The 121,896-nt window shown below is 40.8% G+C and overlaps 3 protein-coding genes across 5 annotated transcripts; 2 read left to right on the forward strand and 1 right to left on the reverse strand.

Moving 5' to 3' along the window:
- The first annotated feature begins 19,714 nt into the window (after window positions 1-19,714).
- Window positions 19,715-41,520, forward strand: igfbp7 (insulin-like growth factor binding protein 7). Of its 2 annotated transcripts, none has more exons than XM_072583998.1 (5): window positions 19,715-20,174; window positions 36,235-36,344; window positions 39,206-39,322; window positions 40,376-40,465; window positions 41,192-41,520. In XM_072583998.1, exons 1-4 carry the CDS (start codon window positions 19,739-19,741, stop codon window positions 40,460-40,462), a joined length of 750 nt encoding a protein of 249 aa, XP_072440099.1. In that variant the 5' UTR covers window positions 19,715-19,738; the 3' UTR covers window positions 40,463-40,465; window positions 41,192-41,520. The 2 variants fall into 2 exon arrangements, with proteins under 2 accessions (XP_072440099.1, XP_072440098.1); XM_072583997.1 differs by having other exon boundaries at window positions 19,717-20,174; window positions 40,357-40,465.
- A 3-nt stretch (window positions 41,521-41,523) lies between these two features.
- polr2b (RNA polymerase II subunit B) lies at window positions 41,524-91,513 on the reverse strand. Its single transcript, XM_072583996.1, has 25 exons — window positions 91,335-91,513; window positions 84,462-84,534; window positions 75,792-75,942; window positions 75,588-75,700; window positions 75,262-75,481; window positions 72,244-72,402; window positions 71,986-72,150; window positions 70,853-71,049; window positions 70,246-70,365; window positions 69,173-69,359; window positions 66,883-67,026; window positions 64,040-64,179; window positions 63,479-63,590; window positions 61,538-61,692; window positions 59,722-59,920; window positions 58,157-58,325; window positions 57,403-57,499; window positions 57,204-57,298; window positions 53,941-54,191; window positions 52,940-53,029; window positions 51,833-51,940; window positions 51,645-51,758; window positions 45,537-45,697; window positions 44,188-44,383; window positions 41,524-41,880 (listed from the first exon to the last, which is right to left on the reverse strand). Exons 1-25 carry the CDS (start codon window positions 91,357-91,359, stop codon window positions 41,791-41,793), a joined length of 3,531 nt encoding a protein of 1,176 aa, XP_072440097.1. The 5' UTR covers window positions 91,360-91,513; the 3' UTR covers window positions 41,524-41,790.
- Window positions 91,514-96,679: 5,166 nt separating this feature from the next.
- Window positions 96,680-110,536, forward strand: LOC140485643 (THAP domain-containing protein 1-like). 2 transcript variants are annotated; one of them, XM_072583999.1, is made up of 3 exons: window positions 96,680-96,783; window positions 100,380-100,581; window positions 108,408-110,536. In XM_072583999.1, exons 1-3 carry the CDS (start codon window positions 96,713-96,715, stop codon window positions 108,738-108,740), a joined length of 606 nt encoding a protein of 201 aa, XP_072440100.1. In that variant the 5' UTR covers window positions 96,680-96,712; the 3' UTR covers window positions 108,741-110,536. The 2 variants fall into 2 exon arrangements, with proteins under 2 accessions (XP_072440100.1, XP_072440101.1); XM_072584000.1 differs by having other exon boundaries at window positions 96,699-96,750.
- The last annotated feature ends 11,360 nt before the right edge of the window (window positions 110,537-121,896 follow it).

Raw genomic sequence — 121,896 nt, forward strand, 5'->3', positions numbered from 1 at the left:
AAGATGAGGCGCTCTTCCTCCAACCATCGTGTTGACACTTCAACTCCCCATCCCACTCCACCAAGGACATGCAGGTCCTTGGACTCCTCCATTGCCAGACCATGGCAAAACGACGGTTGGAGGAAGAGCGCCTCATCTTCTGCCTGGGAACCCTCCAACCACAAGGGATGAACTCAGATTTCTCCAGTTTCCTCATTTCCCCTCCCCCCACCTTGTCTCAGTCAAATCCTTCGAACTCAGCACCGCCTTCCTAACCTGCAATCTTCTTCCTGACCTCTCCGCCCCCACCCCACTCCGGCCTATCACCCTCACCTTGACCTCCCTCCACCAATCGCATTCCCAACGCCCCTCCCCAAGTCCCTCCCCCCTACCTTTTATCTTAGCCTGCTGGACACACTTTCCTCATTCCTGAAGAAGGGCTGATGCCTGAAACGTCGATTCTCCTGTTCCTTGGATGCTGCCTGACCTGCTGCGCTTTTCCAGCAACACATCCTGAAAGCAACCACAAGTACAACTAATTCCCTAATATGGCCAGTAATAAAGCCTGATGGGAGCTACAGGCTCACCATTGATTATACAGGACTAAATAAGGTCACCCCAAAATTGCACCCCATTGTTGCAGACCCCTCCACCATTTTAAACAGCTTGGCCCCCGAACACAAGACTTTTACTGTTTTAGACATAGCCAACGGGTTCTGGTCTGTCCTGTTACACCCTGAGTCCCAGAATAAATTTGCTTTCCCAGTTAGGGTCTGGCAGTACACATGGACTCGCCTGCCACAAGGGTTCCACACAACAGCCCCACGATTTTTCACAGCATGATGAGCGACATTCTGAAGGGAATAGATTTACCAGAAGGTAGCACTGCCCTCCAATATGTAGGCTGAGGGCCGTTTCCAATCTGAGAAGGGCAAAGTGTGAGGCAGTTCTTTGACCCCCAAGTCAGTTCGTGGTAATAGTTAGGGATACGGGAGGAAACCCAGCTGAGGGAATTCGAGACACGGGGAACCGCACAACTGCAGGGTTATGGATGGGGATGAAGATAAGTGGAGAAAAAAGGAAACCCCCCCTAGACACTGCCGAGGTGACCCTCTTTGTGGATGGGTCACAAAAATACATAGCAGGGTCACCCCGAACAGGATGGGCTGTGGTAAATGATAAGTTAGAAACAGTTATGCCCAGAAGGATTGGTGGAAGTCAGTCTGCACAGGTAGCAGAACATGTAGCACTCACCAAAGCACTGGAACTAGCAAAAGGAAAAATCGTGAATTATATATACAGACAGTCAATGTGCCTTTGGTGTAGACCATGACTTCATGGTGGCATGGGGTAGAAGAGGGTTCACCACCACGGGGAAAGCCCAATCAGACACCAGTTAAGAATTCAGGCACTATGGTGTGCCAATGAACAGCCAAAAGAGGCTGCAGTAATAAAAATAAAAGCCCTTCAAAAGGAGCCAGCAAAAGAAAGTCCAAGTTGGCTAAAATTCAAAGGAAACCAGGCGGCAGACCGAGCAGCTCAGAAAGCCCCAGAACAAGAAGCCATTGAAGAGGCTGCAATAGCCACTATTGAATAAGCAAAAGACGCTATCCAAATTCAGCAGCTTCAGGAGGACACCCCGCAGGAAGAGAGAGAGTAAGGGGAACTGCAGGGGGCGTTCAAAAGGGAGGATGATGTCTGGAGGCAAACAGACCAGGTGTTAGCACCAGCGTGTAAACAGAACACATTGCTTGAACTGCACCACAGGCTCTCCCATACAGGTAGAGAGGCCATGATAGCACGCCTAGGGAGACAGTGATGGTGGAAGGGAATGGGAAGAGACTTGGCCAAGTACTGCTGCAGATGCATGATTTGTGCACAACATAACCCAGGGAGACCCATAGAGATTAGGATGGGACACCAGCTGAAACCAAGGAGACCCTGGGTACACCTTCAGATAGATTTTATAGGGCCGCTACCACCTTCCCGTGGGAAAACGTACTGCCTGGTCATCATAGACCAATTCACCCAGTGGGCAGAAGTAATTCCAAACAAAAGCTGCCCTGCAACCACTGTGGCCAGATTATTAGCAGAGGAGGTAATCCCGAGGTGGGGGGTACCCCTCCAGATCGGCTCTGACCAAGGGACACATTTTACACGCAAGGTCATGAAGAGTGTCTGCCAATCACTCGGCATTAGACAAAAATTTCACATTCCCTATCACCCCCAGAGCTCAGGAATGGTAGAGAGAATGAATAGAATGCTCAAAACTACTTTAACTAAGGCTACGCAAACCTCAGGCAGAACATAATGCCAGCCATACGAATGAAATTAAGAGCCAGCACGAATCAGGCAACCGGGCTAACACCATATGAATTAATGACTGAGTGAGCAAAGCAATTGCCAGAGACAATAATCACAGGTGGGACTGATGGGGGTCCCTGAAAAGACAAAATTCGGTGGTATGTGATAGAATTAAGTGCCCATTTGAAAAGGATGCGGACAAAAAGGACATTGCAGGGGAACTTGAAATCTTTCCTGAGGTCCCAGCAGCAGGAAGCCACATCCTGGTGTAAGCATTGCCTGACAGACCCAGCTTTGTCCCAAAATGGAATGGGCCATACGGCATGATAATAAGTGGAGACACCTGGGTCTGCATAGGTATTAAAGGAAAAGGCACATGGAAGCCCTGGTCCCAAGTAAAACCGTTTAAAGACTCCTGTGACCAAACTAATGTCATTGGCCATTCCCCAGGTGCAGACAGAAATGGTGGATAAGATGGTCATCCCGGGAGTACCGAAAACACAACAGAAGAAACCACACAGAAGCACCTCCTGATGAAAGCAAAGACTTTGACTGATAACTTTATTTAACTGCAAAATGTATATACCCGTATGTATTTCACTGTGTTTAAGTGTCACAACTGTTAAGAGCATGTCAGGAGTTGAAGATAACTTCTTCTATAAAACCCACCTATGTTTCCATGGGAACTGAACTGTCTGCTACCCACTGGCGCGATCAGTAGAATTCCAATTTGTAGCCACCCCAGTGTGGACCCCTCGTGACCTGTATACAGTAGACACCTCGGGAGCACCTTGTCAGGGGCAGATAGGGAAATACAAGCAGGGACTCCAGGGAGCCACAATTATAGACAGCTGGCTCAATTGGTTGATAGGTAAATCTTGGCACATGGGATAGTTCTCCTCATTGCACTCATGCTAGTATTCTGTGTGGGTCTCAGATGTTTAAAGCTCTGCTGTAAGGCACTACTGACAAGAACTGTACCAGTGTGTTCTTGTTTTACTTGAAAGCCTTCTGTCTGAGGCAGTATCTGTTAGCTATCACAAAATAGCCCTAAAACCCTTCAATCCCAGTCTTTTCAGAGTCTGTGTCATTTACGACCTCTCTGAAAAAATAGCCAAGGACATCATAACCTTGTTAAAGGAGCAGTTTCACCACATGTGTACTTGCCACCCTTGCTGTGATGGAAAAGCTTGGTCCCAGAGTAATGCCTCAAATCCTGGCGGGGCCACTCACAATGGTAAGGTGAGGGGAACTAGATAAGGTGCAATCCAAAACAAGTCCTCAACAGCAATCCAGGTGTAAAATGTTGGTGTGATATCAACAGCTGTGATAGTAATTAAGGCTGCAGAAGTAGGCTGCAACATGCAGGTTGGTGGACCTTATAACCAAGATAATAAAAATCTGGTATTGAAAGCTAGTCTCAGTAATGGTGACCATGAAACCATCAACAATTTTCATAAAAATCTGTCTGGTTCCTTAACTCAGAAAGTTGCTACTCTTCCGAAACTGACTACCTGTTCTCAGAAAATAATGAAACCTCCAGATGACCTACATTTGTGAAGTCAGAGACTTGGGGGAAAGTTGGGTAGTTGTAAATGTAATTACATTCACAAATGTATAATGTTAAGAATAGGATAACAGCTTAAGTTGAATAAAGGTGTAAGCGTCTGAAGCTGCTAATGCTGAGGAGTCCATTGAACACTGCCCAATATGATAAAACAAATTTGAATCTCACAGGAGTAAGCACTAACATCAAGGTCTGTCTTGTAGTCTCAGTTACGATGTCTACCACACCAACATAACATACCTACTGTCACGCAATGAATTACATCTTGTTTAAGACAAGAGCTTCATCACAGTGGACCCCCAGATGATTTTCCTCTATCACACTAGACTAAGCAGGTCCTGTAAATCTCAACACAGAGAGAGGACAGTGGCAGCAAACCCACCAGAGAGTTCATGCAACACAATGATTTGTGGCGAGGATTCAGCTTATAACAATGTCCGGTGAATTTTGATCAGCCCCTTATTCTGACACTTCATCTGCTTAAGTCTAATGCATTTTTTGACAAACCATAAATTCATGCTGACTCATTCTCTTTACAATGTTGCACAGTATCAAATTGGCATTGGGGATTTAAGCAGCAAGATTAAGCCTGACCAAGCAACTTTTAATGAGACACAGACTGTCCAAAAATTGGGTAGATAGATATCAGTTGAGATTTAGATTTTAAAAAGTGAGAGAAAAGATATAGAGATGAAATCCACAATAAATAGTAATACTTTAGATGGATTTGAGGACCAGAAAGCATTTCAGACTCGAATGCACATATTTCTAAAAGTGGCAGAAGTGGGTATTGCAGATGCTGGAGATTAGAGTCAAGATTAGAGTGGTGCTGGAAAAAGCACAGCTGGTCAGGCAGCATCCGAGGAGCAGGAAAATCGACATTTTGGGCAAAAGTCCTTCATCAGGAAATAGGATTCATTCCTGATAAAGGGCTTTTGCCCAAAACATTGGTTTTCCTGCTCCTTGGATGCTACCTGATCTGCTGTGCTTTTTCAGCACTGCTGTAATCTTGACATATTTCTAAACGTACAAGAAAAATTAAGGTGTAAATCAAGGGATTCTAAATTTTACAGAGAAATACTGAGTGAAAAACAAAGATTCTGACATCAAGGATAATGAACAAAAATCAAACACTTGTATAAATACTTGTATAAATTAGGTTTGATATTGGTCCTTCATTCCAGTATATGACAGGATTCAATAAAGGTACGAATAATTGTAAGTAGCAACAGGTACCAAGGACTTTGTAGGCCTTGCTATTAATATGGCTCAATAATATCCACAGCACAATCCTCCAGTAGAGTCTTGCAACAAGAATTGCAATGGAACCAAGTGTCCACTTTAGCTGCCAGCCCTAGGAAAAAGAGCCAATGGATCTCCAAGCATCAAAGATCACCATGTCCTTCAGTGAAATGCTAGGACTTTATTTGCAGTCTCTCAATGCCTTGCAGCTTCAACTTGAGAAGTGAGAAGAGAAGGAAAGCAGCATGGGGGTGTGGGTGGTGAGTGGCATGAGAAACACGAGACACACTGCCAACGTCTTGGAATAGGATTATTTCCTGAAGTGAGGAAGCTTTATCTCGGCCTCATTAAATTTATCTATTCCAAGCCCTGTTTTTTCCATTATGGCGAAATCCCTAAATTCCCAGGAAGGTGATGAAAACCCTTGTGCTGAGTCTCCATCCTCTTTACTCCATAGAGAAACTGGGGAAAAGGTTTATCCCAGACACTAGGGATAATATCAGGACCATTTCGTGTCTGGTTTAGACTTTTTACGTAGGACAGCTTCCCAGTTTAAAAGCATAGAAGAGGAAAGACTTTCTAAAAACATTGCAGAAATGAAATGCTACGGTTATGTAAATAAGTGAGAGAATCTCCCTTTGTATATGATGTGGTGTCAGCATGTGCCACATGGATAATTAGCTTTGTCCCATTAACTCAAAGGAGCATGATAACAGAGACAGAATCCTGTATCTTAAATGTCAGTTCCTTTTAGGAAAAAAATCTTCCTTCCCATCTCTCCTATCTCTGAATTTCTGGGCAATTGAATCCTAGATTTAAAGAGGGGATTAAATGATGCCTTCTTTAATAATGTATTCTGTACACAGTCTTCACTGGAGTTGTATAAGATGCAATTTATCGACAAAGTTGCGTGCAGTACAAAACATTGGTTTTTTGCCAAGTCCTAGCTTTGTTGAAAAAAGGGAAGGTTACCAGATTGCTCTGTGGGAATAAATCACTCAGTTAGAATCTGTTTGTTCTTTCTTGCCTTTCAATTTAATAATCTTTCTCCCCCCCACTTTGTTCTGTGCCAAGAGGTTGGACATTCCATCTTTGCTCAGTCTGCTTGTCTGAACATCTAATGGGCCAGTACAAAAATGTAGTTATTATGTCAGTAGTTGTCTTTCAATTCAGCAATAGAGATTCCAGATCTATTAGCTCCAGTCAACTCGCTGTCAATTTGCTGACAACTTGTTGTCAGTTGTTCTATGTGAGTTTCTCAACAAGTCCATCAAAGGTGCATCAAAGCAACAAAGATACCAATTCCAAAGGGACTACATTCTGAAGGGGCTTGACAACATAGATGCTGAGAGTTATTTCCCCTGCAATTTAGAACACAGTTGCATCATTTGAGGAGAAGAGTTCATTGATTTAAAACTGAGATGAGGAGGCATTTTTTCAAGCAGTTGTGAGTTTTTGCAACTCTCCATTCCAGAGAGTTGTGGATATTCCTGTGATGTCTGTAGTTAAGGCTGCAGTAAATAGATTTCTTCATCAGGTCTTTCAGGGAATGAGGGATATGTGGATAGAACAGGGCTATAAGTGTTGTATCATTTATGTCTGCTCCTATTTCTTATTTTCTTACAGGAAGCACAAATTGGGTTAGACACTAAATGGATGCCACATCAGTGGTTATCCATGGTGCCCACACACTAACAGCTGTTTAGAGACTCAACCTGCTTTCAGGTTCAGGTCTCACAGATCATAGAATCCCCACAGTGTGGAAGCAGGCCAATCAGCCCACTGGGCTACACCAACCCTCTGAAGAACATTCCAACCAGATCCCACCCCACCCTCGCATGCCACATTTCCCTTGGCTAATCCACCTAATCTACGCATCCCCGGACACCATGGGCAATTTTTTAAATGGCAAATCCACCTAATCTGCACATCTTTGGACTATAGGAGGGAATCAGAGCACCTGGATGAAACCTATACAGACATGGGGAGAATATGCAAATTCCACACAGACAGTCACCTGAGGGGTAGAATTGAACTTGTGTCGCTCGCACTGTGAGGCAGCAGTGCTAACCACTGAACCACTGTGCCGCACTCAAGCAATACCTCATTGGGTTACAAACAAAAAAAGAAGGACACTCAGAGGCTCAGCAGCCTCTGGGGAAAAAATTGGCCAAATATTTCATGCAACTAATGAGTAAGGCACATTTTGTACATTTTTACATTCATGGAATGTAGGTATCACTATCTGAGTCAGCAATTGTTGCCCATTTATTCTCTATTCCATGTTGCCCTGTAGCAAGTGCAGGTGAATTTCCTTCTTGATTCGCTGCAGACCATTTGCTGTAGATAGACCTACAATACTGTTCGCAGGAGTCTACCAGGAATTCTATCCAGAGCCAGTGAAGGAAATTTCCAAGTCAGGATGGTGAGTGGCTTGGAGGGGATCTTCCAGATGTTAGAGTTCACATGGAGTCATTGAGTCATAGAGATATACAGTGCGGAAACAAAGCTTTCAGTCCAACTCATCCATGCTGACCAGATATCCTAACTTAATCTAGACCCATTTGCCAGCACTTGGTCCATATCCCTTCCAGCACCATTAGAAGAAGGTAAGATTACCAGGAAGTAGGCATGTTTCCTCCTTGAAGATTATAACCTGGGTGCCAGCCTTCATGTGTGTTTTGGCTGGGAATGCTGGGAAAGTCAACTTGAGTGTTTCAAGTCAGCAACTGGCTGCACAATATCCCCACATGACCTTTAACAGCTCGTCTCCCATATCCTAAGTGTGAAACAAAAGACTGCTTGTTGAAAATCTCCCGAATTGTGTTAAATTTGCCTTGCCAAGCTAAAAGCAATGTTTCACACAGCATGGAGAGGCTCACTTTAATTCTTGTAAAGGCAAAAATAGCTTGCACTTAGTTAGTGTCTTTCACATCCTTGGATCTGGCAACGAATAAATAATGATTGGGCTGGATTTTAACTTTTTATGGCAGGAAACAGGAACCAGGGCTCTTTTCTGGGCTGTCACTGCTTAACGGAGCAATTATCACCAAATGCCCCTTCCACCACACTGCTACACCCTCCTGCATTCATACTGTCCCTGGGGGAATCAGTCACTCATTGGAATTTCCACAGAGGTGTCCCCATTACTGGTTTGGGAATGGGCTCCCTGTCAATAAAGGATAGTGAATGGGCTTATAAACCTGAAGGGCTGATCAGAGGACATTAAGAGTGGCAGGGGGCTGTAACACAGGGTAAGTACCTCCATGTAATAGGGCCCTCTCACGAGTTCTTTTTGAAACTTTGCTTTTCAAAATAGCAAAAGAACTGAAGCCGGGTTAGTGAGGTTTGTCAAGGGAGGGCGGCAAGAATCAGTTGACAGGATGATCTTTACCTCCTCATATACTCAGGCAGGTAGGTGTGGGAGTGAGAGTTTAGGGGAGATGTTGGTTTGGGAGTTGGCGAGGGTATCAGCTGTGCTCCTGCAGACGGTCCCCCAGACAATTAAAATGCAACCCCGCCATGTGACATGGAAACTGGAAAATTTTCAATCAGTTGTTGTTAACTAGTCTCCTGCTCAGCCTTATTTGCTAGTGGCCACAAGGCTTAGCAACCTCCCCAAACAAGTCTTAGCAATAATAGTTAGCACTGGTAACAGGGTCAGAATACTGGCACTTTGGCCAATGTTTGTATTTTCAGGTCTTGGCTACCTCTGTTCCCAACCACACAGGGTCTCAAAACTTTTGACAGCTCTAATGTATTAAAGCAGAGCTTCCTAAATGTTTTCCTGACTGTGACCCCATTTCAAAGTTTGAAAACTGTCACTACCCCTCAGTGAGTGCAGGAGTCGGAGGGCAAGGTTTACTAGTGCAGGGGGAGAGGGATCAGTCTCAGAGCTCTCGCCACACTCACCCCCCCAAAATTTCAGCTTCCCACTGCTTTTGAGATCCTGGCGCCCCGCCCCACTTTGGAAAGCCGTGTCTTAGAAGGTGAGCAGTGTATACTTATCTGAATACTACCAAATCTGTGTTGCAAATCGTTCTCTGCACTTTCAGAGCTGCTTGTGCTGCATATTATTCTTTATGTTTCGTTAAGTTTAACTAAGTTTAAATGAACTTTAATCTCTTCTGGGTCACTGCCAAAGCTCTGATTTAGCTGTCTCGGGCAGATGTAAAAATAAAGCATAAATAATAAGAAAAGAAAATGGTGGAGAAACTTAACAAGTTTGGCAGCATCTGTGAAGGAAGAAACAGAGTTAATGTTTCAAATCAAAGTTATCTTTTCAGACCTGAAGAAAATCTCTAAAACTCAAACTATTTAAACATGTGTATATTTATACATGTATGTATATATATTTATGTATGTATGATGGTATTTATCATTCTGATTCCTAGGTTGCTCTTAAAGTCTTCAGAATTTGCCACTCAGATTACATTAAGTAATCCTACCTCAATCTATGCAACTTTTCAATTGACTATAACTCCTTTCTTTTATTCCCCATTCAGCCAAGAGAACAAAAATGCTTACATTCTTCTGCTAAACAGCGATTACAAATGAGCTCTGATTTAACTTCTCGTGGCTAGAGTTCCTTGAGCATATTCACAAAGGAATGCTTAATGCACTTGTCCTGCCATCTAACTTAAAAGCATACGTCTAATTATTTCAAAAAGGGTTAAGGCAGCCAGACAGATAATCACCAGCATCAATCTCTAGCCTATGGTAGCATTAGATTCTGAAAGCTTTAGATGGAAAATCCCTCAATACTGCAAATTGTTCCATCACGTTTAAAGTAACTTTAGTTGAGCAGAAACCTCTCCAAGATATTACCAAATCTTGGTAAAAACAAGCGTTTAAAAATTAGTGCAACCTTTCCTTCAATTGCTGGCTATATTGAGTTAATTCATTAATTTTAATTATGTGCCATTGTGTTGAAACTGCATTAGCATGGTGATAGTTCACAGTGATAACTCAGATTAGAACTCCAATTACCAACTCTAATAGGATAGTCTTTGAACCTACTACACTGCAGACATCATAATTTATCATGTCTCACATGGTCTGTGTTGCACAGCATTAGCACATTTCCAGATGAGCTTGTGAAAATATTCCGAGCTTTTAATTTGTCATTGGAGGAAATCTCATGGTATCTGTTTGTTTGTTAGACTTGCTTATATGTGTTTAGGTTTTCAAATTCTTTTTCATGGAAAGATGCTGGAAAAGTGATCAGATGATGTCACGGCAAAGGAATTTGTGACCTTATTAAACAATCAATCAATTATGTATCTCCTAAAGCAACCAAATTGAAGGATTAACAGTACAAGGACTGAGAAAGAAGGATGAATTGGACTGTGGGTGGATTCAAAATCAAATCAAGCACAGGGAAAGAAAAAGCGAAAGAAACAGAAAATCGATTCAGAAAAGACTTATAAGGATGTTGCCAGAGTTATAGAGTCATAGAGATGTACAGCATGGAAACAGAACCTTCGGTCCAACCTGTCCATGCCGACCAGATATCCCAACTCTATCTAGTCCCACCTGCCAGCACCCGGCCCATATCCCTCCAAACCCTTCCTTTTCATATACCCATCCAAATGTCTTGTAAATGTTACAATTGTACCAGCCTCCACCACATCCTCTGGCAGCTTATTCCATATACGTACCACTGTCTGCGTGAAAAAATTGCCCCTTAGGTCTCTTTTATATCTTGCCCCTCTCACCCTAAACCTATGCCCTCTAGTTCTGGACTCCCCAACTCCAGGGAAAAGACATTGTCTATTTATCCTATCCATGCCCCTCATAATTTTGTAAACCTCTATAAGGTCACCCCTCAGCCTCCGACACTCCAGGGAAAACAGCCCCAGCCTGTTCAGCCTCTCCCTGTAGCTCAGATCCTCCAACCCTAGCAACATCCTTGTAAATCTTTTCTGAACCCTTTCAAGTTTCACTACATCTTTCCAATAGGAAGGGGACCAGAATTGCACGCAATATTCCAACAGTGGCCTAACCAATGTCCTGTACAACATGACCTCCCAACTCCTGTACTCCAGTCCCTGACCAATAAAAGAAAGCATACCAAACGCCACCTTCACTATCCTATCTACCTGCGACTTCACTTTCAAGGAGCTATGAACCTGCACTCCAAGGTCTCTTTGTTCAGCAACACTCCCTAGGACCTTACCATTAAGTGTATAAATCCTGCTAAGATTTGCTTTCCCAAAATGTAGCATCTCGCATTTATCTGAATTAAACTCCATCTGCCACTTCTCAGCCCATTGGCCCATCTGGTCCAGATCCTGTTGTAATCTGAGGTAACCCTCTTCGCTGTCCACTACACCTCCAATTTTGGTGTCACCTGCAAACTTACTAACTATACTTCTTATGCTCACATCCAAATCATTTATGTAAATGACAAAAAGTAGAGGGCTCAGCACTGATCCTTGTGGCATTCCACTGACCACAGGCCTCCCGTCTGAAAACCAACCCTCCACCACCACCACCCTCTGTCTTCTACCTTTGAGCCAGTTCTGTATCCAAATGGCTAGTTCTCCCTGTATTCCATGAGATCTAACCTTGCCAATCAGTCTCCCATGGGAAACCTTGTCAAACGCCTTACTAAAGTCCATATAGATCACATCAACTGCTCTGTCCTCATCAATCTTCTTTGTTACTTCTTCAAAAAACTCATCAAGCTTGTGAGACATGATTTCCCATGCACAAAGCCATGTTGACTATTCAGAATCAGTCCTTGCCTTTCCAAATACATGAACATCCTGTCCCTCAGGATTCCCTCCAACAACTTGCCTACCACCGAGGTCAGGCTCACTAGTCTATAGTTCCCTGGCTTGTCTTTACCGCCTTTCTTAAACAGTGGCACCACGTTTGCCAACCTCCAGTCTTCCAGCACCTCACCTGTGACTATCGATGATACAGATATCTCAGCAAGAGGCCCAGCAATCACTTCTCTAGCTTCCCACAGAGTTCTCGGGTACACCTGATCAGGTCCTGGGGATTTATCCACCTTTAACCGTTTCAAGACATCCAGCACTTCCTCCTCTGTAATCTGGCCATTTTGCAGGATGTCACCATCTACTTCCCTACAGTCTATATCTTCCATATCCTTTTCCACAGTAAATACTGATGCAAAATATTCATTTAGTATCTCCCCCATTTTCAGTGGCTCCACAAAGGCCGCCTTGCCGATCTTTGAGGGGCCCTATTCTCTCCCTAGTTACCCTTTTGTCCTTAATATATTTGTAAAAACCCTTTGGATTCTCCTTAATTCTATTTGCCAAAGCCATCTCATGTCCCCTTTTTGCCCTCCTGATTTCCCTCTTAAGTATACTCCTACTTTCTTTATACTCTTCTAAGGATTCACTCGATCTATCCTGTCTATACCTTACATATGCATCCTTCTTTTTCTTAACCAAACCCTCAATTTCTTTGTCATCCAGCATTCTCTATACCTACCAGCCTTCCCTTTCACCCTGACAGGAATATACTTTCGCTGGATTCTTGTTAACTCATTTCTGAAGGCTTCCCATTTTCCAGCCTTCCCTTTACCTGCAAACATCTGCCTCCAATCAGCTTTCAAAAGTTCTTGCCTAATACCATCAAAATTGGCCTTTCCCCAATTTAGAATTTCAACTTTTAGATCTGGTCTATCCTTTTCCATCATTATTTTAAAACGATTAGAATTATGGTCGCTGGCCCCAAAGTGCTCTCCCACTGAGGATTTGTGTTGTAAGTAGAGGTTGAATAGGTTGGGGCTGTATTCCCTGGACCATCAGAGGCTGGGGGGGGGGGGGGGGGGGGAGGGGGGGTGCCATTATAGAAGTTTATAAAATCATGAGGGGCATGAATAGGATAAATAGACAAAGTCTCTTCCCTCGGGTGGGGGAGTCCAGAACTAGAGGGCTTAGGTTTAGGGTGAAAGGGGAAAGATATAAAAGAGACCCAAGGGATAACTTTTTCATGCAGAGGGTGGTTCGTGTATGGAATGAGCTGCCAGAGGAAGTGGTAGAGGCTAGTACATTTGCAACATTTAAAAGGCATCTGGATGAGTATATGAATAGGAAGAGTTTGGAGGGATATGGGCCTGGTGCTGATAGGTGGGACTAGATTGGGTTGGGATATCTGGTCGGCATGGACAGGTTGGACCGAAGGGTTGGTTTCCGTGCTGTACATCTGTATGACTCTATTGAAAAATAAAAAGAGAACCAGAAAGGAAAGATAAGGAACATTTTTAAAATCTCCAGAAACAAATCAAATTTAGACCATAAGAGAAAGGATAGCATAGGCCATTCTGCCCCTTGAGCCTGCTTTACCATTCAAAGGGATCATGGCTGATCCAAAATTCCTTGCATCCACTTTCCTGCCTTTTCCCCATAACCCTTGATTTCCCCTACTGATCAAGAATCTATCTATTCCAGCCTTAACTATATACAAGAACTCTGCCCCACAGCTCTCGAAGACAAGGAGTTCCAAAAATACATAACCCTCTGAGAGAAGAAATTCCTCCTCATCTCAGTTTTAAATTGGTGCCCATTTATTCTCAGATGATGCCCTCTGGTCCTAAACTTTCCCATGAGGGGAAACACCGTCTCAGCTTTTACCCTAATAAGCCCCATCAGAAACCTACATATTTCAATGAGATCACCTCTCATTCTTCTAACCTCCAGTGAATGGCATCCCAACCTGGTTAAGTTTTGCTCATAAGACAAGCCCTCCATACCAGGAGATCAACCTAATGCATCGTCTCTGAACTGCCTCCAATGAAATGATATATTTCCTTAAATTAGGGGACCAAAACAGCTCACATTACTCCAGATGTGGTCTCACTAGTACCTTGTACAATTGCAGTAAAACTTGTCTACTTTTATCTCCAGATCCCATTAAAAAGGGGCCAACATTCTGTCATCCACCTGATCACCGGCTGTACCTGTGTGCTGGCTTTCTGTATTTTGTGCACAAGTATCCCCAGGCCCCTTTGTGTTGCAGCTTTCTGCAGTTTTTCTCCATTTTAATAACATTAAGCTCTTATGTTCTCCCTTCCAAAATGAACAACTTTGCATTTTCCCATATTATACTTCATTTGCCAAGGTTTTGCCAATTTACTTAGTCTATCAATATCTCTCCGTAAATTTTTTATATCCCTCTCACAACCTGCCTTTCCACCTATTTTAGTGTCATCTGCAAATTTGGCTTCAATACATTCACTTCCTTCCTCCAAGTCTTTTATATTGTAAACACTTGTGGTCTCTGCACTGATCCCTATGGAACCCCACTTGATCATAGATCGTCATCCTGAAAAAGAACCTCTGGTTCCCCCTCGCTGTTTCCTGCCTGTGAGCTGATTCTCCATCTGTGCCAACATACCTCCAATACCATGAACACTTATCTCATGATTTAACCTTTTATGAAAAACTTTGTTAAATGCATTCTGGAAATCCAAATGTAACACATCTACTGGTTCCCCTCTGTTCACTTTGGTTGAAACTTCCTTTAAGAAGCCTAATAAATTAGTCAGACATGATTTCCCTTTCATGAAGCCATGCTGACTCTGCTTGAACTAGATGATGATTTTCCAAATGTTCTGCTATTAATTCCTTAATAATTGATTCCAATACTTTACCAACAGTAGATGTCAGGTTAGATGTCAGATGCTTTTTTCCTCACTCCCATTTTGAATAAGGATGACTCATTAGCTGTTTTCCAATTATCTGGTACTCTTCCAGAGTCCAACAATTTTTGGAAAATTACAACAAATACATCCACTATCTCTGTAGCTACCTGTCTTAGGGTGCAAGCTATCAAGGTCAGAGGATTTATCTACCTTTAGCCCCATCATTTTGTCTAATACTACTTCTTCAGTGATAGTAATGCTACGTAACTCCTCCCCCGTATTCTTTAGTATTAATGGAATGTTCAAAGTATCTTTCACCATAACGACTGATGCAAAATATCTATTTAACTCCTCTGCTATGTCCATGTTCCTCAAAACATCTCCCAGATTCATTTTCTAAGAGGCTTGTGTTCAGTTTGACCTCTTTCTTCTTGTTTACTTGTCCAAAAAAGCTCATTTTGTCAGATTTTATATTGCCCGTAGTTTGCCCTCCCAGTTTATTTTCTCTGTACTTATTAACTTTATGGTCCTCTTTTGTTGGATTCTAAATGTATCCCAGTCTTCAGGGCTATCACTGACTTTGACTTTGACCTCCTATATGCTTTTCCTTTTAATTTAATACTATTGTTGAAGGATTGAGAATCTATACTGTGATCATTAATTTTTAATACCAAATGTGTTGATAGGTGGTAGTTAACACTGAGCACACTATTTAAATGGTACTTAGACTGAAACAAGGAAATATTAACTTTCAATGGCAAATTCAGTTTTTACCTATCATGTAATTCAGGAATATCATTCCATGGAGAGTCAGAAAGTTAGTTGCTATTTTTTTCAAAGCTGATGTTAATTATTCATCACAATCAGCAAGTTTAGCTTTTGACACATCTGTCTTTGTCTGAAGTTGTTGTGACATTTATGCATAAATAACACGAAGGTTCCACTAAAAACAAAAAAACACTCAGCTAGAATGATCAAACTGCAACTTTCAAGGAAAGGGAAGGTATTGGAGTAAAAGAAGAGCTGAGAACATTGCAAAGATAAATGACCTGTCTGAGAATTGGAAATCCATGAAGAGTGACTGAAACATTGATTAAAAGGTACGATTTAGTATTTGTAAGTAAACCAACAGGGAGTATTAGAACAAATTTGACAAGTGTTTACAAGTATGAAAAAAGGAGAATAGCTAAAGTAAACATTGGTCCATTAGAGGCAGAAACGGAAAAATTCTCATGCGAATAAATAAATGGTAAGCACTGAACAAATATTTTGTTCAGTTTGCACAGTTGAAGACATAATTTATATATCAGAAATAGAGGGCAACAAAGCAGCTAATAAGAGTGAGCAACATAAAAATAATTACATGTAATAGCAGCAGAGAAAAAGTTATTATTGGGATTTAAAGACGTAAAAGCTAACTAATTTGGATCATGCTGGAGTTCTAAAAGAGGTAGCTTCAAAAACAATTGATGCACTGGATTTGATTTTTCAAAATTTCTCAGAGTCTAGAAAACTCCTAATGGATTGGAAGTTAGAAAGTGGAACATCTCCATTCAAGAAGTATATTCAAGGCTGAGACAGACACATTTTTAATCACAAAGGAAATAAAAGGTTGTGGAGAAAAGGCAGGAAAGTGGATTTGAGGATTATCAAATCATCCATGACCTTATTGAATGGGGAGCAGACTTAATGGGCTGAATAGCCCATTTCTGCTCTTAAATCTTAGGATGTTAAAGGAGGGAGGAAGAAAATACATATGTTCAGATCCCATTAGCCTAAATTCAATGACTGAGCAACACTTATGGCAGTCTTGACAATGCGTTAAGAGAATCATAGTATGTTCAAACAGAGCCAGCATGGTTACAAGAAATGGAAATACTTGACAAAAGAAATACAGCCAGACAAGTGGATACAAGGTAGAACATCAGCCAGGGTGGAGCATGCTTGAGGGATTGCTCCTGCTCCTATTTATTATATCCTCAGGTTACCCATCCCGTTGTTATTTTGACAGCAAATAATAAGCTGCTAATTCAATTTATACTTTTTCTCAGTATTCAGTCTTTTTATATTTAGAGCTGCCAGCTCCGGTTCTACACAATCCTGGCACTTTGATCAAGTAGCATTCAGACCAATTGATATCTGCCAGTATTATTGTAATTAGTTTATAGGGATTTGATCATCAGCAGTTGTGATGCTTTGTCTGTGGTTTCTCACCAGAGGCTGTTGTGCAAAACTTTATGTAAACCGGAGCTCACCGGAACAAGGGAAGCCAAGAGCCAGAAAGAAGGGAGCTGAAGGTATCAGAGTAATTCATAGGGAGAAAACCAGAGGTTTAAAGAACTTTAATATACAGACAGATCTGCACTGGGATCTGAACTTTTCATCATTTTTATTGAAGACTCTGATTAAGAAATAGTTGTAATTCTAAAGGCTTGCAGTTTACATTGTGAGAAAGGAGAATGAGTACTGTAGATTGAAGCAGAGCATTACTAAGTGTCAGAAATTAAGTGATGGAGTTCAATGAGTACAAGTATAAGGAGAAAGCTTTAAGCAGATGATTTTCAACAAAGCAACTGAATAGCAATATCATGAATACAACTACATAAAATCCATGTTATCTGGCACACAGAGAGAACAGGTAATGCTTGTAAATCAAAGGTGTCAATTAATGGAGAGTTTACGACAGGAAGTTAATAAATAAGAATGAGATGTGGTCAGGATCAATGTTATTGCTCTAATTATTTCTGATCAGGGTGATTATCAACGTGTGGAGTGGTTTGAAGGCTAAACTGCTGATTTTACAGCCATTGAGCTGACAGTTGCTGTCAAAATAACCACTCCACTTTGTAAAAAAATTGCACTGTCAGAAATGCTGGTTATACTCAAGTTGGTAAGGTGCCAGAAAGGACAGATTTTACTGCACTTTGGGTGGGAAATAGCTAAATTGAAGGAAGTGAGTCTGTATGATGATCAACAGGACATCAATAAAGCTGAATTAATGACCCTGGATAGTGTCAGGTTTGTAAATATTGTTGAAAGGAACTCATCCAGGCAAGTGGGAAATACTCCACCATATGCTTGAATTGTATGAGCCATGACTAACCTCTCAAAGCATAATTATGGAGCTCAGAGCCACCAGGCAGTAATTGTTGAGGTGGGTTGCATGTGTTTTCTTTGGTACCGGTGTAAAGATAACAATCTTTCCCTCAATGTCAGCAAAACTAATGAGTTGATTGTCAACTTCAGGAAGCAACGAGGAGGACACACCTCTAGCTAAGGTGGACATAGTCAAGTGAGTCAATTTCATAGGAGTGACACTAACTGACAACCTGTCCTGGACCACCCATATTGATGTGACAGTCAAATAAGTACAACAACACCGCTTCCTCAGAAGGCTAAGGAAATTCAGCATGTCTATAAGGACTCTCGCCAACCTTTCTAGAGGCAGCATAGAAAGTGTTCTATCTGGATGCATTATGGCTTGGTACAGCAACTGCTCTGCCCAGGACTGTAAGAAACTGCAGAGGGTTGTGAACATAGCCAAGAGCATTATGCAGGCCAACCCCTTCCATCCATTGACTCCATCTACACTTCTCAATGCCTCGGAAAGGCAACCAACATCATCAAAGACCCCTCGCACCCCCAGTTATAATCTCTTCCAACCTCTTCTGTCAGGAAGAAGATATAAAAGCTTAAACACACATTCCAACCGGTTCAAGAACAGCTTCTTCCCTGAAGTTATTGGACTTCTGGATGGACTTCTAAATTTCAAATCTAATGTTAATTTTGCTTTCTGTGGACCTTCTTTGCAGATGTAACATTGTATTCCTTGCTCTGTTGAATCACCCCCATGAACGTTGTATGTTATGATCTGCCTGTACTGCACGTTAAACAAAGTTTTCACTGTGATTAGGTAAATGTGACAATAATAAACCAAATCAAATTGAATAGTGACTTGTCAATGTTGGGAAATCAGGAGCTCAATGATGGGAAGTCAGGAGGTGAGTTAGTATCTACAGAATTCCCAGCCTGTGAATTGCCCTTTGGGCCACTGTGGCTGGTCCAGCTGTTGCTCAATGATGACCCTCAGATTGTTGACGGTGGGGGTTTCTGTGATGGATGTACATTGAATGTCAAGGAAAGGTCAGATAACATAGAGCAGAAGAATGCCATGAAAACAGAAAATGTTGAAAATACTAAGCAGGCCAGGCTGTGGAGAGAGAAACATAATTAAACTTTCAAGAGTTCAGATATGCAACAGTTTGATATCAGTCAGGTGTTAGACTGATAAACTAGATATATTAACATTCTGAATGTGAAACAGGTCTTACATTAGGTCAAAATTTGCTCTGAATTTAAATAATTTCACCAATAGCCAGATATAAATCAGTGTAAGCACATACAAATTTGGTAGCAGTGCTGTCTGGTATTTGCCATGTACAAGTCTCACATCAGAATGTACTCAATCTCACTTTATCCAGTCTGGAGGCTTCCTGCCTCTATTCCTGATGAAGGGCTTTTGCCCGAAACGTCGATTTTCCTGCTCCTCGGATGCTGCCTGACCTGCTATGCTTTTCCAGCACCACTCTAATCTAAACTCTGGTTTCCAGCATCTGCAGTCCTCAATTTTCCCTCACTTTATCACGTAATAGTCAGATACTAACGTGAGCTTTACTAAGATAAAGAAAGTTTGTCTGAGTTGGCGTGTTTGGGAGTTTAAATTTGTGTGTTGAATTTAGATTCTGCCAGACTGTGCGAATGGGAGTTTAGTGGAAGTTGCGCTTAATTTGTATAAATTGGACTTAGTTTAACGAGGACAGAGTTTAATGCAGCCTGGGTGAATGGGGTTCAGGTTGAAGGATGGCAATGGGAGTTTCATGTTGTGAACTGGAGATTGGACTGTGTTGGATGAGTTTGGTTCGTCTCAATGGGATTTCAGTTTCTGTCAATGGGAGAGTTTGGGTGGAGCCTGGTTTTCTGTATAAGGGGCCCCGGGTTCTTCCCGGTTTGAGTTCTTTGCGAAGATGTCTGTTAGGATGAGCTTGCAGTTACTGGCTGGGCTGCTCCTGGCGGTGGGGCTGGGGGCGGAGGGGAAGACGGTCAGGACTGAGTGCCCTCCCTGTGTCCTGTCCAAGTGCCCGGCTCTGCTCCCCGGAGGCTGTCCATTCGGGGAGCTGAGTGATTCGTGCGGCTGCTGCACCGTGTGCGCGGCCGGCCAAGGAGCGCCTTGTGGGGGCCGCGAGTCCAGGTACGGCCGCTGTGCCCCGGGCTTTGAGTGCGTCCGCTCGGGGAACAAGCGCAGGGGCCGGGGGCGCTGCCGCTGTAAGGCTCCCGAGCAGGTCTGCGGCAGCGACGGGGTCACCTACAGCGATGGCTGTGAACTCAGAGCGGCAACGAAACGGGCGGAGAGGGACGGAGGGCAACCCATCACCAGGATTGGGAAAGGAGCCTGTGAGAAAGGTGAGCAAACTCCTGCAGGGATCCCTCCGTCAGAGAGAGGGAGAGACTGAGTGTGGGGAGAGAGAATAACGTGGGCAACGGAGTGAGAGGTAACATGATGGAGAGAAACGCAAGGGAATAAAGTGGGAAAAGGAATGAGAAAGTGGGGAAAAGAGAGAGAGAAAGTGGGGAAAAGAGTGTGAGAAAGTGGTGAAAGAGAGAATAAAGTGGGGAAAAGAGAGAGAAAGTGGTGGAAAGAGAATAAAGTGGAAAAAAGTGAGAGAAAGTGGTGGAAAGAGAGAATAAAGTGGAAAAAAGAGTGAGAAAGTGGTGGAAAGAGAGAATAAAGTGGAAAAAAGAGTGAGAAAAAGTGGTGGAAAGAGAGAATAAAGTGGGGAAAAGAGTGAGAGAAAGTGGTGGAAAAAGAGAATAAAGTGGGGAAAAGAGTGGGAGAAAGTGGTGGAAAAAGAGAATAAAGTGGGGAAAAGAGTGGGAGAAAGTGGTGGAAAAAGAGAATAAAGTGGGGAAAAGAGTAAGAGAAAGTGGTGGAAAGAGAGAATAAAGCAGGGAAAAAGAGAGAAAGTGCTGGAAAGAGAGAATAAAGTGAAAAAAGAGAGAGAAAGTGGTGGAAAGAGAGAATAAAGTGGGGAAAAGAGTGAGAGAAAGTGGTGGAAAAAGAGAATAAAGTGGGAAAAAGAGAGAGAGAAAGTGGTGGAAAGAGAGAATAAAGTGAAAAAAAGAGACAGAAAGTGGTGGAAAGAGAGAATAAAGTGGGGAAAAGAGTGAGAGAAAGTGGTGGAAAGAGAGAATAAAGCGGGGAAAGAGAGAGAGAAAGTGGTGGAAAGAGAGAATAAAGCGGGGAAAAGAGTGAGAGAAAGTGGTGGAAAGAGAGAATAAAGCGGGAAAAAGAGTGAGAGAAAGTGGTGGAAAGAGAGATGAAGTGGGAAAAGGATTGAGAAAGTGGGGAAAGAGTGAGAAAAAGTGGTGGGAAGAAAGAATAAAGTGGGGAAAGGAATGAGAAAGTGGAGGAAAAGGATAATAATGTGGGAAAAGGAGTAAGAGAGAAAGTGATGGAGGGAGACTACAGTGAGAACGGGGTGACGGAAAGGAGAGAGTTACAGAAAATGGGAGGAGTGAGCGGAGAGAGAGAATTAAGTGGGGAAGCAAAAGAAAGTGGCGGAGACCAAAAGTAGCGAGAGGAAGAGGGAGGAGAGAGAGGAGTGAGGAGAGAATAAAGCAGGTGGGAAATTATGGAGAGCTGAGGAAGTGAACAATCGTGTGAAACAAATAAAACAGAGGTTACTGGAGAGACTCAGCAGATCTGAAGAGTCAAAGAAGGGTCACTGGACCTGAAAATTAACTCTGCTTTCTCTCCACAGATGCTGCCTGACCTGCTGAGTTTCTCCAGCAATTGCTGTTTGTCTTTCAGATCTCCAGCATCCGCCGTTCTTTGTTTTGTTACAGACTTGGTTGCACAGAAAGCCCACACTAAGGCCAAATATGTCAGCTCGTGAGTGATCTTTCTGGGAAGTTTTAAAGAGTAAACTGTATTTTGTTTTGTAGGGTTAGGAGTAGCGCTCCTACTGCTCCCGCCTCACGCGGCCTCCCCCAGCTCTGGGATCGGTTCCAGCCTCCCCCCTGGCACTCCCCTCCCTCCTGCCTGATACACTGCGATTTACTACCCTCCAATCCCCAACAGGGCGGTAACGTGGGGTTTTTGAGTGGAGTTGAAAGGAGGTCCAAGCTGGGAATTGATTCAGGGCAAGTGTTGGACGTGGGCACAGTCCCCCGCACTGCACTCGTACTGATTTCCCAGGTCTAGGTGAGAGGGTGTTACCCTCTGCAGTTCATGTTGCTCCCAACTCTCCAAATGCTCTCTTTCTCGCCCTCGACGCATTTTCTACCCGAGAATTCCGCCCTGGTCGTAGTCAGTGATCCATATGCAAGGTGCACTGGCTTTCGGAACAGCTTTTTGCTCGTTTTCACCCGAATTTATTTGCATATTACTGAAATAACCCACAAAACTGCATAATCAGGTAGCACTTTAAAACCCGTTTTGTTTTTGTTCAGATCCTTGATATATTTAAGAGCTGTTACGTGCTGGAGGTACTTTCAACCATTTTCAATAGTATCATCACCAAACTTTGTCCACAGGTAGTATGTTTCACTAGCTATCCCGATTGGAAGGAACTGAAATTATTAAAAACAGAACCATTTGCTAGCTACACTGGCGTCCGGCTGGCAGTTACTTCGTAACTGGATCGTAAAGATTTTAATAACTTTTTAAATGTGCCTTCTTGCCTCTTAAGCGGGCACATTTAGGAGGAACTCAGGAAGTGGGAAAAGGATAAAGTAATAGACGGGATGACAGAGAAAACATGTGCTGGTCGGGCATGACATAAAGTAGGAGAGGGTGAGAGGAAAGGGATAGAGAAGGTGGGAGGAGTGAGAGGAGAGGGCAGAGATAGAGAATTAAGTGGGGAAACGAGAGAGAGCGGAGAGAGAGAAGGCAGAGAAAAGGGAGAGAAAGTGGGAGTGAGAGAGGGGGGAAAGATGATCGTATCAATTTGGAGTGAATTTGTGAAGTGAACAATTGCTTAAGATTTGAATGGATACTGGGATCCGAGTTGGTTGCACAAAAGACGCACGCTTAGCCCAACTCTTTATTTTTTTTTCTTTTTCTTTTTTACCCCCACACTACCGCCTAAGTGCGGTAGTGCTTATTTTTTTCCCCAGCACCCATGGTGTGTGTGTGTGTGCAGATGTGAGACACAGTGAAAGACACAAAGTGCACAAATCTTTATTCAATTTCCACCACCAGGAAGATATGAAAAACACCTGAGTGGCCAGTGACAAGCACTGCCCTTCAAACCACAGGGCAATGCTGTGTGAGCAAAACAGTGAAGGGGAGGGTAGGGACTAAATCAAAATAGAGTTGGAGGGAGAAATGATGCACTCCACTCCCTGCGGCGCAGCCCAACTCTTTATTAGTTCGTGAGCTCTAACCAGCGGCCTTTACGGATCATTTTGTTTTATTGAAAAGAGAATTAAAGAGAGCGGTGGTGACTTGGGTTTGGGGGTGTGGCCAGTCTGTGAGCTGCCTGTCTCCAACGCGATACTGTACTTTTATCCACTAATGCAAAAGGTCGGGGGCGGGGCTGGGTGGAGATGATAGAGGTTGGTGGAGCTCGATTTGCTCCGGACAGGATTCTCTCTGAACGAGCTTGATGCTCCCCGATCTTTTGCCAGTTTCAGGTGAACTGAAATGAAACTACTTGCAATCTCATGCTCTCGGGATCATATAGCCTCTTTCTTTCACTCCACTTATAACATTTTTATAACATGATTAATAACCAGGGGGCAGGAGGAAGGTAAAGAAAGGGTCCATTCAGAGGTTGGAAATCTGGAACACACTGTCTGTAAGGGCTGAGAGCATAACATTTAAGGAGTATTTCAATGTGCATTTGCAATACCAAGGCATACGAGTCTATGGGCCAAGTTCTGGAAAATGGGATTAGAATTAGGTGGTTGTTTTTGACAGGCACTGATTCAATGGGTTTAAAGGCCTGTTTCTGACGTATAGACCTCTCGGACTGTAAATCCTTAATTCCTCATTGTATAATCCAGCCTGAGATGTCAACGCAGTACTGAATTGTTACTGACATCACATGGTTGATGTGTTGATTAGGACCAGCCCCTAATGTGGCTGCATGCAATGGATTAGTTCAAAAGTAGATTTTGCACGTACAACTCTGAGCTTGCACTAACTGAATCATGTCAAGTCGGTGCACAGTTCTTTGCCACATTAATATGATAGAGCTGTAATTCAATTGGACATAATAATCATCTTTTGGATGACAAGGTTTGGATTGAAAGATCCCATAGAACATTTTGAACATCTGTGAATTATCTCATCTGACATTACATCCTGAACAAAAGCCAGATCCTCCATTCATTGGGTGGCATGGTGGTTAGCACTGCTGCCTCACAGTGCCAGAGTCCTGGGTTCAATTCCTGAACTCAGGTGACTGACTGTGTGGAGTTTGCACCTTCTCCCCGTGTCTGCATGGGTTTGCTCCGGTTTCCTCCCACAGTCCAAAGATGTGCAGGTCAGGTGAATTGGCCATGCTAAATTGTCCATAGTGTTAGGTTAGGGGTATGGGTGGGTTGTGCTTTGGTGGGTCGGTGTGGACATGTTGGGCCGAAGGGCCTGTTTCTACACTGTAATGTAATCTAAAATCTAATTATTTTATTCCCTGTATGCAAATTAGTATCCATGTAGGCAGCAACACTTTAAAAGTAATCTGTTGGTTGTAAAGATTTTGGTAGATCTGATGATGTTATGTTTAAATTCAAATTTGTTCTTGACGGTGATTTGGAAATTAAAACATCCTTCAGATGGAAGGTAACTTGTGAAAGATTGTTTTCATGGATTGATAAATCATTAGGAAATTACTCAGTTTTATCACAAAAAGTCAATGGGAATGTTAGAAAAGATGTTTCGCTCACAGCCTTAATCAAACAGGGAATGCTTTTCCACAAATGGCTACTGAGATGGAGACCTGTTCAAAAGGAATCAGATGCATATTTCAAAAGGAAGAATGTAAGAAAACAGATGGAAACTGTAAGGGAGACAAATGAATAAAGCTATTTGAAAATCTGCACTTGCACAGAAAGATTGGCCAAAGAGCTTATTTCTGTGCTGTGCATTAAGTTATTCTATCCAGTGGAATTGTAACTATCATAAAGCTGTATGGTGGCTCAGTGGTTAGCACTGCTGCCACATAGTGCCAGGGACCTGGGTTTGATCCTATCTTCGGACAACTGTCTATGTAGTTTGCACATTCTCCCCACCTCTGTGTGGGTTTCCTCTGGGTGCTCTGGTTTCCTCTCACAGTCCAAAGATGTGCAGATTAGGTGGATTGGCCGTGCTGAATTACCCAGTGATGTGCAGGCAAGGTGAATTAGCCATGGTTAATGTAGGTGCAAGGGTCACTGTGGACGAGATGGGCCGAATGGTCTGCTTTCATGCTGTAGAGTTTCTATGATTCATATCAATTGTGGTAAAGAACAGTGCACACATGTGACATGATTGAGTTGGTGCAAGTTCAGAACTGTATGTGGAATGTCTACTTTTTAAATGCAATTCACTGCAAGCAACCAAACTAGGGGCTGGCACATTAACCACGTGATTCCTATCAACTGAAAATGTTTTTAGAAAGAAGTGACTTAAGAAATCCTAGAAGAGGAAGCATTTTCATATTCAATAGTTAAACAAGCCATAACATACTCTACTGGGACATTGCACCTAGTTTAGACTTTAATAAAGTTGAAGTTAAACTTTAATGAATTTTCTGAATAAATTAGTAAAGTTATTTCTGGCAGTCCCTTTTATTCACCATTTAATGAAATATCTCTACTGTTTCTTCAATTCTCTGCACAAAGACAGGTCTTAACGACAGTGCTACAACCTCTACCACAGGTAGGGCAAGGAGGCAAGTACTGAAACCACTCAAGTCAGAATAGGGATTAAACCACGTGGCACCATTTTGATCCACACCAGCTATCCAGCCAACTGATGCAATCAGCACTCAAGTAGTCAAATGCATGTGATAGACTGGAACTATGGACAGTGATAATGGAGGTTCCACTTTCTTCCTAACACATGGATAACCAAGAATCTCTCCTACCCTTATTGCCTGTTATTGGTAAGGATATGCACATTGATACTCACCCTGTTTGGTGAGAGGACTTCAACCCTGAGTCAGGGACTCTATTCACTATGCAGAAGGACTTTCTTCATCTCCAATTATTCATCTGTCTGTATTTCCCTCCTCCGTAATTAAAATGATATCAAAGTCATTTTATGTGATTCCCAAACATGATTTCTCTGGAGCAAGGGTTATCATGGTTGGAAGTGATGGTTCTCAGGCTAGAATTATCATAGAACATAGAACATAGAGGGTTACAGTGCCGTACAGGCCCTTATGCCCTCGATGTTATGCTGACCTCTGAAATTAATCTGATGCCCATCTAACCTACACCATTCTCTTGTTATCCATATGTATGTCCAATGACCATTTAAATGCCCTTAACGTTGATGATTCTACTAGTGTTGCAGACAGGCCATTCCACGCCCCTACTACTCTCTGTGTAAAGACACTATCCCTGATATTTGTCCTAAATCTATCACTCCTCAATTTAAGGCTATGTCACCTCATGTTAGCCTTCACCATCCGATGAAAAAAGCTCTCACTGTCCATCCTATCTAACCCTCTGAATATCTTATACGTCTCAATTAAGGCACCTCTCAATCTTCTTTTCTCCAACAAAAACAGCCTCAGTTCCCTCAACCTTTCCTCGTAAGACCTTCCTAACATCCTAGTAAATCTCCTCTGAACCCTTTCCAAAGCTTCCACATTCTTCCGATAATGTGGTACCAGAACGGTACGCAATACTCCAGGTGCAGCCTTACTAGTGTCTTGTACAGCTGAACCATGACATCGTGGCTCTGAAATTCAGTCTCCCTACCAATAAATGCCAACACACCATATGCCTTCTTAACAGCCCTATCAACCTGGGTGGCAACTTTCAGGGATTTATGTACCTGGACACCGAGATCTGTCTGTTCATCTACACTGCCAAGAATTTTAACATTAGCCCAGCACTCTGCATTCCTGTTACTTCTTCCGAAGTGAACTACCTCACTCTTTTCTGCATTAAACTCCATTTGCCACTTCTCAGCCCAGTTCTGCATTTTGTCTATGTCCCTCTGTAACCCAAAACATCCTTCAGCACTATCCACAACTCTGCCTAACTTAGTGTCATCCGTAAATTTACTAACCCATTCTTCCATGCCTACATCCAGATCATTTGGAAAAATGACAATCAACAGTGGCCCCAAACAGATCCTTGCAGCACACCACTGGTGACTGAGGTCCAGGATGAACATTTCCCATCAACCACCACCCTCTGTCTTCTTTCAGCTAGCCAATTTCTGATCCAAATTGCTAAATCACCTTCAATCCCAAAAGTCAGTATTTTGTGCAAATCCTAAATCTTGCCTAATCACATCATAGTTGCCTTTCCCCCAGTTATACCTCTTTCCCTGCAGCATATACCTATCCCTGCCCATTGCTATTGTAAACATAACTGAATTGTGGTCACTATCATCAAAGTGCTCGCCAACCCCAAATCTAACACCTGGCCAGGTACCAAATCCAATATGGCATCTCCCCTTAATGGTCTGTCCACATACTGTATTAAAAAGCCCTCTTGCACACAATTGAAGAAAAATTGACCCATCTAAACTACTTGAACTATAGTATTCCCAGTCAATATTGGGCAAGTTAATGTCCCCCATAACAACTACTCTGTTACTCTCATTCCTATTGAAAATAGTCTTTGCTATCGTTTCCTCTACATCCCTAGAACAATTCAGAGACCAATAGAAAACTCCCAATAAGGTGACCTCTCCTTTCCTGTTTCTATCCTCAGTGCAAACTACCTCAGTGGATGAGTCCTCAAACGTTATCTCAGCTGCTATAATACCACCCTTGATTAACAATGCTACCCCACCCCACCCCCCCACCCCCACCCCCACACTTTTACATCTTCTCTGTTCTTACTGAAACATCTAAATCCCAGAATCTGCAACAACCTTGCCGCCCCTCTTTTTGCTATGTCTCTGAAATGGCCACAACATCGAAATGACAAGTAACAATCCATGCTGCAAGTTCACCCACCTTATTCTGGATGCTCCTGGCATTGAAGTACACACATTTCAAATCAACATCCTGATTGCTGGTGTTCTCTCGGGACCTTGTAAACCTATCCCTGACCTCACTACCCTCAACCTCCTTTACACTGGAACTACAGGTACCCATCTCCCTGCTGCATTAGTATCCTCAGATCTAACCTACAATCTGCCAGTTTAATAGCAGGCAGTGGTTAGCAGAGTTTTGATTCCAGCCTCGGTCAACTGTCTGATTAGAGTTTGCACATTCTCCCTGTGGCTGGGTGAGTTTGCTTTGGGTTACTCCCACAATCCAAAGATGTGCAGATTAGGTAAATTGGTCATGCTAAATTGCCTGTAGTGGTCCAGGGATGTATAGGCTAGGTGGATTAGTCAGGGGTAAACATAGGGTAGGGGATTGTATCTGGGTGGGTTACTCTTCGGAGGGTCGGTGTGGACTTGTTGGGCTGAAGGGCCTGTTCCACACTGTAGGGATTCTATCTGTAGGGATACTCACTTTACATTTAAAGTAACTGTTTGTGCCTTTATCTGCTTCTCAAGCATGTAAACAGAGGAAATAATATAGTCCCATTTACAAGGGAAAATTCACAAATATGTTGCAGTCAGTGAGTCACCATGTCAAGTGTATTCTCTGTTCTAAACTAGAGACACTGCAGCCACTTTGCACTCAAGCAGCAATGAGGTAATGACCAAAAAAAGTCTGTTTGTGATGTTTACTGAAAGGTGAATGTGGGACAGGACCTGCCAAACTCGTGTACTATTTCTCAAAAGTGCTCTGGAATATTTTTTATCCACCTCAGGGGGCAGGCAGGGTCTCCACTTAATCCCTCATGTGAAAAACAGCCTCTCACACAGTGTAAAATCCCTTCAGCACTATGCTAAAGTATCAGCCCGAGTCTCTAGGGCAAGGTTTAAACTCACAATCTTCTCAGAAACAAGTGGGTTAGCATTGAGCCAAGGCTGACAGTTGAATCAGTTGCACTCTCGTCACCCAGGTAGCTGCATCAATCCATAACCTGAAGCATGTGATCACCCACAGTGATATTAGGTGGAATGTAATCCTTGCCTGGAACTAGTTAGAACAGAAGAAAGATTTTTTTTATTCTGAGAGTTGTGCCAGATTGCATGCAATCTGTTGCAAAGTGATTTGTGATTGTTGCTCATTATCTTGAGGGTGGCTCATGACAGCACAGTCATAATAGGTAGGAAATAATGATTATATTCTTCTTGGTTTTAACTTGTGGTGTTTAAGAATTGTAAGTCTCACTTAAACCTGATGCTGTTATCATAATCAGTATAAGCACATAGGAAAGGGAAATCTACAGTCTTTTCCCAGCTTTCCCACTGTGCTGATGAAGAGTGCAACCAATGATTCCAGGGAAATGTTCCTGGCTTTCTATGGCAGTAATGACTTGTACAAGGCTGACCAAACAAGTCTAGCAGTGTGGGAGTAGTTGCAAGAGCACTGGGGTCACTACATATCCTGGGACCAAGCATGACAGTCTAACTAGCAACAGATGGGGCCTGAATTGCAGCCAAGATTCCAGAAGATTTGGGGAATTTGTGAATTTTCAACTCCAAAGTGCATCACAAACAGTGCAAATACCCATCACTGATGTTTTAAAATGAGTAACCTGCCTGTGACCTCACCAATTTTAGTTGGGTCAGCATTGGAGGTCATTGTTGGGTGGATTCCCAATATTTACATTAGGGACTTTTGGGCTCAATGCTCTTTCATAAAATGTACTGCAGCAGTTAATGAAAGACATTTTTTGTTAGCTGCGAACTCATGTCTGCTCTTGTTTGTAATAAGCTTAAGATTCCAAACTCAGGCACATTTTATTATGTTCTTTGAGAAACTTAAGCTAGCCTCTGTTGTGGATCTGTATTTGTGTCCAGTTAGGCAGAATAAAAAAGACTTTCTTCTCTCAATTATCTTCCTGAAGTGTAGCAACCATGCTTTGCATCATTAGCAAGTCGGTCATAAAGATGGAAAATAATGTAGATACTGAAAATCTCAAACAAAAATAGAAAATGCTGGGAGCGCTCAGCAAGCATGGAGAGAAATGTTAGTGCTTTGGGGATGACTTCCCCCTCAGTTTTATTTGGAACAGAAGGAGACCATTCAGCCCTTCAAGTCTGTCCTACTATTTAATAAGATCATGACTGACATAATTCAAAATACTCAACTTTTCCCCTTATCCCTCAATAGCTTTGCCGAACAAATATCTAGAAATCGCAGAGTTAAAAGTAATAATTGATCTAGCCCTCTGTGGAAGAGAGTTCCAAGCTTATCTCAAATATTGAGAAATTGTTTCCTAATTTCACTCCTGAAATCTATGGCTCTTCAAGGTCATGTCTTTGAATTCTAGATTCTTCTCCCAATGAAAACATTTCTCTCTATTTACCTTATCTGCTTCCATTGGTACATTTAAAAACTTCAATTAAGTTACTTTCTATCCTTTTAAATTCCAGGGGATACAAAGTTTGTTTGTGAAACCTCTGTTCATGGTTTAACTCTTGGTGTCCTGTTATCATTCTGTTAAATTTGTGCTATTTTCTGTTCAAAACCAATATTTTATATCCATCCAAAGATTGGGTTTCCCAGTAATGACTCAGTGTGGTCTAACTCAACTCATTCTTTCTATATGATTTGGGCATAGAGAACAGAATGACTACACAAAGGTAATGGAACAATCGAGAAGACATTGGTTAATAGCATAGGTAAGGTAGGAGGTGCCAGTTATTGGGAAAGATGTAATTCATTATTATTGGAAACGAAGAAATAATATGTATATTGCATATGAACATATGGAAGGGTCCAAATGGCTGAAGTATCTATTTCCCTGAAAGTATAATTGCTGGCAGAAAAAAAGCCATTAAAAACATTTACTTTATGTTATAAATGGGACATTAAAATGAGAATAAACAAAATAGGTTATGCAAGGTAACATTTCGATCTCAATTAAGATACTGTACCACTACAGTAGAACATCCATTAATGCTATAGAGAACACTGATCAAAGATTCAACAAGATGACATTGGGGTTTGATGATGGCAAAATATGTGGAAAGAGTTCAAGTACAAGTAATATTACACTGGTGGCACTTAGGTTGGACAAGCTAGGCTTCTATCCAATGGGGCATCCAACGAGCAACGAAATCGACGTTTCGGGCAAAAGCCCTTCATCATGTCGATTTCGCTGCTCGTTGGATGCTGCCTGAACTGCTGTGCCCTTCCAGCACCACTAATCCAGTGTGTGGTTTTCAGCATCTGCAGTCATTGTTTTTACCTTCTATCCAATGGGGTTTAGAAGGGTAAAGGTGACTTAATTGAAACATATAAGATTGTGAATGTTCTGAACATTGTGGCTTTCGAAAGGATGTTACCTCTTGTGGGAGATTCTATAACTAGATGGTCATTATTTTAAAAATAAAGAGGCTATCACTCAATTCAGAGAGGAAGAGGATTTATTCCATCAAAGTGAAGAATGTTTGGAATTCTCTTTTTCGAAAGTCAGTGGAAGGAGAGTTTTAGAGTATTTCAAAGGTAGAAGTGGATAGATTTTTGAAAAGCATGGAGGTGAAAAGTTATCTGAGGGTATGTGGAAGTGTACAGTAATTGGATCAGCCATGACCTTATGAAAGAATGGAGCAGGTTCAAAGGATGAAATGGCCTACTCCTGCTCCTAACCTCTATGTTTGCAGGCTCTCCACTGCTTTGAGATATCTGCAATGTGTCACCCATGTCTCTGAGGCATTGAGTAGTGCAGGGTCACTGCTGCCCAATAAATTGTAAAGTTAGTCTTGGGTTTGAGATCCTAGTGGTCAAATCCATTTATCCACAATTGGCCAAATACTGAACTGGAACATTGGAGGATGAGTTTTGTCATCTATGTTTGCCTTTATTGCTAGGAGGCTCCCAGGATATAGAACATGATCTACAGTTTCCAGCATCTCACCACTGACCTTTATCAATGAGGAAGATTTTATGTTGTTGGAGCTGGTTGGAAAATAAATACAGTTTTTTGGGAATTTTCTGAAAGGCTCAATACCCCAAATGCTTCAAAGATGGGACTGACACTAAATGCTCCATCTCTAGACTCCCTTAAGCCTGCCCATCACCTACAAGGCACGCATTAGGAATGAGATGGAAAACTCTTCTTTTACCTTGATAAGTACAGCTGCAACAACTCTCCAGAAGCTCAGCACCATCCAGGATGAATGGTGTGAAGTCCATGCAGAGGCTTAAGTGTATGATCTCTCTCTCGCCACTGCTGTAATTACCAATTAACAAGGCAGCTTTGCTGGTGCCTCTAAAATCTGTGACTTCCAACCCTTCAAACAACAAGGGCAACTGGAGCATGGGAAAACTGTGATCTTCAAGTTTCCCTCAAAGTCACAGACTGTCATAACTTGGAAAAATCCCACCATTACACCTTCATCACTGGATCAAATCCTGGAAATCCTTCTCTAACAGCAGTGTAAAAGTACTTTTACCACAAAGACTGCAGTTTACCATCAACTCCTCATGGATATCTCGGGTTTAACAGCAAATGCTGACCTTCCCAATGATGTCTATGTTCCAAAATGTATTTTTAAAAACTGAAGACTTATACATTGTTGGTGAAACGTTATACAAACTATCAAATGTGATTAAAATGAACTAAAAGTTAAAAAAACTTTCGACTTCATATTACTTTTGTTTTTAAAGTACCAAGAATGCCTAAGAAATCATGACAGATCAACATGGTAGTGTGCTCATTAGCACTGGATCAGAGTTATTTTGTATTGCATCAATCAAACCTTGTTTAATTCACTTTAGAAATATGCAGAAGCATGTCTAATCTTATTAATAGCTTGCATGCAATGACAAGTCTGGCTAGTTTTGATAAATGATTGCAGTCTATTAATCTTTTGCTGACCTATCAGCAGAAGTGGCTTTTAACCATTGGTTCTCGCATGCCTTTGTTAAGAATAGGATTAATAATGAACACAGCCAAGTGCACAGAATCTTGTCTGAAAGGGTTTGCTGACAGTGCAATCTTTTCTATGGTGAATATTTCATTCCATTATAAATACGAGGTTGGGGGTGGGGGGGTGGGGGGTGGTTGGGGGTGGGGGGGGGGGGGGGGTGGTGGCTAGTTATCTTTTCCTCTTTGCATAATTTGTTGCATTCTTGACTCCATTCCCAGTTTGATATCTTTGAATGGTAACCTTGAGGTTTGTGAAGAACTGTTTATGTTCCTGTTGCAACTTACTGGATAAGTCTGGAATAATAAGGCCTGTTTATATGAAAACGTGTGTTAAGACTTAATATGTTGCTCCTAAAGCTTTTCACAGTTCGCATCTGTAATAAAACAAAAAGCAAAGTCGCCATAGTCTTTATCAGATCAGAGGTCTGCTGCTCTCATTTGAGATAGACGACTAGTGGTGATTTAACCTGAGAGTCACCATGCTTCCAATAGGGGCATGAAGTTGAGAAAGCAAGTCCTTCATGGTAACTTCAGCCATTGTGGGAATTGAACCCATGCTTTTGGTGTCACTCTGCATCAGAAACAAGCTGTCCAGCCAATATCTATATATAGCTCACAAAATTGCTTGGACACCCCTGGCTGGTTTAATGATATTGAGGGTTAGACTTTACTCCAGGGCCATTCTATAAGAATGTTTTAGAAATTTACATTATTTTAACTTGCCGTTTGTTGTGTTTTGTCATGGTAAGCTGGCCACTCTTACCTCAAAGCACTTCTGAAAAATCCAGAGCAGTGCAGTCCTCTAATGCCTGATCCACTCAGAGATTTTGAACAGGGTCTTCCCAAGCCCTGAACAATGTGGGCAATGGGAATAATTTGGGAAAATTGGGCGAAATATCCTGTAAGTTTTTTCTTGATATTGAGACCAAGAAGTGGCATTCTGTAACCCAGTCCTGGACATCAAAAGGAGATTATCCCTTGTGAGTGGCGAGATGCTTATTATCACCCTCATTATTATTTCATCTTGCCTGATTGATATTCTCCCTGAGATAGACTCTAAGTATTCTTGATGTGAATGTCAGATCGGGTAACTGGTGACTCGAGCTCCCCATCTTTTACACTAGACATCAGTTCTGCAGGGCACACTCCATATCCAGCGATCACATGAACCCCATGTCCAGAGGTAATGCAATTTGACACATATCAGCCTGCCAGCATCAGCCTGGCACATCTCCCATCAACTGACCTTTCGTGCTGCACTTTACAATGATGCAGCAAGGACATTTTAAACGTAGGGATAGGCACTCAACTCATGGATTGGACAAGGCCTGGAATTCCCTCTCTAAAGGCATTGTGGTCAACCCACAGCAGCTGGACTGCAGCGGTTCAAGAAGGCAGCTCACCACCACCTTCTCAAGGGGCAACTAGGGACAGGCAATAAATGCTGGCCAGCCAATGATGCTCACAGCCTTCTAAAAATGAATATTTTTTTTTAGAAAGGCTGCATCTCAAGACAGCCCCTTGCTCTCTTCGTGCTCTTGTGTCTACTTCAATGCTCACAGTATCCCTGCCTTTCTTTCCATGTCTTTTTACACATTGCCTCCTCAGCCAGAACTAACAGACTCATAGTATATTGGTAATGATTTGTCTTTTTGCGCAGACATAAAGCTTGTGACAGTTTTGACAGCTGTCATCAGTCCAGGAGGTGAACATGTTGCTATACAACATATATGTTGCACACCTACACCATGTGATAGTAGCATGTGCCAAACACACTGCATCTGCTTCAATCATGGCTATGTCTCACAATCTAAGGTGAGTAGGCCTCAGTTAAGTCAAAGGAGACATACTCTCCAGCCAGGGGGTTTGTGTACAGTAAATCAAGAGCAGCTCCAATATTGGTTCAGGAGCTTGGGCACAATCAGCAGGCCCCTGGTGGAGTCTGAGTCAGGATTCTTTCCTCATAGTGAGTGAGAAGCCAGAAAACGGGCAGTGTCCCATTCATAAAACCCCATGAACCTTCTAGCAAGCCACAAAAACATAATGACCTCATAGAAAATAAAACAGAAATTGCTGGAAAAATTCAGCAGATCTTGCAGCATTTCTGTAGAAAGAGAAATGGAGTTAACATTTTGGGTCCAGAGACTCTTCTTCGGAACTCTCCAAACTTGAAATGTTAACTCCGTTTCTCTCCACAGATGCTGCCAGACCTGCTGAGTTTTTCAAGCAATTTCTCTAGCCTGTTCTCTAACCATGTCAGTACACTTACCCCCAATCCAATGCACTTAAATTTTGGATGCAAATTCTTCTTGGGAACTTATTGAATGCCTTCTTAAAGTCCAAGTAGATCACATCCACAAAATCCCCCTTATCAACTCCTATAATTTCATGCTTGAAAATTTCTCATAGATTTATCAAGCATCATTTCCTTTTCATAAATCCATACTAACTCTGTCCAAGCCTATCACTATTTTCCAAGTGCTTTCCTATTAAATGTTTTATGTTGGACTCATGCATTCCCCTATTATTATGACTGATCTGAAGGTTGCTTATTCCTCTGCCCACGGATCCTGTGAAATCCATGGCTCCTCTTGTTGTCGCCTCTGTTACACCAAGTGTGTTCCATCTTCCAGTGTTATCATGGTGCTTCAAGTAACAGAAAATGTTATATATTTGCAGTCCTACACACTGCTCATCTCATTCTCTACTTTCCTTGCACATTTGCTACTCCCTCAACCCAAATACAGTGAATGGTTTCCATTCTAGTGGCTTCTTGCACTGTCCTCCCTCTGATGTAGTTGGAATGCTGCATTTCCACCCCTCCCCCCTCACTGCTAATGCCCCACGTCGCCATGTTAACTTTGGCATGACAGGTTAAATCTGTACTCTAAATATTAAATGTCTTAACCTCGATGGTCAACATTGTCAAGGTGGCTAGAATTTCCCCTGGATATAGTAATAGCAGTGAAATATGTGTTAGGTGAATTTCAAGCCTTTGACAGTTTTCAAATCTCATGAAATACATCTCAAAGTGAGTCATTATCATGTGTTTCTCCCTCTGTTCCTGGTCACATGGGAACTAACCTCTGCTGTTAGTCCTCACTTTGTACAGATAATATCATCATCAGCTGTCTATCAATTTGAGGCTAATGTCTATTCAGGGTCAAGAGTTTCTGCCATGGGTCTTCATGTGAGTGAGTAGGCCAATTCTTGACCCTCTAAAGTTTGGGCACATTGGGCAGGACATCTCACAGAGTTGTGGAATCCAAAATACAAGGTTTGCTTCTTTTCTTTCCCACATCTGTTGTTAACAGCAAGAAACTAAGTTCATGTCGTTTGCCTTCTGCAGCTCCAGTCATTGTGACACAGCCCAAGGAGATCTGGAATGTCAGTGGGTCGCAAGTTTATCTTTCGTGTGAAGTTATTGGAGTACCTACACCTGTACTCACCTGGAACAAGGTTAGCAGATTTCAGTTACTTCTTCATATCAATTTGGTTTGAAGAGCTAAGACTTTTTTTTTTCTGTAACAGATTTCATGCAAGATTCTAAATGACCTTATGCACTTGTGGGTAATTTAAAACTTGGGCCACCAAATGTAACCACAGTGTTGAGTCAGAGTGTGAGTTAATTAAAAAGTTTGCACTAATCTTATAATCCAAATCTGTATATATTAAGACTTAACATGTTGAAATAAAATAATATTTCCAATAAGATCTTTGCTTGATAATCTTAGTTGCTTTAGACCACAGATATATCAGCAACTCCATCAATCCCCTGGTTTGGACTCTCATTTTACCTGTTAACTATGCCATATATCTGACCGTTGTATCTCTGCCAACTCTTTGCTTGAATGATCCAACCCAACCTCATGGACATATTTTCTCCCTATAGTCCAAAAGCTTCCTCTGTTTCAAATATTTATCCAGATTATACTCAAAAGATACAATGGTGTCTTCCTTAAGCACTCTCTATGGCCATACATGCCATGACCTAACAGTAAATATATCTTTCGTAATTCCTCACTCTCTTAATAATAAATTTATTTCGACAAGTCTATCACTGACGTTCCTAACAACAGGAAATAGTTTGTTTACCTTTCAAAGTTTTTTTAACAATAATTTTTTTACTGAATATTCTCAATCTTTCTCTAGAAAGGTTAAAAACAAGGGGAGATGATTTAGTTTCTTGAGCTTGTTGCACTGTTCATATAGATCATAGTTGATTTGCATGTCAAGTCAATGTATTCACCTCTGCTTCACATTCTTTAATAACCTGACCTAAGAAAGTTCTTACCAGTACCAGCTTGAATTTATACTTAATCCAGCACCATTATCCTCTGTGAAAATGTGCTTCTTGATTTAATTGCTGAATGACCTTGTTTTAGTTTAAGATTCTGCCCTTTTGTCCCGAACATCTGAGGAAGTAGCTTCTATTTATATACTGAAGAAAATTATTTTTATCAGAACGATTTCTCGTAGTTTCTTTATTAGCCCTGTCAAATCCATTAATTATTTTAAAGATATCTATTTGATAGCCCTTAACCTTCTCATTTAAAGGAATACAAAATTAAATTTATGCAATCTGATGTTATAAGTAACTCGTCAAATTCTGTATCATGGTGAAACCTTGCTGTAGTCTCTCCAAGTATCTGATGTTTGGTTCCCAGAACGGAACACAATTCTCTGGATTAGTTATGACCAAGGCTCTGTTTTACAGAAGGATTGCTTTTGTATTCCAGGCCTTTTGAGAAAAAAAACCATAATGTTTTTAGGCTTTTCAATTAATTTCTGTTGTAGTAATCTGGATTTAGTAACCTGTACACAAAAACACCAAATTTCTTTGGACTTGCACAGCCCATAGCTAGCTAAAACAGATTAAACATATATTCCTGTTTTTCCCATATCCCTGAATCAAAGTGGATGGTCTCACAGGGTTCCATGTTGAACTCTACCTTCTATTGCTTTACACACTCAGCTTCATCTATGACTTAACCTGACAAAGGAACGGTATTCCTCCTCAACCCAATTGTTACCTTTGATCGAGTTGACCATGAAAATCTGCTCCTACGGCTCTCCAACTTGGAGAAACAGCACTCACCTTGTTTCTTCCTTATCAGTCCAGTTGTAGCAAGAGAATAAGCTTCTTTTTCTATTCCTAGACTTTTACCGTCCATATCCCTGAAAGTTTTATTGTTAGCTACTTTCTATTTTTCACTTACACATTGTCCCTCAGCAACATCATCCAAAAACAGTCACTTTCCACAAATATATTGACAGTATCCACCTATACCTCACTGCAACTGTGAAATATTGGACCCTAAGATGTACTTTTTCCACCTATCTGCACCATCACAGTCAGCACCTATTTCCACCTCAGTGACATTGCTCAACACCTTGGTTGTCTCAGCTTATTTCTACTGAAGCCCTCACTCATGCCTTTGCTACCTATAAACTTGAATATTCCAATGGTCTCTTTACCAACCGCTCATTGTTCTACCCTTTGCACGCTTGTGGTCATTTTAAAGTTCTGCTGCTCATGTCCTAATACACACTGTCCAACTCACCCATCTCCCCAGGCTCTGCTGACAAACTTACACTCCATGCTAAGCCACCCTTTAATTTAAAAAAAAATTCTCATGCTGGTTTTCAAATCCTTTTATGACCTTGTCCCTATTTCTGTGATTTTCTCCAACTCCATAATCTTTCTATAACTGACCACAGCTAGTTTGCCAACTTGAACTTCTCCAATTTTAAAATCTCTACTGCTGGTGGTGGTCTTACATTGGCTTAGGCCTAAACTCTGGAATTCAACCTCCAAACACCAGTCTTTCTCTCCTTCAAGAGAACGCACTAAAATCTACTTCTTTTACCAAGCTTTTGCTCATCTTATTTGTGACTCTCAGTGACTAATCTGACATGGGTAGAATATGGAATTCAATTTATTCTGTTGATTGACTGCATCTAAACTGCACGATAGCATTATCATGCTCCCTTATAAAGTCTGCTCAGCTTATAAAGAATTTTTAAAAAGTCAATACTTTGAAGGGTCTATTGATGTTATCTTGCATTGAAGTGAAAACTGATTTGCTAAATATTTGCTCATTTAAGTTTTCAAACCATTTACAGTGAAGGCTCTTAGCTCTATTTGTGCTGTTTGAGAACTGTAGACAATGACATTCAATGAACAGACATTGACATGGTGTAACTTGTCTGGGGCTCATACAAGAAACACTTTGTTAAACATATGATGTGATCCTTCAGCAATTTGAAGTTGTGTGGGAAACTAAATAAGGACATATTAATGTAGTTTTAAATAATAGGTAATGAAAACAGCAACTGGTGTGGAAAAGATGGAGCTGCTGCCTGGTGACCGTGACAACCTTGCTATCCAGACTCGTGGTGGGCCAGAGAAGCATGAGGTGACAGGATGGGTGTTGGTAAGTTTTTAAATCAATGTGTATGAATATTGAGAAATTCATGTCATCGCTACAAAAAGTAAAACTTTAAATTAACATCAATTACCCACAACTGAGCACTAAGTTCACAATCTTGCTGTTTAGGGGATTTGACTTGTAGTGTAGTGATTGTGCATTAGACTCAAGTTCAACATATTTCTCAGTTTATAAAAGGGTCACAAAGCAGCAACTTGTAGTTAGATGTTTTATGGTGCCTTTCACTGATGTCAGAAAAAATAAACACTCATTCAAGGGAGAGATAAGAAAAAGTGAAAAGATGCTTGATTTAAAGACTCGGGCTTAGAAATTTGTCAATACCATCTCACCATCAGTCAAAATGTGGCAAAAAAAACAAACATCATACCATACTGGGTCAGACTCCAGTTCAAACATTCTGGGTACCCACCTAATATATGAAATAGGGCCTTTGCATAAGAAAGTAGTGGGCTCATCATATTTTAAGAGCACCTTCCTAAAATTAAGCAAACATAAACACAGCTAGTGCCAGAGCGCTCTAAAAACAGGAACTTATTTTAGTCACTTCTCTCAGCTCCACTAGACTTTGAGACCATTGCCACTCTTTGCTTTATCCCTAGTCAATTACAAATTCTCTTCTTCCAAACTTTTCATAAGGAAAAGGAGCTGATATGAAATTGATTCATAAAACTGTCACTGTCTGGGCAGTCTGTTTGGGACAGAGAGCATTCTAATTTCTCTGAGTGTTCACAAGAAGCTGTCTATTTTGGACCTTAAGACAAGGTCAAAACAAATTTCCTTTGAGATGGAGGATAGAAAGGTGGGCAGAAATGTAACGAAACTAGTTTAGGGAAATTTTGTAATGTCACATCTAGTGTGCTGAAGACTGTCAATACAATAGTACAATCTGCACAAGATTCAACAGGTGAAGGTATGGAGTGTTGTTGAATTTTGAAGCACAAGGACCAGAAACACAGTACATGTAAATACTGCACATAATTTGGTGTCTTCCAAGCATACTTATTTCCATTTATATTCAGATCTCTCCTCTCACTGAAGATGATGCTGGAGAATATGAGTGCCATGCAGCAAATACCAGAGGAGAAGCTGCAGCTGCTGGAAGCATACATGTGGTTGAGGAACTAAAGAGTGAGTGCGGTGTTCCATATAAATAATGCAAATGTGCTACAATGTACCTCTTGAACTTCTTTATTGCTGAAAGGACTGTAATGATTTTTTCTGTGTGCATATCTTTGTAGAAATTAATTTCAGCATGGGATAATTGAATCAAATTAGAAATCAACAGATGGGAGACATAAATTGACTTCTTTTTACCTGAACACTTTCTGTATAAATGTAACTTCAAAAAAAAGCTAGCAAATGGCATAGGATCAGTATCAAGTTAAATGGGGCAGATTCAGTTTGTTGAGTAAGAGGAGGCAACAGATAGTGTCTGAACACCAAAAGCACCAGAATGTTCTGTGGAGTTTAGTGGGTGGAAATAATATAGGTGGTGAAGGGCATTGCATAATAAACAGAAAAAATGACAATGGAGAAAATAAGCCATAAAATTATCTTTGTTCTCCAGAATCATGTAATAGTGGTTAGTTTGGACAGGGAAAAAATAAGAAAATGGTGGTTTTGTGGTAACATCACCAGTGTGTAATCCAGAAGCTCATGTCAAGGTGAATCCTACCTTTCCTAAAAATGTAACTTTCTTGAAAACAAAATCAGAAAGTGAGATTCCTGAAAACTCAGGTATTTAGCAAAGTGTGGATTATTAAGAGTCTTAAGACTTGTATTTAAGATTACCATATATCTACAGTATAAAATTTGGGCATTCCTGTCTACTAACTTTGGTCTTTTATTTTATAGTGAAAAAGAAAGCATGAAAAAAAAATCAGTAAAAGGAACCAAAAGCCAACCACTGGCTCTACATGGAGTTCATCTACTAACAGGGAATTCTAGGGATAAGTGCCAACTCTGTATATTGCTTTTTGTCCCCAATGCATAGTAAATTGACTTTCCAAGGGATCATTTCTTAAGCATTTGGTTACTTATGGTTAATTATGCTTGTTGATGTACCTTTCATTTCACTGTACTTGTAATGGGATTTTTGTTTATATATCGGGGAAAGGAATACAAAACATTCTGTATTATCAGGCGATAAATTGTATATAAAGTTAAAACAAAACTTTCTACAATGCTTAAAATACAAAATTTTATTTTTGTTTACACAACAAAGTCTACTTACAGTTCTGGCAAAAATAAAACCACTGATGAAATCATCAGTGAGAACAGTGAACACAAACAAATGTACAAAACATCTGGTATTTTTAAGCAGTACCATCACATCATCTTTAACACATGATGTGAATCATTCTGCAAATAATTTTGCCAGTGGCATGTTGAACTACTTCAGTATTTTGTCATATGCTTAGCCTGTGCAAGAACAGCTCAGCATTTACAGTCTATTAAGAAATCAACATTCGTGGTGCGATACTCATTGACATCAACTCCTGGAAAAGAAGTTTGCAGGCGTAGGGCATCCGTACCAATGAAATCTGAAAGTCAAAGAACATGATGATTAAAAGGCAAGCATCAATTTTCAAAAGCTATACTACAAACTGTCAACTGCTGTCACAGCGTTTTGCTCCATTCACATTTCTAACTATTTACTGTCATTTACTCTGTACACTCACTGCTCAAAATAGTTCATGGCTTTAAGCACTTCTCCACAAGCCTTCCCCAGTACGCTGGAGTAATCAGTATGTTGAATTCAACCAAACTCGCAAAACTCACATGAGGCCTTTACTTTTTAAAAAAGTAAAATAGCTCTTAGGCAATTTGCATTGCTATGTTATCATCCTACTTTTTATCTACTTGCTCATGTCAATTTTAGCTACATTCTCAATCAGTAAGATTTAAAAATATTAACATGCTATGGTTTTCCTTTCATTTCTTGGGGATTGTACACTTGAAAACCATCATTCTCTATTGTTAGCATTCAGCATATTTTTCAGCCTGATCAACAGAAAGTCCCTAGCTACACAGCATGGATATCCAAGAATATTGGTTCCCCAATGTACTGTCCAATCACAGAAGCTAATTCCCATTTCACCCACTCCCTCCTATTTGCACCTTATTTGAGAGGAGGCGAAATTACTTCTCTCAACGGTTTGAATGTCATGGGTTTCATTACCCCACAGTGCGGCAGAGGAGATAGATTTTTAATTTAAAATTGGTTGAAAGATTACAGACCATAGACAGGAAAGTGAAGTTAAGACCAAGGTAAGATCACCTGTGATTGTATTAAATGGTGGAGCAGGCTTGATGGCCTGGATTGCCTATTCTTGCACCTGGTTCTCACATTTTTATTTGCTTTCACCTCCATTCTGAGCATTCAATCCAAAAGACAAAAATCACTACTTTCTACATAAACTACTTATTCCCTTTTTCCAAGCTTGAGATATATCCCCAAAATAAAGAATGTACAGAAATCTGAAACATTAAAGTAGGGTTTATCAGGTTCTCACATTTCAAAAAAGTTAACCATTAAACCATGGACAGTCAATTCAAGCCAGTTTTGGTTTTTTAGTCCATGCCCAACAGAAACCATCTAAACTCTTTTGAAACACAACTTACAAGAGAAAGGAGACTTTCTTTCCATCAGTCTAATTTGATTTCAGGTGCGGTTGCAGAGATGGTGCCTAAGTCACTGTTCCATCCAAAATCTAGACACTTTGGTTTTGCATATTTTAGACAGGTACTGATGAGATTCAGAGTGTCATGGAACCATACTGCACAGAAGCAGACCCTTAGGTCATGCAAACCAACCAGACAACCCAATCTCATCTAATCACACTTGTCAGCACTTGGCCCATATCCCTCTGAACCCTTCCTATTAAGTTAGCCACCCAGATGCCTTTTAAATTCTGTAATTGTACCCACCTCTAAAACTTCCTCTCAGCACATTTCATACATGCACCATCCTCTGCGTGAAAAGTTACCCCTCAGGTCCTTTTTAAAACTTGCCCCACTCACCTTAAACCAATGACATCTAGTTTTGGACTCCTTCACCCTAGGAAAAGGAATTGGCTATTCACCCTATCCTTCATGATCACCCCTCAGTCTTTGACACTCTAGGTTAAAAAAAAAATGGCCTTAGCCTATTTAGTCTGTCTGTATAATTCAAACCCTCCGGTCTTGGCAACGTCCTTGTAAAAATTTTCTACACCCTCTCAAGTTTAACAACATCCTTCCAGGTGGACTGAGAATAAGAACCAAACATATGCAGTTGGACAAGATGATCAATTAGAATAGAGGAGGTGGTAATGTAACTGGTTTCTGGTGCATGCTAACAGCAAATATGGATCAGAAAATGTTTCAAGATTTCCTTGCCCAACAATTCCACTGGGCTTTTTAAGCAGTGGAATACAACAAATATTGAGGGATTTTATCATGGAGAATCCCATAAAAAAAAATTTGGTCAACAAAACAAACTATTAAATTTGGGGTTCGCATTGACTTATTCGTTAGACACAAATGAAACAATGCAAAAATCTCAATAGAAAACAAGAAAAGAGTTGACTGAAGAAAGTAATGGTCAAGCACTATGTGGCATTTCAGCAACACACTGAGATAAACACAGAAATATATGACATGCGAACAAAAGGGGAGAACTATATATCCCTAAAACAAGCCAAATGAAGTAGTTTGACAGACAGCATGCACAACATGGGTCTGTATGCCTAACTACCATATGTATTTCTACAAAGGAGATTACATGTATTGTTGAAAATTGCAGTATTAAGAGTGTTGAAACATTTGTGTGCTCTTTGGAAATCAGCTTCTGGATATTCAATACTTGCCTGAGTTTTGTTACGACATCCTCGGCATTCGTAAGTGTGTGTCCTGGTATTGGCAATTGCCATTAGTCCACAAAGATTGCACACGTGCACCTGATAAGGATCAGAAACCTCAAAAAGCCTCTCTCTCAAAAACTGGGCTGCACCATGAGCAATCTGACAGTCTCGCTCCATCTCCCCAAAACGTAGACCACCATCACTGAAATTAAAAAAAAGTCACATTGAGACTATAAGGATATAAAGAGGACGCAAAAGAGAAAAAAAAAAAATCTGTAAATCAAATCAGATCATCTCTCAAAGTCGTAATTACTCAACAATGCCTCTGACTACCCTCAAAGTAACGACATGGATGTACATGGAATAGTGCAGGTCAGATGGGCTTCAGATTGGTATGACAGGGCCTGTACTGCGCTGTAATGTTCTATGTTCTATGGGTCTCTGGTGAAAATACTGGAGCCGACTTCAGGTATGTGAGCTTGAACAACACCCCATTCACCTGCTTAAACAATCATTCCCTCCAAAGTAACATGATTGTGGAGTGTATCATCTATACAACACTTTATAATAACACATCAAGGCTTCACGTGATCACCACCAAGCAAAAAAGGGTAATAGTTACATGCATGGAAATACCACCAACAGGGTGGATTTTGAGAGGATGTTATCCTTCATTGGAGAGAGTAAAACAAGGACAGTCCAAAATGAGAAAGTGACCTCATTTTCAAGATGGAGATGAAGAAGGTCTTTCCTCTATGGAATTCTCTTCCCAAAAAAAAGAAGCTCGGACACTGAATTCATTCTGGGCTGAGAGTTTGGTAGGTTTTGACAAACTGGGAAGTCAAGGACGATGGGCGGCAATTAGAAAAATGCAGTTGCGACCAAAACCAGATAAACTATGATCGTGGTGAATGGCTGAGCAGATCTGAAGAACCAAAAAAACCTGCTCCAGTTCCCAAGTCCTGTATTTTTTATGGAACTGCAAGCTCCCCTCGAAGCTATACACCATCTTGCCTTGTAAACATAAAGCAGTTCCTTCATCATCTCTGGGTCAAAAATCTAGATAGTAGAAGCACTTTAGCACCCAGACATAGCAGCCGAAGGCTCTCCAGCATCTTCTCAACAGCAATAAAAGGATAGGCAATTAAAAGCCAAAAACTTATTTTCAAGTGATTTTTTTGAAAACGAAATCATTTTTGAATAAAACAAGCCAGCTACACTCCTATATAAACTGCAAATAAAACAAGTCACAAGATCATGAACAGTAGACAGCCTCTCACTATAATTAAAATCTTACTCAAGCCAATAGTTCCAAAGTACTAATCAAAAACAAAGACGTGTGAATTTCATCTTACCGAGATCTACCCTCCATAGGCTGTCTGTTCAGGATCTGAACAGGTCCTCGAGCACGAGAATGAATTTTGTCATCTACCATATGTTTCAGGCGCTGGTAATAAGTAGGCCCAATAAAGATCTGTGATGTAAGTTTACGCCCAGTAAACCCATTATATAGAACCTAGTGGAGAGAGGAGCATGTTAATTATGTAAATATAGAGTAACTGAACACAATAACAATTGTATTTACGTTGATTGACAAACAGAAGATCCTAGTATGGTGCTCCTAGCACACATTTTATAAGTGGGGAATAATGCTAATGCCACTTAGTAGCAGGGTGATTGGACTGTGCAAACAATGTGAACCTCAGTAATGGACACATCATTAGCACCTCCAATTCTTATACAGTTTTCCTATTCCCCAGAATGTTGATCCAACCCTTCATCCAGTATCCCTGAAAGACACATCCCTCAAATCCACTGGCCATTGTTCTTGTTTGCATCTGGCTCCTCAGCCTCCTAAACCAAACAGGAATTAGAGCATAGACAGAAGTCATCTGGTTATTTGCACTTGAGCCAGAACCAGCTCTGTTATTATCTATTGAATCATTCTATTGCAGCCGCCTTTATGCTAAAAACAAATCCATAAAGGTAGATAGAGTTAAGAAACTCTAAAGGAAATAGTACAATGCCTAGTAGGCATTACAGGCTGAGTAGTTGGGATGGTGGTGGTGAAGATTTGAAAAAATCTCAATGAGATATGCAAGAACAACAGTACAAGTAATTAAGATAACAGCACTAATCATCAGCAAACAGATGTTAACCAGTCCACAGACTGGCTACCTAATGGTGTTGATGTGTTATCTATTGAAACGTTCTAATCCCAAATTAACCTCAAGATTTCTATAAGAAGTGAGTCAAACAGTCAGGGCAGGTAGGGACAAGGTAGGACTAATAAATTAAACTGCATTATTTTAATGCAAGGGGCCTAACAGGCCCCTTGATTAACTCAGGGCATGGTTAGGAACATGGGACTGGGATATCATAGCAATTATGGAAACATGGCTCAGGGATGGGCTGGACTGGAAGCTGAATGTTCCAGGATACAAATGCTACAGGAAGGATAGAAAGGAAGGCAAGAGGGGAGGAGGAGTGGCATTTTTGAAAAGGATTGCATTACAGTTGTGCTGAGGGAAGATATTCCCGGAAATACATCCAGGGAAGTTATTTGGTTGGAAGTGAGAAATAAGAAAGGGATGACCACCTTATTAGGATTGTATTATAGACCCCCCCCCACAATAGTCAGAGGGAAATTGAGAAACAAACTTGCAAAGAGATCTCAGCTATCTGTAAGAATAATAGGGTAGGTATGGTAGGGGATTTTAACTTTCCAAACATAAACTGGGACTGCCATAGTGTTAAAGCTTTAGATGGAGAGGAATTTCTTCAGTGTGTACAAGACAATTTACTGATTCAGTATGTGGATGTACCTACTAGAGAAGGTGCAAAACTAGACCTACTCTTGGGAAATAAGGCAGGGCAGGTGACTGAGGCGTCAGTGGGGGGGAGCACTTTGGGGCCAGTGACCATAATTCTATTCATTTTAAAACAGTGATGGAAAAGGATAGACCAGATCTAAAAGTTGATGTCCTAAATTGCAGAAAGGCCAATTTTGATGGTATTAGGCAAGAACTTTCGAAAGCTGATTGGAGACAGATGTTTGCAGGTAAAGGGACGGCTGGAAAATGGGAAGCCTTCAGAAATGAGAGAACAAGAATCCAGAGAAAGTATATTCCTGTCAGGGTGAAAGGGAAGGCTAGTAGATACAGGGAATGCTGGACGACTAAAGAAATTGAGGGTTTGGTTGAGAAAAAGAAGGAAGCATATGTCAGGTATAGACAGGATAGATCGAGTGAATCCTTAGAAGAGTATAAAGAAAGTAGGAGTATACTTAAGAGGAAAATCAGGACAGCAAAACAGGGACATGAGATAGCTTTGGCAAATAAAATTAAGGAGAATCCAAAAGGGTTTTTACAAATATATTAAGGACAAAAGGGTAACTAGGGAGACAATAGGGCCCCTCAAAGATCAGCAAGGCATCCTGTGTGGAGCCACAGAAAATGGGGGAGATACTAAATGAATGTTTTGCATCAGTATTTACTGTAGAAAAGGATATAGAAGATATAGACTGTAGGGAAATAGATGGTGACATCTTGCAAAATGCCCAGATTACAGAGGAGGAAGTGCTGGACGTCTTGAAATGGTTACAAGTGGATAAATCGCCAGGACCTGATCAGGTGTACCCGAGAACTCTGAGAAGCAAGGGAAGTGATTGCTGGGCCTCTTGCTAAGATATTTGTATCATCAATAGTCACAGGTGAGGTGCCGGAAGACTGGAGGTTGGCAAACGTGGTGCCACAGTTTAAGAAGGGTGGTAAAGACAAGCCAGGGAACTATAGACCGGTGAGCCTGACCTCGGTGGTGGGCAAGTAGTTGGAGGGATTCCTGAGGGACAGGATGTACATGTATTTGGAAAGGCAAGGACAGATTAGGGATAGTCAACATGGCTTTGTGCATGGGAAATCATGTCTCACAAACTTGATTGAGTTTTTTCAAGTAGTAACAAAGAAGATTGATGAGGGCAGAGCAGTTGATGTGATCTATATGGACTTCAGTAAGGCATTCGACAAGGTTCCCCATGGGAGACTGATTAGCAAGGTTAGATCTCAGGGAATACAGGGAGAACTAGCCATTTGGATACAGAACTGGCTCAAAGGTTGAAGACTGAGGGTGGTGGTGGAGGGTTGTTTTTCAGACTGGAGGCCTGTGACCAGTGGAGTGCCACAAGGATCGGTGCTGGGCCCTCTACGTTTTGTCATTTACATAAATGATTTGGATGCGAGCATAAGAGGCACAGTTAGGAAGATTGCAGATGACACCAAAATTGGAGGTGTAGTGGACAGCGAAGAGGGTTACCTCATATTACAACAGGATCTGGACCAGATGGGCCAATGGGCTGAGAAATGGCAGATGGAGTTTAATTCAGATAAATGCGAGGTGCTGCATTTTGGGAAAGCAAATCTTAGCAGGAATTATACACTTAATGGTAAGGTCCTAGGGAGCGTTGCTGAACAAAGAGACCTTGGAGTGCAGGTTCATAGCTCCTTGAAAGTGGAGTCGCAGGTATATAGGATAGTGAAGGTGGCGTTTGGTATGCTTTCTTTTATTGGTCAGTGTAATGAGCATAGGAGTTGGGAGGTCATGTTGCGGCTGTACAGGCCACTGGTTAGGCCACTGTTGGAATATTGCGTGCAATTCTGGTCTCCTTTCTATCGGAAAGATGTTGTGAAACTTGAAAGGGTTCAGAAAATATTTACAAGGATGCTGCCAAGGTTGGAGGATCTGAGCTACAGGGAGAGGCTGAACAGGCTGGTGCTGTTTTTCTGGAGTGTCGGAGGCTGAGGGGTGATCTTATAGAGGTTTACAAAATTATGAGGGGCATGGATAGGATAAATAGACAAAGTCTTTTCCCTGGGGTCTGGGAATCCGGAACTAGAGGGCATAGGTTTAGGGTGAGAGGGGAAAGATATACAAGAGACCTAAGGGGCAACTTTTTCATGCAGAGAGTAGTGCGTGTATGGAATGAGCTGCCAGAACATGTGGTGGAGGCTGGTACATTTGCAACATTTAAGAGGCATTTGGATGGGTATACGAATAGGAAGGGTTTGGAGGGATATGGGCCAGGTGCTGGTAGGTGGGACTAGATTGGGTTGGGGTATCTGTTCGGCATGGACAGGTTGGACTGAAGGTTCTGTTTCCATGCTGTACCATGACTCTAAACTGTACTATGATTCTAGACTTCCATGCTATGGCTATGACTCTAAATGTTATACATCGATCTCCACTGCTTGTTGGATGCTGCCTGAACTGCTGTGCTCTTCCAGCACCACTAATCCAGTATTTGATTATCAATAATCCAGCCGAACTACAGAGATGCAATTACCTGCCTTTAAGGTTGTACCATTTCTACATGCTCATTGTAAGATAGTATGATAAATGTGTACTCAATCCAAAATGGATAATGAAAGAGAATATTTCATATTAAATGGGGCAAAACTCACACCTAACTATAAATCCCACAAACCTTAAGTGAGGAGTTGCATGAAAAGCTGAATTTTCTCTCTTTGACAAATATTTGTTGCAATATCAATTCCAGTGTCCTTTTATAAGGAATTTGAAAAAGTATTGTTGCTTGGTTATAAAAGTGAAAGTTTTTCTTAAGCAACAAGTAAAACAAGTACATTTATGGCTGAGTATGCTTTGGTTGGATTTTCCTAAAAACTATAGAAAGCACGAAAGGCTCAGAGATCTGTGTGAAAATGCAAGAATCTGATATGTTGCAGGATCTTTGCTCTAAAGCAGATCCGGTGAACTTTATTCATTAAGTATTTATATATAATTTACACTATTTATAAAATACTATATAATACTGTAAGACAATAAGTGTAGTCATATATATCACGCATTAGGACTGCACAGACATGTTCCAAAATATCTTCATTTAAAGTCTGGCAAAGCTGGGTAAGATTCCTCAGGTCTGCCTTTGCGTGGAAACTTTGTATTCTAGACTCCAAGCAGCACAAAGTCCTCTGCAGGGGATCAATATTTGAAAATGTCAAAGAAAGAAGTATCTTCTACCATTATTATTATTTACAGTCTATATGAGAGATGGCACAAAGATTAGCTTCCAACTCCCTGCAATGCCCAAAAGATTTATTTAGCTTTCATATGTTACGCACCAATAGTGGGCTGCACGGTGGCACAGTGGTTAGCACTGCTGCCTCATAGCGCCAGAGACCCGGGTTCAATTCCCGCCTCTGGCGACTCTCTGTGTGGAGTTTGCACATTCTCCCAGTGTCTGTGTGGGTTTCCTCCGGGTGCTCCGGTTTCCTCCCACAGTCCAAAAAATGTGCAGGTTAGATGAATTGGCCATGCTAAAAATTGTCCGTAGTGTTAGGTGAAGAGGTAAATGTAGGGGAATGGGTCTGGGTGGGTTGCGCTTCGGCGGGTCGGTGTGGACTTGTTGGGCCAAAGGGCCTGTTTCCACACTAAGTAATCAAAAAATACCAGCAAGAAATTTTTAGTCCAAAGATCCTACAAGTCTAACCAGGGATAAACTGAAGGCTAGAAGGAAAAAGTGAGGACTGCAGATGCTGGAGATCAGAGCTGAAAATGTGTTGCTGGAAAAGCGCAGCAGGTCAGGCAGCATCCAAGGAACAGGAGAATTGACGTTTCGGGCATAAGCCCTTCTTCAGGGCCTGAAGGAGGGCTTATGCCCGAAATGTCGATTCTCCTGTTCCTTGGATACATAAACTGAAGGCTACTCAGGATGTTAAAACTTAACATGTACAATAAATCTGATAAAAATAACTTGATGTTTCTCTACTATACCATGAAAATAAAACCTTCTTACAGTAAAATCTATGTACTTCATTTCGGTTAACAGCTTGCAGAATGAAGGTGGGAACTGTACTGACCTTTTTCATTCCACTTAATGGTTGAGAGATCCAAACCAGATCATGAGATGTGAAATTTGCTTCCTGAGACAAGGTTTTTTTTATAAGCAGCCTATCCAGCATATTTCAAGATCTTGGTGTTCTATGTGGCATGCTCTTATACTGTGTAAGTATACTGTGCATCTCAACCTCAACATTATAGACATGAAAACACTGCATAACCCACCTCAGACACACATCTGATTCAAGAATCAAGCACATTCCAATTGGAATCAGGGTATTAAACGTAAACTTACTGACTAGAAGAATTTTATCCTGTACAAAACAATTAAGATCTACTGCTAACAACGGAAGAGAAAGGAGCTGCAACTCAATACAGAAACAAAAAAAAAAGAACAGGATCAGATTTAGGTGACCCACACACAAAGCAGGAGCACGTCCTGCAATTCTTATTTGCATCTAGAAGCTGAAAGAACAAGCAAAAGTAAATATATGACACAATATGCACCCTTGTGTGAACAATGGCATAAGTCCTACTTTAGTTTTCAGCAGTGACAATAAGGTTGCACCAGGTTATTCAAATTGTCTTCTGCATTAGGAAAAGGAAATTACCTCATTTCCTCGAAGGTGATATCCATAGTCTGATAACAGGTTTGAAATCTTCTGTACGTTAACTGCATCATTAAATGGTGTAGCATCACCAATTTCACCCTTATTTGCCGACACCTGAAAAAAAACTTGAATGAGAATGTAGACACTAATTCTGCATAACAATTATACCTTAACACTTTGAAACATACCTTCCCTTGCAGGCACTCAATCAAGTGACCAACAGTCATTCGAGAAGGAATGGCATGTGGATTGATTATAATGTCTGGGGTGATACCTTCGCACGTGAATGGCATATCCTACAAAACAGCAAACACAAAACTGTTAATGAGAAAAATCAAAAAATTAATTAGAAACCATACAGGCCAGTACCTTATGTTTTGTCTAATTCAAGATGCATTAGCCTGGTCTTAATTTTTAGCCCAGCTTGAACCCCTCATCTCTGAAACATTTCAATCACACAGAACTGTGAATACCTCAAATTTCCTCTCAGCCTTCTCTCTTCCAACCTACTTAAATAACTGAAGGTCTTCATTCCTAAAACCATTCTTGTGAATCTTTACAGCACTCTCTCCAATGCCTTCTCATCTTTCCAGTGTGGCATCCTGAAGTGGACACAAACCTTATTTATGTTTTATGTAAATTCAACATAATCTCCTTGCTCTTGCATCGGATTCCCTTCATAATAAAACCTTGGACTCTGTGCCTTATGAACCATTCTGCCAAGCTGTCCTGTCATCATTCTTCTCCAATGAGACAGACCTTATGTACATGGCACTATTTTTGCCCCACCACCTAATTTTACTGTTGTCAGCTGTGCTTTTACATTTCATTTCAACTCAAATATAATTGTTAAATTCATCAACCCCTCACTCTCTCCTTTAGTAGGCTTCTCAAAATTCACTTTCGAGCTGAGCATTTGCTTTCCACACACCTTGAAGAATTTCAGGATGTTAAAAGGCAAAAAGGTGCAACTTCTGTTCTAGTTTCAATCAAATCAAATAATACTGTATGTAAATTCTCCTATATTAAAAATTTAATCTATGTTATAGAAAGGACAAACATGGATGGCAAAAATATTTAAATTGGAAAAAGAAAAACACTGATTCTTAAGCCCAAAACAGGCAACAACTCTCAACAAATGTTGGCTGACTTAAGAGGTTTTAGCACTTTCTGCTCTATTCCACCATTTCAGGCATCTACAGTATTTCATGTTAATCCTGAAATGCCGTTCCTACATCTCAAATAATTTATTTACATTTAAAAACTTGAATCCATGTAAGAGACACATTCCATACCTCTTGTCTGTACTGGATACCACACGTTCCCTTCTGACCATGACGACTAGCAAATTTGTCTCCAATTTGTGGAATTCGGACAGATCGCACCTATTAAAAAGGGCATGTGGTTTATAAAATCCCCAATAAAGGAATTAAGCGAATGAAAAATCAATCTCTGGTGGCAGTCACAATCACTTGGATATCCTTTACGATGATTCTTGCTTACTGTCCTAATGGTGTCTGTGCAGGGGATCACATTCAAAGGGAAGCGCTCTCTCTCTCACACACACGCGCGCGCGTGTTCTTTCAATAGCCCTTAACAGTGGTCGAGATGCAGTTTGTAGAGGTACGCTACAGCATTACTAACTTTTGGTTTGGATTACATCTTCCCAAGAGTTTAAGAGAACTTGGTACATTTGAAGATAGTGTGCGTGCGTGCGCATCACTCTTAGGTCTAATACTCCTTCCAAAAAGATTAACAAGCTGCTTCAATTTCTGGTTCCTCTGCTGAATTTCTTCAGATAAGGAGTCTTTTTGCTCTAGATTACATACTCCTGTTTCATCAGTGGGCTAAGGTTTTCTGTTTTGTAGGTAAATAAATTACCAAACCAAAGCAAGCTAAGGTTTTGTATTTTTTTCTATCTGCAACAAATACTTTGCATGGTTTAGAAGTTAAAGGAAGTATCAATGAGAAATAAACACAGTCTGAGTTTCTTCATTCTCAAATACCCGAATGGCCTCTTGACCAGGGCCAACAGTGAAGACAGTCGCACAGTCCTTACTATCCTAGCCTTGGATGTAACATTGACAAACAATATCGTTAAACCATCAAAGGAGAACAGACTACTGGAAGTAGAAGTTCTATCAGCTAAGGCTGTAAATACATATAAAGTCATAGCATAGAAGTAGTGTGGAAATCAGTAATTTTGTTTTTGAAAACACCACTAAGTACCCATCCAATGCTTTAACAAACAAAAATACTCAAAAAGAAATAAATGTTAATTATTTTCATGGCTTACCCTAATTTTGCAAAATTTGTATCCTTCTTGGTTTAGTGTAACCATGACCTGATCCACAATACCAGTCTCACTAGTCCGCAGGAAGGTGCTGCAGTCTCTCTTTGTGTATCGCCGATTTGTGCTCTCAAGCTCATCTTCATTTTCTGGCAATGTCACTGTTTTACCAATGATTACGTCATCTCCTGACACACGGACACCAGGTGCTATTAGTCCATCTTCATCTAGCTTCTCATAAATTGCATGTCTCATACCTATAAAACATAAGGTTAAAGAATGTATCACAACAAGATAAATAATTACCATACTAAGTCTTTAGGAGTCAAATTTTTAGCTTGACCAACTGATCAAACTACAAAAGTTCAAAGTTTGTGCGAAGATTTGTAGCTCAGGTGCTCATTGTTGTGGTTCTGTTCACCGAGCTGGAAATTTGTGTTGCAGACGTTTCGTCCCCTGTCTAGGTGACATTCTCAGTGCTTGGGGGCCTCCTGTGAAGCGCTTCTGTGATCTTTCCTCCGACATTTATAGTGGTTTGAATCTGCTGCTTCCGGTTGTCAGTTCCAGCTGTCCGCTGCAGTGGCCAGTATATTGGGTCCAGGTCGATGTGCTTGTTGATTGAATCAGTGGATGAGTGCCATGCCTCTAGGAATTCCCTGGCTATTCTGTTTGGCTTGCCCTATAATAGTAGTGTTGTCCCAGTCAAACTCACGTTGCAAGGACTGCACAAAACGCTACATAGGACAAACAGGAAGACAGCTAACGATCCGCATCCATGAACACCAACTAGCCACGAAACGACACGACCAGCTATCCTTAGTAGCCACACACGCAGATGACAAGAAACATGAGTTTGACTGGGACAACATTACTATTATAGGACGAGCCAAACAGAGAATAGCCAGGGAATTCCTAGAGGCATGGCACTCATCCACTGATTCAATCAATAAGCACATCGACCTGGACCCAATATACCGGCCACTGCAGCGGCGGACAGCTGGAACTGACAACCGGAAGTGGCAGATTCAAGCCACTACAAATGCCGGAGGAAAGATCACAGAAGCGCTTCACAGGAGGCTCCCAAGCACAGAGGATGTCACCTAGACAGGGGACGAAACGTCTGCAACACAAATTCCCAGCTCGGCTAACAGAACCACAACAAACTACAAAAGTGAGGTATAGTTTTAAATATATGAAGACTTCTGTTTCTGCAGTGTAATCTGCATTGAGTAAAATGCATGCTGACGTTTTGATGAAATGAGATTATTTTATGCTATAATTCAGTCAGAAGTTCTAAGAAAGATGCAAATTGTGTTTTATGGGATTGATTTTTAATAAACTGAACTTTTAAAAATGAATGCAAAAGCCTTAATATTTGAACTTTTCAGTCTATTAATTTAAGTATTTTATTTTTAAAAACTCCATATGAAAACTGCCTTTGGGAGAATTTTTGGTGAGCTCACTTATTTTATACGGTTAATGCATTCGCTAGAAAAATAAATTGACTATAGGTGGGCACGCCAGATTTAGTTAACCTTCAAAATTCTCAGCTCTAATCAGTAAAGAAAGAAGCTAAACATCAATTGTTACAAACTAATATAAATAACAGGCTCAGTAAATTTAATCATTAACTACCTGTATTGTATAATGTTAGTGAAGCTTTCCACACAGTTCAACTAGAATCACACAACCTGACTGGATGAAGATACGATTGCAGTTAACAGCAATATTCCTAAAAGCCTTTTGATATTCATTTTAAGGCTCACCTATGATAATGAGCATTTAGATATTACCAGCAGCTATAGAACAGTACTCTGACAAGGAATTAATATTTTCAGCAATGGGTAGAGGAGGACTATCAGGAAAACTAAAGAATGTTTAAACTAACAACACGCGACGTTTTATATGTTAGGCAAAATGTTCAAATACAGAGAAGAAATAGAGGGGGCTGATTATTTTAATTTGGTGCCTCATTGAAAAGAAAGACAAGGCACTGTATGGTTGCCAAAATTATCCAATCTGTACACTAATTATTTATAGAAGCAGATGTATCTCTTGTGGCAAAAACTTGAGGTAAGAACAGTGGTACACTGACAACACAGCACTACTTGCAGAACAAGAAAAGACCCTACAAAGTGTCACACATCAAATAAAGTTTAGAAGTTTAGAATATGTATTGCGTAAAATACCAAAAATACAAAAACAAAGAGTTTGAAGGAATACGTTTGAAGGAACTGGACTACAATTTCAAATGGATGGTGTCATATTGGAGCAAGCAGATAAAATCTGTATATTTAGCACAAATGTCAAAGGAAAGAGACAGACAGAAGTAATTTTATAAATATAAAGTACCCCAGTTCCATTCTAGGGTCTGTTCGCAAGTTAGAATATAATGCAGGACAATACAAAGCAGCTGTTCATATATTTAGGAAATGCTTGTAAGTTTGTAAATTGGGGACCCCTCGTATTTGTGAATAAGAAAACCAAGCTTTCAACATGTAAAAACTCAAAAATTCTACATTCAACTTCACTCCAATTTGTCTCAGAAATGTTAACCAAAAGTTCAGATAAGGGTAAATAATTCAGACATCCAGATGAATGATCTAACAGTGAGCTGAAATCCCACTACAGCAGCTGAAGGAATTTAAATTCAACCAAAAAAATCTGGAATTGAAAGCTAGTTTTTGTAATGGTGACCAAAATCATGGTTCTTTTTCTGACAATCACTAATGTCCTTTATGGAAGCATATCGGATATCTGTACCTGGTTCGGCCTCTGACTCACTCTCAAGCCATAGCAACGTGGTGGACTCTTGACTGCCCTCTGAAGTGTCCCAATAAACTACTCAATGGCCATTAGAAACAGGTTAGCAAATGCTGGCCTTGCCAGTAACACCAACATCCCATAAAAGAATAAAGCAAAAGCTACAGATCTATGGAAGAATGCATAGTACTCATACTTAAAATGCCTTAGACATATGCTCGTGCAAATAACCTGGATTATCGACCCAGAAGACAAAACAAAATACAACTTAAACAAGATAATATCTGAACCAGTAACGTAACTGAATGCAATCAATTACTAAGAACACAATAATGTAAGACATACAATAATAACACTAATCCTATTATAAAAGTAGCAGGTCACCAATCTTCTGAAAAATGTTTTCCCAATTAAACCGTTACCTCACTCTCCAAGCCAAATCATTAAAAAGTGAACATGTAGCATTCAAATTTAAACTGGCAAAGCAAAATAGAATGCAGGTTTACCCTGGCAAGTTTCTCGAGAAGGCCTTTCAAATACTTCCTCTTGGTCAAAACCTTTCTTTGATTCTTGTTCTTTGTATGAGCGGTAGAATACAGACCTAACATACAAAAATAAATACTTTCAGCATAACAAACATAGATAAAGAATCAGTATAAGTAGCTTAAAAACTTCTGAACAATTTCTAGGGCAAGATACACATACCTGAAATAGCCCCTGTCTACTGCAGAACGATTCATGATGACAGAATCTTCTTGATTGTAACCAGTATATGAAGCAATTGCTACAATAGAGTTAATACCTTAAAAAGAGTAAACATCCATTTTTAGTACATCACCTTTAAAATCCACAATAATCTTTCTTCAAAATCCAAACAACTACTTTGGTTTAAGCACTAGAATAGATCTGTTTTTGAATCTAAGTGAAGCATGGATAGTTAAGGTGGATTTATAATATAAGGTTAAAATCAATTGCTACTTTACTTTTATTTTAAAACAAATGTCAATTTCAAAAAAGGATCTTCACAAAGAACTGAATTAGTTCTATCTAACAGTTCATCACCAATCATAAAGACCAAAGCCACTTTCCCATTTTAATAGTTTGATATTAGATTCCCATACTCTGCGGTGACACTCGAATGCATTATTTGGCTTAAGACAAGAAGAAACTCCACGAGCTTCAATAAAAGATGTGTTTATCTCTAATACGCATCTTTGGAATTCCATAAATAACCTTAACCTGTATTGAACACGGAAGCAAGCATGTAAACTGAAGGCACTGCATATTAGGCAAGCGAGTCTTCATGAGTGGTATCTGATGCATCTACCTTTCATCCAAAATGTAACAGACCACTCCTCTTTTACAGTAATGTCAGTACAATAATGCTACCAAATATAGAGATGCAACGTGATTCTCCAACAGCCTTACATTTAACTTGCTTAATTGACCAGTGACTCACCAGCTGGTAGCTCTCTGAATCGCAGGTACTCCATGGAACGGGTTGTAACAAGTGGCTTTTGAGGATAATACAGCACATGTGCTAGGGTGTCCATACGCACATGAAAATTTGTAATATAAACTCCCATAGCTTGTTTACCCATAGCAGATTGATACGTATTTCTGGGAGACTGCAATAGGAATAGGTAATGAGATTGAAGATCTTTATAAATCCATCTGCACATACATCATACCCTTCTGCAGAAAGTGGAGATCATACATATGAAGATTCTGTACAACTTCACTACAAGACTGAAAATAGAGTTAGTACCTAAATACCCCGAATCTCTTTAGTGCATACACAATACTTCTTAACCTGTTTCCAACAGCTGCTAGTTCAAGCAAATGTCAAAACTCTTTGGAAATGTGGGAAGGATGGAGATAGGAAACAGAAAATCACTTTACCTGGGATTTAATGATGCAAGCAATCACTGAATACGTGGGACATATCAGCACAGAGAAAACTGTGGGGGAATGGGTGTGATGATAAACAATTTCAAACTGGATTGTTAAATGAATGTTTTCATAAAGATCAGTACATCATTTCAGCAAGGGAGAGAGAAAGAAACAAATAATCTTAAAAATAATCTTAAGAAGGGTTTATATTTAGCTTGGGCGATTATACATGGAAAGTGATCCAGGGAGGACGTAGGGGTTTAGGTCAGATAGCCAGTCTTACAACCAAAAGAAATTATGACTGTCTGAGCCAAGACCAGACAATTCATACTACACTGGGTAAAGGTTGCAACATATTGTGTTGAGAGAGGAATTGTTTCAAGAGTAAAGAAACAATATTATAAATTCAGAGATTGTACATGCTTTTTCAAGAAGAGACACACATTTTCTAGACAAGCATGATCTGCCAGCATTTGAGATTTGTATTTGTACATTGCTTCAGTGCCATCCAGTGGTCTCAGTGTGAAAATGTCATACATGCAAATGCATCAGCAACTAAAATGAAATACACTGCCAGAAATATACCACAACACTATCTATAGTCATTTTGGACACCATGCATAAATGGGTCAGCACAGAACTGAAAAATCTCAATATTTATAGACCTCATTGTCAGCTTCACTCCCATCTTGAAATGGAAAGTATTGACTCACTTAACAATTTTAATATGCAAGGTTGATTGCTTGGGATGGATAAGAAAAATCCCAGTTCCAGAAGGCAACTCAAATACTGGATAATAACTCCACCATCAAAATTGTGGAGCAAGTTTCAAGTGCCAGAAGAAATCACTTCAAAATCAGGAGGTTAGGATAAGAATGGAAGAATTAGACTGGTTACCTAATGATCAATGGAGTTAAGGAATGAATTGCCAAAAGAGAGAGTTAACCAACCATAAAAAAACAGTCCCACAAAAAATTGCTTATTTTGTTCTAAATGTAAACATTTTTTGTGCAAATTCAAAAATTCAAATATTGTACAATATCCCAAAACAAGACAGATATATTTGATACATCTTTCAGCAGTTTACTACCACAAACTCATTTTCAACAATTCGCTTCCGGTCTTACCCACCTGATTATGATCGGGAAATGGAATAATTGATGCACAAACACCCAGAATCATTGATGGATGAATCTCACAATGTGTATATGTTGAACAGTATGCAACACCCTTTTCCTGCAAGTCATCAGGAGTCATAGCTAACATTACCGTCTCTTCTTCCAACGTGTCAATGTACTCCACCACACCACTAGCCACAAGATCCTGCCAACTGTGTACAGAGGAAACAAAGGCAAACTTAATCAGGTGTATTCTGATCCAAGTAGTTGGTTCAAATTCTTCCAAGTACTGATAGTTAGGAACAATTCTTTTTGCAAGTTTTCCATGGTTTAAAAAGCAAAATTTTCAGGTCAAACCACGAGTATAACTCTGATCATTAACCACAGGTAGCTTCCACACCTTGGAAGGTTAGTGAAAATCAGAGCTCAGCATTTTTTTGAGTTTACTCACTTTGCTGTGCTCCCTTGGTGGCAGCCATAGGCCTCCAGTTGCACAGACATGACACATTTTATTGTTTATTGTAAGCAGCATATACCTCAATTCCAGGTGAGCAATGTTATTTTGGTGAGGGGAGGAGTCAAGCTGTCTCAAGTCCAACATCTGCAAAGTTACTGTCAAACGAGTAGATAAACTAACAGACTGTGGCAGACTGTTCGGATTTCATCACTTCATACACACAGAGTTATGTGCATTCCCAAAAAGATGACAGAACAGATCTTCAAAATGGGATCCCCCTTTAAACAATTATCGTTTTTGGAAAGGATAAAAAACGTATTCAATATGTTATATCTATCAAAGGCAAAAGTACATGGTCAGCATTCCTACTCTAGATTGTTGTTCTTTAACTCTTGCAGGGAAATGTGAAAACTGACATCATAAACCTATAGTGAGACTTAGCAGTGATGATACATTTTTGTTAATTAGTTAATAAACTTACAAGTTATAAATTGTCATTTGGACAAGTTACCAGAGAGCAATTATGACTCAAGGAACTATACTGCAAACTGGATGGGTTGGATGGAAAATAAATATTTTTTAAAGTCATTTTTTTTCCCCTTACTAGAGGTAACAAATATAAAAGCTAAGATTTTTTATTCTACTTCTTCTGCCCAATTTTTGAAGATGTTTCAACTTTTGGACAAAGATTATAAATTATAAGATTGTCACTTTTGTGTATTGTGGTTCAGGAGAAACTTTTGTGCCCAGAAAATAATTAGAATTTGAAACTTGCTAGCACACAGTACAGTTGAGGCAAACAACTTTAGAAGAATTTGGAATTTAGAATGGAATTTAGAAGAACAAGAGACAACCTTATTAAAGTACAAGATTCTTACTGAGCTTGACAGGGTAGTTATGAAGAGGTTCCTCCAGCTAGTGTAAAAGGGTATAATCTGAGAGGAAGAGGTTACCCAGTTAGGAGGAAGATGAGGAGGAATTTCTTTTCTCAACAGGTAGTGAACTTGTGGAATACTTCACCACAAAGGGACGTAATGCCTTCGCCCTTAAATTTATTCAAGGCTGAGATGGACAGATTTTTTCATCAGTAAAGGAAATCAAGTTATAAGGAAATAGTAAGGAAGTGGAGTTGGGGATGATCAGATCAGCAATGATCTTATTGAATGGCGAAGCAGATTTGATGGGACCATTGGCTTATTTTCCGCTCTTACATCTTACAGGTTTATGTTGATAGGGTTAGGGTGGGAAGAGGCTCATGTGCAGCATATATACTGGTTTTTGGCCTCAGTATGAGATTCAATATGGTAATTAATATTTGAGTTGGGGTTGACAAGCAGTTACATAAATTAAAGCAGGTTAGTTGTAAACATACCTGTAATTGTTGTACTCTCGTTCTTTCAATTGATCAATATGCCTCTTCTTCAGAAGCAACTTCTGTTTCTCTACAATCAAAAGAGGCCGACAAATTCTACCTGCATCTGTATAAATCCGAATTTCACGCTCGCGTATGTCCCTCACCATGGATACCTTGTGTAAAGAAAATTTGTTTTTGAAAAATGTTCAAAATTAATGAAATGAGAATTCTCAAAACAATTAAATCCTTTTACTGAACCAGAATGAAATATATATTTGCCTTCACATGTTGAACTTATGATTTATAATTGTCAAAGAATTGCCCATAATTTATCACTCTTTCCCTTTTCATTTTACCCTTCCACTTCATCTCTTCTCATTAACTCATTACAGTACAAGTTTCAAGGATCCTCATGCAAGTGGACTTCTTACTACACAAGGCCGAACACCAAGAGTGAATAAATATTCAAGACATTGTAGCCAGACGAACCTATATCAAAGGTGAGACTCAGTGAGGACAGAATGACAGAACGACAGAACTCAGGTGAGGGGAACAGAGTTAAAAGTCACTGTTTGTCACTTGATACAAAGGCTAAAAAGTCAAACACATCAACAACCCAAACCATCATTAGGAAGTACGCTTGTTTTGCACTTCATCTCCAAATTTTTATAATACTGACTGGCCCACCTTGGTGAACAAAACAGCTGCCCGTCAGTTAGGGGAAGTATATTTCAATTAGCAAAAGTTTATAGAAACAGGCATCTCAAACTTGACTTTGTAACCTTCTTTGTAAAATGAGCCCAAACAAATGATGCAAGAGCATGAAGTACAAATAATTACAAGTGCAGTAAAGGACTTCTGCTTCAAAAGAGACTTTCCCAATAGTAAACAAAGACGTGTCAGAAATCTAGTTTAAAATTGAGTGACAAACTCAGGTGATAAGAACGCAGAGCCACACCTTTTTACAATTGCAATGGAAAAGACAAAGGAGGAAATCAGCAAGAGAAAAGAAAAGAAAATGTTGGTTTGCTCATTAGGCCAATATTAAAAACCCAAGAACAATAAGAATAAATGACACTATTGAAATCTAAAATTTATAATCTGAGTTTCTGATATCAGTGGTGCAGATAAGCTTTCAGATCCAAATATTTATTCAAAACCCTTAACTGAAGTTTGGAATTATAAAAGTCAAACAAGATTCAAGAACTCTACTACCATATGAGAGCATTTTATATAAATTGAATATTTTCCAAATTTAAAAAAAACAATCACAACAAAATTTTCAGTGATTTTAACTACTTTCTTTTGAAGAATTATTTGTTTAACAAGGACAAATATACAAATAGGTCTTTTTTTAAAAAAAACTATTTCCAGTATCCAACTCCAGTCACCTTGCACAAAAGTTGCCTTTATGTTAATCAAAAAACAGAATGCTGCAGATCTAGCTGCATCTGTGGAGAGGGAATAAAATTAATACTTCACATTGATGATCTTCCATCATAATTGAGAAACGTTAGGAGGGTACGACAAGAACAAAATGAAAGTCTGTGATGGGATGGCAGACAGGACTGATTGAATGACAAAATATTTAGTTTTACAGGACCAAAGGGAATGGTGATGGGGGAAGAAAAAAGGAACAAAAAGAATGCCCCAGATCAGGTTTGTGTCTGAAGTAACAAAGAGGAAAAACAGTGAAACACGCAAGGAAGGAAAAGTAACTCTACCTATCCCAGTTCCAGTGAACAGATCTAAAACATGAACTATTTCTTTTTCCCATGGATGCTGCCTGATCTGTTGAGTATTTCCTCTTTTTCTTTTGACTTCATGTTAACTGGATAGTATCCTAACACCAATGAAGTAGCCAAACAAGTTTTACGTCTTGCTTTGCATAGCGTAAATAGTTCACCATAAAACTGACAAGGCAGAATCATACACAGCATATTCAGATATTTACTGTACCTCAGATACAATGATATCCATCTGACGCCTCAGCTTTCTTAGTGTGGTCATCAGCTGGTCAGGATCTTTATGTATTCCAACCCAACAACCGTTGACAAAAATTTTTGTAGCACTAAAAAGTTAGAAGGTTAAAACAGTTAGGACTATCTGTGGAGTCTTGCATAGCAGCATGAATAATTAAGGTCTCAACGCAAGCTTGGTCATTTGGGCAATTATCTAGTCAGTAAATCCACATAAAAGAATAAATTTCAGTGTAAATTATTGCTGGATATTAGGTCTTGCCACAGTTATACATCCTTACTAAAATTAGATACTTGGAGAAAGTGAGGACTGCAGATGCTGGAGATCAGAGTCGAGCGTGTGGTGCTGGAAAAGCACAGCCGGTCAGGCAGCAGCCAAGGGGCAGGAAAATCGACATTTCGGGCATAAGCCCTTCATCGGGAACCTGCACTACACTCTTGACTAAAATTAGATACTAGACAATTATTCTACATCACTCTGCATGAAAAATCTGCTCTAGTTCTTTTTCCAAATTATACGCAACCTATTAATTTCACTTACTCTGCAATAGCAGCAGGAGAAATTTCTTCAAGATTTTCCATGCTCCACTCTTCCAAGAATTCCAAAATGGGCGAGGGCTGAGATCCTACAGAAATGTACGCCATCAAAGCTAGATTTTTCACTAGCCCCACAGCATGGCCCTGAAACAGGTATGAAAAAGAGATTTAATATATTTCATTGTATAGCAGATTCAGGCTTCACTGTTTGCCATTATAACTGGTTTTTATAGGAGATCGCCAAAATAAACCTCTGCATGGCATACAAAATAAAGTCACAATACCTCAATAGATGCGTCAGTTCAAATGTTAATTTGAATATAATTGCAAGAGCAAAGTACATAGATATTGGAAATCTGAAATAAAGCATAAAATGCTGTTTATGCAGTGGGTCTGGCAACATCTGTAGACAGCAAAACTGGATTAACATTTCAGGTCAAGATGCTACCAACTTGGGAAGTCATGTTGCAGGACACCAAGTTAGGCCATTTTTGGAATACTGTGCGCAATTCTGGTCTCCTTCTTATGGGAAAGATGTTGTGAAACTTGATTGGGTTCTGAAAAGATTTACAAGGATGTTGCCAGGGTTAGAGGATTTGAGTTATAAGGAGAGGCTGAATAGGCTGGGGCTGCTTTCCCTGGAGCATCAGAGGCTGAGGGGTGACCTTATAGCGGTTTATAAAATCATGAGGGGCATGGATAGGATAAATAAACAAAGTCTCTTCCCTATGGCAGGTGGAGTCCAGAACAAAGGGCATAGGTTTAGGGTGAGAGGGAGGCGCATGTATGGAATGAGCTGTCAGAGGAAGTGGTGGAGGCTAGTACAATTGCAACATTTAAAATGTATCTGGATGGGTAAATGAACAGAAAGGGTTTGGAGAGATATGGGCCAGGTGCTGGCAGGTGGGACTAGATTAGGTTGGGATATCTGGTTGGTATGAACGAGTTGGGCCAAAGGGTCTGTTTCCATGCTGCACATCTCTAAGACTCTATGACTTGAGTATATCCAGCTTTATTTCAGATTTCCAAGAGTCAGAGATATACAGCATTGAAACAGAGCCTTCGGTCCAACTCGTCCATGCTGACCAGACCATTAATCTAGTCCCATTTGCCAGTAATTGGCCCATAGCCCTCTTAAAAACCCCATCTATTCATATACCCATCCAGATGCCTTTTAAATATTGTAACTGCACCTGGCTCCACTACTTCCTCTGGGAGCTTGCCCTGTACAGCCACAATGTATCTGTAGTACTTTGCTGAATATATCTAGCATTTAATGCTTTGTTTTAAATTTTCAACATCTGTAGTACTTTTCAGGTCTGGTAGCATTCACAGGGAATAAAACAGGCTTAAATGTTTCAGATCGAGAAATCTTCACCAGGATGATAAGAAACCTGCTTAGCATTTTCAATTTAGAATTCTAGAATATTATCTATGTCCAACACTGCTTAAGATAAATCATTTGCAATTCATAACACCTTGAAATTCAATTTTTTAAAAATCTCACCTTTCAGTTGTAATTTTCCTTTAAAACAATCAAATACTTGTCGAAAATAAATTGACTGACTAATACTGAAAATAATATGCTAAGTGACATCACATGCATGTTAGCTGCTGTTAGGTTTGTGACTTTGAACTAAATAGTTATGTATTTTTTTATTTTCCCAGCTCATGTTCTTAGAAGATTATAGAGAGGTCCAAAGCAAAACTGGAAATAGAAAATAAAAGCTCATCATTAACCTCAATATAAGATCACAGAGGCACAGGATATAAAAGGACTATTTAGTATCTCCAAGGTAAATATTAGCACAGCATACAAAGCCCTGATAAAGTCAGTAATGTTCAGTGGCATTCAAGCAAGCTCAAACTAACCCAACAGCCTTCTATCATTATCTACTTCAACAAGTTAACTTACTCAATTTTATGCCTCAAGCACTTAGTCTTCAAATAAAGAGATCTCTTCTAATCTTTCATTGCACAAAGTAACAACTTCAAATTGAGGATTCCTCATCACAAATATTCCAGAAGGTCTTTCCCTAACCATTTACATTAAGCTTTGACAGTTGAGATATATTTTGATACAGTAGATTGGAACAAATATTTTACACAGGCAAGAGAATGTATTGCCAGAAGAGACAGATGTATCATATTTGGTAAAAGAACCATACTGCAATGAAGATTTTTCAAAAATTAAAATGCCAGTTATAGTCAAGAATATATGTGGCCTGAAATGGTGATTTCAGCAAATCAATGACAAGTTTCCAAAGAGAATTGGTTATGTACTTTGAAGTGAAATGCTGTAAAGTATGGAGAAGGTATTGTCCTGCTCTATCATGTTATTTGTTCAGAGCGTTTGAGAGCATTTATCTTGTAGGATTATGTTGTGGTATTGAATACCTGAATACTACTTCCAATGGATCATATCAATTGCCAGTATCAAAATTACTTTAGTTCAGTTTCCAGGAGTCAATTTATTTTCTATTTTTCAGACTTTGAAGATGACGTTCAATAAATTTAAAACCTTGGTTTCTGACCTCACAAACAAAAAAAAATGTAAACACATTATTTATAAAGATGTTACCTTCCCTTCATACCATTAACTAATCCATCTGAATAGCTGCTCTTTACTACATTTCTTACGACCTCTTCACCAATACTATTCTAAAACAATGGGGAGAAATTTATGTAAAACTGCTTCTAACAGCTCTGCATAGATTACGTGGACTCCCAGGAGAAGAGAATTGATGAATGTCTGTGATGCTATTACATTGAAAAATTTCTGCCCCCATTGTTCCAGAAATTGGATATAGAAAACTTAAAGATATCCTATAGGCAACACAATCTTACCTCTGGAGTCTCAGCAGGGCATATCATACCCCATAAGGTATTGTGCAGCTGCCTGGGTTTTGCCAGCTTTCCATCTCTTCCAATTGGAGAGTTTAGACGACGAAGGTGAGAGAGAGTTGAAGCAAAGGTCAACCGATTCAATACCTAGTTACGAGTGAAATATTCAATTATTAGTTTAAGATCATATCCTATATATTCACACACTTTTTCAAGTCAGGATGCCAAGCTGGAAGGCTGTTGTATTATTTGGGTGGACATTCATGTATCTTTTAAACAAGTGTATATTAACACACATACATTTATGAAATTCTATGTTTTTGATTATGCAGTGCTTACAGAAGGAGTGCATCAATATATTTAGGTTTTTGGGAATGACAATGGCTGCACTGATAGCCCAGAGCTTCAGACTGTTTAATAAACTGTTTAGTTGTGGTTCGGTTCACCGAGCTGGGAATTTGTGTTGCAGACATTTCGTCCCCTGTCTTGGTGACATCCTCTGTGCTTGGGAGCCTCCTGTGAAGTGCTTCTGTGATCTTTCCTCCGGCATTTATAGTGGCTTGAGTCTGCTGCTTCCAGTTGTCAGTTCTAGCTGTCCGTTGCAGTGGTCGGTATATTGGGTCCAGGTCGATGTGCTTATTGATTGAATCTGTGGATGAATGCCATGCCTCTAGGAATTCCCTGGCTGTTCTCTGTTTGGCTTGTCCTATAATAGTAGTGTTGTCCCAGTCGAACTCATATTGCTTGTCATCTGCGTGTGTGGCTACTAAGGATAGCTGGTCGTGTCATTTTGTGGCTAGCTGGAACTGACAACTGAAAGCAGCAGATTCAAACCACTATAAATGCCGGAGGAAAGATCACAGAAGCGCTTCACAGGAGGCTCCCAAGCACTGAGGATGTCACCTAGACAGGGGACGAAACGTCTGCAACACAAATTCCCAGCTCGGCGAACAGAACCACATCAACGAGCACCCGAGCTACAAATCTTCTCACAAACTTTGAAGCTGTTTATTTTTCATTTCTGATTATAATTAGTCATGTGATGGGGGAAAATAGGGCTTATTATGATCACACTAGTTTGGATTGGTACTCATTCATGTCCAATGAATGAATTGTTATATTGAGGTGTAGCCATAAGGCACTTTAGTTTGATTAGTCTTCAAGATAAAGTTCAAAATTACCTGCAATTTCAATGATTACAAGAAGAACTTAAATTGCTTGGGCTGATTGGGAAAGGGATATCTATTTCAGACAAATTTATTTGTGCAGGGTCTGTAATTTGCTAGAAGCAAATGCACTTTCTTGTGGATTATAGCAAGTGTAATTCCAGCCTATTCAATGTGGAAGGAACACTCATTCTCCAACAGTCAAAATTAGCACCTCCTGAATTAGGCCATCTGGGATCGAAAGATCCAGCCACCATACAAATTTTTTCAAACTGGAGGAATAACTTTTTAGGATCTCGTGCAAGCTGATGCATGATTTGGAGTTGGCCATGGATTAATAATTTTCCCATTCTCCTGTTAGTGATTTCATATATTATTCACCAGATAATTCTGCAATTTAGATAATCATGTCTCTAAGTTCTATTAGCAGACAAGAGACTACATATACCAAATTTCAGACTCTACTACAATAATTGTAGTCTAAATGTCAAGATCTTAGAATTTTAAAATCTTGGTTACAAGTGGAAGTTAGGACTTCCCTACCAACCCCTACCCAGTTCACAAATATAACATAATTGATAGACAGAGACCCAATGTGTTCTGTAACTTTCTTAGACAGGAGAGGCTTGCACCTTCTGAAAGATCTCACTATTATTCTCTCCCCTAAAAGAGGATGCCATAATCAAGACTCCACAGCGGAATAGACTTTGACATAAGGAAAAAGCAATGTTTCACAAAGACAAGGTTAAAGCCTTTCACATAACTAACAAAAGACAAAGTACAATTTTGAGAACAACTGTAACAATTTGCACATATGAATGTCGGTATTTTTTTCCTCCACCAACTGTGCACACCTCTCTAATTTAGGCAAATGTTTACCTGAATGACAAAGGGAGATACGGAAAAGTCATGGTATCAAATAAGTCAGATCAATACGGGAGGAAGCATGTTGATGAGGATGGTGTCAGATTTTGAACATCACCACTCAATTAACATGATATGAAAATAATTTGAATCACAGAAGATTAGAAATGCAAGCATTTGCTGTCTCTCTATCCATAACGTTTGTGCAAAGAATCATTATGTCCAATATGGACGAAGTATTTACTGCAGTAAAAGAATTTTACCTGGGATACACCAGCTCTGGCTTGATGAGCCTTCTTTTGATCACCCCAATTTCCTGTTGCTAATGAGTATTTTAGACCATCCGAAATAATCCGTGTTTTAATTGCCAACTCCAAGTTGAAATCTTTCCCTCTGTCTATGAACTTTTGGGAATATATCCGTACTTCTTTCAACAAGTTCTTAAACATACTGTGAAAATAAGTTTAAGTTGCTAACTTTTAATTTCATTTACAATTACATTATAAAAGTATGAATAAAACATTATTTAATTCAGATGTACATATTGTTTTCTAATAGATTTGAAAATTTTGCAATATTGTTGTGGTTCTGTTCGCCGAGCTGGGAATTTGTGTTGCAAACAGAAGCGGCAGAGACAAACCACTATAAATGCCGGAGGAAGCATCACAGAAGCGCTTCACAGGAGGCTCCCAAGCCCTGAGGATATCACCTAGACAGGGGACGAAACGTTTGCAACTCAAATTCCCAGCTCGGCGAACAGAACCACAACAACGAGCACCCGAGGTACAAATCTTCTCCCAAATTTTGCAATATTGCTGCACGTGCAGAGTCAACTACAACTATATAATGTGTTGTATAATGTGGCCTTGTGCATCCACTTCTCCCCACAATTTGAGACAGAAAATAAACAATCAAAAAGAGGAAAAAGTGACAAAAGTATTTAATTGTATGTGAAAGGGTGGTACAGTGGTTAGCACTGCTGCCTCACAGCACTAGGGACCCAGGTTCGATTACAGCCTGGGGCGCCTGTCTGTATGGAGTTTGCACATTCTCCCCATGTCTGTGTGGGTTTTCTCCAGGTGCTCCGGTTTCCTCCCACAACCCAAGATGTGCAGGTTAGAGCGGATTGGCCATGCTAAAATTGCCCCCAGTTTTCAGTAATGTGTAGGTTAGGTGCATTAAACATAGGATAATAGGAGAGGGGAATGGGTCTGGGTGTGTTAAACTTTGGAGAGGTCAGTGTGGACTTGTTGCTGAAGGCCCTGCTTCCACACTGTAGGGATTCTATTTAAAAAAGAATTAATAAGTTTATATTTCATTACACTGCTCTCATTACCCTCTAAACAGGAAAGCAAGCAATGGTCCAGCCAGGTCTAGCCTTTTGTTCCCATAATGATCTCTGTCATCCAATTCTCTTCGGCCTAAAGCAGCCAATAGTAATCGATGAACCATGTAACTAAACAAAGAAAACTTGAATTAGTTTTAAGTTACTAGTACTCTAAAATACTTATTCATAAAATACAGTTTGACAAATTAGAACTAGATACAACATGCAAAAAATGAAACATCTTTATGACATCTCTCGCAATTGGAAAATCAATTGTTTTCAAGTTTAATTGTTGGAAAGAGCAATCAATTGATTATTTTTCCAAATTAAAAGTCACAGGACTAAGCACATTTGAACAACTTGGCATCTTTTGCAAGTTCAAACTACTGACCACGCCAAAACTTGTAACTACCAATCACTGCATACAGCCTTGGTTTCAAAAGTATTAAACATTGTTTGCAACTCTCTTGCTAACCGATACAAATCAGTTCTATATCACATTGTACATTGCATCTGAAGCATGCTTTTAGCTGAGTCAGTTATTTTTGGTAAGTTTAAGAAAATAATCTTCTTTTCTCTGAAACTACAATTCTCACTTAAGTACTCAATAACGTACCCCAAGAAATAAGCTTTCTTAGTCTCACAGAAGTCACTGACTCCAACATGCGGCAGCACCTCCTTCTGCAGGATTTCCTTTGCATATTTAATTCTCTTCTCTTTTGTTACACCAGGTTTTGCACCTCTTGAACCAATAAAATTCAATGCGACATTTTGTTCCTGGATAACGAAAGCTTCATCCAGTGAAGGCTTCACCTATAATAAAAATGTAATGATTGTAACCTATATAACATACACAAGTAAGCTTGATGTTTATGGGCATAGTAATTTAACCTAGACCTTCTTGAAACTATTTTCTGTCAAATAGTTTCCTGCCTTGGCTTTCACTCAGCATTTCTGTAGAGAATATAATCAGCAATAAAGAACAGGCATGCACTTGTAATGTGAAAATATTTAGGCACCCTACATAGTCATCTGACACCTCAAAGCAATTAGAAATCAAGAAAATGTGGTAATCAATTTGCTTCCAGAAGCAATAAATGTGATAACTATTAGATAATTTGTTTAGAGATAGTGAGTGAGTGATAAATACTGGGCAAGACAATGGGGATAATCCTCTAATCTTCTTTAAGGCATGTGATTTTTAACATCTACCTGAGTGTGCAGATGGGGCTTCAAATTAACAACTGAGCAGAAACGGATGAAGAGTCATGTATACATTAGCTTGCTTTCCCTCCGGTGGGTGCTGTCTGACCAGCTGTTATCTCCGCATTTTATGTTTTCAGTACAGATTCCTGCATCTGCAGTAATTCGCTCCTCTAATAGTCCAGTTCTCCTTCAGTACTGTTATGGATGTCAGCTTTGACTTCTGTGCTCTGATTTTGGAGAGGAACTTGTAGCCACCAACCTGGTGACTCAAATTTTGAATGCCACCAACTCAAACAGGGCTAAAGCACATTATATAGCACCCTATAGACTAACTTCAAACTGATTTGAAATGTGTTTCTGACTCTCAAATTATGAAATTTCTAGTGAGTCAGGATGTGCTGTGGCCTTAACAAAAAATTTCCTTAAAATTTTATTAGCACCAGCTATTGTCCACAAGAAAAGGACTTCCACCAGAGAAAGACATTAAAATGACTGCACAAGTAAGTAGTTTTATAAAAAACTTTAAGTGAGATTAAAACTCACCATTTCCATCATTTCAGGATCATCAAAATCATAGATAATGTGCTCCAAAATGTCTCGATCAGACACAAATCCCAAAGCACGAAACACAATAATTATAGGAACTTCCTGTCTGATGTATGGTAGTGTAGCAACAATTCTCTGGCCTATTGCACTTTTTCTTACACCCTACGGAGAAAACAGAAAGCAGTTTAAGAGTGAACGGTGCTCAAAGAAACTTTAAAAAGTGACTCAAAGAAATAAAATTGTCCAAAGTCCTACCTGTCCTCCTCTTGCTAGCATGCTGACCCAGATGGTACTTGTGGGACGAGAAGAATTCTCTAAACAGGACCGACACTCCCCTGTGTACGCATATTTGGAGTCCTTCTTTGCAAACACATATACTGTGTTTGTTGCCATTTTCTCCTGTGCAATTAGGACCTTAGAAATGTCCAAAATGATTAATTTATTATAAACACAAATTATTTATTTTACTGTTATTCATGTACAGTGATTTTAACTATCATATCAAACTATAATTAAAAAATTGCCAAGTTGTGCAAAATATGCAACAAACTGAGAAGGTGTTTCCACTGGCTAGGGAATCTGAATCAAAGAGATATTTCAGGATGACAGTCAATCAATCAAGCAGGACTGAAACAAGGAGAATATTCCTCACTGTATCTTGAAATCCTCTAACCAGAGGACTGTGGAAGGGTATAATTGAACATACTTAAAGGTTGACACAGACAGAGGATTGGTTTTCAGTGGATCAAGACATTTGGGAAACTAGTAAATAAGCAGAATTCAAGCCAGAGATCAACCAGGACCACAATGAATGGAAAAGCAGGTTTCATTAGGTGATATAGTCTTCTGCTGCTTTTATTTATCTTAAGGTCAATAAGAATGAAAGCTACAGCAATGCAGAATGTAAAATATGGCATCAGAATTGTAGTACATATTTTGTTTGTGGATCTTGTTACATTGAGTCATTTGGCTTATTCATGGCAATTGTTGCTAATCCACAAATGCCCTTGAAATTGCCAAACCATTTCTGAGGGCAATGAAGAGTAAAGCGCATTATTGTGTTTCTGGAGTCATGTAGGTTAGACCAGGTAAGGATGGCAGATTTCCTTCCAAAAAAAGGACATCAGTGAAATGCATTTCAGTTGGGTTTTGGCAATGATCAGTCATAGTTTCATAGTCACCACTGTTTACTGGTTTTTAAATTCCATATGTGTTCATGGAATTGAAACCTCACCAGCCGCTGTGGCAAGATTTGAATCAATGCCCCCACAGTATTTACTTGGACTTCTAGATTACTAGCCCAGTGACACTGCCACTATACAACCTTTCACAGGAGTCAATATGTTCAGCCTTTGGACAGAGTAAGGAAAATTTTTTTTGACAATATTTTTTCAGTGAAACAGTTAATTCCTGATAAGAACTTAAAACTTTTTTTCAACAAATACAAAGGAGTTTCTGACAGGAAGCAAGCTAAAACTGTTGTCTGAAGTTACAATTCCTTCAGATCACACATTTCAAAGATATAAGGGATATAAACTATTTTTCCTCCGAAGATTTCCACTAGCTACAAGAAAGTAGGGAAGTGCAAACCTAGTGTCAATCTACAGACTGTTAGCTTGTCTGTTTGACAGTAATGGAACAATCCTAATGGGGGCATACCATATTTTAACCACACCACCCTGTGGCCCAACATTTCAACTCCCCCTCCCACTCTGCTGAGGACATGGAGGTCCTGGGCCTCCCTCACCACCCGATGCCTGGAGGAAGAACGCCTCATCTTCTGTCTCGGAACACTTCAACGCCAGAGCATCAATGTGGACTTCAACAGTTTCCTCATTTCCTCTTCCCCCACCTCACCTCAGTTCCAAACTTCCAACTCAGCACTGTGCACATGACTTGTCCTACCTGCCTATCTTCTTTTCCACCTATCCACTCCACCCTCTTACCTGACCTATCACCTTCATCCCACCCCCATCCACCCATTGCACTCTTTGCTACTTTCTCCCCACCCCCACCCTCCTCTCATTTATCTCTCCACCCTTCAGGCACTCTGCCTGTATTCCTGATGAAGGACTTTTGCGCGAAACACCGATTTTCCAGCTCCTCTGATGCTGCCTGAACTGCTGTGCTTTTCTAGCACCACAAATCCAGAACATGTTTTAAAATTCACTTGTCAAATTAAGAAATGAAAACAATGCACAAATATTGATCCACTTAACAGTAGACACATCATGCAGAACTGCCATGCAAACAAAGCTCTTTTTTTTAGAATACGTGGATGATTATTCTTATTTGCTTTTTTTGTACAGCTACACTGGAGCAATAATTTAAAGAAACCACGTGGGAGTTGCTGAGCAAATTAGAGGAAACATTGCATTAGTACATGTATACTAATAAGACATTACTTTTAATAAAAGCATCCATATATTCCAAAAAACTGAAGAAATTTTGTTAGTATGGCAATTCTGCATGATGTGCCTACTGTTAAATGGATCAATAGTTGCACTGCTTTCATTTCTTGGTTAATCATGATGAGATCAGTGTATGAATGCTGGCACATGCATAACAATCTGTATAACAAAATGTGAAAAAAGCCCTAAACAGACATTTTGGCAGATGGCCTAGAAAATTAGAAGGGAGTTTTAAGAATAAATAATGCTAGCTGTGAAACATATCAAGAGGCTTGAGAATAAAGGTCATACCTCTCCAGCAGTTACTCATGTAAAGTACAAGTTACAAGTGGAGAGAGTTATGTTAAGTGAAGCCCATATGAACGCCCTTGACATACTCTTTGGGTTTAACAGCCCCATGTCACGGAGAAATAATTATTCTCACTATGGTACTATGTACCAAAGGCCCTTTGGGACTTTTATATAAGTCTTGCCAGAGACACCTTAAGTAGTCAAGATGGTACAATAATGATAACAGATGAGTCACATTAGTATTCTGGGACTTTGGTACACGAGACCATTATGCATCGACATTTTAATTAAAGGATGGTAATAGAATCAGACATCTCAAAACTCCCACATCAAACCTATTTTACTAGTAAGCACTTGATATGGCGAACATTTACAATGTATCTATACAGATATACTTTCTTTGCAATTGTTGTGATATGAAAACCAAAGTAACTCATTGATACATTAGTATTCATCTAGATCACTAATTGGCATTGAATGTCTTGAAACAATTTAGATTTCGTTAGAATGAATTATTCTGAAATGTCCTTAATTTGCCAAATATTTTATAAGACAACTACAAATTCTGTACCTTTTCTGATCCATTGATGATGAAATATCCACCAGGATCCAGTGGGCATTCATTGAGCTCACAGAGATCACGATCTGTCAGACCACTAAGAAGACAATATGTGGATCGAAGCATGATAGGAATCTTTCCTATAAACGTTTTCTGATGTTGGGTTTGCATCTGCTCCTCTCCCTCCTTAATCACTGTCTTTGTGATGTCCACATAGAGAGGGGCTGAATATCTGTAAAAAGTCAAATGCAAAAATCGCAAATCCCAACTCACAACTCATTTTTTTGAGAAGCTTATAAAAATTATTTGTGCTCTGTAATGCATCCAAAGAAACTTACGTAAGATTTCGTAATCTAGCTTCATTTGGCATCATTGGAGATGGTGCCCCATCCCTTTCCCAATGTGTTGGTTTGGATAAATAGATTTGTTCAAATTTTAGTAAGAACCTGGGCTGGAACACAAAAATAAACCATATATATTAGACATCTGTCCATTTCAACTGATAAAAATATAACAGTGTTTTCTTTTGGAGTTTTTCTTACCGGCTCTTCTACTTCCCCAGAAGTATGCTGTGCTTCAGCTTGGAGATCTATTGGAGGAGCATCTTCCACAATTCTCTGCACTGACATTTGTATGAATTCATCAAATGAATCCAACTGCTGTCGAACCAAACCTTTCTCATCAAAGTATGAACTGTAAAACAAATATGCCAATTTTGTTTTTGAAAGACGAAGGGCTAATCAGGTTTCCGGAAATTGTTACTGAGAAATAAACCATCATCATGTGGCAAATTATTTACTGGTCCAGATTTTTAAGTCGTAGAAGACAAACTGAAATACTGTTAACATTTTGGCATCATGTCACTGTCAGGCAGGGAAGGTCGGTTCAGAAAGACTGTGGGGAAAATCAGAGGTGCGGGGAAGGAAACTGAAATGGAAGGCCAGAAAGGGAAAAGAACAGCTGGAGAGGAGGTGCTCAGATTTCAAAGACAAGAAGGTGGATTGAAAAGGCCAAAGAAATGGATCAGGCTAAGAGACTAAAGTAATCAAAAGACCTGGTGGAAGTCCAGGGAGCAGGAGCATGAGCTATCAAAGGCTGGAAGGGGAATTGGAAACGTGGTGGTATGGGTAGAAAATCTATTAAATTTAACACCAATAGCCTGAATAAACATGAGAAACCAGGACAAACACACATCCTAGAAGCAAGTTGGTCGCACAGCTCCCAGCCATGGCTATTTTGAAGTGGACTGGGTTCAGGTTTGAGTTTTTAACCTGTTAACATCCTTCCCATATTTGCACTGGTTAAAATCCCTTCCACATAAAGACAAAAGTGTGCTGTAGTGACAGAACTAAAAGAGCTTCATGTAATGTAAAAGCACCACAAGAGGTAGCTCATACCAACATTTGCTTATACAAAACTTTGCAAGATCTACAGTTTTGTTATAATGCGAAGAACTGTAGATTCACAAAGGACCTCTATGGAGCTTCAATATCACTATGTGAACACTTGTAACAATACTGAAGGCCAGGCAGCCAGGTGCAAAAGAAATAGAAATACAACAGTTTCAGCATCTTGAACAATTTGTGATCAAAGAATCTCTGAATAATACTGTTGGCAATAATGTTATTGAGGGTACTGATGCAAGGGGAGAAGGTGATTTGAGCTCAGACATTGAAGTCAGCTTGAATTTACCCAAGACAATGATAAACTACTACATTATCCTTCAAATCCTGGACATCAAAGACCCAGTTGTAGGAAAATCTGACATATACAACAGCCAGCAAGAATTACAAGCTCATCCAGGGAAGGAAAGGTTCATGAAATAAGCTTTTGGACCCAATTCAATTCCTGCCTCTGGCAACTGACTGTGTGGAGTTTGCACATTCTCCCCTTGTCAGCATGGATTTCCTCCGGGTGCTCCGGTTTCTTCCCACAGTCCAAAAATGTGCAGGTTAGGTGAATTGGCCATACTAAATTGCCTGTAGCGTTAGGTGAAGGGGTGAAATGTAGGGGAATGGGTCTGGGTGGGTTGCGCTTCGGCGGGTCGGTGTGGACTTGCTGGGCTGAAGAGCCTGTTTCCACTCTGTAAGTAATCTAATCTAAACTAAACTATAACTGATACGAAGTACTACATAAACCTAGATGGCTGTTAAGTCTTCAAATCACTTTTTGATGGCATGAGAGCTTACAAACCTCTTCTTAACTTCCCCTAGCAGTACATAAAATCAATCAAACATTTCACTACTTGATAGACATCTAGCTGATTTATGAACAGAATAACCAGGAAAACAGTAGGGCCCATTCAGGACTAAAGTGACAATCTCTGTGTGGAATCAGAGGACACAGCTGCAGTTTTAAATGAGTTTTACATCTGTATTCATTATAGAGATGTATGATGTAGGGTAGGGGCAATAATAATTGTGAACAAATTAGCATCGAGGGGCAGATGGTTTCAGCAGGTTTGAAAGTGGATAAATCCCAGGCCCAAATGAGATGTGTCCCAAATAACTGTGGAAAGCAAGGGAGGAGATTACAGGGGCTCAGAGATTGATTTTCAAATCCTGGTTAGCCACAGGAAGGGTGCTAGAGGACAGTGAATGTGGTACCATTATTCAAGATAGGTGGTAGGATCAAACGCGGAAACTACAGGTCAGTGAGTCTAACATATATAGTCAGGAAGCTATTGGAAAAGATTCTGATGAACAGAATTAATCTCCACTTGGAGAGGCAAGTATTAATCAAGAATAGTCTACATGGCTTTGCAAAGGGGAGATCATGTCAAAAAATGTGATTGAATTTTTCAAGGAGGGGACTAGGTTTGTCAATGAGGATAGTACAGTTGAAGTAGTCCCTACAGATATCAGTGTAGTTCTGACAAGGTCCCGCACGGCAAAATAGTTAAGAAGCGAACAGCCCATGGGATCCAATTGTTACAGGTGACTTTATTCTGCACAATGACTGAACAAATTAGATGGTCAAGGCTAACATGGAAGATAAATTGCAGAATGCATCAAGGATTGTTTCTTAGATCAGCAGGTTAATGACTTACCTGACAACAGGCGATTTGTGTATTTATCTCGTATTAATCCTACCTCAATAATGAAGGATCTTCAAGGGGTTAGAATCATAGATTCCCTACAGTGTGGAAGGCAGTCATTAGGCCCATCAAGTCAACATCGACCCTCCGAACAGCACCCCACCCAGACCAAGCATCCCTACCTTATCCCTGTAACCCTGCATTTCCCATAGCTAATCCATTTAGCCTACACATCCCTGGAAATTATGGGCAATTTAGCATGGCTAATCGACCTAACTTGCACATCTTTGGACTGTGAAGGAAACTGGAACACCTGGAGGAAACCCGTTCAGAAACAAGGAAAATGTGCAAACTCTGCACAGACAGTTGCCTGAGGTTGCAATCACATCATGGTAGAATTTCAAATTCAGTTTAAGGGAGCAAAAATTAAGTTTCTAACCAGTGCGCTCAACTAGCCAGAGATGCCCTCATCCCACGAATGAATTTTAAAAAACTTAAGTAAAGACCGATTACAAGGTATGAAGAAAGAGTTGCCTGAAGTGGGCCTGGAAAATAGAAAAACGGGGACATAGGTAGATGAGCAATGGCAGACTTTTATGCAGATATTTTGTCATGATCAGCTCAAATGTATTCTTATCAGAAAGGTAGACCAAGCATGGCAAACAGAGACTGTCAAAGAACGTATCCAGACAGAAACTAAGGCACACAAAATTGCAAATTCTAGTTGTATATCAGAGGATTGGGTTCCTTTGGAGCCAGCAGTTCTATGACTAAAAAGCATTGAGAGAGAGAGAAAATTAACTATGAAAGAAAACTGACAATAAATATAAAAACAAAAAGCGAGAGCTTCTTCAGGCTTATATAAAAAGTGTAGCTAAATTGAGTGAGGGACTCAGGATGAAACTGAAGAACTGAAAATGGGAACAGGGAAATGGTACATATTTTAAAGCAATAGAGAGGAACCTCGATTATCCTAATATCAATTATCTGAATATTGGATTAACCAAAGGGGATTTCAAGGTCCCTATAGAAGCATTACGTCAAAGAGCTGTGTCAATCCTGATCATTTCTTTTGTTTGCAGGTATAATGATTAAAAACAAACTCGGCTCACTGAAACGCTGCTGAGAACAGTCCTGGACAGTCCAGGCACCATCTCTGGATGACTGACCTCCCGCCCTCTCCCTCTCTCCCCACACTTTCCCTAGAGTTCTACACATGGGTGAATCGTAAACCCCCCCTTCCCCAGATAATCTCTCCAACACTGTCCTGTACAGAGCAGTGGTGGAACCTGTCAAAAAGATGTGTGCGCTATTTGGAGACTTACCCCACAAAGGCAGCAGCTGTTGGTGTACAGTCTGGCTGCCCCAAGTGTGTGAGAGTGTGAGAGAGTGAGAATGGGTCAGATGGGGGGGGGGCAGGGGCATGAACGGTGTGTGGGGATGGACGGGGGAGTGGGCAGGGGTGATGGTACTGGGGCGGGGTGGGAGCGGACAGGGCGGTGGAGGCTCGAGCGCGGTATGCTGCTGCCTAGTCTCCTGAACAGGGAGCAGACTTCACAGAAAACTCCGAGCCCCAAAGGAAATCAATTAACCAAATAATCAATTATTTGAGCGAAATAGTGCCTGCCCATCTCGTTCGGATAATCGAGGTTCTTCTGTATTTTGAAATCAGTCTTCAAAGTAAAGGACACCATAACTTTCCATAGATATCAGATAAACAAGGTGCTAATAGAAGGAAAGGTCTTGTAACAGTCTCTATCATGAATATTTGACAAATTAATGAGGCTGAGAGGCAGACAGGATGCCAGGACCTGATGACCTGCATTCAAGCATTTTGAAGCATATGGCTGCAGAGATAGCAGACTCATTGGTCGAAATATTCCAAAACTCACTGGATTCTTGGAGGGTTTAAGCAATGTAAGGTCTCTGTTCAAGAAGGGAGGGAAACAGGAAACTATAGGTCAGTGAGCCTAACATCTGACATTGGGAAACTTCTGAAGTCCAGTATTAAGGAAGAAATAGCAGAACATTCAGAAAGTTTAATGTAATCAAACACAGTAAACATAGTTTTGAGAAAGGGAGATCATGTTTGACCAATGTATTAGAGATTTTTTTGAGAATAAGCAGAGTTGATAAAAGAGAACTAGCAGATGTAGTGTTTTTTGGATTTCCAGAAGGTGTATGATAAGGTGCCACATTAAAAAAAGTTTTGGACATAAAAGGAACTCTGGGTATTGGGGGTAATATGTCAGCATGGATTGAGTCTGAGCTAACACACAGAAAACAGAGTCACAATCAAATAAGTCCTTTTTTTAGTTTGGAAAGATGTACCTAGTGAAGTGGGGTAAGGATCACTCCTTGTGCCTCAATTATTTACTGTCTTTTTCATGACTTGGCCAAGTGTAATTTATCCAATTTTGCTCATGACGCAAAAGTTGGTTGGAGAGCATGTTTTGATGAGGATATAAGGAATCTGCAAGGGGATACAGATAGGTTGAGTGAAGCAAGTAGGCAAAACTTGGCAGATGGTAGTTAATGTAGGAAAGTGAGATATCATGCATTTTGGTAGGAAGAATCAAAAGACAGACTATTATTTAAATGAAGCAATACTTTAAAAATGTGCAGCACAGAGGGAACTGGGCATTCTTATACTCGAAACACAAAAAGATAGCATGCAGATGCAGCAAGTAATTAAGGCAGCAAATGAAATTTTGCCCTTCATTGCTAGGAAGTTGGAGTTTAAAAGTAGAATATTTTTGTGCAACTGTACAGGGTATTGGTGAAGCTTCACCTGGAGTAGTGAGAAATCACTGCAGTTAAGAAAGGATGCATTGTCATTTAAGGCAGTTCATTAGTGATTTACTAGGTTGATTCCTGGGATGAAGCTGTTGAGATATCAAGAACAGCTAAATAGATTATGCATTTATTCGTTAGCATTTAGAAGAATGAGGAGAGATCGTATTGAAATATACAAGATGCTGAGGGGCTTGACCGGGTAGATGTTGAGAAGATGCTTCCATTAGTGGGTGAATCTCAAGACTACAGGGCACAGTTACAAATTAAGGGTCACTCGCTTAAACAAAGAAATTCATTCCATTAGAGAGAGTTGCAAATATCTGGAATTCTCTATGCTAGAGTATTGTAGTGGCTAGTCACTGAAAGTATTTAAATAGGAGATAGATAGATTTTGAAATAAAAGAGTTGAGGGCTCTGCAGAGCTGGCACAAATGAGGAGTCGAGGCTTGGTGCAGATCAGCAATAATCTTTCAGAATGGTGGTGCAGGGTTGAATAGCCTGTTTTTAATGGATAAACTATACGGATTTATAAATAAACACTCTTGATCTGGATGTTTCCACAAATTAAAACTCTTACAGTGAGGTAACTTAGTCTCTTGATTTCCCTGAACAAACCTTTTCTGGAGAAACTATTCTTATACCCAACTTCAGCCAGGTCACCTTCAAAGTGAAATCAAATGCTTTTAACATTTTTGTTTAAAACTGCTCTACCAAGCTTCTGTTAAGTTAATGGCTTTGTTCCCTTTTCTTGCTCATCATCAATCCCACAATATAGGCAAACCTCTATCAACTCTCCAGGAGGCCTCCAGTCATCCGTTCTGCAACACATACTGGCTTGCAATCATGGTTCCAGAAAGATTGACATCATTAAATTGTGGACTTACAGTTAATTGTACAGCCCGGGGGAGTTTGCTGAACAAAGAGACCGGGTGGTGAAGGTGGCATTTGGCACACTTGCCTTTATTGGTAAGTGCATTTAGTAGAGGAGCTGGGATTACATTGTGGCTGTACAGTATATCGGTAAGCTGTACAGGGCTTTCAGAACATTGCGTTCAATTCTGGTTTTCCTGCTTTAGGAATGACGTTGTTAAACTTGGAATGGTTCAAAAAAGATTTACAAGGATGTTGCCTGGACTGGAAGATTTGAGCTAGAGGGAGAGGCTGAATAGGCTGGGGCTTTTTTCCCTGGAACGTTGGAAGTTGTGGGGTGACCTTATAGGGGTTTATAAGTCATGAGGGGCATGGATAGGGTGAATAGCCAAGGTCTTTTTTCCTAGGATAGAAAAATCAAAAATAGAGGGCATAGGTTTAAGGTGAGGGGGAAAATATTTAAAAGGGATCTGCGGGGCAACTTTTTCTCACAGAGGGTATTGTGTGTACGAAACGAGTTGCCAGAGGAAATGGAGGCGGCGGATACAATTACACCATGTAAAAGGTATCTGGATGGGTATACGAATAGGAAGGGTTTAGAGGGATAGGGGCTGAATGCTGGTAAATGGGACTAGATCAGTTTAGGATATCTGGTCAGTGCGTACCAGATGGACCAAAGGGTCTGTTTCCATGCTGTATACCTCTGTGATTCTATAATTCTTAAATCATTTCACAAAAAAAAAGACCAATAACCGTTTGCCAATAGCTTAAAAACCAAACTCAATACTTATATATATGAATCACACCTTTCACTGCAAAGTGATGCAAAGCACCCAATTACACCTCTAATTTGGAAGTTTTCTGCTCTGAAGCGCCTCACTTGTATCCAAAGCAGCCTCCATTGCAAAGTTGAGAAAAAAAGTCTGCACTAGTCATCTCTCTACAGATGTCAAAATCAACTAAAACCAAGAATGCCAAACTCCACTTCATTCAAACCACCAATCTCATCAATCACCTTCTCAACTTGTACTAAACCAATATTAAACCAATTTCTAGAAAAGCTTATTGCATTTCAGATTTCAGTTGATATTAAACCATTCATAACTTCTGAATCCACAACAAAGACCAGCTTACAATGAATCTGCTTCTTACAGTATTGCATCACGGTATGAATGCTTCTCTGAGTTGAATGATAGAGGTGGTGTTAGATAACAGAAGTTGGACGCTCAACTGTGAAGGATTCCCACAATTCAGCAAATGGCACACTCCATCAAAGGTACCAGTTTCTTGTTCTACTTTATCCTTCTACAATTAGAAGACCATAAGTGCTTTCTGAAATGTGATTGTTATCCAAGCATTAATACATTTGGAAAGTTTTCACATTTCTAAAGCAATAAGGACCTTGCTTTTTCTAATCACAAGAAATTTCACCATGGTCAAAGTTCACTTATTCTGAACAACGATGTGTCCACAAACAGAACATTGAGCTTTTTGTGATTCGGTTACAGAAGTAATGTCTTGTCAATATCTACCACATTACTTTCACAATTCTTACTCAGTTCTCTTCTGTGATTCAGAATTTTTTCTATATCACTACTCTTTGAATTCTCAATTTCTTCAAATTGTCCAAAACTTGCTCACAGAATGAGATATCTTGTTTGGCTCTCGAAAATCTATTTGCTCAACCATATATGAAATGAATAAGCAGGTGAAAACCAATTCAAACTAGTTCTTAATTTGTAAAAATCAGTGAGTGTATGCCTTAGTGAAAGTCAAAGTTGTAAGGTAAAATATCTTATGAAAGCAGAGATTCTAGACTCTCCTGACTCTTGCATACTAATTTGGGATTTTGAAGTAGATTCAAATTGAGGCAATAACCAATAGTTAATGATCATGAATTTAGGATGGCGCCAATACTGTGCAACTTTTTGCGAGCTCCCAGCAGATGTAATTAACATTTCTTATAACTGTTCTATGCTTGTAAATTTAAATTCTAAACCTGTAAAAATTATTAATAATGCTCTTTTAAATCTACTTGCCTTGCCTAGCACACACACTGTATGACATAATCTATATGCCTCTGTCTAAACTTTTCTTTTCGCCCTGTGATCTGTGTGACCTTGCTTACTATGATCTGCCTGTACTGCTCATAAACAAAGATCTTCACTGTACTTAGGTACACAGGACAATAAATAAATCAAATCAAACAAAGTACTATAGCAGTGAAAGAAAGATTAATTCTAAATAGCCTACTGATGTCAGGCAAAGGTTAGTATATATCCATTACTGAGCTAAACTATTCTATGCTGACTGAGTAGCAGCAGGTTATAATCAGGAGTTCATTCGAGCAGCTAAAATTAAGTCTAAAGCCACTCTGACAAAAGAATAGTTTAGAATGCCGGTTCTTCCAGTAATTTCAGGTTCTGATATAAACAAATGCATTACAGTACATCATTGTAGAAGATACATTTATTTACTTTTGTCAAGATCCAGCAGACTATTTATTTACCTGATAACAATCCAACAAGCCTCCTGCCACAAATCTGGAGTGATTTCATCATCATCTTCATCATATTGCGTATCTAGAAATCAATTAGCAGCAATTAATAAGATTCTCTGAGCCAACCTGTACTATTCAGAGAGACACCATTCTTCATAATAATATAATCAGATATACTCAACAAATTGATTTCAACCTACATTTAGCTACATTTACATAATTGCTTGAGAGTATCTAAATAAAAGCTAAAATTAAAGGTAAGTGTGCAATATTTCTTATGCTGGAGGTTTTCCAGCTCGTGGATATTTACAGTACAAAGACAATGATTAGGCTTGCAATTCCATCAATACCACTTGATAACAGATTACACAGGCCTTTTTCAGTATGGAATTTAAGTCGTATAGCACACAACTATTATATTAACTATTTACCAGAAAGAAACTTTCACCATTCAAAAGCTTACTACAACTTCATAGCTAGCACTGCAGTCACAAGTGATCACCAAATGCCCTATTGTGGCAGTTGGGGTATCTTGAGAGAAAAATGTAGAACAAGATACTAGGTAGTGTACAGAGGGGGAAAGATTATAGAAACAACAGAGGAGCATGGGTTTGGGTAGCAAATTGCAAAAAGCAACACACAAAACCAAAGAATTCAATTGAATTGTGGAGAACCAGCCCATTGGAGTGGTCTGAGTAAAAGAAGCATCGCTTCAGTAATATTATTTATGTATGCTCCAGAAATACCTGTGAAGTATGTACTACCACTCTGCAACAGAACTCCACTGCTTTACAAGAATTTCACTGAAATCAAAGAAGTTCAGTGACATAGACTATGGATCAGTACTGAGTCAATTTTTGCTTCACTACATAAATATATTCCATATGCTCAAATCCAAATCACAATCATGAAATCTGACGATAGCCTAAAATAAAGCTGAGTATGCAGTAAATAGGACTTAAAGGTTCCAGGAGTATATGGATAGTTTAATGAGATGACCAAAAAAGTGAAGGAAGAACAAGGAATGTGAGTTTTTACTGTTAGGAAAGTATTGGAGTACAAGTGACTCAGAGACAAAGGAGTTTAAAAGCATAATTATTTGAAAGCGCAAGTTTTATGGACGCACCTAGAATAACAATTTTTTTTTAAAAAAGTTATCCAAATTCACTCAACTGGAGACTTTTTTTAAAAAAAAGCATTCATAAAAATGACATGACTAGTGTGATAATTGTTTGCTTTGCTGTACACAGAAATGGCTACAGAACTCTGACTGAATTACAATAGCTGTGCTCTCCAAGAGGCCCATGCTTTCTTGGCCCCCACTCTCAGACAGTTTGTGAATTTTTAAGTATCAAAATTGGGTCACAGTAGGAAATTGTTTCAGAAGAACTGCGGTTGACCCTGCTGGCTCTGTTTTGAATAATAACTAAGTTGAAATATTTCAGTTGAATAAAGGGAAATATGGAGCTATGAGGGAGCAACTGGCCAAAGTTCAATGGTGCAATACCTTAATAGGGAAGACCGTGGAGGAACAATGGCGGATATTTCTGTGTATAATGCAGAAGTTGCAGGATCAGTTCATTCCTAAAAGGAAGAAAGATCCCAGGAGGAGACATGGGCGGCCGTGGCTGACGAGGGAAGTAAAGAAACATATAAAGTTAAAAGAGAAAAAGTATAACTTAGCGAAGATAAGTGGGAAAACTGAGGACTGGGAAGCTTTTAAAGAACAACAGAGGATTAGTAAGAAGGAAATACGCAGAGAAAAAATGAGGTACGAAGGTAAACTGGCCAAGAATATAAAGGAGGATAGTAAAAGCTTTTTTAGGTATGTCCAAGGCAAAAAAATGGTTAGGACAAAAATTGGGCCCTTGAAGACAGAAGCAGGGGAATATATTACTGGGAACGAAGAAATGGCAGAGGAATTAAATGGGTACTTCAGATCTGTGTTCACTGGGGAAGACACAAGCAATCTCCCTGAGGTAACAGTGGCTGAAGGACCTGAACTGAAGGGAATTTATATTTGCCAGGATTTGGTGTTGGAGAGACTGTTAGGTCTGAAGGTTGATAAGTCTCCGGGACCTGATGGCCTGCATCCCAGGGTACTGAAGGAGGTGGCTCGGGAAATCGTGGATGCGCTGGTGATTATTTTCCAGAGTTCAATAGAATCGGGGTCGGTTCCTGAGGATTGGAGGGCGGCTAATGTTGTACCACTTTTTAAGAAGGGTGGGCGGGAGAAAGCAGGAAATTATAGACCAGTTAGTCTGACCTCAGTGGTGGGAAAGATGCTGGAGTCTATTATAAAGGATGAAATTACGGCACATCTGGATAATAGTAACAGGATAGGACAGAGTCAGCATGGATTTATGAAGGGGAAATCATGCTTGACTAATCTTCTGGAATTTTTTGAGGATGTAACTCGGAAGATGGACGAGGGAGATCCAGTGGATGTAGTGTACCTGGACTTTCAGAAAGCTTTTGATAAAGTCCCACACAAGAGGTTAGTGAGTAAAATTAGGGCGCACGGTATTGGGGGCAAAGTACTAGATTGGATAGAGAATTGGTTGGCTAATAGGAAACAAAGGGTAGTGATTAACGGCTCCATTTCGGAATGGCAGGCAGTGACCAGTGGGGTACCGCAGGGATACGTGCTGGGACCGCAGCTTTTTACAATATATGTAAATGATATAGAAGATGGTATCAGCAATAACATTAGCAAATTTGCTGATGATACAAAGCTGGGTGGTAGGGTGAAATGTGAGGAGGATGTTAGGAGATTACAGGGTGACCTGGACAAGTTAGGTGAGTGGGCAGATGCATGGCAGATGCAGTTTAATGTGGATAAATGTCTGGTTATCCACTTTGGTGGCAAGAACAGGAAGGCAGATTACTACCTCAAATGGTATCAAATTAGGTAAAGGGCCTGTTCAGAGAGATCTGGATGTTCTTGTCCACCAGTCAATGAAGGCAAGCATGCAGGTACAGCAGGTCGTGAAGAAGGCTAATAGCATGCTGGCCTTCATAACAAGAGGAATTGAGTATAGAAGCAAAGAGGTGCTTCTGCAGCTGTACAGGGCCCTGGTGAGACCACATCTGGAGTACTGTGTACAGTTCTGGTCTCCAAATTTGAGGAAAGACATTCTGGCTATTGAGGGAGTGCAGCGTAGGTTCACGAGGTCAATTCCTGGAATGGCAGGATTGTCTTACACGGAAAGACTGAAGCGACTGGGCTTGTATACCCTTGAGTTTAGAAGACTGAGAGGGGATCTGATTGAAACGTATAGGATTATGGGGGAGTGCCAAACCAGAGGACACAACTTAAAAATACGGGATAGACCATTTAGGACAAAGATGAGGAGAAACTACTTCACCCAGAGAGTGGTGGCTGTGTGGAATGTTCTGCCCCAGAGGGCAGTGGAGGCCCAGTCTCTGGATTCATTTAAAGAAAGAATTAGATAGAGCTCTTAAAGATAGTGGAGTCAAGGGTTATGGAGATAACGCTGGAACAGGATACTGATTGGGAATGATCAGCCATGATCATATTGAATGGCGGTGCAGGCTCGAAGGGCTGAATGGCCTACTCCTGCATCTGTTGTCTATTGAAGAGGTTCTTAGTTAAAAATCAACGACACCAGGTTATTGTCCAACAGGTTTAATTGGAAGCATACAATTTTTTTGGAGCGCCGCTCCTTCATCAGGTGGTTGTGGAGGACACAATTGCAAGACACAGAATTTAGGCAACCCTTGATTCCACTATCCTAAGGAGCTCTATCCAACTCTTTCTTGAAAGTATCCAGAGACTTGGCCTCCACAGCCTTCTGGGGCAGAGCATTCCACACACCCACCACTCTCTGGGTGAAGAAGCTTCTCCTCAACTCTGTTCTAAATGCCCTACCCCTTATTTTTAAACTGTGTCCTCTGGGTCGGGACTCACCCATCAGCGGAAAAAATGCTTCCTGCCTCCAGAGTGTCCAATCCTTTAATAAACTTATACGTCTCAAACAGATCCCCTCTCAGCCTTCTAAACTCAGGGGTATACAAGCCCAGTCGCTCCAATCTTTCAACGTAAGATAGTCCTGCCATTCCAGGAATTGACCTCGTGAACCTACTGAACTCGCTCAATAGCCAGAATGTCTTTCCTCAAATAGGGAGACCAAAACCGCGCACAATATTCCAGGTGCGGTCTCACCAGGGCTCTGTACAGCTGCAGAAGAACATCTTTGCTTCTATATTCAATTCCTCTTGTTATGAAGGCCAGCATGCTATTAGCTTTCTTCACTGCCTGCTGTACCTGCATGCTTGCTTTCATTGACTAATGTAGAACAACACCTAGATCTCGTTGCACTGCCCCTTTACCTAACTTGACTCCATTTAGGTAGCATCTTCTGAGGACTGCAGATGCTGGAGATCAGAGCTGAAAATGTGTTGCTGGAAAAGCGCAGCAGGTCAGGCAGCATCCAAGGAGCAGGAGAACTTTCTTCCTGTTTGTCCTACGTAGTGTTTGTGGCAGTCCTTGCATGGAATTTTGTAGATGACGCTGGTTTTGTCCATGAGTTATACTGGGTCTTTTAATTTTGTTAGTTTTTGTTTGAGAGTGTTGGTGGGTTTGTGTGCTACTAGGATTCCAAGGGGTCTTAGTAGCCTGGCTGGCATTTCTGAAACTTCTTTGATGTATGGCAAGGTGGTTAGGATTTCTGGCTGTGTTTGGTCTGCTTGTCGTGGTTTGTTCGTGAGGAATCTGCGCACTGTTTTTTTTGAGTTTCCGTTCTTCTTGAATACATTGTATAGGTGGTTTTCCTCTGTTTTCCGAAGTTCGTCTGTGCTGCAGTGTGGTGGAAGAAAGTTAGCCACCAGGATACACGAACACCAGCTAGCCGCAAAGACACGACCCTCTCTCCGTCGTATCCCTACACATGGATGAAAAAACCACCATTTCGACTGGGACAACCCATCTATCCTGGGACAGGCTAAGCAAGGACATTCCAGAGAATTCTTAGAAACCTGGCACTCCAACCACAACACCATAAACAAACACACAGATCTAGATACCATCTATCAATCCCTCAGAAAATGAACAGGAAATGACATCACCACAAACCCCAGGAACCCCATTCAGGAAAAAGATATAAATAGAAAGCAGGAGACAACAGCTTCGCTTCACTTGGAGGTCGCCACTGATGATGTTACCTAGCCAGGTAATGAAACGTCTGGATATCAAACCGACAACTCAGCGAGCAAACCTACACCCTAAACCCATTGTCAAGTTGTTGTTTTTTTTTCAGAAAACCAATATCTGCAGTGGAATCTTTTATTTTCTTTTGCTGAGGAAAATGTGGAACTGTGTTTATGTTTATATTTATATTTCTAGTTCACTGTGCACATTAATAAATGATTACATCTTTGTTGAATTTTCTTTTGATAATAAATGCATAAATTATGTCAATTAACAAATCTGGTTAGTAGACTTTTTTGTTTAAAATCTCCAATATAGAGGACATGCTTAATTGATCATTTGTTAACTGGAAAGCACACTTTTAAGTTGTGACCTGTGAAGTTGTGAGACTAGATGACATTGCTACAACTGAGACTGGACGAATGCAATGTGAAGGAAGGAGGAATTTCTTTTTAAAAAAAAGCATGTTATCTAAATGGTGAGAAATAGAGTTCAAAAATGCAGACAAATCTGTTTTTTCTTGTCCATTAATCACAAAAAAATAGTGTGCAGTTACATCAAGTAATTAGAAAACCTAAAATCTTTCTTGTTCATTGCAAGGGAAAATTAATATGAAAGCAGGTAGGTAATGTTTCAGTTATCGAGGGCATGAATGAGATTACATCTACAGCAAAATGCACTCTTGTTCTCATTTTTTTTAAAAAGGAAGGCTGTAAACCTATCAGAGATCCTTTGCTTAGAGACTCATTCTTAGCATAAATGAACAGGCATCTGAATTATCATCGTCACAAACTGGTCACAGAAATATCAGTAATAGACAGAAGTAGGCCGATGCAGACAGAAACAAGATTCACAAGTGGACAGCATAGAAGCAACTGGAAATGTGCAACCCACCCTGTGGGCATCTCACAAACACAAAATGATCGGTGACAGCAATCGTGACTTCAAGCAAGGTGGCTCTGAGCAACCATACCACAAAACAAGAGAGGGGAGGGTCAGATAAATCACTAAGAGAACAATAGTAATCCACAGATTTCAGAAATGATAACATGTTCAAACGCTTTGTAGTGAAAAAGGAGACTGGAGTGGCAGTGAGATTGGATCAAACATGGACAATTTGAGTGCAAGTTCCACAATGTTAATAAAACTAATGATAGCCACACTAATGTTGGTTGATGGACAGAGCTCTCTTGTCCTTCTTTCTATAATACGGTGGGGTATTTTAGATCCACTTGAGGGGTAAACACACCATGAAAGACAGTGCCTCCTGACAATGCAGCATTCCCTCCGTGAAATGGAGTGTCAACCTAAATGATGGGCTTAAAAATGTCTCTGGAGGTGGACTGGACTCCAGGAGCAAGCCGACGGTTGACCATGTTGATTATAGGAGACGTTTATTGACCTTCGTGTATAAAGTGGTGTATCCCTCAGCAGCTTCCCTCCACCTCCTGGAGCTCAGAGGAAACGTCTCTGGGTCAGGGCACATAACAGCTCAGGGACTGGAAGACGGCAGCCGGTTTGTGTTTCCCTCAAAGGCCCCCAACTACAAAACTAAGCCTGGACTCAGCACCTGGGGCGGAGGGACAGGGACAGGCACAGGCCCAGGCCCAAGGCCGGGCTCCCGGAGCCGGCGCCAGTCCATCTCGGCATCCGCCATTTTAAACTTCACAAACGGTACGCATTCAGAAATAGAACGGAAGCCTAGAACTCACCCTCGCCGTCGTCCGGATCGTACATCTCGACGGTCGATTATGGGCTGACGGGAATGAAGGGAGAAAGCGGCCTTAACCGATCAGTTAAAGCGACGGATTGAACCGGATTGCATCCGCCGCCCCGGCACCGACCAGAGCGACAGGGAGCACTGCGCATGCTCCACCTTCTCATCCACTCACCCAGCGGGAGGGAGAGACAGCGCCATCTCTGGCTCAGTCAGACAATGCAGAGGGGCAGTGTCCCTGGGTCAGTCAGCCAGTGTAGAGGGGCAGTGTCCCTGGGTCAGTCAGCCAGTGCAGAGGGGCAGTGTCTCTGGGTCAGACAGCCAGTGCAGAGAGCAGTGTCCCTGGGTCAGTCAGCCAGTGCAGAGGGGCAGTGTCTCTGGGCCAGTCAGCCAGTGAAGAAGGCAGTGTCTCTGGGCCAGTCAGCCAGTGCAGAGGGCAGTGTCTCTGGGTCAGTCAGCCAGTGCAGAGGGTCAGTCAGCTAGTGCAGAGGGGCAGTGTCACTGGGTCAGTCAGCCAGTGCAGAGGGGCAGTGTCACTGGGTCAGTCAGCCAGTGCAGAGGGGCAGTGTCTCTGGGTCAGTCAGCCAGTGCAGAAGGCAGTGTCTCTGTGTCAGTCAGCCAGTGCAAAGGTCAGTGTCTCTGGGTCAGTCAGCATGTGCAGAGGGGCAGTGTCTCTGGGTCAGTCAGCCAGTGGAGAGGGGCAGTGTCTCTGTCTCTGGGTCAGTCAGCATGCGCAGAGGGCTGTGGCTCTGGGCCAGTCAGCCAGTGCAGAGGGTAGTGTGGGATATAGGTAAATTAATGTTACTTCTGCAATTCTGCAATTATAATTTCTGATACAAGGTGAATGAACAAGGTAATTGTTTCAGCCAAGAGCTGAGTCAACAAGAATGGAAACTATGTGGAGGAAATATATAATTGTTTTTGTATTAGCTAAAATTGTATGCCAGAATGAAACGTGACTACAAATCAATGGTAGACATTATGGGCAAATAGATAATTGTGAGGGGATGAAGTTAAGCTAGATACGCCTGTACAAACAGTAGGTATAAACATCTGTCTCCCACTTTTACAGAGACAGAGGAACAAACCCCAATTAAAAGGGTCATAGGGATCAGAACGGCCTCGAGAAAGGCACAGATGGAGGGGGTAGATAATGATGAAGAAAGAATATGCCCAACAATGACCTACAGTGGGATGAGGTCAAACGGCCTTGTGAGGCCAGAAATAAGCATTTTGTCACAGACAAGGCAGGATAAGGCAAGAGATAAATGGGAGTAATGGGACCAGTCTTAGGGAAGTGGTAGATGTAAAAAGGAGAGGAGCAATGTAAAACAAAAGAAACCAAATTATATAAATATTGTGTATGAATTGAATTTGGGGTGTGTATGTCCTCTGCCTTGCCTGGCACTGGACATCACACCCACTTGCAAGTGTAAAAATAAAGGACACTACTGATTCAGATTTTGTCTCAGACTGCGATTATTGGAGTGTGTGAGCTTTGTTTCTCACAGTAGTGTCTCTGGGTCAGTCAGCCAGCGCAGATAGCAGTGTCTCTGGGTCAGTCAGCCAGCGCAGATGGCAGTGTCTCTGGGTCAGTCAGCCAGTGCAGAGGGTAGAGTCTCTGGGTCAGTCATCCAGTATTCAGGGCAGTGTCTCTGGGTCAGTCAGCCAGTGCAGAGGGCAGTGCCCCTGGGTCAGTCAGCCAACGTGGGGAGCAGTGTCTCTGGGTCAGTCAGCCAGTGCTGAGGGCAGTGTCTCTGGGTCAGTCAGCCAGTGTGGAGGGCAGTGTCACTGGGTCAGTCAGCCAGTGTGGAGGGCAGTGTCACTGGGTCAGTCAGCCAGTGCGGAGAGCAGTGTCTCTGGGTCAGTTAGCCAGTGCGGAGAGCAGTGTCTCTGGGTCAGTTAGCCAGTGCGGAGGGCAGTGTCACTGGGTCAGTCAGCCAGTGTGGACAGCGGTGTCACTGGGTCAGTCAGCCAATGCGGAGGGTAGTATCTCTGGGCCAGTCAGCCAGTGTGGAGGGCAATGTGTCTGGGTCAGTCAGCCAGTGCGGAGGGTAGTGTCTCTGGGTCAGCCATCCAGTGCGGAGGGCAGTGTCTCTCCGTCAGTTTGCCAGCACGGAAGGCAGTGTCTCTGGGCCAGTCAGCCAGTGTGGAGGGTGCCGTCTCTTGGGCAGTCACCCAGTGCGCAGGACAATGTTTCTGATCAGTCACCCAGTGCGGTGGGCACAGTCTCTGGGTCAAACACCCAGTGCAGAGGGTAGTGTTTCTGGGTCAGTCACCCAGTGTGGGGGAACTGTCTCTGGGTCAATCTCAATTATCCAGTTTCAGAGGGAACTGTCTGTGGGTCAATTACACAGAGGACACTGTCTTTGGGTCAGTCACATAGTGCAGAGGGAACTGTCTCTGGGTCAATCACCCAGTGCAGAGCAGTATCTCTGGGTCAGTCACGCAGTACAGAGAGAACTGACTGTGGGTCACTCACCCTATGCAGAGGGCATTCTCTCTGTATCAGTCACCTCAAAGGGAGAGAGACTGCACTATGTCATGATCAAACACCCAGAGGGAGCGAGACAAACTGTTCACTATTATTGTTGTAAAGACAGTATCCTTTACATTTTCTATATTTTTGTTTGTGGACTGAAATGAGTAAAGGACTGTTTTAAAAACCAATGATTGTAGAAGACATGGCTGCACTTTTTAAAGCAAGATACCAGCAGTTATTGTAAGTTGCGTTGTTGCTTTGTTCAATCAGTGTGGGAAGTTGATTACTGGTAACACATGATTTGGAGATGCCGATCTTGGACTGGGGTGTACAAAGTTATGAATCACACAATACCAGGTTATAGTCCAACAGGTTTATTTGGAAACACTAGCTTTTGAAGCGCCACTCCTTCGTCAGATGGTTGTGGAGTTGCCAATCGTCAGACACAGAATTTATAGCAAATTTTGATGTCACGACAGGAAATGAAATCACCAACCCAAGGAAACCGGGCTACAAAGAAAGTGGGCTACATCACCAGTGCTTCATCCGGAGGCTCACTGAAGGTGTTACCTAGTATAGTGACAAAACATCTGAAAACGAACCTTCAAGCTCAGCAAGCAAACCTACATCCAAAACAATTATTAGTTTTGAAATTTCAATTCCACCCTGGACTCTATTGTTTGCTTCCTTATTCTTGGTTCTTCTGCACATTTTTTTTTGGTAAGATTATGGTCTGTTAAGACAACATTTTAAAAAATCTGGGTTATTCAGTACTTTCATAACAGAGCTAATACAAGAGTAGGGTTTCATAAGAATTATAACACAGAAGGGAAACAAAGGAAAATCATTTGTGAGGTTCCAGAGGTAACGGTGTATCAATGGAAAGTCAGGTGGATACTTCCATGGTTTCTACTAGACAGGTAAAAATTGAATTAGGCAATGTTCATCCCTCCCAGTGAATGTTGGACTAAAGGCATTTAAAGGAATTCTTGTGTGCAATTTTCTCAATGTTTGCAGCCAGGTTAAGGATGAGAAAGAATAGAAATAGATATGAACAGTGACTTTGATTGGGGCCATTTCAGCGTTGTTGTAAAAAAGATTAGAAACTATAAAAATAGAGGATATTTATGTGGACCAATTGATGAAAGCAGATTTACAGTGGGGAAGGGAGAATGGTCCCTGAGGAGAGTGAACAATTTAGAATATCAGTTAATATGAGACAAACAAAGTTGGGGATTGTTTAATTGGCAGCTTGACATGAACAGAGTCAAGGGTATGATTAGGAAGAGCTTGGAAAAGGCTTTATGTGAGGTGAGAGGAAACTAAATAGGGGTTTATTCTGTTCTGAAGCAGTCATATTGGACTTGAAATAGTAATTCTGTCTTTCTTTCTCCTTTGATCCTGTCAGACCTGCTGGGTTTCTCTTGCCTTTCCTGTTTTTATTTCAGATTTTCAGGCTCAGAATATTTTGATTTTATTAAACTAAATAGTTTAATGGTTTAGGACTTACTAACATGCATGAGTTCTGTGTATTTAAATTATATAACTAATTGTATCAGCATCAGATTGTGTAGATTTATTGTATAAATGTAAAGATCTTATCGAACAATTATCTTAAGGCCAATGACCACTTCTACCTCCTGGAAAAACCTCCCAAATGTGTGGTTAGAAATACTGTTCTAGGATTGGGCTTATCAGCCATAAATGGATCTACGAAACCCTAACCAGTGTCACAGAATTTCTAGGTTGGCAATCATACTTCTTAGCAAATGATTGCTAATGGTTTATATGTAGATTGTTATTAGAGAGGGAAGAAGAACAAACGGAATTTCAATCCCATTGAAGTGGATGATTAGCCTTGATTGTGTTGAATGTTGGAACAGACTCGATGTCTAAATGACCCACTGCTGCTCCTATGTTCCTTTCTGGAGGCTTTGCTACAGGAATGTCAGGTGATGCTTGGAGTTGTTTGGAGGTTTGGGCACTTTCTCCAACACCTTAACTTCACCTCTCTAATCCTAAAAACGTCTCTTGACAAAGTCTCTGCAAATGTACCTTCATTAATATGGTTGGTTTAACATAGTGAACCCCAGAATTAAAGTGGACCATGTACCGAGTGCAGTGGTTGTGTCTTACAGTTCACTCACTGTGGTGTGTAGCTTTGGATAGTGATGGTGGAGTCTCCAACAATCTTTGCATCCCAACCAGTAATCTCTCTTGCCCTTGTTACATACCACTGCCATGTGTTGAATGGTTAATACTCAAACTGACTGTGTTATGCAAGTATCTTCCTTGGCCATCAAGTGAGTGTCCAAGCATGGACCTTTGGCTCATAGCCACTGCCTCGCAAGAGCTTCTTTATAGTCATTACTGGAGAACACAGAGCTGAGTGGCTTGTCCTGAATGCTGTGAAAAATCTGTGATTTCTCTTTCTGTTCGATATGTCTAATAAATCAGTGCAGAAATGTTATGACACACCTCTGGAGCAAGTGGAACTTTTACTCGCCACCACTCTTCCATAAATCATCTTCTCTCCCCTTTACTCTGATCCTCACCTACAATGTGTCTCAGGATCGATCCAATCACTAAAGGGCCTATTTTGCTGCTGTGGCAGTGTCCCGATCTCTGAGCCAGGAGGCCAAGTTTCAAGTTTGACCAGCTCCAGAAGTTAGCAATGACCTCTCTGAACAAGACACCTTTTCAAATGCAGTCATTCAGAATAGAGATGGTCCCCACCAATCAGAGCCATGGTCTATCCAGCCAATCAGAGCCAGGGTCTATCCAGCCAATCAGAGCCAGGATCTATCCAGCCAATCAAACCCATGGGAGTCTATCCATCCAATCAGAGCCGTGTTTGCTCTCAGGTGGGTAGCGGGAACGGGTGTGAGGAAATGGTGCTTTCCTGTTCGGCTTACGGCTGTAAGAATCGGTATGATAAGGATCGGGGAGTTTCTTTCCATAGGTAGGGAGAACCGACTAGCTATTTTCGTGTCCTTTTTAAATTTGAGAGGTTTCAGCACCACTTCAAAGCGAGAAAAAGTTCGGCGCCCCCTGACCTGGTTTTAAACAGCGTCTGTTAGTGCAGGAGGAAAGCGGATGGAGGGAAGGAGGTGAGGAGGAAAGGAAGGAAGGAGGGAAGTGAGGGGAATGGCAGTGGAAGGAAAGGAGGGAGAAGAAAGTGTGTGGTGTTCGCTGGGTGGGGTATAAAAAGGGAGTTGAGGCAGATGGATAATGGGTAGAGAAGGCCTGGGATTGGGGACAGGCAGTTGAGGAAGGGATTAGGTGTTTCAGAAAGGTTTATTTGAAGAGCAGGAGGAGGAGGGGGGTGTGTTCAGGAGGTTGAGATGTTTGGGGAGAAGTGTGGAAAGGGCTTCAGATGAATGTTTTAAGGGTCTTTACGAGGAAAGAGATTGCGTAAATGCCAACTGTCATTTGTTTGAGAGCTCTCTCTTGTTCTAATTTTACGTACACAGATGGAATTGAACTATTGTTAGACTCGTGTGCACCCCTCAGTGCTAGCACTAGCCTTTGGTCAGACTCCAGACATCAAAATACATGATGCAGACTAATATTTCACTGCACTACTGAGGGTGTGTGCATTATTTGATGTGTTTGGATGCGATGTTAGACACAAGCTGTGTCTTACCTTTTCAGGTAGTTAAGATTCCAAGGTTCCTCTGGCTTAATCAATACTTTAATCGCTAAGACCCGATTGTTACCTGTTGTAGTGTGGCAATTGTAATAGTGATTAGATTTGAAAAGTACTTAATTGGCTCTGAGTTGCTTTTTGATTGTGAAGAAGCAATTTAAATGCAAGCTCTATTTCATGCTCTTGTTTCCTCACATTTTTGAACAGTTGAACATGACTATGGACTTCATGTCACACAAAGGGATAAAGATATATTGTGTTAGATTAATACTGCAGTTTTTTTCTTAAAATTCACAGTAATTAAGCAGTTCTAATTTTAAACAGAAAATTCCAGAGATTCTCAATTCTGATGAAAATTATCAATCTAAAACATTTACTTTATCCACGGGTGGTGCCTGACCTGCTGAAGGTCTCCAGCATTTTGTTTCAGATTTAAAGCATCTGTTTAAGTTATTTCAGAAGCTCAGTTTAGAACAAATGAAAATACAGGGGAAGTGTGAGACAATGTATGGTACAGGGAGGAACTGGGAAAAAGTGAGGTGTGCAGATGCTGGAGATCAGAGTCAAGAGTATGGTGCTGGAAAATGATGGAGGATGAGCAAAACTTGCTTTTCACGAAGCTCATCAAAAGCATAATTGAGTAACTCCACCATAAGCAAACATAATAAATTTGAAAGCAGAGTACAATAATGCATTGTAGATGCAGTATAACATCAATATTTCTAAAGTTGTCCACTTTGGTCGGAAAAACCATGACTAACTGACAGATGAGAATTTCTTTCATTGAAGATGGTGAATCTGTGGAATTGTTTACCACAGAAGACACAACGGCCAGATCAATAATATATTTCAGAAAGAAATAAATTTCAAAATGCTAAAGATGATGGGTATGTACAGAGTGGGAGTATGGCATTGAGAAAGAGGATCAGTAGGTTTCAGTAGTGTTAAATGAAGAGAAATTATCCACACTATTTGTTCCAGAGATTTCCACATCACAAATATTAGTCTTCAGTCAATTTGAATCATTTAATTTGATATGAAGAAACACTGGAGGTACTGGATACTGCAAAGAATGTGGGCCCTGACAACCACAGCACTGAACACATGTGCTCCTAACCAAGATGTTCAAGAACAGTTACAGAACCGGCATTTGCCCAATTAAAGCAGACGATTGCCAAAGTATGTCTGTACCTGGAGTCATCAGTACCCTCTCGATCCTCAAAGTGATGGAAGGTGTCATCAACTGTGCCAAGCAGAATTTTCTTAGCAAAAACTTGCTCATTAAGGTTTTACGAGGTCCACTCAGCTCCAGTCCTTATTACAGCTTCAGTTCAAACTTGGATGAAACCACTGAATTCCAGAGGTGAGAGTGACTGCCCTTGACATCAAGGCTGCACTTAAGTGAGTGTGATGTCAAGGAGTCTCAGCAAAGCTGGACTCAGTGGGAATTGGGGGAATACTCTCCACTGGTTGTAGTTAAACCTAGCATAAAGGAAGATAAAAATCACACAACAACAGATTATACTTCCAACAGGTTTATTTGGAAGCACTAGCTTTTGGAGCACTGCTCCTTCATCAGGTGGTTATGGAGGATAAGATCATAACACAGAATTTATAGCAAAAGTTTACAGTGTGGTGTAACTGAAATTATATAATGGAAAAGACCTGGATTGTTTAAGTCTCTCATCTTTTAGAATGGGCATGTTGGTTTCAGTTCTTTCATATGTAAATCGCAGAACTTTTAAAAGTTACATTCTCAAGTGAACTTTAACAATTTGTGTCATGTTGGCCCAGATAATGCACTGAAGGTGTGAGGTGCCCTGTGTGAGACTCTGTGCCACAGTCTGTAGCCTGTATCACAGTATTCTCCTCAACAACATTGTCTTTTTCCAGTGTGAATACGGACCAAAAATAGGGTTGCCACATCTCCTTGGACACCACGCACAACTTTCCACTACTATCCTTGATTGGCCCTAATCTTTCTCTAGTTGTTCTGATAAATTGTATAAGATATGAGCAGGTAGAGAAAGAGTTAAGTTTTGGATTGTGTGAGACAAAAGCTCAGCTAGCATGACTTGGATCAGATAAGAACTTGCAGTAAACAATGAGGTACTGGAGGCAAGGGCAGTGGGTTGATGGGGTGAAAAAGCATTCCTTGTGTAAAGCCATTTAATAAGATGAAAAGCATTCATTATGTGAGGCCAATTAACAAGGTTAAAAAAATTTGTATATCACCAGATGACTTAATCTTTGTTGATGCTCGCTGATTGTAACGGTCACCCAATCAATATAGATGTTGCCTTATTTGGAGGCTGTTCCCTATAAATGACTATATAATTCATTAAGAATCTGCTGTTCGAGAGAAGACTGAGAACTCCTGTTTCTGTGCACACGGGCAATCATTCTTTCTCCTTCCAGGGCCCGGAATAAAAATGAAGGAGGTAAAGCCATACTGTGTCTGAGTGTTTGCTTTGACTGATACGCGGATAGTGAAACAGGATGACAATTCTTTTATTCCTGATAGAAATATAGAAAGCTTTAGGGTTTTCCTTGATCGTAAATGCTAACAACTTCTCATGTCCCCTCCTGGCTCTTCTTAGCTCTCTCTTATGTTGTGTATTATAGACTAACATTTTCCCAATGACAGATGTTAAGCTGTCACTTATTTTGTCTCCCTCCCTTTGTGAATAAAAAGGCACTCTAATAATTGAAAGGAGCCTCCATCTTTATCCAGACGTGGACAATGATGTCATGATGTGGCCAGGTTGCATGTCATTGTGTGGCCAGGTGGATGTACAAAAGAATCACATTAAATCAGCTAGAAGTACTCTTGCTGTCTCTAATTGTCTTGTTTAAAATATTTCTGTAATATCTTTCCTCTAACAATTTCCTCTAAATTTTGATTAAAGGTTTCCCCTGAAACGTCCGGAGCTCTGCAAGAAGTGGTTGGCTGCAGTAAGGAGACGTAATTTTACACCCACGAAAAACAGTAATCTTTGCTCAGAACATTTTACATTGGACTGCTTTAGGAAGAACTGTAACAACAAAATATTGGAAGAAAATGCTGTGCCATCCATATTCTGCTTTACCCGACCAAATCAACAGTCAAAGGTAGCTTTTTTTTTCCAATATAATGCAGAACTAGTTGATTTTTTTTCTAACTTGGAATGTAGCACTGTTTCAGTTGCACACAATACAATTTATAAGATGTCTTGTGTAGATTTATCCACAGTAGTTCCAAGAGTGACTCAAATCCATACTGTTTTGCCTTGAATTCTGACTGCAATTAGTTATGTGAAGTATAATGATCCTTTCATGTTAAATAGATAATGTCGGACATTTGATACAAATAGCCATGAAATGAGTTATAAGTTAACCTGTTCTTGAAGGTGTTAGTTGAAAAAATGTTAGCCAGAGTACTGGGAAAGTGTTCTATTCTTTGGCTGTTATCGTTTGGTCTTTAACACTTACGTGAATGATCAGAATGGAGAAATGAAGTCTTGTTTTAATAGTCGGGAATAGATTTGGGCATCTTGCAACCTGCCAGTTCTACCTGAATCCTTGAACTTAAACATTTTTTGCCATCCAAATGTTGAAAACAGAATATCTATGACCTTGAAGAGCAACTGGACCATCTTAGCGAATTAAACTTAAGATTAAGAAATAAACAGAGGAAGGAAGATGAATAGAAGTAGTTGAATTCAAGAGGTACGGAAAGATAAACAATGAAAAATTAAGTGAAGGTCAGAGGAAGAGGACAGAAAGTAAAAGTGATTTTAAATGTATTGACATTTATTATGTGACTATATGTGCTGTTAAGAGAGATTTGCTCAGTGCTGTTTCTCTTGCAGAGAGGTGTTGCTAGTGGTGCCGAATGTCTGCTTCAGAAGTAGTGCGCAAACAGTTTTGAGCTCTGATTGATTTTTTTTTAATTAGACAAAAGAAGCATGAGTGAGTGGAGTCATGCTCTCAGACCCAGAGTTTTAGTTTTGCTTTCCGTTTCAACTGGAGTTTGAAGCTGATTGATACAGCTGACTATCTGCTAGCAGCAAAAAGCTTGAATCCTCTTTGCTCCTGGATTCTTTCCTTTTTCTCTCTTCCTCCTTCTTGCTCCACATGGCCGCCACCCCAGGCGATAGCAATTGAGGAAAATCTGTTTTGGTGAATTTCCCATTGTCAGGGGTGTGTTTATGGGATGTTGCTATATTGGAACAGTTGATGATTAGTAGTTAAATGATACACTAATTATTTCAATAGAATTATAAAGTTATGCCAATTCTCTTTTTTTCCGTATTTTAACGATGCTGTAAGAAGAAAATATTTTGCTTAAAACCTAGTAGAGGATCAATGGACTCGCATCTGGAACACAGTGCCTTATACTTGCCTTTTTAATAGGATAAAAGTTAGGGTCTAAGCTATCTCCTCGATATATTTTGAGGGCGGGTTTGGTCTCGTCCATAACAATACATTTAATTGTTCAATTTCTGGTCCAGAGGAATTGGTTGATGATAATGTAGTTATTTCATTATGAACAGAGTAGACTATTTTATGGATTTTTTTTTGTTTCCTTCATGCGAGGTGGGTGTCTCTGGCAAGGCCAATATTGATTGCCATATAATAGTCAATATAATCCTAACCAATTCAACCTCTCTTCATGCTTCAGATCTGCCATCCCAGGAATCAGTCTATTAAACCTTCACTGCATGACCTGTATAGCAAGAAAATCCTTTCTCAGATAAGGAAGTCAAAAAAGCATACAATATTCCAAATGTGATCTCACCAGGCCCTGCTGCTGAATTTGAATCCCTTTGCAATGAAGGCTAACATACCATTTGCCTTTGTTACTGCCTGGTATACCTGTATGCCGAACTTCAGTGACTGGCGTGCAAGGCTGCCTGGGTCTCATTGCACGCCCACCCACCCACTCCACCCCCCCCCGCCTTGATTTATAACCACCAGATAACCTGCTGTCCTATTTTTGCTACCAAAGTGGATAATCTCGCACTTATCCACATAGTAGTGCATTTACCAACTCACTCAGTTTATGCAAATCACACAAACATCTTTGCATCATTCTCACAGCTTACCTTCTCACTCAGCTTTGACATCTGCAAATTTGGAGATATTAAATTTTGTTCCATCGCCCAAACCATTAATATATATTGTGCATAGCTGGGATCCCAGCACCGATCCCTGTTGTATTCCAATAATTGCTGCTTGCTGAGCAGGAAAAAAATCTTATTCAACTATGTCACTCCTCATTTTAATGAGGAATCCTATCATATGTTCACTCATCCACAATGGGTCTCGCACAGTTATATTGCCAATTATTCCTTGTTGCACAATACTCCGTCTACAAGGGTTTTGAAGCAGGGCCACTGGACTCAATGTTACCTCTGTTTCTCTTTCTAACAGAATTGCTGAGTTGTTCCGGCAATTTTTGTTTGGCCTGTTCTATAGTTGGCTCCTCAATGTGTTGGTCTAGAAAGCCATCCCATGTACACTCCAGGAATTCCTATTCTATATAGATATTTCTTTATTGTATGCATCTCAAATTTCTTGCTCAGTGCTATTCCCAAATCATTCCTACAGTTTGTATACAACACCCCCCCCCCAAATGTTTTTTGCCCCTTTGGTGTTTCTCAGGTCTACCCACATAAATTCCACATCTTAAGAGCTAATATAGATTTACAAGGATGTTGCCAGGGTTGGAGGATTTGAGCTATCGGGAGAGGCTGGTATATGAATAGGAAAGGTTTGGAGGGATATGGGCCAGGTGCTGGCAGGTGGGACTAGATTGGGTTGGGATATCTGGTCAGCATGGACGGGTTGGACCGAAAGGTCTGTTTCCGTGCTGTACGTCTCTATGACAGTTTCCTCAATATTGCACTAATTTCCTCTTTAACCAGTAATGCATTTCACTGCCCCTTTTTGTCTGTCCTTCCCAAATACTGAATACCCCTGGATATTCAGTTTTCATTCGTGGTCACCCTGCAGCCGTGTCTCTGTAATCCTGACTATATCATACTTATGATTAATTCAGCCATTTTATTGCGAATGTGCCACATTAAGGCACAAAGCCTTAAGACTTTTTAACATTATTATTTGTCCTGTACCTGTTATTTTTCACTATATCCTTCCTTGATCCTGGCTCTTGATTTCTCTGCATATCACTTTTCTTGTTCCCCTTTTTATCTTTTGTTTTATTCTTTATTCCTCCTCCTTTGATTTCTTCTATAGGTTCCCATACCCCCAGCATTTTAATTAAAAGGCTTCAACCATTCTAGCAAATAATGCCTGAGGACATCAGTCTCAGTCCTGCCCAAGTGTAACCCATCCAGTTTGTACTCCTATGCACGTGAGTGGGGAGCCTGGGTAGCTCTGTTGGTAAAACATGGAACTTTTAGTTTGACGGTCCAGGGTCAAGTCCCTGTCTGGGTGCTCTTTGTAGGGCTTTTTTGACATTGTTCTTATTTAGGAGCCAGGAGGCCAGGATTTCAGTCTCGCCTAATTGAATGGTGTGACGTAACAAATCTGAACAATTTGATTTTAAAATTTTTTTTTCAAAAGAATTTAAAAAAAGCTGAAGACCCCTCAATTTTCTAGTATTAAGGTTTTTAACCTTTTTGTAAACAATTTCTTTCAACTAAAATGAAATATTTAAGTTTTAACAGCTCAACACATAGCTCACATCTGTTGGTATTCTAGTTGAGAAGATTGTGTTTATTTTGATATATTTTTCACCTGACAACATGCTAAATTCCCACTCCAGCATCAAAGAAAATCCCGAGTGTTAGATGAAGGAAGCCATGACTTTACCTAACTGGATCTGTTTAAAGTAGGAAAGTATAGACGCAGGGGTGAGTGACTCATGTCTGTGGCTGCCTGTGTCTGTTTGATCACTCTTCGAATATTGACATTATGTTAATGCTTCCAGTATCCACACACTTCCCCATATTTAGTAAAGCCTTCATTATACATACACCCATTCTGGTGTTTGTGACACAAGTGTGGAGTTTGCACATTTTCCTCTTGTCTGCGTGGATTTCCTCCGGGTGCTCCGGTTTCCTCCCACAGTCCAAAAATGTGCAGGTCAGGTGAATTGGCCATGCTAAAGTGCCCGTAGTGTTAGGTGAAGGGGTAAATGTAGGGGAATGGGTGGGTTGCTCTTTGGAGAGTCGGTGTGGACTTGTTGGGCCTAAGGGCCTGTTTCCACACTAAGTAATCTAAATCTAAATCAGCATTTGATGTAACAATGCAGAAATTAGAGTCATAGAGATGTACAGCATGGAAACAGATCCTTCGTTCCAAACTATTCACACCGACCAGATATCCCAACCCAATCTAGTCCCACCTGCCAGCACCCGCCCATATCCCTCCAAACCCTCCCTATTCATATACCCATCCAAATGCCTCTTAAATGTTGCAATTGTACTCACCTCCACCACTCCTCCTGACAGCTCATTCCATACCTGTACCACCCTCTGTGTGGAAAAAGTTGCCTCTTAAGTCTCTTTTAGATCGTTCCCCTCTCACCCTAAACCTATGCCCTCTAGTTCTGGACTCCCCAACCCCAGGGGAAAAAACTTTGTCTATTTATCCTATCCATGCCTCTCATAATTTTGTAAACCACTATAAGGTCATCTTCAGCCTCCAACACTCCAGGGAAAACAGCCCCAGCCTGGTCAGCCTCTCCCTATAGTTCAGATCCTCCAACCCTGGCAACATCCTTGTAAGTCTTTTCTGAACCCTTTCAAGTTTCACAACATCTTTCCGATAGGAAGGAGACCAGAATTGCATGCAATATTCCAACAGTGGCCAATGTCTTGTACAGCCGCAACATGACCTCCCAACTCCTGTACTCAATACTCTGACTAATAAAGGAAAGCATACCAAACGCCGCATTCACTACCCTATTTACCTGCGACTCCACTTTCAAGGAGCTATGAACCTGCACTCCAAGGTCTCTCTGTTCAGCAACACTCCCTAGGACCTTACCATTAAGTGTATAATTCCTGTTAAGATTTGCTTTCCCAAAATGCAGCACCTCGCATTTATCTGAATTAAACTCCATCTGCCACTTCTCAGCCCATTAGCCCAATCTGGTCCAGATCCTGTTGTAATCTGAGGTAACCATCTTTGCTGTCCACTACACCTCCAATTTTGGTGTCATCTCCAAACTTACTAACTGTACCTCTTAGGCTCACATCCAAATCATTTATGTAAATGACAAAAAGTAGAGGACCCAGCACCGATCCTTGTGGCACTCCACTGGTCACAGGCCTCCAGTCTGAAAAACAACCCTCACCACCACCCTCTGTCTTCGACCTTTGAGCCAGTTCTGTAGCCAAATGGCTAGTTCTCCCCTGTATTCCATGAGATCTAACCTTGCTAATCAGTCTCCCATGGGGAACCTTGTCGAATGCCCTACTGAAGTCCATATAGATCACATCTACCGCTCTGCCCTCATCAATCTTCTTTGTTACTTCTTCAAAAAACTCAATCAAGTTTGTGAGACATGATTTCCCACGCACAAAGCCATGTTGACTATCCCTAATCTGTCCTTGCCTTTCCAAATACATGTACATTCTGTCCCTCAGGATTCCCTCCAACAACTTGCCCACCACCGAGGTCAGGCTCACTGGTCTATTGTTCCCTGGCTTGTCTTTACCACCCTTCTTAAACGGTGGCATCACATTTGCCAACCTCCAGTCTTCCAGCACCTTACCTGTGACGATCAATGATATAAATATCTCAGCAAGAGGCCCTGCAATCACTCCTCTAGCTTCCCACAGAGTTCTCAGGTACACCTAATCAGGTCCAGGGGATTTATTCATCTTTACACGTTTCAAGACATCCAGCACTTCCTCCTCTGTAATCTGGACGTTTTGCAAGATGGTACCATCCATTTCCCCACATTCTATATCTTCCATATCCTTTTTCACAGTAAATACTGATGCAAAATACTCATTTACTATCTCCCCCATTTTCTGTGGCTCCACACAAAGGTCACCTTGTTGATCTTTGAGGGACCCTATTCTCTCCCTAGTTACCCTTTTGTCCTTAATATATTTGTAAAAACCCTTTGGCAAATAGAATTAAGGAGAATCCAAAGCTATCTCATGTCCCCTTTTTGCCCTCCTGATTTTCCTCTTAAGTATACTCCTACTTCCTTTATGCTCTTCTAAAGATTCACGCGATCTATCCTGTCTGTACCTGACATATGCTTCATTCTTTTTCTTAACCAAACCCTCAATTTCTTTAGTCATCCAGCATTCCCTATATCTACCAGCCTTCCCTTTCACCCTGACAGCAATATACTTTCTCTGGATTCTCATTCTCATTTCTGAAGACTTCCCATTTTCCAGCCGTCCCTTTACCTGCAAACATCTGTCTCCAATCAGCTTTCGAAAGTTCTTGCCTAATACCGTCAAAATTGGCCTTTCTCCAATTTATAACATCAACTTTTAGATCTGGTCTATCCTTTTCCATCACTATTTTAAAATGAATAGAATTATGGTCGCTGGCCCCAAAGTGCTCCCCCGCTGACACCTCAGTCACCTGCCCTGCCTTATTTCCCAAGGGTAGGTCAAGTTTTGCATCTTCTCTAGTAGATACATCCACATACTGAATCAGAAAATTGTCATCTATGCACTTAAGAAATTCCTCTCCATCTAAACCTTTGACTGGGACAGCCGTAGTGTTAATGTTTGGAAAGTTAAAATCTCCTACCATAACTACCCTATTATTCTTACAGATAGCTGAGATCTCCTTAGAAGTTTGTTTCTCAATTTCCCTCTGACTATTGGGGGGTCTATAATACAATCCCAATAAGGTGATCATCCCTTTCTTATTTCTCAGTTCTACCCAAATAACGTCCCTCAATGTATTTCTGGGAATATCCTCTCTCAGCACAGCTATAATACTATCCCTTATCAAAACTCCCACTCCCACTCCTCTCTAGCCTCCCTTTATATCCTTCCTGTAGCATTTGTATCCTGGAACATTCAGCTGCCAGTCCTGCCCATCCCTGAGCCATGTTTCCGTAATTGCTATGATATCCCAGTCCCATGTTCCTAACCATGCCGTGAGTTCATCTGCCTTCCCTGTTAGGCCCCTTGCATTGAAATAAATGCAGTTTAATTTATTAGTCATACCCTGTCCCTGCCTGCCTTGACTGTTTGACTCACTTCTGTTCTCAGCTGTACATGTCTCAGATTGATCTCTTTCCTCACTATCTCCCTGGGTCCCACCCCCACCCACCTTACTAATTTAAATCCTCCCAAGCAGTTCCAGCAAATTTCTCTGCCAGTTTATTAGTCCCCTTCCAATTTAGGTGCAGTCTGTTCTTATTGTACAGGTCACTTCTACCCCAAAAGAGATTCCAATGATCCAAAAATGTGAATCCTTCTCCTATACACCAGCTCCTCAGCCATGCATTCATCTGCTCTATCCTCCTATTCCTGCCCTCACTAGCTTGTAGCACTGGGAGTACTCCAGATATTACCACTCTCGAGGACCTCCTTTTTAAATTTCTGCCTAACTCTCTGTAAACTCCCTTCAGAATCTCAACCTTTTTCCTTCCTATGTCGTTGGTTCCAATGTGGACAATGACCTCTTGCTGATCCCTCTCCCCCGAGAGAACATTACAAACATTCTCTCTCACTGATATTGAAATCTGTTGATTTGTGATTGAATAGAAAAACGTAACCACGAATTTTAAAAATGCTTTACATTTGGGTTAGATGAATTATTCAATAAAATGTTCTGTTAATTGCATGGCATGCTATAATTTAACGTTGATTTAGGATGAGAAGTTTGTGGTTTGAGAATTTTATCGCAGTAGATTTGTTACAAAAATGACTCAACTTTAAATTTGCTTTGCCAAATATTAAATATTCAGAGCTGTTAATGTACTAATCACTTTATATTGATAGAAATTAGAAATACCAGTAACAAGTGACCAACCTAATGCAGAAGAAATATCAGAGGACACCACGCTGAAACAAGCACATGGTTTGCTAACTGTTTATGATCACAGCTACAGTGTTGGTGATGCATGTTTGCAAAAGAAAAAGATTCAGAAATTGGAAGAACAGAATGAGAAGCTGAAGAAGAAACTGAAATTCTTGCAGCAGAAATCACGCCGCCAAGAGCAACGATTACAGAAAATGAAGAAGTTATTACAGCAACTTAATCCACAGGAGATACTACCACATCAGAGATGTGTATTGTTACATGATACTTTGTATGAAGTGATTAAAGTTTAACATTTATCGGTACCCCATTTATTAAATGACAGATAATCATGTTTCCACACTCCCTAGCATTAAGTAAAGGAGATAATGAGCAAAATACCTCAACGGTCACTGCTAGGGCTTTCGTTTACATTGTATATAAATTATTTTAAATAACAGCTGAATAAATTTTCTGATTATGGGCTGAGGGGACAGCAAATAAGAGACCATCTGCAATGATAGAAGAATGTGACAGAGCACTTAAGTTTAGAAGAGCCAAAAATAGTGATGGAATTGAATAAATGGACTGACCAGTGAGATTACAAAGTGAACAATAGTCAAACATGACAAATCAGGGTTACTGATAGTCATAGAGATGTACAGTACGGAAACAGACCCTTTGGTCCAACTCGTCCACGCCGACCAGACATCCCAACTCAATCTTGTCCCACCTGCCAGTGCCTGGCCCATATCTTTCCCCTCTCTCCCTAAACCTATGCCCTCTAGTTCTGGACTCCCCCACCCCAGGGAAGAGACTTTGTCTCTTTATTCTACCCTTATAATTTTATAAATCTGTATAAGGTCAGCCTCTTTTTCCCCTGTGAAAACAGCCCTAGCCTATTCAATCTCTCCCTGTAGCTCAAATCCTCCAACCCTGGCAACATCCTTGTAAGTCTTTTCTGAACCCTTTCAAGTTTCACAACATCTTTCCGATAGGAAGGAGACCAGAATTGCATGCAATATTCCAACAGTGGCCTAACCAATGTCTTGTACAGCCGCAACATGACCTCCCAACTCCTGTACTCGATACTCTGACTAATAAAGGAAAGCATACCAAATGCCTTCTTCACTATCCTATCTACCTGCGACTTCAAGGTCTCTTTGTTTTGCAATACTCCCTAGGACATTACCATTAGTGTATAAGTCCTGCTAAGATTTACTTTCCCATAGGTGATTGTTAAAGTAAGTAATCTATGAGAAAGCAATGAAGACAAATTAGGTCTTAGCATGTGTACTGAGGGATGAATATAAGGGGAAATTCACTGTTTAGATTTAACTTCATATAGTATGGAACAGCATTTAGTCAAAATCTTTGGTTTTTGTCCATAACTACCAAATCTAATTTCTTCCTTTTTGTTTTCTTCACATACAATTTATTGTGCTTCTAAATTTGCTTTTATAAGTAGCTGGATATATTGAGAACTGTCAGAACATTTCACATAACCCATCCGCTTTTTCTGACTTCCTCATCAAACTTCTTTATCAAATCACCCTTTAATATTTCAGTTCTGCTAAACTAAACAATTCCAACTTCTTAACTCTTTGTAACTGTGACTTCTCACATTGTTATATCTTTATGTAAAGGAATGTTCATGATAGACATGGTGTCCCAATTAAAGGTTTAGTGCATGCTCAGTGTTACTTCCTTGCATCTATATTTTTTCTTTTAAAAAATATAGCAAGCGTTCAAATTGCCTGCCTTTTAACAACGTTATCTAATTGCACTTCTCACCTTTTAATGATACACATACCAAGCGCCCTTAGTTCCTCTCTTTTAAAATCTTGTCCTTTATAGTATGTTTCCTTATTCCAAGTATTGGAGGGAGGGGGGAAGAAACAAAAAATATAGTTTGTATTTGAACTTTGGAATTGCAATGGTCATTCTGCTCCTGTGATGTTTTAACTGCACTTCCAATAACTGCAAGTTGTATATAAAATAATCTTTCCACAATTAGTCCATGCTTAAAAGATGTAATATAATGTGAGTCTCTAGACAGTTGCAGGTTCTGTAAAATATTGGTGAAATTCCAAAGTATGTAATAAAATTGTTTGACATTCTATCAAATGGCTTGATTATCTGATTTTGTACCATTGTGGTGGTATCATAGTCATACAGCATGGAAACAGACCCTTCGGTCCAACCAGTCTATGCCAAACATACTGCCAAACTAAACTAATTCCACTTACCTGCTGGCCCATAGCCCTATCCACCACTTCCTCAGGAAGCACATTCCACACTCGAACCACCCTGTTAAACAAAAATGTGCCGCCTAGTCTTGAAATTCCCCATTTTAGGGAAAAGACAACTACCATCAATTCTGTCTATACCTCTCATTTTATAAACTTCTATCAGGCCATCTCTCCACCTCATACACTCCAGTGAAAAAGGTTCCAGCCTATCCAGCCTTTCTTTATAACTCGAGCCTTCCATACCCTGGCAACGTCCTGGTAAATCTCTTCTAAACCCTCTCCAGCTTGAAATATCCTTCCTATAAGTGGGCAGCCAGAACTGAACCCAGTATTCCAGAAGTCTCACCAATGTCCTGTACAACCTCAACATAACATCCCTACTTCTATACTCAAAGGACTGAGCACTGAAGGCAAGCATGCCAAATGCCTTTTTAAACATCCTGTCTATTTGTGACGCAAACTTCATTCGTCATTCTTGATGATGACAGCTTAAGATTTACAATGGCAGAATAGAGCTGGCAACCCAGGAACTGAAGTTGGAGAATGGGAGCTACCTTTTCAGATCTAGTTCTGGTTTTTATCGAGTGCAGTGTGGAGGGTAGCACAGTGGATCGACCCCTGAAGGGGGAGGTGGCAATGGCATGATGGTAGCAAACTTCTGCCTAGGCCAGAAGGTCCAGTTTCAAGACCCCCTTCAGGATTTGAGTCATACAGCATGGAAACAGACCTTTCGGTCCAACCAGTCCATGCTGATCATAATCTCAAACTAAACTAGTCCAACCTGCCTATATATATAAAATATATATATACACACACACACACACACGCACACAAACACAAAAAAAAAATCTATCCACCTTTTGCCTTAAAAAAAATCCAAAGGTTGTGCTTCCACCATTTTCTCAGAAAGAGAGTTTCAAAGACCGAATCCTCTGAGAAGAAAAATTATCTTTGTTGTTTAAAATTGGCAACCCCTGACTCTTAAACAGTGACCCTTAGTTTCTGATTTCTCTTAGAAGAAAACATCTTTACATCTACACTGTCCAGAACGATTGTTTTTATAAATATGTTTATTGAAAAGAAAAAGGTTTTTGGGTTTTTTTACAGAATTACAAAACTAATAGTAAATGGTGTAATCACTTTACAATATAATAATATAAATAAAGAAAACAAACTATTAATCTACTCTACAAACTACTAACACACTAAGTATATAAAAAATCTATAGTATAGTAAATAATGAACTAAAAAAGATAGATAATTAAATATTCAAAATAGTATTATATCAAGTCATAACAAGATAGCTTAATTTACATTCAATAAAGTTACAACACTCAACTGCGTCATAGCGCCCGATCGATGGGCGCAATAGTGAGCAGACCCGTATTTATATGGAATTTTTCCTCCGAGGGTGCCCTGAACTGACAGACATCATCCCCATGGCTAGACAAAGGCCCGAGGTAATATAGCTGATACATCAGCATTGACATAGCTCAAAAAGGGCTGTCATGTTCTATAAAACAATTCCGTTTTTTGGTGCACCATATTTGTAAGGAAGTCCAGGGGAATGTGTTCCATAACTATCCTATGCCAATTCGAGAGTCCTGGGGGAACTTTCCAATACCCAGCTTCCTAAGATGTTTTTCCTCAAAAAAAGAAAAGGTTAGTCAACAGTTTCTTCCCATGTTCATCTGGAGAAGGAAAATTTGGGAAACCCAAAAGGAGTGACACCGGATCCAGCCCAATCTCCGTTCCCAAGATCTTTGCCAAGGTGTTTGCTATGCTGTCCCAGTATCTATGGATCTTATGGCATCTCCACAAACAATGAGTGAGAGTACCAACTTCTATTTTACATTTCGGGCACACTGGGGACACTCCTATCTTAAACTTTGCAAGCTACACTGGTGTCATATGGGCCCTATGAAGTATCTTCAATTGAATAGCTTGAGTCCTATTACGTAGAGATTTTTCTGGCATTTTCCCAATGTCCTCCCACATCTCTGAGGAGATTTTCACCCCCAATTCTTGAGACGAGGTTTTATATAGCCATTCCATGTCCTTTGACACATTATTATCTAGTGAAAGATAGAGAGTACTGACCGAGGGGCACACACCAGCCGAAGCACTCTCCTCTCCATATCTGATTTATAAGGATTGGCCAGCAATGTGGTCTTTTTCTGTATGAAGTCTCATACTTGAAAATATCAAAAACGGTCCTTGCTGGGTAACCCGAACTTCTGACACAACTGTTCAAAGGACATCATGACCTCCCCATTGAATAAATCTTCCAAACAGGAGATTCCTCTGGCCTCCCAAGTTTAAAGTCAGCGTCTATCAAGCCTGGCTGAAATCCCAACATTCCCACGATAGGAGTGAAGGGGGAGGTTTTTTGTAGATTACTCTCCCTGTTGAATCATCCTCCAAGCTTTGATTGGGCTTTTACAGTGATCTGCGACAGTTCTCATCTTATCCATAAACAATAGGTTGATGAGGGGCATTTTGCCTGGGAAGCCTCGATATCCAATCAAATTGATTGTGGATCACGAGAGGCCCAATCAGCCACATGCGATGACAGGAGCTCAGTTGGTACTTCATAAAATCTGGAAAATCTAGACTCCCCCTTTCTTGTGGAAGCTGCAATTTATCTAGTTTGATAAGGGGCCGTCTATAATGCCAAATAGAGAAACGAGCCAGCCATAAAGTCTATGCAGTGTTTGCCTTGGCAATATCAAAGGAAGCATTCTCATAGGGTATAATAGGGGAGAGAGAACATTCATTTTGACCAGAGCTATTCTTCCCAGCTAGGATATCAGGAGATCTTCCCATCGCTGAAGGTCCTGCCTTATTTTCTCTAACAGATGCACATAGAGTCATAGAGATGTACAGCATGGAAACAGACCCTTTGGTCCAACCCATCCATGCTGACCAGATATCCAAACCCAATCTAGTCCCACCTGCCAGCACCTGGCCCATATCCCTCCAAACCCTTCCTATTCATATACCCATCCAAATGCCTCTTAAATGTTGCAATTTGTACCAGCCTCCACCACATCCTCTGACAGTTCATTCCATACACGTACCACCCTCTGCGTGAAAAGGTTGCCCCTTAGTCTCTTTTATATCTTTCCCCACTCACCTTAAAGCTATGTCCTCTAGTTCTGGACTCCCCGACCCCAGGGAAAAGACCTTGTCTATTTATCCTATCCATGTCCCTCATAATTTTGTAAACCACTATAAGGTCACCCCTCAGCCTCCGACGCTCCAGAGAAAACAGCCCCAGCCTGGTCAGCCTCTCCCTATAGTTCAGATCCTCCAACCCTGGCAAAATCCTTATAAATATTTTCCGAACCCTTTCAAGTTTCATAACATCTTTGCAATAAGAAGGAGACCAGAATTGCACGCAATATTCCAACAGTGGCCAAACCAATGTCCTCCCAACATGACCTCCCAACTCCAGTACTCAATACTCTGACCAATAAAGGAAAGCATATCAAACGCCTTCTTCACTATCCTATCTACCTGTGACTCCATTTTCAAGGAGCTATGAACCTGCACTCCAAGGTCTCTTTGTTCAGTAACACTCCCTAGGACCTTACCATTAAGTGTATGAGACCTGCTAAGATTTGCTTCCCCAAAATGCAGCACCTCGCATTTATCTGAATTAAACTCCATCTGCCACTTCTCAGCCCATAAGCCCATCTGGTCCAGATCCTGTTGTAATCTGAGGTAACCCTCTTTGCTGTCCACTACACCTCCAATTTTGGTGTCATCTCCAAACTTACTAACTGTACCTCTTATGCTCACATCCAAATCATTTATGTAAATGACAAAAAGTAGAGGACCCAGCACCGATCCTTGTGGCACTCCACTGGTCACAGGCCTCCAGTCTGAAAAACAACCCTCCACCACCACCCTCTGTCTTCTACCTTTGAGCCAGTTCTGTATCCAAATGGCTAGTTCTCCCCTGTATTCCATGAGACCTAACCTTGCTAATCAGTCTCCCATGGGGAACCTTGTCGAATTCCTTACTGAAGTCCATATAGATCACATCTATCGCTCTGCCCTCATCAATCTTCTTTGTTACCTCTTCAAAAAACTCAATCAAGTTTGTGAGACATGATTTCCCACACACAAAGCCATGTTGACTATCCCTAATCTGTCCTTGCCTTTCCAAATACATGTACATCCTGTCCCTCAGGTTCCCTCCAACAACTTGCCCACCACCGAGGTCAGGCTCACTGGTCTATTGTTCCTTGGCTTGACTTTACCACCCTTCTTAAACGGTGGCATCACATTTGCCAACCTCCAGTCTTCCAGCACCTTACCTGTGACTATCAATGATATAAATATCTCAGCAAGAGGCCCTGCAATCACTCCTCTAGCTTCCCACAGAGTTCTCGGGTACATCTCATCAGGTCCTGGGGATTTATTCACCTTTACACGTTTCAAGACATCCAGCACTTCCTCCTCTGTAATCTGGACATTTTGCAAGATGGCACCATCTATTTCCCTACAGTCCATATCTTCCATATCCTTTTCCACAGTAAATACTGATGCAAAATACTCATTTAGTATCTCCCCCATTTTCTGTGGCTCCACACAAATGCTGCCTTGCTGATCTTTGAGGGGCTCCATTCTCTCCTTAGTTACCCTTTTGTCCTTAATATATTTTTTAAAATCCTTAGGATTCTCTTTACTTCTTTTTGCCAAAGCTATCTCATGTCCCTGTTTTGCTGTCCTGATTTCTCTCTTAAGTATACTCCTACTTTCTTTATACTCTTCTAAGGATTCACTCGATCTATCCTGTCTATACCTGACATATGCTTCGTTCTTTTTCTTAACCAAACCCTCAACTTCTTTAGTCATCCAGCATTCTCTATACCTAACAGCCTTCCCTTTCACCCTGACAGGAATATACTTTCTCAGGATTCTTGTTCTCTCATTTCTGAAGGCTTCCCATTTTCCAGCCATCCCTTTACCTGCGAACATCTGCCTCCAAATCAGCTTTTGAAAGTTCTTGCCGAATACCGTCAAAATTGGCCTTTCTCCAATTTAGAACTTCAACTTTTAGATCTGGTCTATCCTTTTCCATCACTATGTTAAAATGAATAGAATTATGGTCGCTGGCCCCAAAGTGCTCCCCCACTGACACCTCAGTCACCTGCCCTGCCTTATTTCCCAAGGGTAGGTCAAGTTTTGCATCTTCTCTAGTAGGTACATCCACATACTGAATCAGAAAATTGTCTTGTAAACACTGAAGAAATTCCTCTCCATCTAAACCTTTAACACTATGGCAGTCCCAGTTTGGAAAGTTAAAATCCCCTACCATAACTACCCTATTATTCTTACAGATAGCTGAGATCTCCTTAGAAGTTTGTTTCTCAATTTCCCTCTGACTATTGGGGGGGCGAGGGGGGGTCTATAATACAATCCAAATAAGGTGATCATCCCTTTCTTATTTCTCAGTTCCACCCAAATAACTTCCCTGGATGTATTTCTGGGAATATCCTCCCTCAGCACAACTGTAATGCTATCCCTTATCAAAAACGCCACTCCCCCTCCTCCCTTGCCTCCCTTTATATCCTTCCTGTAGCATTTGTATCCTGGATCATTAAGCTGCCAATCCTGCCCATCCCTGAGCCATGTTTCTGTAATTGCTATGATATCCCAGTCCCATGTTCCTAACCATGCCGTGAGTTCATCTGCCTTCCCTGTTAGGCCCCTGCATTGAAATAAATGCAGTTTAATTTATTAGTCCTACCTTGTCCCTGCCTGCCTTGACTGTTTGACTCACTTCTGTTCTCAGCTGTACCTGTCTCAGATTGATCTCTTTCCTCACTATCTCCCTGGGTCCCACCCCCACCCACCTTACTAGTTTAAATCCTCCCAAGCAGTTCCAGCAAATTTCCCTGCCAGTATATTAGTCCCCTTCCAATTTAGGTGCAATCCGTTCTTATTGTACAGGTCACTTCTACCTCAAAAGAGATTCCAATGATCCAAAAATGTGAATTCTTCTCCAATACACCAGCTCCTCAGCCATGCATTCATCTGCTCTATCCTCCTATTCCTGCCCTCACTAGCTCGTAGCACTGGGAGTAATCCAGATATTACTACCCTTGAGGACCTCCTTTTTAAATTTCTGCCTAACTCTCTGTAATCTACCTTCAGAGTCTCAACCTTTTCCTTTCCAATGTCGTTGGTTCCAATGTGGACAATGACCTCCTGCTGGCCCCTCTCCCCCGTGAGCACATTCTGCACCCTCTCTGAGACATCCTTGATCCTGGCACCAGGGAGACAACACACCATTCTGCTTTTTCTCTGCTGGCCACAGAAACATCTGTCTGTACCTCTGACTACAGAGTCCCGTAACACAATTGATCTCTTGGAAGCCGATGTACCCCTCGTTGCATTAGAGCCGGTCTCAATACCAGAAACTTGGCTGTTCGTGCTACGTTCCCCTGAGAATCCATCACCCCCTACATTTTCCAAAACAGCATATCTGTTTGAAATGGGTATATCCACAAAAGACCCCTGCCCTAGGTGCCAACCTCTCTCACCCTTCCTGGAGTTAACCCATCTATGTGACTGTATCTGAGACTTTCCCCCCTTCCTAAAACTGCCATCCATCACATACTGTTCCTGTTGCAAATTCCTCATCTCTTCTATCTGTCTCTCCAACCGATCCACTCGATCTGATAAGATTCACATCCAATAGCATTTGTGGCAGATATAATCCGCAGTAACCCTTAAACTCTCTTTAAACTCCCACATCTGACAAGAAGTACATATCCTGCAAAGGCCATTTTTGCTCTCTTCACAATCTACAGACCCAGAAAATAACACTGTCTTATTCCTCTACAAACACTGCCCCAGGTTAAATTAATAGCTATGGCTTATATTTTAAGTTTAATTAAGAGACTTATCTCCAAAAACATATAATCAAGAAAGAATCCACTATACTCACTACTGCAGCCTTTCTCTTGGACAGACTTAAAACAACAATTAGCTTATCTGATTCTTTGCTGTGAACTTCACCCAACAGTTCCTCCGTAACTGATCAAATGCAGGGGTAATAAAAATGCCTAAGTTGAGAAAACCTCCCCGTGACCACCAAAAGGGGAAGCGGGTTTCATCCGCAAAGTTGGATATGCTGGTAAGACCTCCCACTGGCATGGCTTCCGATTTCATAAAATTAATTTTGTACCCAGATAAAGTACCGAATAAATTAACCACTTGTATTAAGCGGGGTACGGATGTCAATGGATCAGTTAAGAAAAGAAAGATGTCATCAGCTTAAAGAGTAATTTTATGCTTGCCTGATCCTACCTCTGGGGCCGTTATACTGGGGTCCGTCTGGATAGCTGGTTCGATCAATAGTGTAAATAATAGTGGCGAAAGAGGGCACCCTTGACAACAACCTCTGCCAACACTAAAACTGTCTGATCTTATGCCATTAGTAAGCACCGCTGCTTTCGGGTCAGTATATAGCACTGCAACCCATTTGGTAAAAAACTCTCCAAGGCCAAACCACTCCATGATATAAAAAAGATCGGGATGGGACCATTCGCCCCCGCCAATTAGCCGCTGCCCTTTCACCACCGAGGACATTTCGCCACCACCCACTGGCCACTGAGGATGATTTGCCACCTCAAGTGTTTGTAACTCATTTTTATGTATAAACCAATAAAATGATATTTATTTCACTTTTTTTTATCAATATGTACTATTTTGTTATATAAATAAAGGGGACTGAGAAGTATGAAAGAACATGCGGGAGTGAAAACAATCATTTACATATGTATGATTCCGGTGGCGAATAGTCTCCAGAGGTCAAACGACCCCAGTGGAGAAACGCTGGTGGCAAACATGCAGTGGCTAATTGGCGGCGGCAAATGTGCCGCGGCAAATCGTCACCAACTCAAAAAAAGAAACGGCCATTCCACCCAATTGAATGCTTTCTCTGCGTCTAGGGTGATGACCAAGCCTGGTATCGCTCTTTGCTGGCATACTTGTACCATATTTAGCACTCTTCTAATATTATTAGTAGATCTGCGACCCTTAATAAACCCCGTCTGATCCTCTTTTATGATAAATGGCAATACCCTCTCCAGGTATTGTCAGCATTTTTGACAGGATTTTAAAGTCCACATTCAGTAAGGATATAGGCCTGTATGAAGCACTGTTACCTGGGCTTTTCCTCTTCTTGAGGCGGAGGGAGATATTTGCTCCTCTCAAGGACGGTGGGAGACAACCTTGACTAAATGAATAGTTATACATGTCTATCAGTGATCCGGCCAGTTCATCTATAAACTCTTTATAGAACTCAGTCTGAAAACCATCTGGCCCGTGCGCTTTACCACTCTGGAGCTGCGTCACCGCCTCCTGCACTTCCGGAGTTGTCGGGGGGCATTGAGAAAAGACACCTGCTCTGAGGTTATGCCTGAAAAGTCCAGGATCTTAAAAAAGGACTTCATCTTCCTCACTCTATTTTCACAGCCCTCTGACTGATACAGCTCAGAATAGAACTTTCTAAATGCTGCATTGATCTTTTTAGGATCACAAGTCAAAGTACCAGCACGCTCTCTAATAGATGTAATAGATTGGGTACCCTTATTCTTTCTGGCAAGGTATGCTAGATACCTACCTGGCTTATCACCATACTCAAATAGTTTCTGCTTCGCAAATACTATCTCTCTCTTTGCTGTTTGAGTAAGTGCAGCATTCAAAGTAGCCCTGTAGGTTGTAATCCGCTGTAGTTTAGTTATGGATGGCCCATCAACATATGCTGACTCAGTTGCCTTCAGGCGAGCCTCAAGAAAGCATCATTGTTCTCCCCTCTGTCATTTCCGGGTCACAGAATACGAGATAATCAAGCCCCGCGCATAGGCCTTAGCAGTCTCCCACATCACCTATGGGTTGCTGGCCATACCTAAATTGATATCCCAGAAAGGTTTAAGTTCTTGTGAAAAGTATTCTATGAACTTACTATCTTTCAGTAAGAAAGGGTCCATACGCCAGTGCTGGGAGTCCATCTCATCACCACCAATCTTGACCTCCATATACACTACCGTGTGGTCGGATACAGCTATATTCCCTATTTTGCAGGTCAGTGTCGAATTCAAAAATGTTGAAGGGATAAAAAAACATATCAATTCTGGTATGGCACTTATGTGGGTTAGAATAAAATGTAAAATCTCTACCCACAGGGTGAAGACATCTCCACACATCTACCAGTTCCAACTCACTAATCAAATCCACCAACAGCCTAGACTGCAGAGATATACTCACACAGCTCCTCGGTATTCTGTCCACCTCAGGATCAGTGATATGGTTGAAATCTCCCCTTATAATCTTGTGACGTGCCCCAAGGGCCATCAGTCTGGAAAGTGCATCTGTTATGAATTTAAAAGCATGTGCTGGGGGGGCAATATACATTCAAAATCCCATACTCCTCTCCATATATTACAGCTTTAAGTATGATAAACCGCCCCGACTCATCCTTTATTTGGCTTAACATTTGAAACGGCGATTCTTCCAGATAAGAATGGACAGCCCTCTACTTTTCCAGTTGAAAGATGAGAAGAACACCTGACCAAACCCTCTCTGCTGCAGCTTTAAATGCTCCTTGTCAGTTAGGTGTGTCTCCTGTAACAGGGCTGGAGTCGCACTAGGACCGGGTGGGAGCGCTGGTCCAATCCGGGCCTGCGTACTGCGACCCGGTGGGCCTGCTTGACCCGCACCTGGCCTACCTCAGACTCCAGCCTTAGCAGTTGTGGGAGCCATTGCTCCAGAAAACTAAGAAGCTGGCCTTCTTCCTTCCGTTTGGGAAGGCCCAGCAACCAGATATTCTTCTGGTTTTCGAGCTTGTTGACTCACTCCTCCAAGGCCCATACTTGGCATTCCAGGGCCTAGACCTGCTCACAGAAGGTTCGGCCGCAGTCTTGGAGCTGCGACCCGTTGCTCTACCTGCCAACACGCTGCCCGAGGCTCTGGATCTCCAGGTCTGCAGCATGACTGAGATCGATTCCCACCTGAACCGGGTCTCCTCCATCGTTGCGTCGATCCTCTTTTGGAGTTTTACCAACTCCAAGACCAGGCTCGCTTCTGCAGGTAAGTCCCCGGGACACCTGCAGATGCATCTGTTGTTGAGGGGGGATCCCTGTTTGTTGCGAGCTCCATGCTCCTTTATCTTTAGTCATTTTAAAATGGATAAGGCAAACGAGAAAAGGCTATTTTTAGTAATTTAAAAGGTGAAGGGAGGGGTAGGTGCCCCATTGTGTCCGGGTCCTGGGCAGAGCTCAGCAAATTCGGACCTACTGCGTTGTCACCATCTTGAATCCCACCCCCCGAACTATCCTTTAATCAAGTCACCTCTTGTCCTTCTAAACTCCAGCAGATATATACCTAGACCGTCAAACCTTTTCACATTCGACAACTCAACCATTCCAAATATTAGCCAGTAAGCCTACTGCGAACTGCTTCCAATTTAATTACACGCATCCTTAAATAGAGTGACCAAAATTGTACATATTTCTCTAGTTGTGGTCTCCTCAATGATGTGAAGGTGGATGTAGGTTTGCTCGCTGAGCTGAAAGGTTCATTTCTAGACATTTCATCACCCTACTAGGTAACATCTTCAGTGGGCCTCCAGGCAAAGCACTGCTACTCATTCCTGCTTTCTATTTATATGTTTGGGTTTCTTTGGGTTAGTGATGTCATTTCCTATGATGATGTCATTTCCTGTTCTTTTTCTCAGGGGGTGGTATATGGGGTTTAACTCGACATGACATCACCAACCCAAAGAAACCCAATCATTTAATTAGAAAGCAGGAATCAGCAGCAGTGCTTCGTCTGGAGGCCCACTGAAGATGTTACCTAGTAGGGTGATGAAATGTCTGGAAATGAACCTCCCAGCTCAGCGAGCAAACCTATATCCAGAACCTCAACATGAGCTACAAATCTTCTCAAAATTCGCTATGATGTGAAACTTCCCTTTTATGTTTAATTTCCATTGCAATAAGTAATAACATTGTGAGAATAAGGAATAGTATGCCAAGTGGATGGCAGCTTGTCACTTGGTAGCAAAGAATAAAACCATAACAGATAGCTCCCACCCCAGTGAGGTGCAGAGCATCCTTTCCTTTCTCAGATTTCAAAATGGTAATCCCAGCTCCCAGGTACCTCTGACACAAGCATGGAGGACATCAACACTAAGTCC

The sequence above is a fragment of the Chiloscyllium punctatum genome, chromosome 14, assembly GCF_047496795.1.
Source record: "Chiloscyllium punctatum isolate Juve2018m chromosome 14, sChiPun1.3, whole genome shotgun sequence".
Taxonomy (NCBI): domain Eukaryota; kingdom Metazoa; phylum Chordata; class Chondrichthyes; order Orectolobiformes; family Hemiscylliidae; genus Chiloscyllium; species Chiloscyllium punctatum.

Excerpts from the sequence above, each read along its gene's own strand:
- igfbp7 (XM_072583997.1), top strand. The coding sequence starts at position 19,739 with ATGTCTGTTAGGATGAGCTTGCAGTTACTGGCTGGGCTGCTCCTGGCG. Across the intron at positions 20,175-36,234 it reads GAAAGGAGCCTGTGAGAAAG|CTCCAGTCATTGTGACACAG; the intron begins GTGAGCAAACTC and ends TGCCTTCTGCAG. Across the intron at positions 36,345-39,205 it reads CTGTACTCACCTGGAACAAG|GTAATGAAAACAGCAACTGG; the intron begins GTTAGCAGATTT and ends TTTAAATAATAG.
- LOC140485643 (XM_072583999.1), top strand. The coding sequence starts at position 96,713 with ATGGTGCTTTCCTGTTCGGCTTACGGCTGTAAGAATCGGTATGATAAG. Across the intron at positions 96,784-100,379 it reads CGGGGAGTTTCTTTCCATAG|GTTTCCCCTGAAACGTCCGG; the intron begins GTAGGGAGAACC and ends TTTTGATTAAAG. Across the intron at positions 100,582-108,407 it reads GACCAAATCAACAGTCAAAG|AAATTAGAAATACCAGTAAC; the intron begins GTAGCTTTTTTT and ends TTATATTGATAG.
- polr2b (XM_072583996.1), bottom strand. The coding sequence starts at position 91,359 with ATGTACGATCCGGACGACGGCGAGG. Across the intron at positions 69,360-70,245 it reads CTTGCTTTCCTGTTTAGAGG|TATGTTTAAGAACTTGTTGA; the intron begins GTAATGAGAGCA and ends TTATTTTCACAG. Across the intron at positions 64,180-66,882 it reads GCCCTGCTGAGACTCCAGAG|GGCCATGCTGTGGGGCTAGT; the intron begins GTAAGATTGTGT and ends TACCTGTTTCAG.